Source organism: Acinonyx jubatus, chromosome C1 (assembly GCF_027475565.1).
Source record: "Acinonyx jubatus isolate Ajub_Pintada_27869175 chromosome C1, VMU_Ajub_asm_v1.0, whole genome shotgun sequence".
Classification (NCBI taxonomy): domain Eukaryota; kingdom Metazoa; phylum Chordata; class Mammalia; order Carnivora; family Felidae; genus Acinonyx; species Acinonyx jubatus.
Genome location: NC_069381.1, coordinates 55,093,322 through 55,202,325, shown reverse-complemented (window position 1 = coordinate 55,202,325; position 109,004 = coordinate 55,093,322). Strand labels below are relative to the sequence as shown.

Sequence of the window (109,004 nt, the reverse complement as noted above, 5' to 3'; positions counted from 1 at the left end):
CAGTTAAAAAGATCAACCATACCAAGTGTTAAGGAAAATATAAAGAAACTGAAACTCTCATATATTACTGGGGGGGTGGGAGGATGAAAAAACGGTGCAACCACTTAGGAAAAAGCTTGGCAGTTTCCGTAAAATTAAATGTACACTTTCCATAGAACCAGCAATCCCTTCCCCAGGTATTTACCCAAGAGAAATAAAGACATATATTTACAGGGATGCCTGGGTGGCTCGGTAGGTTGAGCATCTTGATTTTGGCTCAGATCATGATCTCACAGTTGTGAGATCAAGCCCCACAACTGTGGGTGAGTGTGCTGAGTGTGGAGCCTGCTTGGGATTCTCTCTTTCCCTCTTTCTCTGCCTCTCCCCCACTTGCTTTCTCTCTCAAAATAAATACATAAACTTAAAAACAAAAAAACCATACATTTAAACAAAGACCTGTACCTAAATGTGCAAAGCATTCTTAGTAATAATAGCCGAGATCTGGAAACAACCCAAATGTCCCTCAACTGGTGAAAGGATAAACACATTGTAACATATCCATACATGGATTACTCTTCAGCATAAGGCATGAAGTATTAATATATATAACAGCATGGATAACTCTCAAAAGTATTATATTAACTGCAAGAAATCAAACACAAAAGACTGTACATTGTGATTACATTTATATAAAATTCTAGAAAAGGTAAAACTATAGTTATAGAAATCACTGGTTGTTAGGGGCTGAAGGTGCTGGTGGAGACCGACTACAAAGGGGCAAGAAATTTTGGGGACCGAAAGAAATGTGCTAGATTTTAATTATAGTGGTGGTAACATGAAGGTATATATTTATACCAAAATTCATCCAATTATACTGTTAAATTATGTTCATTTTATTGTATGTCAATTATTTTACAGTATGTCTGATTAAGAAAAACCAAGGGCATAATAAAAACAAAATTCAGATAGGGTTAACTTTGGAGGAAATGTAGGGAGACTGAATATGAGAGGTGTCCATAAGAACCTTGAATATTGCTGATCCTTCTAATAGTCTTTCTGTATATTAAGTTAAAATAAAAAATAATAGGTTGGAATGAATAGGGGAGAAGAAATGTGGACACATGCAAAAAACCTTAGAGAATTAAGGCAGCAGCTACAGAAGAATGTGATAGCAAGGCTTTTGTTTGTTTGTTTGTAAATGCAGGAGACCTAGAGCATATTGTTATGCCAATGAGACTGACTCACTAAAGAGGGAGAGAATTTTGATGGAAGAAGGAACAAAGAAGGAGTGAAGTCCATAGGAGGGACTTTGGAGCCAACAGGAGGGATCACTTTTGGTCATGGGAAGTTTTCTTCCTCCATGGTAAGGGGAGAATAAAGGGAAGAGGGGTATAGATTCATTAGGCTTAGGAACTTGGTGCTGGGAAGATGAAGGAATTTCCTTCTCAAAGTTCCAGTTTTCTCAATGAAGTGTGGGTGAAGGCCATCAGCGGAACTGGGGAGGAGTAGGAGATTTGAGGGCAGGGCTTAAAATGACCATCTGGATCGAGTAGTGAGGATCCCATCAGGGAGTGTATGCTTAGTGCCTGGTGTATGCTTAGTGCTGGTCCTTCTACATCATTCACACTTCAGCTACACTGGGTGCCTCCTCTGGTGGAGGGTTATTTACTCCGGTGGCTGAGGTCTGGAGGGAGAAGGGCTCAGTAATGAGTAAGAGTCAGCAGAGGAGGCAGCTGTCTCCCTGGCAGTCTCCTTGTCCTGGATCTGCAGTCGAAAACACTGCTAGAGATCTGTTTACAGCATTTTGCAATCCACGGAGGGCAAGAGAGGCCTCTTCTGAAAGTTTTGCTTGCTGATCTAATGTTTCCAGCTAGGCCACTGCTAAACAGAATGTTTTCTTGCGTAGTTTTGTTTTGGGCATGTGTACAGGGTGTTGTTGTTGTTGTTTTAATGTTTACTTTTGAGAGAGAGAGAGACAGAGACAGAGAGACAGAGTACGAGTGGGGGAGGGTAGAGAGAGATAGGGAGACACAGAATCCGAAGCAGGCTCCAGGCTCTGAGCACAGAGCCTGATCCAGGTCTCAAACTCACGGACCGTGAGATTATGACCTGAGCCGAAGTCCAATGCTTAACTGACCGAGGCAGCCAGGTGCCCCTGTACATGGTGTTTTGATGTGTACTAAATACATCAGTTGATTGCTCCTTTTGCTCCCACTCTCTGTGCTATGCTGTAATATACATTATACTATATATGTATGAATGTGTATACTATAATTTATGGTATATTATAATAGTATTTCCTACTTACAATTTGTGCTTTACGTTTCTGTCTGAGATTGTAGGTATTCATTCCATGTGGAATGGATTAATCAACCAACCCAAATGTATTTATTGAACACTTTGTGCAGGCTTGGGAGACAGGCTTTTGTAAGGAGTGTTGACAGACACTGCCCTGAGATCCCCTACAATCTGGTAGGTAAGACGTATACATATTAAGGACATGGTGTGGTAAAATACCAACCTACAGAATTTAGATTTGAATTTGAAATCTATAGAAGCTAACTATATTTATAACCTTAGGCAAAATACTTCCTTATTTCCAGGTCCTTGTTTTCCTCGTTTATAAAAAAATGGGGGCGTGGATTGTTGTAAGAAATAAATAAGTCACTATAGGGAAACTGACTAGCATGGTAACTGATCATAGTCAGAACTCAATAAAGTTGAGCCTGCCACATGAAGATATCTTGTGAGTTAATCACCACATCAAAGTGCAGACAGCTGTTCTCTCCTCTGTAAAACAGAGACCACAGCAACACCTACTTCTTGGGGTCATCATGGGAATTGTGCGATAATAATGCTAAGTTGATTACCTGTATAATTTCATTTGTTTTTCATAAGAGCCCTGTGAGATGGGAGAATCAATGTCCATTTTACAGATGAGAAAACTAAAATACAGAGAGATTAACTTTCCCAAGGTCACACAGTTAGTACGTGGTAGAATCAAGGGACAGAAACCCAGGAAGCCTTTTAACTAAATGTTAGTAATAGGAGTGGTATTAGTAGTACTGGCCGTATTGCCAATAGAAGTAGTAGAAGTAAGACCTAAAGAGAGATCACTTTGGGGGCGCCTGCGTGCCTCAGTCGATTAAGCTCTGACTCTTGATTTCGACTCACGTCATTATCTCACGGTTCGTGAATTTGAGCCCAGCGTTGGGCTCTGTGCTGACAGTGTGTGCACGCACGCTCTCTGTCTCTCTCTCAAAAACAAATAAATAAACATTTTAAAAAGAGAGAGAGAGAGAGGTCACTTTGATGGCAGTAGACACAAAAGACTTCTGGCCGTGGGGTCTGAGATTGGATTTTAAGTATGGCAAGATCTCTGTAGGCAGGGAGGAATGAAGGCTTCCCAAAGCAGAGGGCAATCGTCAGCCAAAGTTCACAGTCTGGGTTGCTCAGGTTTGCTCGCGGAACTCAGCCTTTTTGACCCCTGCAAAGAGTGTCTTATGGGGAAGCAGTGTACGATGAGGCCAGAAAAGATGTATAGAGCCCGATTGAGAGAGAAATAAATACTGAAATAAGACATTTGCCTACAAGTTTGTTGTGAACAAAGGGAGTCTTTGATTGGATGTGCCAGCCTGGAACTCGGGACAAAAGCTAGCATAGCACTAAATATTTGGGATTTGTGTGCACAAAGGTGGTAAAGATTTCAAGTCTTACACAGAGCTTTAGAGTTTGCCTAGTGCCTTCACATCTAAGGCTTTTGCTGATGTTCACAATAACCTTGTCATTGGGGTGTGCAGGTAACTGCCATTGAGCTAGCGCATGTGAATGCTTGCATTAAAGTGGATAACTTAATTAAAGTCACTTCCTTGTTTATCAACAAGACAATAAGGGTCAAAGATGTTAACTAACTTGCCCAAGTTCACAATGCTAGTAAGTGTTGGAGCTAGGACTTGAACGGTTTCTTTGCTCCTAGCTTGTTCACTTTTCCACACCTTATATTGTCAGCCCAACAGTTAGTTCTGTATAATTAATTCGTCCAACCAACCACTGAGGACCTACCGTATGACTCATACGGCATCAAGCTACAGGGCTGCAGAGACAAATATGTGTAGTAATGCTCACAACCACTAGGGAAAATAGATTTAAAAAAACAAACAGAATCTGGCAAGTGCAGAGACAGTGGTGGGAGCACAAGTGCTACAGAGTGGGGGTACTTGGGGGAGAATGTCTTCACAAAGAAGGAAAAGTTTGAACTGAACTGCGGATCCCAAGTACACTCTCCCAGATGGTCTGTCTCCCACTTAACCCTCCCAGAATGTCAAGTGGAAGTGGACACGCTGGAACTGTGGGTGTGCTGGAGCCTCTCAGAGGAGAAACAGTGTGAACAAGAGATAGGAAGGAGATGGATGTGGCAGCCAGAAGACCGCACCCTTGGATCTTCCTCCAAAGAACCAGATGTGAGGATTACAGGAGCTGACAGCCTTCAGCTGCTGCCCCTCCAGGATCCATGCTGCCTTCTTGCTGAGCTGATGCTCCCCTGGTTGCTCCTGGCCAGTGTCAGAGCACAGCAAAGGTAAAAGGTACTAGAGCCAGCTCATTCTTGCCCAGCGGGGGAGTCCTCAAACAGGTACTCTTTTCTCTGGAGCTCATCAGCCTGACCAAGAAAGTTTCTCAGAGCTGCCAGGCAGCCTGGGGCGATTCCTACCCAATCCTCCTTCATTCCCCTCTCTTCTTACAGGCGTCACATCTGCATCACGGTACCAGGTTCTCCAAAGGTACTCCCTCCCCTTGCACTGACACTCAGGGTTAGACAAGGAGAGACACCAAGGGTGAAATGCTTGGAAATGCCTTTCTTTTTATGAGTGTGGAAGGAGAATGAAAAACGCCATGGAGGTAAGAGGGCACTCCGCAGAAAGTCTTGTGACCACCATGTAAAGAGAGCAAATCTCAGGAGGATGATCCCCAGCTGGATTCTGAAGAGAAAACAGGGGTGGTGAGAACACTCGCAGCTACATTCCAGGCACAATGGTCAGTGCTGGAAAAGCATTCACTGAATGAATGAACAGAAATGGAGAACACCTCAGCTATGTAAAGCCAGCAGCTGCCACAGGAAAAAAACAAAACAAAACAAAAAAATTCTCATTTGGTTTAACCCGGTAAAGGTTTGTTTTTCACTCACAGTGAGACCAGTGCTGGTCAGGAGACCCTTCCCTGTGGCTTGTCCTTATCAAGCAGGAGTTGTCCTTGATGCCAAGAAAGGCGAGGAGGGAGCTGGAGCATGGGGGTTGGGGGGTTTAAGGGTCTGCCTTAGAAGTGGCCTGCATCACTTTTCCCCACACCCCATTGGCTAGAACGTAGGCACATGGCCCCCACCTCACAGGGAGGGAGGGAGGAGAAAAGAGTTGCTCCTGAGTGCCCTGGAAGAGGAAGATGGAACAAGACTGGCTAAACCACACCATTTCCTCTGCCACACGGAGTACGCCCTAGTGCTTAGCAATTAAGAACTCACTACTTGCACAAGATCAATGCATGATTTTTAAAAATCTATGTCTAATTATAAATGTATTCTTTCAGTAAGTGCAAAATAGAAACACTACAAGATTTTTTAAACATCAAGTCCTACTTTAATTAGCAGTATTTTTTCTTTCATAGTAGTTTTGATATTAGGATTTTATAATAAGAAATACATACAGTAAAAAAAAAAAACAACTCACTATAAACCTCCAAAAACATGAGTGTGTACATGAGGGGTGGGGGCATTTAAACCCAGCAAATGTTTCAGTAGTGGAAGCCGACACTCCAGGTGCACGGAGTGGGTGAAACAGCAGAAGGCTGTAAGCAGGTAGAGATAACTCAGTGCTGCCCACTTCTCTTCTCCCTTCTGACCCCAGGGTTGAGAATGGCCCTCTCATTTCCCATACACACTCTGCATTTCCCCCTCCTGCAACTGCATGAAAAGGACCAGTTCCATTCACGGAGCTATGAGCTCTGCAAGGGGGAGGGGGGTGTGGGTACGTGCTTCAGGTCAGCGTCCCCAGCCCCTCGCTCAGTGCCTGGTGCAGAGCCGCTGTCTGTTGGACGAATGAAAAATAGTCTCCACTCTGGAGATTCTGATGGAGGAATCTGGGGTGGAGAAGGGGCATCCTCCTTTTTATTAAATTTATTAATTTATTTATTGTTAATTTTAACCTTTTTTAAAGCTTATTTCTTTATATGGAGAGAGAGCACGCCTGGGGGAGGGGCAGAGAGAGAGGGAGAGAGAGAGAATCCCAAGCAGGCTCTGCACCACCAATGCAGAGCCCAGTGCAGGGCTTGATCCCACAACCGTGAGATTGTGACCAGAGCCAAAATCAAGAGTTGGACGCTTGACTGACTGAGCCACCCAGGCGCCCTTAAATTTATTTTTTAAAAATTGCTGTAAAATATACATAATAAGAAGTTTACCATTTTAACCATTTTTTCCATTGTAACCATTTTTAAGTCTACAGCTCTGTGGCATTGAGTACATTCACACTGTTGTTCATCCATCACAACCAATCACTCCAGAACTTTTTTCCTCTTGCAAAACTAAAACTCAAAACCCATTAAACCATAACTCTCCATTCCCCCTTTTCCCAGCCCCTGGCACCCACTTTTTACTTTCTGTCTCTATGAATTTGACTGCTCAAAGTACCACAGATAAGCAGAATCATATAGTATTTCTCAGTGTACTCAGAAATGGATGAGAATGGGGCACCTGGGTGGCTCAGTTGGTTAAGCGTCCGACTTCAGCTCAAGTCACGATCTCGTGGCTCACGAGTGCGAGCCCCGCATCGGGCTCTGTGCCGACAGCTCAGAGCCTGGATCCTGCTTCAGATTCTGTGTATCCTTCTCTCTCTACCCCTTCCCACTTGTACTCTGTCTCTCTCTCAAAAATAATAAAAACATTAAATTTTTTTTTTAAAGAAATAGATGAGAAATCGTTAGAAGGCCAGCAAGGTGTCTGTAAGCACTCAGTCAGATGGCACCTGGCAGGCTATGTCACATGGTGGGCTTGGGGGCTCCAGGGCAACGTGGAGAAAGTGGATCATGGAAATGATCCAGGATTGGAAATGGGCCAGAGGATGTGGCAGAAGGTCAAGGGAGGGGAGGGAGGCTAAATGCCAAAGAAGTGCTGAGCATTGCATACCTAAACAATTCCATGGCTTCACAGAGGTTTCTTGGTACAAATAAGGAGAGTTACTGTCCTATACATGGACACCCTTATCTTATCCCATCAAAGCAATCACAATGCTCCCTGGAGATCAACTCTATGCCTAGACTGATGGTCTTTCCAGCCAGTGAAAACTTGCCTTATAAATCAAGGTCTTCCAGATTGCACTCAGGAACCAGAATTCTTCCTTGCACCTGCCTCATTGTTCTGTCACTGCAGCAGCCAGCCCAGTCCAGGGCCACGAGGAACAGATTTCTAAGACCTCAGGGAGACCCCTAATGAGTCTAGGTAAGCCTGGAAGTTCCAGAAAGCCTTGCCCTTCCTACTTTACTATGATAGCTGTGGGCTGCAGTGACAATGTCTCCAATGATCTCATTTTGAGCTCATCTTTGTAAAAAGGAAAAAAAAATTAGACGTTTTCTAAGCAATTGTACTGAAAAATTCATTCCCATCCTCCTCCCTTCCTCCTAGATGACCCAATCTATCTTTTTGATCTGGAACTTTCTTTATCTGGAATCTATGGCAAATACGAAGCTTTTTTCATATTTCCCTCTGATGCCCCCGTTTACCCCTAAGTCTTTGCTGGCATTGTTCCATCTCTTTTCATTGCTCTGTGGGTCTCAGCTTCATCCCTATGTAATTGCTCAGACTGCCTCCTGCTTGCTCTGAGAGATCTGTCAGTTGCTGCCTGCTGCTTGCTGTCTGTTATCTTTTACTTGCTCCACTGGGCTTTTGGCTGCCCTCTGGACATTGCTGCTGTTCTAGGACTAGATATAGATCTGTTTGTTTTTCTAAGTAGCCTCTTACACTAGCATTTTGCTGTCCAGATTTTATTGCCTTTCTTTCTTTCTTCTTTCTTTCTTTCTTTCTTTCTTTCTTTCTTTCTTTCTTTTTCTCTCTTCCTTCCTTCCTTCCTCTCTTTCTTCTTTCTTCCTTTCTTTCTTCTCTCTCTTTCTTTCTTTCTTTCTTTCTTTCTTTCTTTCTTTCTTTTTCTTTATTCCTTCCTTCCTTCCTGCCTTCCTTCCTTCCTCTCTTCCTTCCTCTCTTTCTTTCTTTTCTTTCTTTCTTGCTTTTTCCTTCCTTCCTTCCTTCCTTCCTTCCTTCCTTCCTTCCTTCCTCCTTGTCTATTTCCTGTTGAGACCAGGCATGTTAGAGGCACTCCAGAAAGCAGGCAGCCTAGGGAAACCACCATCCTCCTGGAGTCCTTGGAAGTGTCCAAAGTGACAGTGCCCTTCAATTGCAAATGTGCAGGCAGCCTGGCAAGTGGCCTGCTGACTCTGGGACAACCCAGTCCTCAGAGGATATGGAGGGAATTAACTTTGTTTAATAAATAGAATAGCCTGACAAAATTAACTATAAAGATGTGGGGCTGGGAATTGAAAAAGATGCAAAAGGAAGTGTCTTTTTGTTCTTTCTTTGGTGTGCACCAGGGCAACATTTTCGTGTGCCATGTGTCTTCTAACTGATAATGCGAAGTGAGGCTACTCCAGGCTCTTCTTGGAAAGGCCCGGGACCCTCCCAGCTCCTATTCCAGCCTCCTCCCACCTCATTCCAGCTTCTGCAGAGCTGCTGACCTTTATACTTTCTGTTTACCTCTAGAAACTGGTGTTGGCCCCTGGCTTCCTGTGTTTGTACTGCTAGCACTCCCTGGGGATCCAGGCTGTTTCAGTTCTTGGCTGCCCCAGGCAGAACACCCCACACTAGTTTTGGTCCCATTTTGTACCAACTCTAGACACTACAGTCTGGCTTCTTCTCTCCATCCAGGCCTTCAGAGGCTGTCCAGTTTGGGGGATGGAGGGGTGGTGGCACATAGGTCACAATGAGTGTCTGAAGGATTCTTGTCCCTGGGTGGTAGAAATGTGAGAAGAAATGATCTTCAAGAAAGGAACAGAAAGTGGTTCAGAATAAGTTCTTTGCAATCTGAGTAAAAGAAATCTGGGGGTGGGGCACCTGGATGGCTCAGTCAGTTGAGCGTCCGACTTCAGCTTAGGTCATGATCTCACAGTTGGTGAGTTTGGGCCCTGCATCAGGCTCTGTGCTGACAGCTCAGAGCCTGGAGCCTGCTTCCGGTTCTGTGTCCCCTTCTCTCTCTGCCCCTTCCCCACACATGCTCTGTCTCTTTCTGCCTCTCAAAAATAAAGAAAACTAATAAAAAAATTTTTTTTAAATAAATAAATAAGATATCTTGGGGGGAAATGAGAGCATCAGTCAAATGGTTAAGAATATCATGAATCCAAAACTGGTAAAAGTCTTAAGAATTGGGGGGAAAATATTGAGTTAGATATTGGCATTGAACATAAGAATCTGTGTTAAGAATCCGATCTTATAAAATGCGGTTACAATAATCCAGATCACCAATTTGCAGCTGGCTGAAACTATTCAAGGTAAATACCACTCCATGATCAAAAGAGTGAGAATAGCTGGCCTATTTTTTCATTGCTTCACTGACCTATTTTAGAGACATTCTGAATACCACCCAAGTGCCTGCCTGGTGGTAGATGCCATGGAAGATAAAAAGAACTATAACACATAGTGCATGCCCTCCAGATAGTTAAACACATAAAAAGTGAAGTTAGGATAAAGAAACAAAAGGTGCTACAAGAGAAAATGATGAAGTACCAAGTAAATAAGTACTACGTGTCCTCATGAGGAAGCATCCCTGGGGGCTAGAGGGAATCACAGAGCATTCATGGAGAAGGTAGACCTCAAGGGACCTTGATGACTAGGTAAGATTGTAAAGGAAAAGAGGAATCATGCTTAGTGATGGTTCACTGAGTTCTCGTTATATACGACCAACTGTGGAAGAGCTGTCTCAAGATGAAATCAACAAAGGACATCTTTGTTGTTTTCCCAATGAGAGAAAATAAGAAGATTCAATGACAAATGTCTGGTTTCTGGTTGTTGAGTCATTGTGTGTTTCAGATGCTGTATAGTATCTTTATCATGGTACCTATCTGGAAGGTATATTCTGTGACTTAGAGAAAAATATGGGTTTAGGATGCATTCACCTTCCAAAATAAAAGCTTGATAATGGTGGCTTAATCAATGAAGAAGCTTAATTATCTCACAAAACAGGGAGTCCATGGTTACTATAACTAGGCACACATATCCTGCGGGGGGGGGGGGGGGGGGGAAGGGCAAGATATTTCCTTTACCCTGTTTTTTTGCATGCCCTCAGGCTAATTTCCCCATAGTCACAAGATGGCGACTGCAATTTGCACAGCAATGCATTTCAAGCATGAAGAAAGGGTGAGAGCCAAGGACATTCTCCTCTTGAGGCTGTCTTCCCATCTAAGAAGAAACATCTTTGACAAGCTCTCCAGCAGCTTTTCCCTGAAGTCTCATTGGCCAGAACTGAATCATATGCTTACCTCTAGTGAATTACTGGCAAAGATTTAAGCCCTTCATGAGTCATCCCCTCAGTCTGGGGTAGACGGCCAGCTTCCATGAGGTCAAGGGATCTCTACTTACTTTCGGAATAAAACCAGAGTTCTCTTTGGCAGAGGAGAGAATGGGGATGATGGATGAGGAGACAGTGAACAGTGTCTTGCCACATTCACCAGTGCTAAAGGTCCCTGCCCATGTGGCTTCTCCAGTGGCTACAGCCAGCTTCTTCCTTTGCTTCCAGCCTCTGACCTTAGTCTTCATTTACAACTCTGATTTTTTCCCCCAATTCTTGAAAATTATTGTTCTTGCAAAATGAATCTGACTTATGCAAGAGAGATAACTGAAAACTCCAGTCAGTAAACCCTTATTCAGAAAAAATCCCTGTCTATACCCTATAAATTGGTGAATGAATGTACTTTTATAGGTTTTAAGTTTTTTTAATATAAAATTTATTGTCAAATTGGTTTCCATACAACACCCAGTGCTCATCCCAACAGATGCCCTCCTCAATGCCCATCACCCACTTTCCCCCCCCTCCCACCCCCCATCAACCCTCAGTTTATTCTCAGCTTTTAAGAGTCTCTTATGTTTTGCTTCCTTCTCTCTCTGTAACTTTTTTTCCCCCCTTCCCCTCACCCATGGTCTTCTGTTAAGTTTCTCAGGATCCACATAAGAGTGAAAACATATGGTATCTGTCTTTCTCTGTATGACCTATTTCACTTAGCATAACACTCTCCAGTTCCATCCATGTTGCTACAAAAGGCCATATTTCATTTTTTCTCATTGCCACGTAGTATTCCATTGTGTATATAAACCACAATTTCTTTATCCATTCATCAGTTGATGGACATTTAGGCTCTTTCCATAATTTGGCTATTGTTGAGAGTGCTGCTATAAACATTGGGGTACAAGTGCCCCTATGCATCAGCACTCCTGTATCCCTTGGGTCAATTCCTAGCACTGCTATTGCTGGGTCATAGGGTAGATCTATTTTTAATTTTTTGAGGAACCTCCACACTGTTTTCCAGAGCAGCTACACCAGTTTGCATTCCCACTAACAGTGCAAGAGGGTTCCCGTTTCTCCACATCCTCGCCAGCATCTATAGTCTCCTGATTTGTTCATTTTGGCCACTCTGACTGGCGTGAGGTGATATCTGAGTGTGGTTTTGATTTGTATTTCCCTGATGAGGAGCGACGTTGAGCATCTTTTCATGTGCCTGTTGGCCATCCGGATGTCTTCTTTAGAGAAGTGTCTATTCATGTTTTCTGCCCATTTCTTCACTGGATTATTTGTTTTTCGGGTGTGGAGTTTGGTGAGCTCTTTATAGATTTTGGATACTAGCCCTTTGTCTTATATGTCATTTGCAAATATCTTCCCATTCCGTTGGTTGCCTTTTAGTTTTGTTGGTTGTTTCCTTTGCTGTGCAGAAGCTTTTTATCTTCATGAGGTCCCAATAGTTCATTTTTGCTTTTAATTTCCTTGCCGTTGGGGATGTATAGGTTTTAAGTTTAAAAAACATTAAAGTTAGGTACCCTTTTCACCATTCTTTCTAACTAAACTGGCTAAAAATGAATCTCTAGACCCAACTGCTTTAGATAACAAGGCTTCTTACGTTGTAATTATTAGCTTCTTGGCCCAAATTCCCCACTGGATTAAAATCTAGAGGACAGAGTTCAACGTCTTAAGCAAGTCTGCATCCTAAACTATAGAATTATGCATTTCAATGCAGTAGCCACTAGCCACACATATAGTGACTAAGCATTTGAAATGTGACAAATGAGACTGAGCAACTGAATTTCTAATTATATTAAATTTTAATGAATTTAAGTTTAAAATTGAATTCAGTTATTGGGAAACATCTAAGCATGCTTGGAACAATTCAGGTATGTGAGTCTACTTTTCCAACTACAAAGTTTATGAAATCTAAATACAGGTTGACTATTTCCAATGAAAACTTAGTATCTGCAGTGAGACAGGCCATTAAATGTTAAACATACATGGGATTTTGAAGACTTGATATGGAAAAAAGAACGTAAAAAAATCTCATAAACAATTTTTAATATTTTTTTTTGAGAGGAAAAGAGAGAACACAAGCAGGGAAGGTGCAGAGAGAGAGGGAGAGAGAGAATCCCAAGCAGGTGTGCAGAGCCTGACATGGGGCTCGATCTCACAAAGCACGAGATCATGACCTGAGCCGAAATCAAGAGTCCGAAGCTTAACAGACTGAGCCACCCAGGTGCCCCAATAATTTTTTATATTGATTACATGGTGCAGTGGCCATATTTTGAACATATTGGGCTTAATAAAATATATTAAAATTAATGTCACCTGTTTCATTTTACTTTTTAAAAGTCATTTCTAGAAAAAATTAAATCACACGTGTGACTTACTTTATATTTCTCTTTGATGGTAATGCTCTAGCACATAGCACATTCAAATGTTTGTTGAATGAATGAATGAGTTCAGGGACCTGACCCAGGTCACTCAGAAAGGCTCAAAACTGAGTCTCAGGTTCCACTGACCCTCACTGCCTCTTTCTTTCCACCACTCATTGTAGCCTCCTCTGCTCCACACAGTGCTTCCTGGTCACAATCTCATGTCCAAGTGTAGATCAGAAAACTTCCTCATGGAAGTCAGCTCTGTAAACTCTGATGAGCATCTGTGTTGAGGTTCTGTGTGGAAGTGGCTTCTAGAAAACGGAGCCCTCTTTGAGGGACAGAAGTAAATGACTTAGGGTGCCAAATCTCAGAGGACCTTTTTGTTTCATATTTTGCTGTTTCTGGGTATCTTTTCTGAAATCTCCAGTCATCTCATGTATGTTGCCATTCTGAAAATCCTTCCAGTAAAAGCGTGGTTTTACACTCTCCTGGGCAGACTTCTTGCCATCCCCTGGGCTCTGGTGACACAAAAGAGACAGGAGTAACGTAGGCTGTCTGCGCACAACTGGAGGAGGGCCGAGAAACTGTGGCCACCCACGCTGCTCCTCGCCAGAGGAGCTCGGCACTCCCTCTCCAGCGGCTGAGAGAGCAGCTGCTTTGTTAGACCCTACACCAGAAGATTCGCTCCAACTCCGCGGAGACCGCTCCCCCAGACTGCAGTCATTACAGAGTGGTGCTTCTCCACAAATCCTGCACAGAGCCATCTGGGCCTGTGACTTGTACACTGGAGTGAAAGCACTGTAATTTCTCAGTTTCAATTTTAGGTCCCCACGTTCATGCTGAAAGTATCTTTATTTATGAAAGATTTCATTTAACAGACATTCATTCGACAAATTTTTATTGAATACCTGTCACGTGCCAAGTGATGTGACCTGCCAAGATGAAACCATACAGACTGATTTACTGGTCTGAACTGTACAGACATTACTTTCTTAGCTGAACTATAAATAAATTATGCATAAATGTATCTGAACTATCAGGCAAGAGAGGCACAGATAATTTTTAAGAGCATAATCCAAAGATGCATCTGTATATAAAATAGTAGACTTACCATCCTGGCTCAAAACTAGAGTTCTCTCTGGACCAATTTTTTTGTTTTTTTGTTTTTGTTTTTGTTTCTGACAGTGACATCAAAACATTTGGTGTAATTCTAGGAATTATTCTAAGGAAATAATCAGATATATGGTGTAAAGATTTATAATATATGAGTGGTAATTGCAGTGTCACTTAAAAGAGAAAAAATGCAAACCCTCTAAATGTTGAATAAGAGGTTTGATTTTTGTGCCTATGTGGCTGAAAATTATTGCAAATCATTGCAAATCAAGTTTTGTTATTTTTATTTCCTAAAAGTTTATTAATTTATTTTGAGAGAGAGAGTGTGTGTGTGCAAGTGGGGTGGGGAGGGGGAACAGAGAGAGGGAGAGCAAGAACCCCAAGCATGCTGTCAGCGCAGAATCTGGTGCAGAGCCCAATCTCATGATCCCATGAGGTCATGACCTGAGCCAAAATCAGAGCTGGATGCTTAACTGACTGAGCAACCCAGGTGCCCCACAAATCAAGCTTTAAAGAATACTTAGTGATGTGGGAAAAATGTTTCCCTTATACATTAATATTTAAAGGTCAGGACATAAAAGTACACGTGGTTTATGTTTTCAATTTGAGGGAATACCTATATAGTCAGAGAAAAATCCTGGGAGGATGGATATTGAAATTAACAACATCCCTGGGGGTGAAATCATGCAGAGCTTTTATTTTCTTCTCTCACCTTAAATTTTTTTATGTTCTGCATAATTGTTTACTATTTTTGTAATAAAAATAATGAAATTTTTAAATTTTTGTTTTTTAATACAATCTATTGTCAAGTTGGCTAACACACAGTGTATACAGTGTGCTCTTGGTTTGGGGGGTAAATTCCCGTGATTCATCGCTTACATACAACACCCAGTGCTCATCCCAAGTGCCTTCCTCAATGCCCATCACCCATTTTCCCCTCTCCCCCACCCTGTCCCCATTAACCCTCTGTTTGTTTTCTGTATTTAAGAGTCTCTTATGGTTTGCCTCCTACCCTCTCTGTTTGTAACTAAAAAATATTAGCTTTAAAAAAAATCAGTGCATTTTCCTCTATAGAACTAATTTGTAAATATTAAAAAAAAAAGAAACTCATCTCTGCACCCTTTCCCTTCCCCCCTCGCTCCCCCCCCCCCCGCCCCGCCTCCCCCCCCCCCCCCCCCCCACCCCAACATCTCCACTTTTCCTCAGATACACATTCTGGATCTGTCACACTAACTCTGTTAAAACTTTTGAACCCTTTTGTAACATTGTGGTAAATTGTGTTTATAAGACACATTGCATGGGCAATTAAATCTATAAACTTACTTCCTGAGAGTGGGAGGTATAATGCTGTCACTTCCCTGGGCGATTGGGAAGACACCAAGTAGGGAGGAAGCTAGTGCAGCTCCTGGCCTATAAGGAGCCCTCCTTATAGGGAGCTTCTCTTCTCCCTGCCAGTATTTATCCCTTTCCCACTCTCTGCCTTGTAGAGTGTTACATGTTTTTATATTAAATAATTCATTTCTTTTTTCATTGTGCTAACATATACATAACATTAAATTTACCATTTTAACCTTTCCAAAATGTCCAGTTCTGTGGCATTAAGTGCATTCGTGCTGTTTTGCAACCATCAACATCATCCATTTCCAGAACTTTTTTCATCTTCCCAAACTGTAACTTGGTACTCATTAAACAATAACTCCCCATTTCCTCCTCTCCCCAGCCCCCAACCACCATTCTGCTTTCTGTCTGTATGAATTTGACTACTCTAGATATCCCAGGTAAGCAAAATCTTACAGCATTTCTCCCTTTATGACTGGCATAATTCACTTAGCCTAATGTCCTCAAGGTCCATCCAATGCTGTGGAATGTGTCAGAATTTCCTTCTTTTTTAGGGCTGGATAATATGACATTGTATGTATACAGTGCATTTTGTTTATCTGTTCATCTTTTGATGGACGCTTGGGTCGCCTCCACCTGGTTACTGAATAATGTTGCCACTAACATGTGTGTACAGATATCTATTTGAACAATTCTTTTGCTTGAAGTAGTGATCGCTGGATCATATGTTAATTCTATTTTTAATTTTTCAAGGAACCAACAGACTGTTTTCAATAGTTGCTGCACCATTTTACATGTAATAGTGTTATTTTTATTCACTTTTCTTCTCCCTAATTAAGTTGATATCTTCTTGAGATCAAGTGCATTCACTTTGGAATCTCCCCAGAGCAATTAGAGAATTGCCTCAAGCATCATAGATGCTCAATAAATCCTTGATGAATAAAAGTCCTTTTTTCTAACTTCTAGAAGCTCATTTCCACGGTTAGTGTGTCCTTTTTCTCCTCCTCATTCTTTCCTCAGCTCTCATAAACTGTGATTGAGCAGACCTCTGCCAATAATCTCCATATCTTTAATGATGTATGACCTTTGGTCATGCAGCTTCCGGTTTAGTGTCACTCAGCCGTTAAGAGCTTGGGCAATGGAGTCAGAAAGATGTGGCCTCAAGTCCTGGCTCTGCCACTTGTGAGGCATATGACCTTTGGTGAAGTTCTAACCTCTTGTTTTGGATATTTATTGCTGTATAACAACACACTCTGAAACTTAGTGGCTTGAAACAATAACCATTTCATTATTCATTACAATTCTGTGAGTCTGCTGAGTCAATTCTTGTACCCCACATGGTGTCCACTGGGGTCATTCACATGGCTGCATTCATCAGTGAGCTTGGCTAGGGTTCAGATAACCAAGAAGGCCTCACTCACATGTCTGGCTTCTCAGTAGGGAGGGCTAGAATCACTGGGGACTGGCTGAACCTTTCTCTCTTTTTTTAGTCTCTCGTAAAAACTGGACCTCCTTTTCTGTGAGGTCTCTCTCAACAGGTTAGTGAGACTTCTTTACATGGCAACTGGCTTTCGAGAGAACAAAAATGAAAATTGCCAGTCATCTTACAACATAGACCAGAATGGGCCCAGCATCATCTCCAATCTAGTCTGTACAAAGCAGTCATGCCCAGCTGAAACTCAAGGGAAAGGGAAATACTGTAGAGAGGCAACACTTGGTGGGACGAGGGCCATATGCATAGTGGGATGGGGAAATTGGTAGTCATATTTACAGACAATCCCTCTCTAAGCCTCTGCTTCTCCATCTGTAAAATGGGAGATAATAATAATAGTTATTTATAATATTATAGTGAACATTCAGCATGATAAAGCATGCAAGATATATACTAATCATGATGCTAATTATTATTGTTATCTTATTCCAATCAGGGTGGAAGTCATTCAGGCTCTTTCCAAAATTCACTTCTCTTCTCTTTATCTAGTAAGATCAATGCTGCACTAATCATCACCACGAAGAGTACTGGAATCAACACAAAAATCCCTACTCTCCCAGGAACAGGCCAAGACTGGCCTCCTGGGAATCCTCAGGGCTTTCCAGTCCCCACACCTGTTGCTCACTTCCCTCTTGAGGTGTGGCTCTTGAAATGAGAGGTCATCACAATCTTTGGAGGTTACTTTCGAAATGCAAGAGCTTTCTGTCATTTGTTTTTATGAAATCAACATTTTGCTTATTGAAACATTTTAATGCCTTCTCTTTGGGAACTTTGAGATTTCATTGTGTACTTTCATGAAAGAAAATAAAAAGCAGAAGACAGCACAAAATGCATGCATTTCATAACTCAGATACTCAAAGAAAAATGTCATTTCCATGCTGATCTGGTTTTCTCACCAAATCGTATCCATTGGTGGGTAGGAGGAAAGATTTGCTTGGTTCGATCTGATTTAAAGTGTAGTCTAATCTGATCATTCCAACAGCTCCTTTCTAGATGGTGCACTATTTTTCTTGGATAAAATGCTCTGTATCTTAGTCCTGCCCTTCTTATAAGATGGTCTCTGGATATAAGGGGGAATGATATGGCTTTTAGTGCTTCCTGGACAAATGGAAGAGCCAGAGTCCTTGGGGCCATGTCCTAACCCTCCTCTCGTCTCCAGGGTGATGCCTCTTGTCCACCTGTTTACTTCTTGCCCCACAGGCACAGGCAGCTGAAGCCTGAGGCTGGTAACTAGTCATTTACTTTTCTGGGTTTAGGCAGCACTCCTAGTGCCACCAGCCTGATTCAATTTCAGCTGCATCCCTGTGGGTGCTGTGGCCAGTTGGTGACTCAGGCAGTCGGCTTTGCAGCCCTCTCTCAGGAACAACCATGCCTCAATACAACAACCTCTCTGGCATTCTCGGCAGCTCAATTCTCAGCCCCTTCTGGGTCCAGCCTCTCTCTAGTTGACCACACTGCCAGTGCCATCACCTTATCCTTTAAGGGTTTTGCTCTCTCAGGGCACCTGGGTGGCTCAATTGGCTAAGTGTCCGACTTCGGCTCAGGTCATGATCTCACAGTTCATGGGTTTGGGCTCCGCGTCGGGCTCTGTGCTGACAGCTCAGAGCCTGGAGCCTGCTTCAGATTCTCTGTCTTTCAGGCTCTCTGCCCCTCCCCCACTTGTGCTCTGTCTCTCAAAAATGAATACATGTTAAAAACATTTAAAAAAAGAAGTTTCGCTCTCTGAAATAATGCTTTGATAAACATATTGTGTGTGGCTGGTGTCTTCCAGGAATGGATACAAAGGAGTGGAATTGTGGTATTATTATATTTTAAAATGGTCCCATTTACCTCCAAAGTCACTATTGACAATTTATACTTTATTTCCCCACACCCATGTTAATTCAGAAGATTATCAACTCTATAAAGTTGGCCAATGTGATGGTTCTTATAAACGGATTTTAGTATTGCTAAGCATTTTTTTCTTATGTTTAGTGACCATATCTATTCTGTGAATTTCCTGTTCATATCTTGACTTCTTTTCTATCATTTTTTTTTTCTTATGGATTTACATAACCAAATGCCTACATTAGCTTGGGCTGCCATAGCAAAATACCATAGACTGGCTTAAACAACAGAAATTTGGTTTTTCATAGTTCTGGAGGCAGGAAGGTCCAAAACCAAGCTGCCTGCCAGGTGGGCATCTAGTGAAAGCTCTACCCTTGGGTTACAAAGTCTTGTTACTTTGTAGCCACTTGGGCCTGTTTTGGTGCTTGCATATGAAACATGAAAGACTTCCCTCTTCTTCTTCTTATAAGACCACCAATCCTATTAGATTATGATTATTTAACCTTAATTACTTCCTAAAAGCCCTATCTCTAAATATTATCACATTGTGGGTTAGGGCTTCAACATATGAATCTGGGGGTGAGATGGGGGTGGGGAGGAGACATAATCAGTCCATAACACTAGGGTAATATTCATTTGTTTGTTACACAATTTTGCATACACACATATGCCTATGTGTGTATGTATATGCATATACATTCATCTTCAAATATTTTCTCTTAGACCATAACTTGACTTTGAATTTTGTTAATTGTGTCTTCTGTCATAGAGAAGTTTTTAGTTTTGCAGTGTGGAATTCATTCATCTTTTTTTAACAGATTTTTTTAAACTTTTAAGAAAATTTTAATGTTTATTTTTGAGAGAGAGAGAAAGAGGGAGAACAGAGTGTGAGCAGGGGAGGGGCAGAGAGAAAAGGAGACACAGAATCCAAAGTAGGCTCCAGGCTCTGAGCTGTCAGCACAGAGCCTGACGCAGGTCTCAAACTCACAAACTGTGAAATCATGACCTGAGCTAAAGTTGGACACTTAACTGACTGAGCCACCCAGGCACACCTTTTCATGGCTTGCTATTTTTATGATTTGTTTAAGAGGGCCTTCTATATCCCAAAGTTCATAAACATATTATTTGTTCTTCTGTATTTGAGAAGAAGAATTTGCACATATGCCTTTTGAGACTGATGCCTTTTGCTGGGGCGGGAAGGAGGTATAGTTTTAACTAATGGTTTAATTTCTTTAATGGTTATTCATTTAATGTTTTCTACTTCTTGGACAAGTTCTGATTATTTATATTTTCCTAAAAAAGTCATCCATCTCATCTGGGTCTCAAGTTCATGGGCATAAATTTCTTCATAATGATTCCTTTAAAAATCACCCTTTATATGTGTACATCTGTCCTTTTCATGCCTAATATTACCTACTGTTTTCTCTGTTTTATTAATTGTTCTAGCAAAATGAATTTTGGCCTTAAGCAAACCTGTAGTTTTATTGATCAAGTTTGCTGAGTTTTTCTCTATTTCATTAATTTCTTTTCCAATATCAATTAATTCATTTCTTACCACTTATTTTGGCTTCATTCTGTTTTTCTTTTCAATATTTTTTATGTTCTAATAAATAAATGTAAGGCTAGAGTTTTCTTCTGAAAATTGCTTTGGCCATATCCCATTGGCTTTGATGTGTGCTGTTTTCATTGTGGTCCAGTTCCAAGTAGTTTATTTCCTCTTTAAACCAACAGATCTTTAGAAGTGTTTTTATATTTCAGGAGTATAGACTTATTTTGGCTCCCTGTTTGTTAATTTCTAAATTTATTGCATTCTGACCAATGAATGTGGCCTGTATAATAACAGTTTTTAAAAATATGTTGCCATTTCCTTTGGGCATAAAACAGAGCCAAATTCGGTGAGCTCTGTATGTGTGCTTTTAACTGAGACAAAAAAAAAAAAGCTTAATATTGTATTATTTTTTGCCTTCCCGTTTTGTCATAACTTCTGAGACAGGCAATCATTTAGTTGCATTTGATAACAAAGCTATCTTTGACTCGTTTATTCAACAGATAGCTATTGAGTGCCTTCTTGTTCTAGGCACCATAGGCTTTGGGGGACACAAAGGTGAGCAAAACCAGACTATCTGCTCTTCTGTGTTTATAGTCTAGTGAGAGTGGCAGACATGAACCACCTGGTCCCATCAGTGAGACAATGCCCCAAAGCAAAGATATTTGATTCTATGAATGCATGTCACAGAAGGTCCTGTCTTAAGGAAAGCTTTCCTGATGCTCGAGTAGAAAGCCAAAAGGGGAGTAAAGGGCTGAGAAGGGAGGAGAAGAGTGTTGTAGGCAGAACAGCATGTTGCAAGGCCTTTCTGTGCAATGTGAACAAGGTGTCCCAGGTCCTGGAAGCAGGCCAGTGTGCCTGCAGTACCCAAACCACGTGCTCAGCAGCAATGCTGGGAAGAGTACATGTGTGTGCATGGTGGAGGGAGAGGGGGTGAAGATCACACCAGGCCTTAGGAAGAGGTTTGTCTTTATTTAAGAAAAATGGGAAGCCATGAAAAGAATTTAGGCAGGCTTACAGGATCACATTTGTGGGTTTAAAAAATAAACTGGAGGGGCGCCTGGGTGGCTCAGTCAGTTGAGCATCCGTCTTCAGCTCAGGTCATGATCTCACAGTTTGTGAGTTTGAGCCCCGCGTCAGGCTCCAGCAGCCTGGAGCCTGCTTCAGATTTTCTGTCTCCCTCTCTCTCTGCCCTTCCCCTGCTCATACTCTGTCTCTCTCTCTCTCTCTCAAAAATAAATAAACAAAAAATTTTTTAAAAATAAATAAATTGGAGAGAAACTGGTAATGTTTGCTCCAGGGAGGTTTTTTTCTTCCTTGATGTTGCACACACAGAGGTCCTATGTTCCTTCTTGCTCCCTCCTTTTAGTGAAGTTAAATTAAATGTGTTTAAGAAAAATAATTGCCCAGTGCCTAGTTCATTAGGAGCCTACAAATTTGCCCTGTATGTTTGGACCAAGCCTTCCCTGGTGGTAGATTACAATAATGATGACAGCAAGAGTCACATAATAAAGAATGATAGCCGTCATTTTTTGAACATTTGCTACGTGTCCTAGCTCTGTGCCAGATCCTTTACAAGTTTTATCTCACTTAATCTTTACAACAACCTTAGGAGATTTTTAAAAATTTATTATTATTATTTTTTACCACATTCATCAATGACTATGTCTGCCACCCCTTCTAAGGGAAACTGCCTTGACCACCACCTTGGCTGAGGGAGGGCTGCCCCCAGTGGCTTTGATTTTTCTAATGTAATCATTTTCAAACATACATCCATGGGTCAGAGGTATACACACACCTCGACTGGGTCAGAGGTGGTACGTGGACCCAAAAGCAATCAACCCATTGGTCCGCTAGCGGTTTTTAGGGTACCATAACACAAAAAGACTTGTCCAAATACATTCTTGCTTTTTAGAAATTTCAAGTTGAGATATATAAAGGAAGTCAGTTAATTGTGGAGACTGAATTTGGAAGACAAGAAGCCAGAGAAGCCACGATGGGCCTGTGTGAGTTGAGGGCATGAGTAAGGAAAGGTGTAAGTAAGCAGAAGCTGTGAGGTGGAGAAAAGACACCCAGGGGGAGGATGGAGAAACTGGTTCACAGAGGGAAGAGATGCAGACCTGAGAAGACGTCAGTTCTTGGAGAAGAGCTGAGTCAGGTGAATGCTGGGCACCAAAGAAAGGATCTGTATACTCATGCCCTGGGATCCAAGTCTAGTCTCTGAAAGCCCAGCTCTGAGCTTTGCATGAGATGCCTGCCTCCCTCCTCAGGCCTTACAGAAGCTCATTATAGAGTGTGTCTGAAGGAATCTCTGCTCCATGCAGTAAAAAAGACTTAGCATTACCACGTGCAGATGAAGAAACAGAGGCTCAGAGGTTAAGTAACTTGTCCAAGTTGGTAGAGCAGAAAATCAAACTCAAATTAGTGTGAATATAGAACCCGTGCTCTTAAGCATAATACTATTAATAGTATAGCAACAGGAATTATCTGTTCAAAAATGTTTGTTCAATAAGGGAAGGAAGCAAAAATAATATAAAAACAGGAGGGGGACAAAACATAAGAGTCTCTTAAATAGAGAGAACAAACTGAGGGTTGCTGGAGGATTGAGGGTAGGGGGATGGACTAAATGGGCAAGGGGCATTAAGGAGAATATTTGTTGGGATGAGCACTGGGTGTTATACATAGGGGATGAATCACTGGAATCTACTCCTGAAATCATTAAGGCACTATATGCTAACTAACTTGGATGTAAATTTAAAAATAAAAATAAATAAAAAATAAAACAAGCTTTTAGTTCTCTTTTTACCTTGAACACAAACACAAGGAGCATAGAACTTTCAAATCAGCAAACCAAGTAACTTGGCATTATTGGCCTGTTAAGTATTATGGTGTAACACTAGCTGACGTAAGAAGATCCTCGCTTCTGAGGGGACTACACAAAAGCAGTGTTTTTGTGTCTGCTATTTGGACGGGGGGGGGGGGGGGGGGGTGGGAAGTGGGGGCAGAGACACATCAAAAGATAGGCTTATAATTCCTCTTCCAAGAACTGGTTAGAGCCGTGCAGGTCTTGGACCTGATTATCTCTTGGCCCAGGGAATGGCCCTGCGTGAACTAGATCACGCAGAAGAAAACTTCCAGCAATCATTGGGAAGTAGATTGCCGCTAATCTAGTTTTTGGTAGTGGGGGCGCAGAGCTAGGTGCCCAATCAACCCTAATTGTGGCCCTCTATGTAGAATGTCTTCTTCCTTATAAAAGGGTTTGCAAGTGAAGTGGCAAAGAGAATGAATCCAAAACTTTTAATGAGTGCCTAGAAATATGAGACCTTGTGCCCAGGTAAAGAACATAAAGATGAGAGTCGTAGGTCCACAAAGTTTGAAGTAGGTCACCTTCATCACTATGACACAGCGGAAAATCTCTGTGGCTGCAAACTTCTGGTAAACGAACAACCCTTTCTTTCCTGAAAACTTTCTCAGAATGCGTGCACTGACCCAGCTGCCTCTCTGGATTTTTCCAGGTCCTGTACTGTGGGCAGTGGGGATCCTCCTCTTTGATATCCCTACCCAGCAAGCCCCTACATATCCTGAGCCAACTGCAGCTGAAGACATTTCCCCTCTTGACCTTTGCCAAACCACCTTTTACCTAATTCCTGTGTTTACCCTGTTGAGAGGGGTTGTGGTTAGCACCCAGGGACCAGACAGAGCCACCAAGATGAGACAGATTAGGAAAGTCCAGGTGGGATGCATCAAGCCCCAGCTGGATGCTCCATGAGGGTCGGTTCCATGAGAGTCAGAGAGCCCAACGGTGAAGGTCAAAACCAAGCTCTGAGGGTGTCCTCAGGATTCCACAGTTTATTACCTGTGTCTATCTTGATTCTTCTTTCCTTACTCAGATACCCACTGCACTATTACTTACTTAATGTTTTTCTCCTAAAATTTTACTTTTTAAATTAATTAAAGAAAGCTTTATGTAAGTATAGCAAATGAAAAATGAGGATCGCTTGTCAAAACTAAAGAAGGAAACCTTGAAAACAGATTTAACTATTAAGGTAAAAATCACCTGCCCTGTTTCAACTATAATTGCAGCTCACTGCCGTTGGAGAGGGCCTGCCTCCAGCTGGGGTACCTGTGTCTGACCAGAGTCAGTTCCGTATGCAGATCCTGTTTCCTCGAGGGGCAATTGAGAGACTTCAGAGAGGGGACCTAAGCTAGCTGAGCTTGTTTCCTTCCTTTTTAACTGGAGACAACAACAGTACCTGTTTTGTAGAGACCAGATGAAATATTGCAACGAAAGCACTTGGCACAAGACCTGACGCACATTATATGCTCCATCAATGCTGTTTATTTTCCCCAGTTCTCCTTATACGCGCACTTGTGATTTTCAGACCATCCATCACAATGTTTGTTTGGGAATATTGCTAAGACCAAAATTCAACGTGAAATAGAAGACATAGAAGTTAAAACCAGTGAGAGATATAATTATGGAGCTATTATTGATAAAGACAAGAATCAGTAAGCTAGAGCAATGGTTTGTGAGGACTAGTTAGCTAAGATTAAATATATCTTTATGAAGGGGGTCCAGGGTTGCCTCTAATAGAAGGTGTTGGCCAGGTCCTCCTTAACACAACCTCCCATCCAAACAGTCCTTCAGAGAAACCTAACTCTAGATTCCTGGCAGCACAGGCTAGAAGCAAATCAGGTCTGCTTGGGTCCAGAGTCCAGATCCTCAACTCCACTTGGCATGGCTTTAACCACAGGCCTGAGCTTTCCCATCATGCCCAGTTCAGGCCAGAGGGTAGTCAGAATGCCTCTCTGTAGTCAGAATGCCTCTCAGCCCAGGTCAGAGGGGCACATTTGTGGCTAGTCTCCAGCCTCCAGCACAGCAGCTCCAGACAATGCCAAAGAATTTTCCCAAATGAAACATCCCCCTTCCTGTACAGCTTAGCTCTGGCCACCTTGACCTCCCCTCACTTTCAACCACTTCCTTTCTTTCCCAATACCAGCTTCCCTCTACATGCCCTACATTCCCTCTGTGTTTCTTCACAATGTTGCTTCACCCATCTCCCAAGATACTAACCTACCTTTCTCCTTTCCTCTTCTATCACCTCTCCCTTATTCTCTCTTTCTTCCTCTTTCTATTTCATCCTACCTTCTCCTTCCCTTCCTCCATATGTTCTTTCCTTCTTTCACACATGTTTATGTGGAGCATTTACTGATGGGCTAGGCATTATGCTAGGGGTTACAGTGGTAACAGGATCCTTATCTTCATTGGATGTTTACCCTAAAAAGAAAGTCTAACACTAACAAATCATTCCTCAGATAGTTAATTATTCTAGCAATAATGCTATAAATAAGGAATCTGAGTGAGTCAGATTCTACGGAACTCATTTGACATTTTCCATGTCCAATTGGCATATCTGATGTACTAGATTGTGACTACCCTATAGAGTAAGGATTATGTTTGCTCTGCATTATATTTCTCATGTCTGGTGCAGAGCCTGGCAAAGACACAGTATACACTCGATATTACTTGTGGAATAAGTAAATGAAGTGCTTTTAAATATAACTTTTTAGTGCTCATTTATACATGGGAAGCATGAGGGAAAGTCAGACTTGGCAGACATCCCCTTTCTCCATCCATCCCCCACCAATAGCCAAGTGATTAATAGCCAACTAGCTGCCAAAAGTATGAGGTGTCAAGAAATGGACGAAGTCAAAAGTCCTCCTAGATTCCCTGCCTTCTGCTCCCCCACTGAGGAACATCTACCTGAGATCTCCCTTCCAGGAACCCCAACTCTGGGGACAAAAAAGGATAATCATTCTGCCTGGTTTGGTAGCTTCCTGGATATGGAGGTATTTTGACAACTCTCACTATGGCCAAATAAGTGTCTTTCAATTCACATCCATTTTGGGACTTTTTACTCTGCCCATCTCAATTATGTAGTAAGCAGTGGATTACTGGAAATCACATTAATAGGATCAGCTATGAAAAGAAATTAATCCCAAATGGGGGGATGGGTGCAACTTTCAGAAATAACCACAAGGAGAAAATGTCCAGAAGATATTTACCCCTGTACATTCAAAATGGAAAATACTAATAAGGTATTGGAGGATGGGAGAAAACAAGCTGAGAAAGAAAACGAAGCCCTTCCATGACAGCAAAAGCACCATTCAGAAAGAGAGTGGTAAGGAAGCAGAGTACCAGTCCCACCTCAGACCCTCCAGAAGATGTGTGGAGGTCATGGAGCATGAGGAGCAAGATGATAGGGCATTATGGGGGAGTCAGTGGGCCTTGGGCTTGACCTGGATGTGACCTGGCTCTGATAAGAATCTGTCCAACTTGGCAGTAATATGACAGTAAATTCCACAAGGCTAAAGAGCACACTTCATGCCAAAAAAACTTGATTGCTTTTCTTGGACAGAATTATCCTCATTGTTATTGTGTGCTAGACAAAAAAAGTGCAAGAGATGCAGCATCTCTAACTTTCTGGCTCGCGACACAATCAGCCCATTCTCCTGGTACCCAAGGGAAGTAGGCTGCTTAAGGGCTCATGAGGTCACCTTCTACGCATGGGGTGCCCTGGCAAGCATGTCAGAGTGAAAGGGATGGATGCTCAGCCCACTTTGGGACGAGCAATCACTCCTCATGCCCGGTTCATAAACTCAGAATTTTTTAGCTACAAAGGATGTTAGTAATTGCCCCATCCAAAAGCCCTGAACTAGTTCAACTCCGTTGTTTCCAAGGTGAGACCGAGGTCAAGACACGGGAAATGACTTACTCAGAGAACATTGCTAACTTAGTAGCAAAGCCAAGACCTACTCACAAGGTGCCTTCCTCCACTTTCATTTCCTCATAGTAAGTGCTCAATAAATGTTAACCGTGATGATGATCATCATTGCCACCATCACTTACTATTATGTGTACTTCACACACCCAGTGGCAATTAGAGAGGGTCTTCCCACTCTGTGAGTGCAGAAACCAGCTGATTTACTGAGGGCCACTCAGCTAAGAAGTGCAGCAGGCCTGGATCCAGGTGTTCTGATTCTACTCCCTGTGCTGTCTGTCCTGTGATCCATATATCATGAGGCTACAAGCTATGAGCTTTCATACACAAAAAGACCCTGCGATCATTGGCTCTGGAGAATAACTGTGCCAGCTTTGTCTACACAGGAGCTGGGCTAGTAGGATGCTCCCCAGGAGTTGCTTCTAGACTTGGAGGTGAGGCTGAGAGGCCGTGAGATGGTGCACAAGAGGTGTCCAACTCATGAGACATCCAGGTGGGGCTGTCCAGTTGGCAGATGTTGTAAAATATCTAAAGCTCTGGGTAGAGGTCAGGGCTGGAGATGAAGACTTGGGGATCATCAGTGTACAGGTGATTGTTGAAGCCATGGGGAGAGAGGAGCCTGTGGAAGAGCAGGAAAGGTCAGGGAAATACAAAGAAAACCTGGAAAGTGTGGTTCCATAGGAGCCAATGAGGTAGCGTGTGACAAGGCGGTTGATTTGATTGGCTCTGAAATATCACGTGCCACAAGAAATCCCACCAGGTTTCGTGAGGAGGGAGGAGGAGGTCTTGGGAGAAAGAGATCAGGAGGTCTTGAGTGCCATGGGCAAGAGGAAGTTTGCTAGAACTGTGGTGTTGGGGGCCAGAAAACAGAGGGCTGATGTATGAAAAGGAAGAGACTGGAAAGAATAGTACAACCTGTGTAGTTACAAAGATTGCCCTCGAGCAGGACGAGGACAACAAAGACATGAGAATAGATTTAGGTCAGAGATCCGTGAGCTGAGAGAGATCAGACGTAACAGCCTTAATTTCGTGATAAAACAAGATTATGTGCTAGGACCGCAGAGTATGTGAATTAGAACCGACCATCTTCCCTCTCCCACTGTGAGCTTTGCACCTGGGGATTGCAAGAAGAGTTTGGTCTAGCATTTAGTTACCACTACTAGTCCCTTACTAGGTCTCTACTGAGCATGAACAATGTACTAGGCCTCATGCCTGTAACTGAGGACAACACAAGGATGACTGTGACTTAGTGCCCATGCATAAGGAGCTCTCAGGGTTAAAGCCTGAGAATTAGCAATACTCCAGAGGAAACTGGAAACTGGGCTGGGCCAGGTATGCTGATCTCCTGTCCAAGAGTCTATTCATTCAATCAACAAATTCACTGAGGGGCTTTTACGTGCCAGACACTGATCCAAGTGCCAAAAACACAGCAGAGAACAAAACAGACCTAAGGTCCACTCTCATGGACCTTATATTCCAAATGGGGTGTGTTAGCCGGGAGAGTGTATATCACCTGCAAAGTATCAGTGGTTTAACAAAACAGTGTTTCATTTATGTCTCTTTTACACAAAGTCCCCTGTGGTTCTCCAGGGCACCTGTCCTCCATGCAGTGACTCAGGGGACCAGGAGGCTTCACCACCTCAGACTGAGGTTGCTTGGTTGCTACAGCAGAAGAAGGGAAGGAAGCCCAGAGAACTTGCAAAGGGCTTGTCAGCACTGCAGCTTGGAAAGGACCTACCACACTTTCTCTCAGGACTGGTCACATGGCCTCACTTAATGAAAGAGAGACTAGGAAATCTGAAGAAGCAAATAGAATATTTGGTGAGCATCATACTCCGTGTACATGGGAGGAAACAGTCCACAGGTTTAATAAATAAATTATATACTATATAAGAAGGCAGTAAGTGCTCTGGGAGAAAGTGGGGTAAGGAGAGTTCATTTCTGGGTTTTCTATTCTGTTCCATTGATCTATGTGTCTGATTTTGTGCTAGTACCATACTGTCTTGATCACTACAGCTTTGTAAAATATAACCTGAAGTCTGGAATTGTGATGCCTCCAGCTTTGCTTTTCTTTTTCAAGGTTTCTTTGGCTATTCGGGTCTTAAGTGGTTCCATACAAATTCTGTGATTCTTTGCTTAGCTCTGTGAAAAATGCTGGTTGTATTTTGATAAGGATTGGGTTAAATGTATAGATTGCTTTAGGAAGTTTCTCAAAAAGTTAAAAACAGACCCTATGATCCAGCAATTGCACTATTAGGTATTTACCCAAAGGACACAAACATATAATTTGAAGGGATACACGCACCCCGATGTTTATAGCAATATTCTCAACAATAGCCAAATTATGGAAAGAACCCAAATGTCCATCAACTGATGAATTGATAAAGAAGATACAGTATATGTATATGTATGTGTATATATATATATATATATATACATATATATGTAAATATGTGTGTATATATGTGTATATATATACATATATATGTATAGAATATATATTCCATAGAATATTATTCAGCCATAAAAAAGAATGATTTCTGGCCATTTGCAATGACGTGGATGGAGCTAGAGAGTATTATGCTAAGTGAAATAAGTCAGAGAAAGACAGAGAGCATATGATTTCATTCATATATTGAATTTAAGAAACAAAACAAACAATCATGGGGGGAAAAAGGAGAGGAAAACCAAGAAACAAACTCTTGATTATAGACATCAAACTGATAGTTACCAGGAGGGAGGTGGGTGGGGGAAAGGGTTACACAGGTGATGGGGATTAAAGAGGGCACTTGTTGGGATGAGCACCGGGTGTTGTATGTAAGTTATTGAATCACTAAATTCTATACCTGAAACTAATATTACACTCTATATTAACTACCTGGAATTTAAAGAAACATGTATCTTTAAAAAAAAAGTGGGGTAAGGAGGATTGGCGATGTGGGGTGGCGGGGAGAAAGGGTAGCATTTTTAAACAAGATAGTCATGGTAGGCCCCTCTGAGAAGATGGAATTTTAGCAAGGCCCTAAAGGAGATGATGTTGTCATTTAAATATCTGGGAGAAGAGTGATCTCAGCAGAAGGAATAGTCTGTGTCAAGGCCCTGGGGCAGGGAGACGTTGTGAGGAGGAGAGAGTAGTAGGAAGTGAGCATAGAGAGTTAAGGAGGGGAAGAAAGAGAAGAGAAACAGTGTTCAGATAGTATAGGGCCTTAGAGGCCTTTTGTCAAAGGTCTGACTTTGACTTTAAGGGGAAAGAGAAGCCATTGTAGGATTAGAGCAGAAGAGTGTGATCTTTGATGTGACTATTCTGGATGCTTGTGGAGAATAGACTATCGGGGCAGGGAGGCTTCAGGGAGATCAGATAGAAGATCATTGTAGTCATCCAAGTGGGAGATGATGCTGGCTTGGACCAGGATGGTAGCATTGGAATTCTGGAAATTTTTTACAAGTCCATCCCATGGGGTGAAGTTTCTGGAGTTTCTATGCTTCACAGGCCCTGACTGAGTAAGTCCTGGCAGCCCAGAGTCCCTGAGAAGAAAGTATGTCTGAATCTGTGACGGAGAAAGGTTAAAGGGAAGGATTAGGCAGGGTGTTCGGGGCCAAGGCTGAGAAACAGGCAGATTCTAAGCTAAGTCCTGCATGTGAGGCCTGCCAATGGACTTGCCTCCAGAGCATGGGGAACATGCCACAGGAGTGACCATGCACATTTCCCACGAGATCACAACTCTGCCACCTCTCCATCTGTCTTCCATCAAACACATACACGCTGAAGAGCAAGGGAAGAGACTGATGCACGATGAACTAAAAAGCCAGCATCACAGTCAGAAGAGGAATCCCACTGCCCTGCCTCCCAGCTTGGAGCTGCTGCTTCCTTCTCTTCCTCTTCCCTCTTTTCACCCGTTCTTACCAAGATCAGGAGAAATGGGGTGAGGGGGTGAGGGAAGGGGTGTGAGCAAAGCATAGTGAATCTTTACATACTTAAGCCACGCCCCGCTCCCCTGCACTTGGCATAGGTGCCCAGCAGCACTGTGTAGATCCAGCACTATGAGGTAGGTGGACTGTGTCAGGAAGGACAGCAGAACAGCCACAGTCTACACAGTGGGCAGAGATGAAAGGTGCAGATACTGGTATTAGAACTGATTCCACAGGCCAGAAAGGAGGGGCAGGATATACTCAGTGTGCTGAATCAGAAAAATATGCAGCCAAGGATTCTTCATCCAGCAAGGCTGGCATTCAAAATAGGAGACATAAAAAGTTTCCCAGACAAACACAAATTAAGGGAGTTTGCGACCACTAAAACAGCCCTGCAAGAAATTTTAAGGGGGACTTTCTGAGGGGAGAAAAGATGAAAAAAAAATATATATATATATATACCAAAAGCAACAAAAGATTAGAAAGGACCAGAGAACACCACCAAAAACTCCAACTCTACAGGCATCATAATGGCAATAAATTCATATCTTTCAGTACTCACTCTAAATGTCAATGGACTCAATGCTCCAATAAAAAGACACAGGGTAACAGAATGGATAAGAAAACAAGATCCATCTATATGTTGTTTACGAGAGACCCACTTTAGACCTAAAGACACCTTCAGATTGAAAATAAGGGGATGGAGAACCATCTATCATGCTAATGGTCAACAAAAGAAAGGTGGAGTAGCCATACTTATATCAGACAATCCAGACTTTAAAGACTGTATCAAGAGATACAGAAGGAAATTATGTCATCAAGGGGTCTATCCACCAAGAAGACCTAACAACTGTAAACATTTATGCACCAAATGTGCAAGCACCCAAATATATAAATCAATTAATCACAAACATAAAGAAACTCATCGATAGTAATACCATAATAGTAGGAGACGTCAACACCCCACTCACAGCAATGGACAGATCATCTAATCACAAAATCAACAAGGAAACAATGGCTTTAAATGACACACTGGACCTGATGGACTTAACAGATATATTCAGAACATTCCATCCTAAAGCAGCAGAATATACATTCTTCCCCAGTGCACATGGAACATTCTCCAGAATAGACCATATACTGGGACACAAATCAGCCCTAAGTAAGTACAAAAAGATCGAGATCATACCGTGCATATTTTCAGGCCACAACACTATGAAACTCGAAATCAACCACAAGAAAAAAATTAGAAAGGTAACAAATACTTGGGAGACTGAAGAACATCCTACTAAAGAATGAATGGGCTAACCAAGCAGTTAAAGAGGAAATTAAAAAGTATATGGAAGTCAATGAAAATGATAACACCACAACCCAAAACCTCTGGGACACAGCAAAGGCAGTCATAAGAGGAAAGTGTATAGCAATCCAGGCTTTTCTAAAGAAGGAAGAAAGATCTCAGATACACAACCTAACCTCATGCCTTAAGGAGCTGGAAAAAGAACAGCAAATAAAACCCCAAACCAGCAGAAGACAGGAAATAATAAAGATTAGAGCAGAAATTAATGCTATTGAAATAATAATAAAAAAAAAACAGTACAACAGATCAATGAAACCAGAAGCTGGTTCTTTGAAAGAATTAACAAAATGGATACACCACTAGCCAGTTTGATCAAGAAGAAAAAGGAAAGGACCCAACTAAATAAAATCAAGAATGAAAGAGGAGAGATCACAACCAACACAACAGAAATAAAAACAATAATAAGAGAAAATTATGAGCAATTATATGCCAATAAAATGGGTAATCTGGAAGAAATGGACAAATTCCTAGAAACATATACACTACCAAAACTGAAACAGGAAGAAATAGGAAATTTGAACAGGCCCATAACCAGTAAGGAAATCAAATTAGCAATCAAAAATCTCCCAAAAAACAAGACTCCAGTGCCAGATGGCTTTCCAGGGGAATTCTATCAAACATTTAAGGAAGAATTAACACCTATTAACTTGAAACTGTTCCAAAAAATAGAAATGGAATGAAAACTTCCAAAATCATTCTGTGAATCCAGCATTACCTTGATTCCGAAACCAGACAGAGACCACACTAAAAAGGAGAACTATAGACCAATTTCCCTGACGAACATGGATGCAAAAAACCTCAACAAGATATTAGCCAACCGAATCCAACAATACATTAAAAAAATTATTCACCACGACCAAGCGGGATTCATACCTGGGATGCAGGGCTGGTTTAATATCCGCAAAACAATTAACATGATTCATCACATCAATAAAAGAAAGGACAAGAACCATATGATCCTCTCAGTAGATGCAGAGAAAGCATTTGACAAAATACAGCATCCTTTCTTGATAAAACCCTCAAGAAGTAGGGATAGAAGGGTCATACCTCGAGATCATAAAAGCCATATATCAACGACCCAACACTAATATCATCCTCAATGGGGAAAAAATGAGAGCTTTCCTCCTAGGTCAGGAACAAGACAGGTATGTCCACTCTCGCCACTGTTATTCAACATAGTATTAGAAGTCTTAGCCTCTGCAATCAGACAACACAAGGAAATAAAAGGCATCCGAATCGGCCAGGAGGAGGTCAAACTTTCACTCTTCACTGATGACATGATACTCTATATGGAAAACCCAAAAGATTCCACCAAAAAGTGCTAGAATTGATTCATGAATTCAGCAAAATTGCAGGATATAAAATCAATGCACAGAAATTGGTTGCATTCCTATACACCAACAATGAAGCGACAGAAAGAGAAATCAAGGAATCGATCCCATGTACAGTTGCACAAAAAACCATAAAACACCTAGGAATAAATCTAACCAAAGAGGTGAAAAATCTATACACTGAAAACTATAGAAAGCTTATGAAAGAAATTGAAGACACACACACACACACACACACGGAAAAAGATTCCATGCTCCTGGATAGGAAGAACAAATATTTTTAAAATGTCAATACTACCCAAAGCAATCTACATATTCAATGCAATCCCTATCAAAGTAACACCAGCATTCTTCACAGAGCTAGAACAAATAATCCTAAATATTGTATGGAGCCAGAAAAGACCCCGAATAGCCAAAGCAATCTTGAAAAAAAAAACCAAAGCAGGAGGCATCACAATCCCAGATGTCAAGCTATACTACAAAGCTGTAATCATCAAGACAGTATGGTACTGGCACACGAACAGGCACTCAGATCAATGGAACAGAATAGAGAACCCAGAAATGGACCCACAAAAGTATGGCCAACTAATCTTTGACAAAGCAGGAAAGACTATCCAACGGAAAAAAGACAGTCTCTTCAGCAAGTGGTGCTGGGAAAACTAGACAGCAACATGCAGAAGAATGAACCTGGACCACTTTCTTACATCATACACAAAAATAAACTCAAAATGGATGAAAGACCTAAATGTAAGACAGGAAGCCATCAAAATCCTCAACAAGAAAGCAGGCAAAAACCTCTTTGATCTTGGCCACAGCAACTTCTTACTCAACACATCTCCAGAGGCAAGGGAAACAAGCAAAAATGAACTATTGGCACCTCATCAAAATAAAAAGCTTCTGCACAGCGAAGGAAACAATCAGCAAAACTAAAAGGCAACTGACAGTATGGGAGAAGATATTTGCAAATGACATATCAGATAAAGGGTTAGTATCCAAAATCTATAAAGAACATATCAAACTCAACACCCAAAAAACAAATAATCCAGTGAAGAAATGGGCAGAAGACATGAATGGACACTTCTCCAAAGAAGACATCCAGATGGCCAACCGACACATGAAAAAATGCTCCACATCACTCATCATCAGGGAAATACAAATAAAAACCACAATGAGATACCACTTCACACCTGTCAGAATGGCTAACATTGACAACTCAGGCAACAACAGATGTTGGCGAGGATGTGGAGAAAGAGGATCTCTTTTGCATTGTTGGTGGAAATGCAAGCTGGTGCAGCCACTATGAAAAACAGTATGGAGGTTCCTCAAAAAACTAAAAATAAAACTACCCTATGACCCAGCAATTGTACCACTAGGCATTTATCCATGGGATATAGGTGTGCTGTTTCAAAGGGACACATGCACCCCCATGTTTATAACAGCACTATCAACAATAGCCAAAGTATGGGAAGAGCCCAAATGTCCATTGATGGATGAATGGATAAAGAAGATGTGGTATATATATACAATGGAGTATTACTCGGCAATCAAAAAGAATGAAATCTTGCCATTTGCAATTAAGTGGATGGAAGTGGAGGGTATTATGCTCAGTGAAATTAGTCAGTCAGAGAAAGACAAAAATCATATGACTTCACTCATATGAGGACTTTAAGAGACAAAACAGATGAACATAAGGGAAGGGAAACAAAAATGATATAAAAACAGGGAGGGGGACAAAACAGAAGAGACTCATAAGTATGGAGAACAAACTGAGGGTTGCTGGAGGGGTTGTGGGAGGGGGGATGGGCTAAATAGGTAAGGGGCATTAAGGAATCTACTCCTGAAATCCTTGTTTCACTATATGCTAACTAATTTGGATGTAAATTTTAAAAAAGAAAAAAAAGAAAAAAGAAAAAAAAAAGAACTGATTCCAGCCCCAGTTTTGTCACAAATTAGTTATGGTACCCTGGGAGGTTACTTCAGCATTAGTAAGCCTCAGTTTCCTTACCTGAAAAATGGCAGTACTAAACCTCTGACAAGATTGTTCGAACAGACATAATATATGTAAGGTTCCTGTCTCAGAAGAGGAGGATGTGACAGAACCTATAAGTTGGTTCACTCAAACTCTATTCTCAAACATTTTCTTCTTTGCTTTCCTCTTCTAAGGAGGGTAGAAAAGGAAATCATACTCAAAATCCTGGTTCCCCTGTATCTAGGGGTGGCCACAAAACCCAGTTATGGCCAATGAGATGTAGGCAGAAGTCCTTGACTTTTCAAAATAAAAAGGTAGAGCTTCTGAGCAGCAAGTTCTTATCCTTCTCTCCCTCCCTCATACTTTCTTGCCTGGAACTCAACTGTGAAGGATGAGGTAGAGCCATCCTGAAGTCATGAGCTAACAGGCACAAGGATCACAAGTGAAGGATTATGGGGTGGCAAGACAGAAAGAACTGGGTGCTTGATGACACTGTTGAGCCACTATTTTAGTCCATGGCTACCTGCCCAGAAATTATTTTTGTGTGAGACAAATACCTCCTTACTGATATTTACCAGTGTTTGTTGGGGTTTGGGCTATGTGAAGCAAACACAATTAAAGAACAATAGCTATCACCACCAACACCACAGCTGCCGCCATCATCATCGTCAGCATCATCATCACCATCGTCATCACCATCAGCATCATATCTGTTCTCTGACATCTGCAACAACCTCCAACTCACAGCTTTAGATTTTATTATCTAATTGGGGAATAAATTACGATTTATTAAATGAACCTCTAAGGTATCATTTCCCAGAGAGTATTCCAAGAACCATTGGTTCTTCAGATATGAAGTGTTCTGAGAAAAGGCTCTATTGCCAAGTGAACAAACGGTGGTACCTGGTAGAGATCATTATAACAGTGGTTTCAAGTTGGTATCCCATTTGAGGCCTTTCCAAAAGATGTGTGTAAAGGGGTATTTTTAAAGAATCCATTTCAGATGCTCATTTGCCATTAGTACTCTTTCTAAAAATTAAGGTGTCTAAGGAGTTCTCATTATGGCTCGCCTCTCTGTCTTTTCACCACATCCATCCTCCCAGCTTACGAAAGAAAGGCACATCTCCTACTTGACCAGAAATTACCCTGGTGTGTTGCGTTAAAGTGTAGAAACCTCTGTGCCACAGAGGGACAATTCCAAATACTGGTGTTTAACTGGATTCTAATGGCTGGGTAATAAATCCTTGTGCAAGCCATGTGGTTCCCAATTCTCTGTTTTCAATAGAATTAAAGGGCATCCTAATTGAATTGTCAGCTGACAGATCATTAAAAGTTATTTCAATGCTAAATGACTATGTGATCTTTGTTTTGCACCCCTGAAATAGTACAGACTTGAGTGGCAATGCCATTCAATCCATTTTCACCTACTTATTTATGTGAACACCACTTCTCAATGCCTGCGTCTGTAAAATTTATAAGTGGGAACAGAATGGATCCTGCACCCTCTCTCCCTCAGCAATAAATACCTCATCCACAGATACAAGAAACAGTCAAGGAAAGGAGCTACTCAGCTTATTAAGGAATGCAATTCCAATAAACATTTACTTTTTATGTTTCATAATTATGCAGCAAAATAGATAATATTTGTCTGTTGTTTTGACTAATTCTGAGCTAATGATAACTAAATGCAGAAAAAAAACTTACAACACTTTGAGCCTCTAACTTACGTGTGTGTGTGTGTGTGTGTGTGTGTGTGTGTGTGTGTGTACGTAGGCAGGTAGGTAAGGAAGTACAGCAGAATGACCAATAAAATACTTTCAAGCATCAAAATATTATTTAAAAATTCTGTTAGAGAAGTAGAATGGAGTAACCATGGTGTAACCATGGTAAACATGGTGAAAATGTTGATTAAAGAAAAGCTTGTTCAAGTACTTTTAACTAGGTGGTGATGGAATATCTAATCGTGGTGGTAGGTGTCAAATTGCTGTGGTATTTCGAATTCCTTGGGAAACACTTAAGAGAGTAATGTAAGAGATTTATTTTTAAATGGCAATATTTAAAATATGTCAGAAGTCACATCCTTTGCAACTATTTAAATTTATTAGGTGTTTACTTTAAAAATGGATGAGGGGTATATGGTTTTCAAAATTGGGGGGGGGTATGACAGAAATGTAAAGATCATTGCCTTAGCGGATCTGTTTTCATGAATAGATTAAAGATTACAAGTAATTAAGAATGATATTGTGGAAATAGTTTTTCTACAACCATTTGTTCTTTTTACAAAGGCTAATTACGATCACTGCCTTGCCATTATACATGTACCTGGCACACTTTTACACATAGATAATGCAAAGGTAAGCTTTACCTCCTGTCTCTCTCCCATTTAATCACCAAAGACAGGTGTTTGGAATCTATTATAATAGTTCATCTAAACTGTGAACAAGAAGCTAATACTGCCCACAATCAAGTAGCTTAAAAGAAAAATACATTTGGAGAACAAAATATAAAAAAAAGAAGAAAGAGGATAGAACTCATAACAAAGAGCAAATTGAATATGTTGTCAGTGAGGGCTGTGTAGGAAAAATGAGCAGTGCAACGGGATGACAGTTAAATGTTCAGCTGCAGCTGTCTTTTGTAGGATGCATTGTCTACTTTTATAGGATACATATGTTGGGCTCAGTATTTCTAGAAAGAGATGGAAAAGGCAAAGAATAGCAATCAAGAATAATGAATGTACAGAAAGGTCTGGATACACTTTAAAGTAGTACATTTATTAAAAGAGTTATGCTTCTCTCTAAAAGTAACAGGAAGTCAAATGGTAACCCAATGGATATCTTAGAGTCCAGCTTCTCTGGAGGGAATTACTTAGTGTATACTAAGAATGCACTGAAATATTTTTTGAAGAGATTATTTATTTTGGTAGAGAACCTTGGGTGATCAAAACTCCTGCTTCGATTTCTTCCACTATGTAAAAGGCAAAATGAGATAAAAGAAAACAAAGCTTTAAGTTAACATGGCATTGCCACTGTGGTGAGATGATCAAATTGTGGCTTGAATCAATTCTAATAACTAAAGCTAACTTTTGGTTAATAATAATGATAGATGTTGTTAATTAACCCCATCTATTGGTTAATAATACTAATAATTGAATAAATTATCCAGTTTCACACCTAATTTCCGAGCTTCACGTAAGACAGAAATCCCAACATTTCTTCTGGTAGGGTGTCAAAATGATCTAAAGACAGAAGGGAAGTGGGAAACAATCTGATTGATTGACAGCCGGGACTCTTGATATCTGAAAATAAGGAGTCGAGTGAGTATAACAGGAAAGTTTCTTTTCCAGTCTACACAAGAAGGAAGACCTGCTTTCAAGAAAACAAAATAATTCTCCCAATTCCAGCCCATGCCAACATTATATATCAAGGGTTGGTTACTATGGTATGAAGAATAAGACTCTTCCTCCGAATTTGCTCCTCCTTCTATGTTGCCTCACTCACCATGAGTCTACAACCTGCGCACTTGCACGGGGCAGCCCTGATCTACTATCCACTCATTTGCTTAAACTAGAAACCTGAGAATCATCCTTGATTTCCTCTCTTTCCCTCATCCACTTCTCTGCCTGTCAACTCCTAGTCCCCCAAGCTGCTTTCACTTGGGAGCATTTGTCTCCCAGCAGAAAGCTCAGTAAACATGTGTGGAATAAATGACCTGATTTAATATGATATGTGATTGATCTCTTACCTCAAGGAGTGCTCTCCCAAAAATGAGGGGATAAATATAAAAACTCCTTGTCATTTAGGCTCTTCAGGTGCCCCCTCCTCCAAGAAGCCTTCCAGATCTTCTCCCACCAATCACACTGGGGTACGTGACCCTTCTCTGATCTCCGAGAGCACCCTGTGTTTACCTTTGCAAAGAACTTATAATTCCGATGCGCAACAATTGATTTATTGAAAGCCACTAGTTAGGGGCTTTCATAACTGGATCCCCACTGCCTAGAGAGTACCCAGTGCCAAGTAGAACATCAATGAATGTTGAATGAATGAATAAACAATACGAGGAATAAGTCAATAAGAGGTCACACAAAATAGTCCTAGGTGAACCCAGATGAAAGAGCTGCTAATTCTGTTATTGGGATGAGTGGTGAGTTACAGTGAAAAACACCTTGTTTTGAAAGATGACTTAGAGTTTCCCTGGAGATCAAGGCAGGGAAGGGTGTTAGCAAGCAGAAGGAGCAGCATGAACAAAAGCACGTGGATGAAAAAGCACACAAGGTATTTAAGACAATGGGAACCTGGCAAAGCTCAAGAACAGCTTTGAGTGGGAGGAAATGGGGCAGATGTGGCTAGAAAGGTTGTTTTAAACAAGTTGTTAAAGACCTAAGGGGTCACCAAAGGGTTTGAAGGCTATAAAGTCACTGAAGTCTTCAAGCTAAGTAATGCCATGATCAGATCTTTAAAAGAAAAAAAAGTATTTGTGTCTTTTTTAGTAATTAAAAATCAGAGATCTAACCTCCTCCATTTTTATATTTCTTGCTACCTCATGAAGAGAAAAAACAAAGCCCAGCTGAAGCAATTCTTTCTTTGCCTGGTCTGAACTAGGCGTACTTTTTTTCTTTTCCTTGTTTTCTGGCCAATCATTTGGTGAAGTGAGTGCATCATACAGCTGGGAAAACACGAGCTTCTCCAGTTTGTTTGGCTTCAGAGCTATGTGGGTGAGCGCGAGTCTGGGCAGTGTGTCAGCTCCTTCCTGAAAGTCTGGGTCAAGGAAGTCCACAACACAACCTTGTTTACTTGATTTTGCTTTCAGTGTCGAGAACACTGGTTCTGAGGACTGCAAAGGTGTATGTGGTCACTGTTGGCTCACAACCCTGTAATTCCTTTGAAAAGATGATTTGATTGGGACAGCTGTGACCTTATTTTAATAACTCAGTGCCTTTTGAAACACCCAGATGAAAAGTGATGCGTTATTTTCCTAGTGGCTTTTGTTCCTGGCTGACCATATAGTTTGCTGGATCACTGGGAGTAATTCTGCAGGACCGAGTTTGCTGGACTGGCAGACTTGGCGGGATGGATGATGAGTGACCAGTCTGAAGCAATTCCTTTGGCTTGGACATGTGAAGTTACAGTTAATCAACAAGTGTTTACCGAGTGCGTGTTATATGCCAAGCATTGTCTTGGGCACTGGGATGAATAAGAGGAGTAAGACAATTTCTAACAGAGTCTAGTAACTAGACTGAAAACTTGTCAAAGGTAAAAAGCCAACTCTTTTTTCTCTTTACATTTTCCAAAGTGCATGGTGCAGTGTCTAAGTCAAGGCAGTGCCTCAATAATTACTGAATGTCTGAATAAAAAGGTGTATTTCAATTTTGCCCAACAAATATTTACTAAGCACCCACTATGGCTCGACGGTGTCTTACATAGTAGAGAGGCAAAGATGAGAGAGACAGAGCCCATACCTTCTACGTGCCCACAGTCTGGTGGGAAAGACAGACATTGAAACAATTATTTAGTGTGTATGAGTCTGAGCCTCAAGGAACCTGAGAACCCGAGAGCCTCTTGCCACCAGGTCCCTCTTCTGGAACCCCCAGAAGAGGGTGATGGCATAAAAGAGAGATTCCAGGGTGCTGACCCAGCACCATGTCCATTCTGATTGGTTGATGCCTTTGCCTTTTTGATAATACTTCATTCCTGTAGGTAATTAACAGAGGATAATACTATCATTCCTGTAGGTAGTTAACAGAGGCACAAAGCACTCATCTACAGGGATCAGAGGAAGAAATAACTTCATGATATGAGAATGGTGCCTGATGAAATCAGTCTGGAAGGGAGGGAGGCAACCTCCAGCCAAACCCAACAGATCAGGTGATGTTTTATTTCTAGGTATCTACTCAAAACCCCTGTCCCTGTGGGCACAAGGGGGACTCTAGATTCAAGGCACTTACAATCCAGATGCAAGGATGCCCCTAACCGCTATTTCATGTAAGTAAAGGATTCCAGATACAGAAAATCATTCTGAAATGGTATTATAAAACATTTCAATTTTAAAGTTAATTTATATATCGTTTTTATTTCTTCCTATTCTAGAGCAACCATTATCCACAAGTCTAGTTTTATAACTGTCTTGGTTCAAATAAACTTGTTATCTGCTGAATCATTGGACTCACTCATGTTCAGTTGTGATCCAGAGAACCTTCCAAGAACCAGTTAAGAATCTTTAGAGCTAATCCTCCAGGCAGGGGAAAGAGGAGTGCTTTTGTTTCCTTTTCATCCCTTGCAGAGCTGATACTGAGAGTTTAGACATATTATGAAACCTTTAACATTCTGAAGAATTGAAAGAGATAGGAAGGCAGTGAGAGGGAGAAAGGAAGGACAAAAGAAGGAATGAAAGAAGGAGAAAGGGACAGAGGGAAAAGGAGGGAAACAATCAACCACACAAAAAGCATACATTGCTTCCCAAATCTCTCCTCAGATGTTCAGACTACAGATTCATAAAGTCCTCCAGCTGGAAAGGTCAATTTCCCACTTGTAAAAGCATCAAACATCACCTGAGCCAGTTTTTCAATAAGAACCACAATTATTCCATGGACACATGTCAACAGTTCTCTGCTCAATTTTATGAGCAAAAACAATGAAGCAAATTACACTTGCCTGTGTTCTCTAGATAATTGAAGCTGGCTTCTTAAAATTCAGGTGTTGGAATGTTGAGAAGAACATGCTAGCTCTTTTATTAACTCTTTTGTTTTTACATCATTTCACGCAAAGCAGGATTTCATAATGTTGACTACTTTAAAATAAATGACTGGCACAAGACTGGGCTAGTCTCTAGTCACTTCTCTAACCTCGCCTTTCTTCACCTCTTGCTTGGCACACAAACTATCATACTTGGTTCCTGTGAAGACACCACACCATTTCCCCTCCAGGCATTGCCCATGTCCCCTCTCCATAGAATGGCCCCTCCCCAAGTATAGCCTTCCCCAGGATGACCTTCCCCTCCCCTTTTCTGTCCTGGATAAGGAGCCCTTCTCTCCTATCTCACGCTGAGCACATCTCCATCGTTGCCCTTACCACTGTGTGTTGTTAGTACCATATTTGCACATACACCTGTCTCCTCTCCCCAAACACAGTGACCAGGCATCCCTCATTTTTCACATTCTTATGGCCTAGCACAGTACCTGAAAATAGTAGGTACTTGTATTGGCTATCTATTGCTGCATAACAAATGACCTCAAAATTTATCAGCTGAAAACAATATTTACTATCTCACAGTTTCTGTGGTCAGGAAATCAGGTGCAGGTGCCACTTAGTTGGATGACTGTAACTCAGGGTCTCTCACAGGACAGCAGTGAAGCTGTCAGTCAGGCTCAGTCATCTCAAGGGTCAACTGCAGGAGAATCTGCTTCCAAGTTCACTCATGAGGCTGTTGGCAGGCCTCAGAAAGTTGACTTCCAAGCTCAATCACATGGCTGTCGGCAAGCTTTAGGGCCTTGTTGGCCGTTGACTAAGGATATTATTCCCTTGCCACATGAGATTCTCCTTAGAGTTACTCAAAACATGGCAGCTGGATTCTCCCAGAATAAGGGCTCAGAGGGAGAGAGACAGAGACAGAAACAGACAGAGACAGAGAGCGGGAACATTCAAGCAAGATGGAGAAGTCAAAGTCTTCTTGTACCCTAAACTCAGAACTGACATTCCATCACTTTTGGTATATTTTTGTCTTTTAGAAGCAAGCCACTAGGTTCAGTCCATATACAATGGGAGGGGATTGCACGAGGACGTGAATACCAGGAGGTAGAAATCACTGGGACCATCTTACAAGCTTCCTACCACAGTGCTCAATAAGTATACTGAAAAAATAGATGAATTTCTCTAGTCAGGATGAGTCTTTCCTTCCCTGAAGATCCATAGTGTTTGAACTCCTTACTAGGGAACACAGCACAGTATGACTTTCCAGCTGAGCATAGGTTTATGTACCCACCAGTGAATCATAAGCAACTGTATAAAAACAATGCCAAATAATATGCTGAAACTCAAATAATTGTCGATTGGGTAAATAAATGAAAGAAAGGTTGGCAGAGACTGGTACGTGTCCATCAATATTTTTCTTTAATAAAGGAATTTGTAATTCTTAGCTAAATACATAGGTGTGCCACTGGAGACTACATTTCTCAATATCCCTTACAACTAGAGGTGGCCATGTTACCAATTTTTGGCGAGTGGGAGGTGAGTGGAACATGAGGTGATCACTTTGTTTTCTCTCTTCCCCTTGACTGGAATACAGAGGTTTGGGTGGGATTCTAAGAAGGAATAAATACAATGAATGTGGCAGGGCCACCCTATCAGCCATCTACCTCTCTACTAGTACATGAAGCTGTATCTTGCAAAAGTCACTGTGCTCTAGGGTCTTGTTGTAATATAGACTATTTCAGCTTAGAGTATTACCTGTCTGGTAGAGGATTTAAAAAGCAGGGAAGAAATAAGTCTCCCTACCTCAAAGCTAGCCCCAAGCTTTAAACATACTATACAAGTTCCTTAAATATTTGCTAGATTATAAATTGTGCCTGTAGACCTGCTGGGATGTGTTGGTAGATAAGAAAGGAACATTTAGTGCAGCACAAGGGATATAGTTAATAATATTTATGGTGACAGACAATAACTAGACCTATTGAGGTGATCATTTTGTAATAGATAAAAATATCAAATCCCTATGTGGCATATGTGGAACTCATACAATATTATATGTCAATTATAATTCAATTAAAAATAAATATTAAAAAAAGGAGTATTTACCACCTTTCCCCTCGGTTAGGCAAGCACAGGCTTCTTGGTTCAACTCCTGTAAACTTCGGAGCTGTGAGACTCTTCAGAGAAGCAACCCGTTAAGTGGCCTTAATTTTCAAAGCCTGAGGCAGAAAGCCACCACGGAGACACATAAGTCAGAACGGATTCTTCTCAAGGAAAATCTATCCACAGATTGAGGTTTCCTCACAGGAGGTTGGTTTGTTTTTCCCAAAAAGGAGAAGAGAGTTCTCAGCACATCCCCTGCAAAGGGCCAGGCTAGCAGTTTCTCCAAACTCCTGTGGCTGTCAAGGGCAGGTGGCCCACTGGGCAGCAGCAGCCACTGTCGGCCTTGCTCCCCACATCTCTGCTCTTGGAGGCCAGCCAGCACTCGATCCTGGACGAGAAGGGCCTCTGCCTTAATCTGGAACTGGACAGGATCCATGGCCTCAAACTGAACGTTTTTGTTCTGTTTGTGTTCTTTACAGTATACAGACAGAAGGCTCCAACCAACACCATCCTCAAATGCCAAAATAAAATGCTCACCCAGCCAAACCATCTCTGCTGAGGCTAGCTCAAGGAGATGACAAAACCTTGTTAAAATACAGGAAGGGGATAGGAAGGAAGTGGAATAAACTTTCCTTGCCTGGATTGAAAATCTGTTAATAGGACAGATACATGCCAAGTACAGAGTCATTTGAAGGTGTTTCTCTTTCCTGGGAAGGTGAATTTGAGAAACCAGAAAAGAAAGAAGGGATGAGGAACTCCAGTTGAAGTCTAGAAATTCAGGTGTCTTGAAATGTAGGAAGGCTTAAAACACCTGCTACTCCTGGGCCTTCCAGAAGCATTCAAGGTACTTAAGAAGACAGCCATGCCCATTACCAAAGATGATTCCATGTGGAAATGTTCTCATGCTGTTGGTGTTAGAGGGAGGGAGACAGTAAATCTGGCTGAGGGAGGGTGTCATGAAAGTGAACTGGATGAACTCACTCTTGAAGGGTAATTAAGATTTCCAGGTGGTCACTGGCCTCCAGTGGAGGGCATGTCAGACTTCCACCCTCTGGAAGTCTGAGAGGCCAAGGCATGTTTCTGGAATTCCTAGTGACATAGAAATATAGAATTATAGGGTACTCAAGTCAGGTCTTCAATAAGAAAAGTAGGGATGACTTCAGTTAAAAAGTATGTAGAAAATAGTGCTAAGGAGATGGAAGGAGATGAAGAGGCATTGACAGAGCAGAGAGAAAAGAGAGATCCTGCTCTGTGGACTCCAGCTGTAACAGTGGCTTAGGGTTTAGCAAAATGGCTATATAACTTGGTCTCAGGCTCTTGAGTCATCCACTGCATTAGTGTCTGTAACAAACTACCCCAAACTTAGTGGTTTAAATATTAGAAATCTAGGGGTGCCTGGGTGGCTCAGTCGGTTAAGCGGCTGACTTCGGCTCAGGTCATGATCTCTCAGTTCGTGAGTTCGAGCCCCGCGTCGGGCTCTGTGCTGACAGCTCAGAGCCTGGAGCCTGTTTCGGATTCTGTGTCTCCCTCTCTCTGACCCTCCCCCATTCATGCTCTGTCTCTCTCTGTCTCAAAAATAAAATAAAAACGTTAAAAAAAAAAACTTTAAATATCAGAAATCTATTGTCTCACAGTTGTGGAGGCTAGGAGTCCAAGATCAGAGTGTTGGCAAAATTAGTTCCTTCTCAGGCCTATGAGGAAGAATTGGCTGCATCTCTCTGTCTTAGCTCCTGGTGGTTTGCTGGCGATCTTTGGTGTTCCTTGGTTTGTAGATGCATCACCTCGTTCTCTGCCTCCATTTTTAGATGGCAGTTCCTCTGTGTCTGTGCATTTGTCTCTGCCTAACTGTCCCTCTTTTATAAGGACATAGTCATATTGGATCTGGCCCACCCTAATAACCTCACCTAAGATTAGTTACCTCTTTAAAGACCCTCTCCCCAAATAAGGTCACATTCACAGGTACTGGAAGTTAGGACCCCAACATCTTTTCAGGGGGGCGCAATTCAACCTATCACATCCAGCTAGGTTTGAATCCCAACTTGGCCACTTTACTGGCTGTGTGGTTTTACGAAAATTACTAGCTGTGTGGTCTTGCAAGGACTGCTTAATATCCCTTAGCCCCAGTAACCTGTTTTAAATGGGACAAAGAGCACCCTTTGTGCAAGTTTTGGACAAAGTAACGGCTTAATAAGCATCAGTGGTTACCACTGCAGGCACTAGAGGACTATGTATGGAAGTCAGGCCCTGGCATCACTTCTATTTCAGGAATGTAGACAAAGGGACCACTGACAGATCCTTATTTTACTCATTTCTTTCCTCCCCCACCCCTGGTGCCTGGAATCTTGGAGGCTCAATAAATATTTTCTGCAGATTATGACTCTATAACTCAACTTCATTTTAATTTCGAGCTACTGTCCTTGCAGGGCGACAGAAACCAAAACTCTGCCAATTTGGAGTTTCCCTCTCCATTTTCCTGGGATTGTGGCTAAATTGCAGTGAATTGCATCATGCCAGGCCTTGAAGTAGAAGCATGGGAACTGGTTCCTATTTCACTGGTCTACTGTCCCAGTGTCCTGGTTGGTCCTCAGGCAGCAGTCACCACAGGCCTTGTTCCCATTTGAACGCTGCCAGAGGTCTGTGGGGCTCTCCACCACCTGCATGCTGCACCAGGACATGGGTCCCTTCTGTTGCCTCCATACTAGCCTGGAATAGAGTCTGTCTGAGGCTTCATGTCTGCAGCCACTCCCTCATGGGGTCTCCTTGTTTCCTCCAGGGCTCTGACAGTGAAGGAGGTAGAGTACCTCCTTTCAGAGGACCTGCCCAAAGCTTTCCCCTCCCCATGCCAGCCCCTCATTCTGAGACCATCCTACCTCGACTCTTATTAACATGCCCCTCTGCCTCCCCAAACCCAACTAGATTGGAGGGATCTTTTATCTTCAGTATTCCCCAGACATTTTGGGTATACCCCAAGCCTCTCCATTCCCTTAAAGACTCAAGTTTTGGGAAGCAATGCCAGGAAGAGGCCTGTGGGCTCTTTATGCCTTCTTCACAGTGCCTCCCCAAACCCTTCCCCAGACCAGTCTTTTGCCTCCAAGGGGAAATATACCAGAAAAGGGAAAAAAAAGTTAATATTTAAAAAATATTATTCCAGCTTGTTTCGGTAAATAAATAAATGAATACATGGCACTGGCCCAAGGTGCTTGATCCTGAACCAGTTTCATGAAAAACCTCTCTCCTGAATTTCCACGAACACCTTTGTGCCTGTCAGAAGGGCTTAGAGCCCCCACACCTTTCCTACCAGAAGTCTGAGCTCAGGGTCAAAGCTTCTATGGCATCTAGGTGCTGCCTGTCCACCTGCCCCGCGTGGAATCACAGGTTTCTTCCCCTGTGCTCTCAGCATGGCTGGTGGTTCTAATGAATACTTAGCACTTAGCCCTGCTGCCCGACATTATTACAGTTAATATTTTACATGGCTGACCTCCTTACTGCCTGGAACCAGTTCTTACTCAATCTGTGCAGCAAAGGGAAAGCTTTGCCACCTTCTACCCAGTGACCCTGGGTGACTTACCTAAGCCTCTCCAAGCCTCATTTTCCTCATAAGTAAAATGGGGGTAAGAACACCCACCTGTAGGTTGCTCTGTGGATTAAGTAACGTGGCCCAAGTAAAGAACTGAGCCCGTGGCCTGACAGCGGGTGGCTGTTGCTGTGCATGACTGAGGCTGTGGCTGGCTCTACCAGGCTCTCCCGAGCCTCATCGGTACAGAGAGGGGCGGTCATGCTAACAATGTCACCACAGCTGAAGGAACCCTGCCTGTGGATTCACCCAACAGAAGAGCACTCACTAAAACCCACGTTTGTGTAAACTACCCCATATTAAGATCAGGGTTCATCCATTCAGTAGCTAAGCACTTAGACACATCAACTATGAGCCTGGTATTTTCATACACCTGAAAAAAAGGGGCTCCACAGGGAGAAAGACAAGGATAGAATAATACCAAATGGGCTAAAACGACATGGTTTAAAGTACCAAGGGATCATGGAGGGAAATAATCTGTCTGCTTATGGTCATTTATTTACTACCTTCATAACCACCTGTGTTTCCAGAAAGGATCTAAGGAAGCCTGGGAGAAATAAGGAAATTTGCCCAAGAGGCCATCTGTGAGCTCAGGCCCTAAAGACTATCACTAGGCACAGCAGTGAGGACAGACGCTCCCTGGTCCAGGGGTCAACCTGTGCAAGGGCCTGGCCATGTGGACACACCAGTCCCAACACGCCACTTTGCCCAGGAAGGACACAGAGTGCTCGTTCCCAGATATCCACATGCCTTACTCTTTCACCTCTTGCAGGTTTCGCTGTCTCAACAAGACCTTCCCTAACTACCAGCGGTAAGCTGAAGCCAGCTACCGCCAGCTCGCGAGAGTAGACGGTGAAATTTTCAGGAAATCTGCAAGCCAGTTAGTATATACAATCATTAATGTGAGTCAAATTACATAAACTTACAATTGAATTAACTGTATTAGACATCAAGGTTCAAGATACCCAAAGCTATCCCTTCTTAATTATTTTACATTTTACCAGTTTATATACTCAGTTATTTATGTGTATGGTGCCCATAAGGTAGAAATACTATGTAATGTTGTGCTACTATGTGCACTTCCTCCTAATTTCTTATTTAATGACCTCACATTCATAGTTTACAATCTTCCATGGCACCACTGAAATTGGCCACTACTACAGAATTGGGACATTTCTGCCCCCAGAAAGCCAGTTAGGCAACATTTACCAGTACACTACTGCTAGCCACCTTCCCCCTTCCCACCACTGGCCCCACGTACCTGATTGATTTTTACAACAGAACCTATTGCTTTCTATCACGTTGCCCAATTTTTCAGTATCATCCTTTCCTGAGCCATCACAGAATATAAGCTCCATGAGGGCAAGGATTTTTTTTCTGTTAGGTCCTTCATGCATCCCCACACCCACAAGAGTGCCTGGCACCTCGCTGGCTCTCAGTAAATCTGTCTTGAACTAATATTGGTGAATGCTGGATTCTGAGTAAGACCGTGGAGGCAGTGGCCCCTCCCCACCACCTTGCCTTAGCCCAGCTGCATCTTCTGACACACAGGCTGACCTGACTTGAGGCCTCTCTTTTTCTCCCTCCTTTTCTCTGTCTCTGCAGTCTCCCTGCTGTCTGCAGCCTGAGGAAATTCTTGAGTAAATGTGTTCCTCGTGGGGTCCTTGGGTGGCTCATTCGGTTAGGCGTCCAGCTCCTGATTTCAGCTCGGGGCATGGTCTTGCGGTTCGTGAGAACAAGGCCTGCGTTGGTCTCTGCACTGACAGTATGGAGCCTGCTTGGGATTTTCTCTCCTCCTCTCTCTCTGCCCCTCCCCTGTTCCCATGAGCTTGCTCTCTCTCTCAAAATAAATAAACATTTTTTTTTTAAATGTGTGCCTTGAGAACCCAAGTCAGGGGAATTCTCTTTACCTTGCCAGACTTAGTCACAGGCCAAAAGTATTCAGCACATGTCTCTTACGTTCCCGAGACCAGTGCTATGGCACCTCTAAGGCAGTGGGTTTCAAGTGGCCCAGACCAGTAGCACCAGAAGGACTTTGCTAGAAATGCAAATTCTCAGACTCTGCCCCAGTCATACTGAATCAGGAATTCTGGGGATGTGAATTCTGGCTGCTGTAACAAAATACCCATAGTCTGAGTAGCTTATTAACAATAGAAAAGTGTTTCTCACAATTCTGGAGGCTGGAAGTCAGAAATCAGGGTGGCAGCACGGTTGGGGGAGGGGCCTCTTCTGGGTTGCAGATTTCGTGTTTATCCTTACATGGTGAAAAGGGCTTGGGAGCTCTGTGGGGTCTCATTTTTATAAGAGCACAAATTCCATTTATGAAGACTCTGGTCTCATGACCTAATTACTTCCCAAAGTCTCTACCTCTTAATACCAGCACACTGGGGGTTAGATTCCAACACATATGCTTTATGGGGATACATTCAGACCCCAGCAGAGGGCCAGCAATCTGTGTTTCTGAAATGCCAGTGCAGGAGATTCTGAGGTATGCTGAAGTCTAAGAACCACTGATCTAAGGCAGTGGTTCTCAAATGGGGCTATGTTTTCATCTCCCCTCTCCTCCCCCAGTCCCTCCAAGGAGACAGTAGGCAGTGGCTGGAGACAGTTTTGGTTATCACAGCTGAGAGACTGGTACTCCTGGCGTCTTGTGAGCAGAGGCCTGGGATACTGCTAACCTCTTACAACGTATGTGGCGGCCCCCGTACAAAAGAATTATGTGGCTGAAAGGTCAAGGGTACTGAGGTGAGTGACCTTACCACTCTAAGGTAGCCTCACTCCCCCACATCCACCCAGCCCTCCCTTCCTTCTTTTCTGTAAGATTTTCTCAGCACCTCACAGCTGTTAATAACTGACATGCCAACCTTTAACAGTCAACTGTGAGGAAGACAGAGGAGACTGCGGACTTGCTTCAGGATTCCCTGCGCTGAGGAACACAGACACTTCAACTGACCTTTACAGCCCAGTGTGGTAAATGTTAGCATTGGGGAAATATGAAAGAGGTTATTAAACCCAGGCTTGGAACATCAGGGAGGACTTCCTGGAGAAAGTAGCTTTGGTGTTAAGACTTCAGGCAGAGGAAGACTGAATCGGAGAAGGGTGTATGGGGGATAGCTTTTATTATGGAGCACTTTCTGTGTTTGGATCACTATGCTGAGTATTTTACTATCTCATTTAATCCCTGAAATGCTTTCCGAGGTTTATACTATTGCTATTTCCATTTTATAGCTGGGGCCACTGAAGCCTAGGTATATTAATAACTTGCCTAAAGCCACACAGCTAAGAAATGTTGAAGCAGGGCTTTGAACCCAGGTCTGTAGATTCCAAAGCCAGACAGGAAGGGATTGCTACTTACAGAGGACAAAAGGGTAGACTGGGAAGTTTTTTTAAACACACTTAACCCTTGTGTTATGAGCTGATTTATGTCCCCCCAGAATTCATATGTTGAGGTCCCAACCTCCAGTACCTCAGAATGTGTCTGTACTTGGAGAGAAGGTCTTTCAAGAGGTGATTAAGCTAAAATGTGGCCATCAGGGTGGGTCCCAATCCAATATGATGGATGTCCTTACAAGAAAACGAAATTTGGACACAGAAAGAGATATCAGGGATGTGCATACACAGGAAAGACCACGTGAAGACACAGTGAGAAGGCAGCCATGCGCAAATGAAGAAGGCGGGCTTCAGAAAAAGCCAAACCTGCTGAGCACCTTGATCTTGGACTTCTAGCCTGCAGAGCTGTGAGAAAATGAATTTCTGTTCTTTAGGACCCCTCATCTGTGGTATTTTGTTATGGCAACCCTAACAATCAAACTGTCTGGTACGTTGTTTCGATGGTGGGAAAGTTTGAAAGGCATATTAGCTATGTTTTGTTTTCTCTGCTGTAAAATAGAAGAGAATGAGAAATCTAGGTCTCCGGCCTCCCCTCCCCACGACGACATGCAACTCCAGCTTCAGGGGCATCCGCTGAGCCAAAGCCACTGGGAGACAGTTCTCTTTCCTGGCTTTTGCAAGAGCCAAATTCACTGAGATTTACACAGTACATCCTAGAAGGGAAGGAGAGATGGGAGGGCCTTAAGCGGTAGAGGTGGAATCTCTGAGGTGAAGAGGTGATAGAAATATGACGGTGCCACCAAGCGGGACCCAAACCTCATTTCCTTACAGAACCACAGGGAATGATCATTGCCCAGCCAGGCAACATTTGGCCAATGTTACTGACCCGGGATACTGTGCAACAGAGCACTGGCACCTCAAGGCATAGATCATGGACATCTTGGCACCTGCCAGTGTGGATCCAAGACTGCAGGCAGGGACTGCTAAGAAGTTTTTCTGTACTATGGACCCTAGAACTGATACCGCTTCTGTAGGATGTGGGTGCCTTTAGTACCAATAAAAGTTGAGACAAATCTCCCATTAGCCCAGAGAGACGGACCCAACGTAGACTGAGCTGAACTTAAAGGTAAGAAGAAATGTGATATTTTTTGCACATCCACACTTGTGCATTAAGATTCAAACGGACCACGCTTTATTTTCAAAACTGGGATACAGAAAAGCAGGCAGAAGCCAGTTCAAGGCCAACTGAAATCACTTCTGTCAGCAGGGGAGACAGTGAATGCAGGAGGAGTAAGCTACCCTGTGTTTTCTTCTGGCTCTGCCGCTGTCTCTTGGCTCTGTTTTGTCTCCTGACTAGACCTAATTATGCTTGTCATCTGCATCAGAAGGATGGGGCTAAGATTAACAGGTTAATGTGGGTAAAAGCTCTTGGAGCTCAGTAGATGAAAGGAGATCTAATTAGCAAGGCCAGCAATGACCGCAGGCAGGCCAGTCAGGGCGGACTCCGCCCTTTGTACTCACCAAAGAGCTACTTATAGCTCCTGGGAGGGGCCTCTGCAAATTCCACCCAAGCCTTCAGCACTGAGAGAAGAACCTTCCACGTTTTCTCCTTGCCCTAGGATTTTGTGATTCTTCGTGGGTGGAGCAAAACGTGCACTCCTCTGAACAACTGAGGAAAAGGATCAACTCTCATTTCTTTTTTCTCAAGGCAGGGTGATCTACACAAATAGGGGTTAATGATGCACAGGGAGGCAAGCAGAGCATAGAGGTCAAGTGAGTTCAGCCGTGGCAAGAGATGGATGAAGGTTCAAATCCTAACTGCCATTTACTGATATGAGAATCGAGGCAAAACACTCAATACCCTTGAGACTCTGGTTCTTCCTTTGTTCACATGAGGATAATACTTCCTACCTCCAAGTTCTAAGGCTTAGATTGTTCATGCTGGACGCCAAAAGCACATGTTTTAATTAACACTAATCAATAATAGTAGCGCCTGCTACATAATAGCTGCTTGAAAAATTGGTTGGATTGAACTCTTTCATCCGACAAATACTGACTTATCTACTGTAGGCCAGGGAAAATGGGTGTTGCACACCCTGGGTATACAGTGATGAACCACAGACACAGTTCTGTCCTCACAGAGCTAATGTGTCTATCAGATGACAGCCTCTCTCAGCTCTCAAATTTTCCCTCCATGTTGTCCTTCTACTCCTAAAAGGCGTCACTTGAGAACTTTTTTTAAATAAAAAAAAAACCCTAAAACCTGTTCACAGGTTTCTTTTCCTAAAAGAAAAAGGCTGTTGATTCCACTCTAAGAGTTAAAGGAGATTATTAGTTTGGGGTACCCAGATGAGCCAAGAATTTTAAATGCCAGACTCAGTCTTTTAACCTTTTCCCTTTAGCTCTGTGGCGTATTCCCCAGAGTTGAGTTGCTATTTTACCTGTTATATAAATGGCAGCCTGGCAGGAGTAGAACTGGGGGGAAGAGACTGTAAGAAAGACTGGTTCTCATTGGCCCTTCTCCTTCCGGGCACTCACTTATCACACCTCCCCTGACACTGGTTGGTGTAAATATTTAGTTAATGGCTGTGCCCCACACTGCACAGTGACCTACAGGAGGACAGGGACCCCGATGCTGTGTCCTGGTTGAACCTCCAGGCTGGCGCTGCCCTCTCTGCGTGTGCTGTGGCAGGCAGCCTTCCCTGGAATTACCCTGCAGCCACCCTGAGAAGTGGCGCTCTGATCGCGCACCTTTTGTGCATATGGAATAGGAGGCACAGCAGGGTTCATGACTTGCTGCAATTCTACAGCTAGTGAGCTGCAGAGCCACGCCTCAGACCATACAGTCAGGCTCCAGAGTCCTCACGCTCACCCCTTCCACCATGCTGACAGATACTTGACAGATATTTGGAGGGTAGGGATAGGGAGGGGACAGGCTGGCTGGACAGATGGGTGCTTGGGTGCAGCAGGGGCCACATTCCAGGTCTGTGGGCTTCAGCTGCTGAGCTCCAGAACTGCCCCAAGAAGAGAATATGGTGCAGGCTGGTCTCTCTACGGATGAGCTGGATCACCTTGGGCAAGTTACTTCCTATTTTAAGCCTCAGCTTGCTCTTCTGCAAAATGGTGATTTAAAAGAAACAAACCAGTAAATCAAAACCACGGTAAGATAGCACTTCACGCCAATTAGGATGGCTACTCCTTTTAAAAAAGAAAAGAGAAACAAAATAACAAGTGTTGGCAAGGATGTGAAGAAGTTGGAACCCTTGTGCAGTGTCAGTGGGAATGTAAAGTGGCACAGCCAACTGTGGAAAAGAATTTGGTGATTGTGCCAAAAAACTAAAATAGAAATACCATACGAACCAGCAATTCCACATCCGGGTATATACCCAAAAAAGCTGAAAGTAGAGTTTCAAAAAAGGTATCAGTACACCTATATGTTCGTAGCAGCATTGTTTATAAGACCACAGGTGGAAGTAACCCAAGTGTCCATCAAAGATGAACAGATCAGCAGCATATGATATATACATACACCAGAATATTATACAGCCTTGAAAAGGAAGGACACATGCTGCAACATGGATGAAACTTGAGGATAGTATGCAAAGTGAAATAAGGCAGTCACAAAAGGACAAAGACGACATGATCCCACTCATATGATGTGCCTAGAGTAGTCAAATTTGCAGCGACAGAAAGTAGGAGGGTATTTGCCAGGGGCTGGGGTGGGGGAAGACCAAACGAGTTATTGCTAGGCGGATACAGAGTTTCAATTCTGCAACAGGAAGTGGGTTCGGGACATTCACAACAATGTGGATGTACTTGAGGCTACTGAACTGTGTACTTAAAAATGGTCAAGTGGGTAGATTTAATGTTACGTATTTTACCACAATTTTTAAAATTAGTAAATTAAAAAGAATTTCTTAACAGGAGTGTTGTGAGGGTCAAATGGGATACAGTCTGGCACATGAACTGTAGGGAGTTAAGGGGTTAATGGCCCAACTATCTTAGGATCTCCTTCAGACTTTGCACTTTATTTATTTTTTTAAAATATGAAATTTATTGTCAAATTGGTTTCCATACAACACCCAGTGCTCATCCCAACAGGTGCCCTCCTCAATGCCCATCACCCACCCTCCTCTCCCTCCCACCCCCCCATCAACCCTCAGTCTGTTCTCAGTTTTTAAGAGTCTCTTATGCTTTGGCTCCCTCCCTCTCTAACCTCTTTTTTTTTTTTCTTCCCCTCCCCCACGGTCTTCTGTTAAGTTTCTCAGGATCCACCTAAGAGTGAAAACATATAGTATCTGTCTTTCTCTGCATGACTCATTTCACTTAGCATAATACTCTCCAGTTCCGTCCACATTGCTACAAATGGCCAGATTTCATTCTTTCTCATTGCCCTGTAGTACTCCATTGTGTATATAAACCACAATTTCTTTATCCATTCATCAGTTGATGGACATTTAGGCTCTTTCCATAATTTGGCTATTGTTGAGAGTGCTGCTATAAACATTGGGGTACAAGTGCCCCTATGCATCAGCACTCCTGTAGCCCTTGGGTCAATTCCTAGCACTGCTATTGCTGGGTCATAGGGTAGGTCTATTTTTAATTTTCTGAGGAACCTCCACACTGTTTTTCCAGAGTGGCTGCACCAGTTTGCATTCCCACCAACAGTGCAAGAGGGTTCCCGTTTCTCCACATCCTCTCCAGCATCTATAGTCCCCTGATTTGTTCATTTTAGCTACTCTGACCGGCGTGAGGCGGTATCTGAGTGTGGTTTTGATTTGTATTTCCCTGATGAGGAACAACGTTGAGCATCTTTTCATGTTGGCCATCTGGTGTCTTCTTTGGAGAAGTGTCTATTCCAGACTTTGCACTTTAAAAGGTTTCTATACCTTTAGCCCTAAAGAAGTGATGAGTACTACAAGACTTTTATCCTGTGTGGCAGGCCACACAGAGAGGTTTATTGTTGGTGGTAGTTTTTTTTTTTTTAAAAGCAGGGAAGACTTTGGGTGCAATTGCCAACTTCAAAGCAGATACCTCTTACCACCGACAGCCCACAGGCCCAGGGAGTGTTTGGAACTAGCCTCCAGGCAGGGTAGGGTTAGAACAGAGCCTTACGGGGTGAGGTCCCATTTTTATGTCTCTGCCAGACACTGGTGCCAGTTTGCTACCAGCTGCCGGCATCTTTGATGCTGCCAATAAAAGGTTCAGGAATGCTCACCAAGCCAGAAATGCCAGGCCTCCACCCCGGTCAGCGCCCAACACAGCCATCTGCACTAACTCTCTGAACTGTCTGCAGAGCAGGAACAACAGATTCCAGGAGCGGAGCCCTGGTGTTTTGCATATTTAATCTCCACAACAATCTAATAGGGTGAGTGTGGTGATATCCACGTTTTCGGTTGGAAAACTGAAGTTCAGAGAGGTAAAGTGACTTGCCCAAACTGGTGAGTGGAAGGAACTAGATTCGGACGTAGGTCTGTCCGGGGCTGCTCTCCATTTCATCACGCTACGTTGGAACTGAACGGATGACAGGCTGACAGACTGACTGACTGACAACTGTGGGGATTGTGATTTCCAAATGCCTTTCACCGGAGGATTTCAAAGCGGTTTTCAAGAATTCAACAGTAATTTGTTGAATCTCTCCCCTGCAGACATCACAGGGTACTGGATTTGTACAGTCAGACATAGTCATCTTTGTCCTTAGGGAGCTGACAGCCCGTTGGGGAGCAAAATGTGTGATAAGAGCAATAGCTCACATAAGCTGACCTCCTGGGCTAGCTTTCACAGGAGCTGTTTTATTTAAGCATACCAAACTAATAGCCTGTGAAAGAGATACTATCACAAGAAGTCCATTTTTCAGATGAGAGGATAGGCTTAGGTGGGTGGAAAAACTTACCTATGGTACTAGACCTCATCACTGCTCACTGTGTTGTCCTCGGACCTTCCTGCTTGTCAGCGGTCTGCTAACAAAAGAAGCACAGAAATAGCGTACCCGTGTTTTGCAGTAACTCGACAGAACAATGTTATGTTTGTTGAATATTCTCGTATATCGTTATGCTCATTTCTTTTACTTCATCTCATTTTTAACAAATTCTATTTTATTTTACAAGAGTATTGGTCTGCAGCAGATCAGGGGTGGGGGCTAGGGGTGGATCCCTGGTCCTTGGCCACAGATAGATAGCTGGGGAAGCATTGACCCAGCTTGGGATTTGACCTGGGAGTCTAACTTCAGAGCCCGTGCTTGTCCTCAGGGTGGAAAAACAGCTGCTGCCCCTCCAGGCACCCCACGTGCATTCCAAGGAGGAAGACGGGAAGACAAAGGGCAACAGGGACATGCCAGCTAAGCCACATGCTTCCTTGGGGTTTGGCAGTCATGCCAAGTTTGTTCCCTAACGCACAGCCTTTGTTCTCGGTATTTTCTCTTCTGCCGATAACCAAATGGCTTGCCCCTTCATTCCATGCAGCTCTGCATCAGAATGTCACCTCCTAAGGGAAGAGGCAGTTTCTTCCCCTTGTCTAAAATAGCGCCATTGTCCTTTTCCTACTAAGCTCTGTGCCATTCAGTGTAGCAGCCACTAACCGCTCGTGCCCGTCGGGCACTTGAAATGTGGTCGGTCCAAATTGAGGCGTGATGGCCGTGTCACATACACAGTGGATTCAAAGACTTAGTTTGAGAGAAAAGAATGTAAAATATCTCATTAACAAATTTTATATTTACTACCTGCTAAAATGACAATGTGATGGGTATGTTGCATTACTTCAAATAAAATATACCATTGAAATGAATTTCACCCATTTTTCTTTACTCTTTTAAATGGGGCTACTAGGAAATTTGATGTGACTTTCATTACATTTCTGTTGGACAGAGCTATTCTAGCCCCTGGCATTGCTTTATTCTCCCTCATGAGAACGATCACCACCAGACATTGGAGGATATATTTATGTTTTATTTATCATTAGCCTCTACCGTTGGAATGTTAACTCCACAATGTCAGGGACTTTATTTCCTGTTCCCCACTGCCTAGAACCGTGCCTGGCATAAAACAGGCATTCCAAAACCTTTAGGAATGGATGAATAAGTGAACAAAATCAACCAGAGAGTCTCTCGGTATCATTCCGTATGTCTGACAATTCACTTAAAAATATGTTTTTGTAAAAACTGGGATGCATGTTTGCATATTAACTTTAATCTCTACTACCCTCAAGGTAGTTAGACAATATTCATAGTGCCCTACTTCACAATCCATACTCTAGAGATTGCTTAAGCTTTTCAAATATAGAAACCTATACCAGGTGCTCGTTAATTAGCATTAGAAATGTCAAAAATAATTATTTGTTGCCAAGTAAAGAGCAGTGCTCCAGGTAGCATAGCTAGAGAGACCATAAAGCTCAACTTGCTTGCAGAGAGCTAGATAGAAAAATCGGCAAATTTGGTAGCATTGTACCTCAGAGCAGTTCTCGAGGACCCGTGCCTCCCTCTTGGTGTAGGACTTTTATGCTTGGTCCCTCTACCTGGTGGGTTGGAGAGGACCTTTCTACAGGATGCATATGGGATTTTCCCCCTCCTCTCTCTTACACTTAGGAACTGACCATGGATTTTGTGCCTAAATTGCTAATACAAGTCTGGCAGAATTTGGTCCAAAATGTGCTTTCATATGTAATAGCACATCCCCAGGTGGCAAGATGAGTGGAATGGGATGTGTGCCCTCATTCCCATCCCATCTTCTGTGATAGCTGGAGGCTGCTGATATTTAGGAAAAGAAACTGGCAGTTGTTAAACCAAGAGACTGGCTTAGGCCTATTAGTGAGAGACAGACTTTTCATCCAGATGCTGCTCCTTAGTTATGATTCATCTTCAAGCTCTCCCTCCCTCCGAGTAACAGAGCCCTGACGCTGGCTCAGACAGTCTGCACTTTGGCTCAGTGTTTCTGGTCTCTTCCACACCTGTTACAACAAGCTACGGCCAGGGTGGCAGACAGCACCTCCACAGCGTCAGAGGTCAGGGCGAGTTGCTCAATCTAAGATAAAATTTCAGAGACAACTGACATTCTCACAGCCAGGCCTCTGGAATTAGCTCTGGGCCTTTATTCCCCCTTTCGGGGACAGAGAACTTCAGCTTGTAGAAACTCTGGTAGGCCCTACTTCAGATCCCCAGCCCAGGGGCTACTGCCCTTGGCCAGCCCCGGGCATTGCAGACAGGCGGTTTGTCCACACACATACCAAGCATCTTCTGTGGGCTGAAGAAACATGTTTCTCACATGCATACACAACATTTTCTATGCTGATAGACAAATAAAATTCATTTTGCTTGTGTTGCCACCTTCACAGAAACTTGGTGTCCATATCTGAATCCATAGATCCTAAAGACGCAAATGCTCTCCCTCAGGGTCACCATACTTAGAGGCTGGATATAATAAGCAGAGCTTATTATAAATTTCTGAGCTGGAAGAAAGTCCAGAGAGCACCAGGATCAGTGACTTTCAAATTCTGGGAGGCCAACATCTTCTTTTTCTAACTAAAATGCAATTTTAAAAAGAGAGACAGTGATAAAACCCCAGAGGTCTCCTTACACAAGCATGCACACAGCGGCTGGCTCACCCCAAGCCTACCCTGGCAGGTCTGAGCTGATCCGCTTCTCAGTCACTTGTGTTCCACACACGGCTCCAAGCCCTGGACCTCTTCAGCCTGGGCCTCACCACCCCTCCTTCTGGAGGGGTCGTCTATTCATTCTGTTATCCAACAAACATTTACGCTCACCTACTGTGTGCCAGGCCCTGAGAAGAGATTGGTACGTGAGCCTGCAAGGTTGGTCACACAAGTGCACGGTGGTAGTGTGGCGGGGAAGGCCACACAACTAGAAGTGGAGCCTGTGCCCCTCAAGGGGGCTGGGGAAAGCTTTCTGCAGGAAATGATGTCTTGGGTGACCCCAGAAGGTAAGCGGGTAGAGAAAAGGGTGGGACCAGGGTCAGAAAGATGGTGAATTCCTGGCTAGGGAATCTCGCACAGAGGGAAAAATTACAACTAGCCCACGTGACAAAGATCTAAGTGCTTCTGCAGGTATACGGTTGTCTAAGGTAGGTGCTGTCATTTGCCCTATCGTGCAGGTGAGAAAACTAAGGCACGGAGCAGTTAAATAACTTGCTCAAGGCCACAGATCTAGAAAGTGGTATAGCCAGGATTTGGGTCCAGATTGTCTACAACCAGAGTCTTTGTGCGTAACCACTGTGCTGTGCTGCCTGAGATATCAGAAAAGCAGAAAAACCCAACTTGACCAGATTCCTTTTGATGTGGCTGGCTCAGAGGTATGGCTGAGGAGGTAGGAGATCTCCTTACACATGCCAACTTTGTTCATGGCGCTGAGGAGTCTGGGCTTGTTGAAGGGTTTTACACAGAGATGTAAAATGAACAGATTTCACTAAATTTTCTGCTACCAAGCCAGATTCTTATGAGATCACCCACACTACTCTCATAATTTCCCACCTCCTTGTTCACCTCAGTCACCTCCAGAAGGTCAAGGCCCACTCTTAAGTCACCCACTGTCACCCCAACCCTTAGCTCCATGGTGCTCTGCACATCTATTAACCTGACCAAGCGTCACCCTGCCCACATTTTCAGCAGCCTCCCAGCCAATATCTTTACCCCTTCTTAGAATGTTCCCCTGAACTCTTGCCCTGACTAGTGCCTGAATTTGTCCTAGAAGTTTTGCTTCCATTGTTGCTACTTGAAAGTAGGTTGGCGTTTTCCCCTTCACACCCTGCCCATGCCACACAACCAGGAGACGGGATGGGTGTGTACCTTGCTTCCTATGGCCACTTCCAAACGATTTTACTTCCTTTCCCTTCCACTCTCTTCCTTGGAAGTTCATTTCATCAGACCTCCCCCTCGCTTCTGGGTCGCTGCCCTCTCCTGTCCACTCTGTCTCACCCCTTCCACTGATGACCTATAGCATATTCTCATTCCCTTGCATCACCATCATGCTTGGTCACTTCATAACACAGAGGGCCATCCATCTGATACCCAGGCTGCTCAACCGTCACCCCTCTCACGCTAAAGGCACCTTCCTCCATCCTACCTAGCTCTCCTCCTCCTTGGTCATATCAAGTTGTAAACTGCACTAAATGCACCGCCTCTGAAACTTCAACTTCAAATGTCCTAGCCTCTATGTTCCCAGCTCACTTTCTCTGGTCCAGTAAATTTTCAACCTGTGGAGACCTCCAGTGATTCTTAATCCTACCACTTTGTCGTCAGGCCTCACAATCCCCACTCACCTTGGATTCACATGGACTCACAGTTCTTTCCTATAGTCTAGACTCCCTCCACCAAGCTCACCTGCCAAGCTCCAACTTTCCATCACTCGCCTGCACTTGAGCCTCTACCTGTTCTCACTGAAGCCGCTGATGATGAGGATGGGATTCCTTTTATATCTATGGTGCAAATCTCCAGTGGGCAATCTCCACCAACTGGCAAACACTTCTCTAGTATCTTCACTTCCCACCCTCTCCGGAACTATTGTTCACATCTCCTTTCTCCTCAAAATTCCTACACCACTCCTTCCCTCGCTCAGTGGATGGCCTTGACTTGTAGTTCACTGAGACAAAAGAGAAACGATCACATAGAGACTGCCACACCTTCTCTCTGACAAAACTTCCAACTTAACCCAGCCTGTGCCCGCATTCCTCCTCTTTCTGTAGAGGGCATGTCCTGCTCAGGTCAGCCCCAGCCCCAGCCCCTCTTCATGCCCAGATGGAATCCCCTCTTGCCTTGTTTTGGACAGTGCTTCTCTAGGTATCTGTCTTTCCTGCATCAATTTCTTCCTTTCCACTGGATCGTTCCATTTGTCCTCCTTCCCTTTCCATAGAGGGTCAAAAATCAAGGCTCTCAAAAATGAAACCAAAACAAACTTCTTAGCCCCACGTTCCCCTAAGGCTATTGGTCTACAGGTCTACTCTCCACCACTACAAAACATCTTAGAAGTGGTTATCTACTGCAGCTGTCTGCCCTTCCCTCTTCTCTTCCCCACCCACACCTTCTGAGCTTCTGCCTCCCCATTTTGTTAAGACGGCTCTTGGCAAAGTGGCTACTGACCTTCAGATGACGAACCCAATGGTCTCTTTGCTGTGCTTACTAGAACTGTGCAATAGCATTGCACTCAGCTAACCAGACTCTCCTTTCCAAAAGACTTTTTTTTTCTTTCTTTCTTTTGGTTTCTGTGACACCAAACTCCCCTGGTTTTACCACTACCTCACTGGCAGCTCCTTCGTCATTTCCTTTGCTGGAGTCCTCCTCTTTGACTTCAAATATTAGAGGTCTTTTCTATATTCTTTCTCCCCCTTGGTGATCTAATTCAATCCCACAGCTCATGTACCAATTTAAGGCTATGTTTCTTGAATCTAAATCTCCAGCTGTGCACTTCTCGGCAGATTTCGAGACTTAACATCTCCAACCACTTCCTGACACCTTCATGAGGGGAACAAATAGACCTTTCGAATGTAATGTGGTCATAGCCCTGCTTTTCCTTTCCCTGTCACCCTGAACTTCATCGGGCTTCCCAAACCTGGTCAATGACACCGCCACCCACTTAGTTGTTCAAACAAAAAAAAAACCCCTAGGATTATCTTGATTTCCTCCTCTCCTTTGTCCCCATCAGCTATTGCTCTTTGCTTTCTCTTCCAAAATACTCCCGGTATTCATCCGCTTCTCGCCTCCTCTGCTATTGCCACCCCCAAGTCCCAGCATCTTTCAGCTTGACTCCTGCCAAAAAGCTCCTACTCAGACTCTCTGATTCCTCTCCTGCCCCTTCCCCGATGATCCATTCTTCACACCCCTGTCAGAATGACCTTTTTGAAAAGTAAAGCATAATATGTCACTTAAATCGTCCAAAATGATCTCAGCTGACTTGGAATAAAATCCACACTTCTTGTCCCAGCTCACAGAGTCCTTCAGGACCTGTTCTCTGCCTACTCTCCCTCTTGTTAGCTCTGCACCACTCAGCGACCTTTTTGGTGCTTCGGATTCAAAAGGTTGTTCCAGCCTTGGGACCCTAGCTTTGTCTCCACTCTGCCTAGAATGCTCTTTCTCTAGATGTTTGCATGCATGGATCCTTCTCAAGCATCAGCTGAAGCACAGCATCCTCAGAGAGGCCTTTCCTCATCATCCAACCTAAAGAATCACTCCACTACCATCACCACCACATACACATGTGATCACACTCTCTTGTTATATTTTCTTCAAAACTGGTGAAGAAAAAATACCACCTGGCATTTTCATATTTATTTGTTTGCTTATTTAGTGTCTGTCTGCCTCCTTCCCCTATACCTTTGCAACCCGTACACATACACTCTAGACTGTAATCTATGCTTTTTCCTGTTCGCCAGCCTAGAAGAGTAACTGATACTCAAAAACATACTGGATGAATTAGAAACTATGGATTCTACATTCCAAAGTCTAGAATCTGTCCCTATAGCTAGATGTATTGTGAGAGCAAGCATGAGCAATCAAGAGAAAGATTTTCAGATGAAATATAAAAAGGCCTTTCAAATAATTAGAACTATAAATGGATTGAGCTCTTCTAAATTTTTAATGTTTATTTATTTTTGAGAGAGAGAGACAGCGTGAGCAGAGGAGGGGCAGAGAAAGAGGGAGCCACAGAATAAAAAAAAATTTTTTTTTAATGTTTGGATTGAGCTCTTCTAGAAAGAGGGAAAGGCTCAAGGAACTATTATGCAGTACCTTTATTATTTAGTACCTATTTAGTCTCATTCTCACAACAACCCTGCAAGGAAGGTATGTATCATTATGTACCCCATTTACTTATGGAGAAACAGGTTCAAAGGTGTTAAGTAACTGGCCCAGGGTCACACAGTAGGAAGCAGGATCTGAATTAGGGATGTTTATTCCAGATCCCATGCTTTTAACCGCCACACTAACCTGGCCCCCCTACTTTGCTCCTCAAGCCTCAGGGTCCTCAACTGTAAAATGATGGCAAGGACATGCTTCAGAGGCTGTCACGAGAATTGCAGGAGATAATGCACTTAGAAGAGCTTAGCCAGTGTCTTGCACACAAAGTGTACCTATTACCTGTCCATTACTAGTAGTATCAGTATTGCCCAGTATCACAGTTAGTGAATGGGAGAGCTAAGACATGAAAACAGGCCTGGCCAACTCCAGAGCCTATGATTTTCCCATGGAGTTGGGTGGGAACTAGGCAGATGTGCTATAGAAGGAAAGGTACTCAAGGACAGATGATCCTCACAGTCCCTCCTGACTGAGAGGGTATAGTCCCTGCCTTTATCTTTATGGGCCAACAGTAATCAGAGTTAGGCTGGATAGGGAAGGTGGTCCTTCATCCCGCTCTATTTCTGAGTGGCCACGGCATGATGGAAGCCCAGGCAAGGTCACTTAGCGTGATGCTCATTAGTCAAACCAAGATGAGTGTGCATACCTCCCCATACTGCCTAGGGTGAACAGGCAAGTCCCTTCATCTCCTGAGGCTGTGGTTCCTTCATCTACAAAATGGGGATAATAACGGGACTTACTCTCAAACATGGTACGGATTAAAGGTGTTAATACATATATACTACCTATTACTGTGTCTACAGAGCCTTGCAAAGGCTAAGAGGGCCTTCTCTAAGTAGCGGTTATGGTAATTATTCTTACCTGGGAATCCAGGGTGAGCAGTGCATTGTTTAAGGACCCAGGGAAGCCATGTTTGTGTAGAATTCACTTCCTATTGTTGGACCTGTTGGATTTGTAATCAGCAGATTAGAATGTGCTCACGTTGTATGAGGGCCAGGATGTGAGAGGGGACTGATCCCTGTGCAGAACACATAATGAGGCAAACAAGTTATACTGTTCCTGTTTTTGAGCTGCAGGGAAAGACCAAGGGCTATTTTTAGTCATGGAAGGTTTGGGTTCTGGGGAGGGCACCAGGCCGTGTTTGTTACATTACGTTTTAACATAACACAGAGTAAGCTGGCTGAAGGGAACTGTTTCAGGTTGTTTTTATTAATCAAAGAGTGTTGTTTTTATTCCAAGTTGAGATGTTCAGACTTAACAGGCAGCAAGCAAACACTACCCGATACACACAGATTTATCCTAATAAAAATAAATCCTTTGTTCTGTCAAGTTTCCATGAGCTATCCTAAAAACAGGAAAGAAATGTCATAAATATAGCATTGCCTTCACTTGAGTAAGTTGCTCTTTCAGAGCAAAAATATTTTGTGATTATATTATTGTATATCTCACACAAGTGAACTGTGGAAGAACGTTTTCTGATTCAAAAACAAAATGCAAGCAAAACCTACACAGAGCATTTTTTTTTTTTTAGCTCTTTCAGGTGCAGACAAGACACTTAAATTTCTCCTGAGATGGCAGCAAGCACAAAATGTCAACGATGGGGAATGACAGTAGGTACAGATCATCTGGGTTTAGGAAATTAGAAGCAAAATGCATATTGCTGGGATGTAATAAATACTGTCCTCCAAAATCAGACCCAACGAAATCACTTAAGACATAATAGCTGAGTGCCTAGGATGGCCCTGACACTGGAGATGCAAAAGGGAACAAGATAGACTCCCTTGCCCCAAGGGGGCTTGCAGATCAGAAGGGAAAACAGATAAGAAAACAGTGTGACAGGTGCTCTGACAGAGCAAATACCCTACTAGACCAACTCAACAAGACCCAAGTTGCTTAATATACCTGAACTTCAATTGCTTCATCTCAGAAATGAGGCTAAGAATTTCTATTAAAGATGGCACGTGAAACATGAGCACATACAGTCATAACCCAAATCTCCCATGGTCTCTTTCTCACACTCCAAGCTATAAGAATAATCTAAAAAAGAGAAAGGCATGGTGCCCACAAATAGAGTTCCAACCTCAGAGAGAGGCACAAGGCAGGCCCAGGCCGATGGCGAAGGGATCTTGGGACAACAGTGCTAGCCCAGGCATGGAGGCCGCCTGTCCAGATCAGAGCCAGGCAGAAGGCCCCCAGGGAGATTGCTTCAAAAAGATGAAATTGATAGAACATCAAGTGTTTTTGAAAACATTTAGAAAAGCTTTATGCAACTGTGGACAGTTTTGAGGCTGAATTGGAGGTAAGTACACAGAAAATGAAGCAAGCTTAAAATACAAGAAAATGATTACCAGGGAAATAAAAAAATGTGGAGGAAAAGTGAAAAATCAAGTGTGCTAGATGACACAGCTATGAAAATGCTGACCTGGCTAAAAGGAAGCGGAATCTATACTGGGAAGGCGGGAGAACAGGGAGAAAGTATGTGTATATGTTGTACGTGGGACAGGGGTAGATGTCAGAGCCAAATCCTCATCTTCTAGTGGTAGGGAATCAAGAGATCGTGCCTAAACCCGAGAAATCAGAGTAGCAATATAGGTATGTTGGTGAGAGAGGTGGAGTAAAGAGAGTAAATAAAGTGCTGAAATGGTTGCTGCTGGACCATGGGAAGCTGCACTATGGACATTTGGGGAAACAATGGGAAACAGGAAGATAGTTACCGTCTTTCATATCAAAGCATCTTCTGATTGTTTAACTACATGCACATATAACTTTGATAAACATAGACCTAACTTGAAATAATAGCTACACAAGAACAGAAAGTGCTGGAATTTCTCTCTGTGTTTGTTAACAAATATAAAAGTCATGGGCACAACACATGAAACCTTTTCTGAGAAGGAGCTGCCATCACATGCTGTGCCAGGCTGGCTGGCTCTTCATATTATTTCTCAGATTTTCAAAGTTGGCTTGTTGATAAAACATCCTTTGCTTAAAAATGAGAGGGAGGATAATAACAGCATTTACCCCCATAACGCGGTTGAGACAGTCAAATGAGAAAAGGCATTTATTTAGCATGGTGCTCTGTAAACACTGGCAAGTTGTGTTGTCTGTTCTCTTCCTCTGTTGTAATCATGCAATTACCCCCAGGTGACGCCCTTAGGATGCCAGAGAGAAGGGGCCTGCTCTCTTCTTCTAGCACTGTCTTAGCTGTGGCTGCTGTAAGAGAATACCATGGACTGCATGGCTTAAGCAACAAATCTCTATTTCTCACAATTCTGGAGGCTAGAAGTAAGAGATCAAGGTGCCAGCATGCCTGGGCTCTCAGTGAAGGCTGTCTTTTGGGTTTACAGACTGCTGGCCATTGTATCCTTACATGCTGTGGTGAGAGAGGGAAGGAGGGAGGCAGGGAGGGGTGGTGCTCCTGTGTTTCTTCTATGAGGGCACTAATCCCATCATGAGGGGTCTTACTCTCATGATCTAATTACCTCCCCCAAGCCCCATCTCCAGATACCATCACACTGGGGATTAGGATTTCAACATATGAATTGTGGGGGGCACAAACATTCAGCCCATGGCAACCACCATACTGGCTGGATAGCTGGGATATCACATTAGGGGCTGAGCCATCTGGAGCCATGCCAGCAAGGGCCGTCCTTCAGGTTAGTGAAACAATAAGATCGAAGGACACATGACCTGCCGCCTCACCCCCCAGTCTTGTCTCTTAGAGGAGAAAGGAATATACTTTGATCTTGTCTGCGCCGCAGGCAGTGTCTTATATTCTAACCAATACTCCTCTTAGTTTCATTAATACTACTACTCCTAGTGGTAGTTGTAGTTGCAGCAGCAATTAGTAACAGCAGTCATTTATGGTGTGTTGAAGAACAGCACCTATCTCAGACCTGGGCACCTGAAGTCCTGACACACACACAGGATTGAAGGAGCGATTAGGCATTCAGCCAAGGTAAAGGGCAAGAATGTTCTGGGCAGAGAAAACAGCACAGACACCAGCACTGGAAGGGGATACACACGCGGAGTTTGGGGAACAGAAAGAGTTGGGGATAGAGGAGGGAAGGAAGTTGCAAGAAGTGAGGCTGGTGACGTAAGCAATGTCAAGGCCTTAGAGGTCATGTTAAGGGGTTTTGACTTTCATTCAGGGGCAATGGAGAACCAGTGAAGGGAAGATGCTGTGACTTGATTTTTAACTAAGAGTGTTTGTGGGATGGTGAATGGACTGGAGATGGGAGAATAGAACCAAAGAGGCCGATAAGGAAGCTGTTTCAGTAATCAAAGCAAGATATCAAAGGGGCCTGCACTGTGGTAGGGGTTGTGGGGATGGACACAAGAAGACAGATTTGGACAGATTCAAATAACCGGGGGTAGAATCAATTGATTCAACATGAAGGCAGAGGGAGAAGTGGGCGTTGTGGAGTAGGCCCAGATTTCTGGCTATTACCCTGGAAGGATGACTGAACCATTCTTGGAGGCAGAGAACAGAGGAGGAAGAGTGGGTTTGAGGAGGAACATGGAAGATGCTGATCTCAGTTCAGACACACTCAGTTGGTGGAACCTGCAAAAAACATCCAAATGTTCAAGTTCAGGGGTCAACTAGATATTATTCATGTGAGCATCTGGGAATACGTATGGATTTGTACTCAACCCAGAATGAGTCTTTTCAAAGCATTTCGAAAAAGTGAATTAGGCACACTTCTGAATAGCCACATTAGGTTAGTGATAAGGGAATACACACTTATAGCAGAGGAAATGGAGCCCAGAAAGATCCAAAACCTACAGTCAGGGAAGTTAGAGGGTTAGTCCCTTAGGTGTGCTAAAAATTAAATTCAATTAATAGCTAGACCATACAGCTAAGCACAACATAAAACCCTAGATCTTTGCAAAACCGCTAACCTATACAGTTAATCCTCTAAGTCAATCATTTTCTCACCAAACCATAACCGAGAACCGAGAGGTGCTTTGTGTAGTCCCGGGAGTTGCAAACATATGAGGCTAACAAGGCAAATTCTCACCTGAATGATTTCTTATATTGAAGAGGTTATTTTAATTGGGCAAGACAGAAAGTCAACAAATAACAACAACCTAGAAAATGTCAGGTAGTGAAGGATAAATACTATGGCCAGGTGGGAAGGACTGAGAGTGACAGGGGAGATACTTTAAATTGGATAATCAAGAAAGACCTCTCTGAGGATGTGTTGTGAATATCAAGAAGATCCAGCCACGCAAAAAGGAAAGAAAAAAAAATCTGGGAGATCATTCCAGGAGGGACTTGTCAGAGCAGACATCCTAAGGCAAGACTGAGTTTCATGTGGAAATGCAGTGGGAGGCCTGTGTGGTCAGGTGGGGTGAGCCAGGGGGAAGAGCCACAGAAGATGGGGTCTGAGAGGTTGGTGAGGGCCCAGAGCAGGCGGTCTTACAGGTCAGAGCTGGGATTTTATTCCAAGTGTGATGGGGACCCATTGAAGGCTTTTAGTAGGAGAGTAGCCTTCGTGCATATTCACACACCCAATCCCTCTGGCTGTGGCCTGGAGGGTGGACTGGGCCCCGGGGAGCAGGGATGAGGACCCACATCCCCCTCCTGCTCAGGCTCACTTCTGTGCTCCCATCACCTCATCACAGCCTCTTCCTCAAAAGAGCCAGGAGAGGTGGGGGTTATCACGCCCAGTTTTCACGGAGGATCCTATTATCATCTTCTACAAAGACAAGCGCAGTTGGGGGCATGTCGCTGTCCCTTTAATAATGTTTGATGTTTGATTAATAAGTTAAACAACCCATTGATTCCATGTATTCAAAGACTCAGACAAACCAATTAAAAGGCCTAAAAACAAAGCCCAGACATAGCAGCTGTTTGCCAGCCCTGGTCAGTTGCTTGACCGAGAAAGCTTGTCAAGCTCAATCAACAGGGTGAAGCTAAGACTTCACAATGACACAAGAGTTCCCCAAGTCTGCCATTGTTCTCTCTTACTAATGTTAATCTGCATCTCTGCACCTCCAGGAATCTGGAGGAAAACAAAACATTTTTTGTCAAACCTGGTGTTTTCAAGTCTTTAGTCATTCATCATCATCCAGCCTCACTAGGAGCACCCCCAGGCTTGGGTGTGGATCAGCAGGGCGCACAGGGCAGAGGCTGCTCCTTCTTTATCTGCTTCCTCCCAGCTTTGAGACTTAACGCAGGACCTTTGGGCTTTCCTCACAAACAGGGACTGAATCACTACAGAAGCCCGGGAAAGGCCTCGTCATACTTCCTCTCCCAGCTATCCAGTTCCTGGGCCTGGCTGAGGCATCGAAGCCAAACACTGGATCACTGTCATCTTCAGACAAAAGTCACGGGGTACACACCCAGACCCTCCTGGGGGAATCCCCACCCAGCCCTTGTGGAGAGAGTGTAAGATTCCATGACCCATGGTTCAGCAGTGAACCCTGACCCAAAAGGGTTTTCTACAGAGTGACCTTTACCTTGCAGCATGGCATGAAAAGATAAGTGATCAAATTACTCTCCCAGGATTTGGAACCCAAAAGCAGAGGCATGGTAGTCAGTCATAAGTGGGCCCTGGGCTGGGAGGTGAAACAGTAAAGGTAGATCCAATGACTGGGGCTGACCACGTGGGGGGAGGGGTGGGATTCAGAGGAAGCTGGGTGGGGTGCACATGTGTGCATGAGAGAGAGAGAAGCAAAGTTTAGAACTATGCTGTCAAGTTTGGTAGCTGCATGGGGCTATTTAATTCTATTCAAATAATAATTTTATTTGATTGGTTTAGTTTTTTAAAGTTAAATTAATTTATTTAAATAACATTAGAAATTTAAAATTTAGTTCCTCAGTTGCACTGCATAGATCTAGAACATTTCCATCATTACAGATAGTTCTATTTGATGGCACTGGTCTAAGAGACGCACTAGGATAGAGAATACGAAGTCTTAGTTCTCAGTTTGCATTCCTAATTCCAATTCGCATATTGGAATCCTCTTGCCCATGCTCCATAAGATTACTTGTATCCTTATAATTCTCACCTGCCACTCTACCTCTCCCACACTATCTTTTTCTTGACATAGATTTCAGTCCTCGTTTTACTTTTTATATTCAAAAGAATCTTAACTAATTACATTGACTGATATTAATAATAAAAAAGAACCATTACAATGTATTGAGGGCTTATGTGCATGAACACTATGCCTTAGCATTTTGTATTCATGCTTTTATTTAATCTTCATAGGAACCTTACAATATAGATCTTTTATCTCCATTTGACAGCTGAAGGAACCAAGGCATAAAGAGGTTAAGTGAATTGTCCAAGGTCACAGAGCTGGGAGGTTGATAAAGTAGGAATGGAATTAATCTTCCATCTCCAGTGATTGATGCACAGGAAGCTGGCCTGACTTCTAACCATGGAAGCAGACTGTGAAAAGTGGCAGATATTCTACCCTGGGACATGGTGAGTAGGAACTACAAGTATGAAACTTCTTTAGATATCTCTGGATTCTTGGACACCTTCTTAGGGCCACTGGTCTGGTTCCAATCATTTCTCTGCCTAGATTTTTTTTTTTTTTTCCCATTAAAGAACAGGAAGTTTGAGAAGTGACAGGGAATGGGCACAGGCTGACTGTGCTGGGAAGAAATAGCCCATCAGGAGCAAATCGTATGTCCTGTGAACCCAGGGGTCTGCCAGCAAAATTCCCTGATGCTAGAACTCTGGTTAGAGAACGTAAGTCGTGTGCTGATTGTTGTCGGAAGCCAAGTTTGGTGAGGGGGAGGGGAGTCAGCACATACTTCTCTGCTGAACTCCATTTCCCATTTGGTTTGGCAGCTTGTTTTTCATGAAATGAGACCAATCCAAGAATTCCGTGTCAACATCGCTCCTTTTACTGGAACCGCAAATGCAGCCCCTTGGGACCTGGCTGTATCTCTGGGCAGACTTCAAAAACAACTCCTTTTTACTTTGAAATCATAACAGTCTTCTAAGAGCTACCCACTTCCTTACCTTTTTTTTTTCCTTTCCGAGGAAGAAAGTAAGGGCCAGGGTTTGTGGGCTGCAGCACCCCAGGATTTACTGTTGGCATAGAAGGCCTCTGGGCGGGCCAGACCAAGGGGGTTCTCCTGGACTCTGCTGTCGTTTTTCCTTTCTTGTGCTTCCAAGGCCTCGTGGTTCCTTCCTGCCTGTTTGTCTTTCTTCCAGGACCAGCTTGATGAGTAGGCATGGCCTTCCCCAACCCCCTCTTCATCCTCATCATGAGCTGCCCTCATCCTGTGACTTCAGGGGGCTTGCAAAAGATGCTGTCACATCTGAAATCCTCTTGCCATCAGTGACTAAAGCCCTTCCCCAAAGGAAAGGAGTCCCTTTTTAGCTGCTCCAACACTTGACAGCCCAGCTGGGGGTAGGGATGGGCAGGAGGGTAGGAGGAAAGCAGTCATGTTTAGTGAAGGGGAGTAATAGTGGTTAGTGATTAGTGAACAATAAAAAATGGACTTACTGGTGAGTGTTACATACTGATAGGTCAACAATGAGGCTTGCTGCACGCAAGGTTTTTTCCAGAAAAGAAGAGGAAGAGACTTTTTTACAGCCTGTCCCCTGGGGCATAGGATGACCTAACCCCAGGTCGCCTTTCTCTAGCAAGGCTTCAGCAACTCCTGACCCATTCAAGCATGGATATGTGTCCTCTTCCGTGTCTTCATAACATCCTGTTCTTCTCTCCTTCATGGCTTTAAGTACCCAGTTATTGCCTCTTCGATTTCCTGCCTTCCTGACAAAATTGTCTTCCTGTTTTTCCTGTGCACCCAGTACTCTTATGTGTACACAGTGAGGCTAACAAACACCTCCCTTTGTTGAGTGAATGAATGAATACTTGCTGTTCCTTGAAGTGCTTGGGGAGGAGCACATGAGGGAGCGGTACAGTTGTTACTGTGTGCACTAACCAAAATTGAGGCTCTATTCAATTTTTGTGGTTACTGGTTATGTAGTGTGCTTGGGGTGTGAATCTGGGCTCCATCACTTACTAGGCATGTGCTTGGTCAAGCTATTTAATGTTGGTGCCATTTCTTCATTTATAAAATAGGGGTGATGATCTATCTATGTATCTATCTAATGTTCTTTTGTGAGAAATAAATAAGTTAATACATCTAAAGTCTTTAAAACGAAGTCTGATATATAATAAGCTCTTAATAAATGTCAGCTTAAGACATTTTTCAAAGCCCTAGAAGAGAGTCGCTCTTTAAGCTGCCATCATTTGTTGCTGACTGCCTGTAATCCCTCCTCACGGACCTCCTCCTATTGCTCTAAGGCACTGGTCGATTCTTGCCTCAGAGCTTTTGCATCTCTCTTCTTCTTACCTGGCATGCTCTTCCCCAGATAGTCATGTGACTTCCTCCCTTACTTCATGTAGGTCTTTGCTAAAGTATTATTTCTTCAGAAGCCTTCCCTTTAGACCCTATCTAAAAGAACACTTTGGGTTTTATCTCATGTGTATAGTATATAGTATTATAGTGCCAGACACAGTATTTGTATATTACTTTGAGTTTTGTTTGTATCCACACTAAAATGTCAGCTCCAAGAAGGTAGGGACTTTGCCTTACTCACTCTATCATTCCTAGTACCCTATAGAATGCTTGCCAATAGCAAGTGTTTAGAAATAGTTGTTGAATGGATGGGCAGATGGATAGATGGGTGCATGGATGAATGGGTGATTGGGTAGGTGGGTGGGTGGATGGATGAGTAGGTAGGTGGGTGGGTGGATGGTAGATGGATAGGTGAGGGGATGGATGGGTGGATGGTGGATGGATGAATGGGTAGGTAGGTGGGTGGGTGGATGGTGGATAGGTAGGTGGATGGTAGATGGTCAGATGGATGGTGGATGGATGGATGGGTGGATGAGTGAATGGTAGATGGATGGTTGGATGGTGAATGGGTAGGTGCATGGTTAGATGAGTGGATGGTGGATGGATGAGTAAGTGGGTAGGTGGATGGATGGGTAGATCCATGAACATTTTGGGAAGCTTCTGTGTCCATTTCTACCAGGCTTCCCCTCCCTTTCCCTTGACTCCTGCTGCAGACTTGTTCTCTTGCTCCTTTCCCCTCAGTTGGCCTAGTTTGCCAAAGCCATGAACTGTCTCAGAGGTGGGGTTCCTACACAAGCAATTTGGTATTGTTGACTAATTCAGAAAAATCAGATGCCCAGTGTCAGCTGTTAAGGGGACACAGTGAAGGAGACAGACAGTACAGTGGGAGAGACAGATGAAGGGAGTTGACTATATCTGCATTGGATCTGGGTCAGAGAGAAGCCCAGGAGTGGGGCCACAGAGGAGGGGCCCATAACCCATACCTTGGGCAGGAGTTCCCCTTAGATCTAAAGCTAGGCTCCATCATAGAGCCTCATCTTAAATAAAGTGCATATAGATGACACATAGCTAGACTGTCAGATTTATCTTGAGCTGAAAAAATACCTGAAGAACCAAACTCTTGTGAAATCAAAACATTTTATCAGTCACAGGAGCTCAGATTTGATATCATCAGAGAAATATTTTCAAGACCATGGGGAATGGCTGGCAGTATAATTTGCAGGAACTAGAGCACCTCCAGCTTTCAAGGGAGAAGAGAGCTTGGGCTCCAGATGCTATGGGGCCAGAATCAGGGGGTGGGGGGTGACCCTCAAATTCCTGGCTGGGAAGGGAATATTTCACCAGCCTTGGTCTTGTGCAAATCACATACTCAAAGACCATTGTGGTTTGTTTTTTTTTAATTTTTATACTCCCAGAAGACTCCTAATCAGAGTTCTTTGACATGATTTTAAAAATAATTTTCAAAAGAAGAATGTTATGGATTGAATTGTGTCTCCCCATCCCCAAATTCATAGTGGGCATATGTTAAAGTCCTAACTCTCAGTACCTCAAAATGTGACCTTACTTAGAGATAGGAACTTTGCAAATGTAATCAAGTAAAATGAGATCATTAAGATGGGCCCTAATCCAATAGGTCTAGTGTCCTTTTAAGCAAAGGAAATTTGGACAAGACATAGAGGGAAGACAATGTGAAGAAACATAGAGAGAAGACAGCCGTCTACAAGCCAGGGAGAGAGGCCTGGAACACATCCTTCCTTAACGGAAGCAATCCCATGACACCTTTATTTTGAAATTCTAGCTTCCAGGACTGAAGCAACAAATTTCTGTTGTTTAAGCCCCCCGTCTATGGTACTTTGTTACAGTAGGTACAGGAAACTAATACAGAAAATTAATAACAACTCTTCTTTAGATCAAGAAAAAAGGACTCCATCCATTTTCTAATCATTGGTAAATTCAAGTATTTCACAGGGCAGTTTATTTCCTCTATGATAGTGTACATGTTGTACACAGATTATACGTATGATGTGGTACAAGACAGAGCATAACCATGCCTTTAAAGTTCTTGAGGGGACTGGTGGTGTGTTAAGCATGGGTTCAGCTTAATTTCACAAATATCTATTGATCCTACCATGTGCCAGGTGCTGGCCTAGGAACTAAGAAAATAGAGTTCCTGCTTTCAAGGAACTCACAATCTGATGGAAAAAGCACAAGGGTATAGACAATTATATCTGAGAGCGATAGTGCAGTGATCAAAATGTGTACAGACTGAAAGTTAACAGGGAAAAAGTGACTAACTCAAGGGAAGGGGGCTGGTCAGAGATCGCTTGTCTGGGAGAGGTGGGGTTGGGGAAGCGATTGGAGCCAAGTTAAACCTGCAATCTTCTCCTTGAGTTTACAAATCACAGACACCTACAAACCTATAAATCAGTGAAATAGGTTGATACATGCCATCAGTCTGAATATGTTTTCAGAAGCTGAAAAATCATTTGTGGATCACTGCAATTTTGTTTAGAATAGCTAAAAAAAAGAAGGAAGCATCTCAAATCTTTTTTTAAATTTTTTTTAACATTTATTTTATTTTGAGAGAGAGAGAGAGAGAGAGAGACAGAGTGCAAGTGAAGAAGGGGCAGAGAGCGAGGGAGACACAGAATCTTGGAGCTCTAGGCTCCAAGCTGTCATCACAGAGCTCAATGCGGGGCTCAAACTCATGAACTGCAAGATCATGACCTGAGCCGAAGTTGGACGTTTAACTAACTGAGCCACCCAGGGCCCCCCCTCCTTTTTTTAATGTTTATTTATTTTTGAGAGAGAGAGCGCACAAGAGGATGGGGGTGTGGGCAGAGAGAGATGGAGACAGAGGATCTGAGGTAAGCTCTGTGCTGATAGCGGGGCTCAAACTCAAGAACTGTGAGATCATGATCTGAGCCGAAAGCGAGTGCTTAACAGACTGAGACACCCAGCTGCCCTGGAAGCATCCCAAATCTTTAATAGACGGTGTTAAGTGAATTATAATATATTCATATAATGGTCACACCATGGAAAATTATGAAACTGTTAAAAATGAGGTAGATTCATATATACCATCATGGAAGGATCTCCAAGAGGTATTTTTAAGTGAACAAATTAAATGTTAGAACGATGCACATAGTATGATACCATTTATGTTATAAATATGAGGATATATGCATAGTTACTTATGTTTGTGAATGCATAGAAAGAACTCTGGCAGGATGTATAAAAATTGGTAACATTAGTAGCCTGGCAAGATGGGGGAGGAGAGACAGGGAGATTAGATACAGATGCATATATTCATTTAATCTTTTACAACAAAAGAGTTAAGGCAAAACAAATTTTTAAAACATCCCTTGTATGAATGGCTAGTCCACCCACAGGCTTGAGGCCCTGGGGCCCTGGGAATCTGCTCTGTGTGTCTGAGCTGACTAGCAGGGAACTCACCTCCCACCCTTGGTCCTCATGCTCTGTCCACCTGGCCGACATGTCCATTTACACAGTGGCTTGCCCCAGTTCCCCACAGTCATGTGCATGCTGTTTACTTTGCTACCCTTGTACCTAAGAGATTTGGGTTCAATGCAAGCAGACCTGGCTTCAGGTCCCAAATTTTTCACTCACTATCTGTGTGGCCTCGAAAAAACTACCCTTACCCTCTGAGCCTCGGTTCTCCCACCACAGGATGATCGTGAGAAGTAAATAAGGCAATTCCCAGTAAGGGCTGAATAAATCACAGCTTTGAAAAGATAAATAACAGAAATCAACTGTTGACTGTGTTCAACTCATCCCCACTAAAATCAAACAAGCCCCAGGTTACCCTTACCTGGGGACTGTCTACCTCAATATAACTGACTGTACTTCACCACTTTTAGTGAAAAAATTAAATCAAACCAAAAGGAAATGAACAGTGGAATTTAAATATTTGATCAAGAGTGCTCATTTTCAGTACATCAGAGTCCACCTTCTTCCTGTGCATTCTTTGTCGTCATCTCCCACAACACACACACGCCTTAAAACCAAGAGGTTGTGCAGACCTGTTCCCATAGGAAGAAAACCGAATATGACACTATCCAAATGTGCAAATTTGCTGTATATTTTATCAGAGCATTCATCAAGAAGTTTCTTTAAAATGTATGTCCTATAGCATCAAGCATATAGTTATAGAATAAATGCAAATACTAAATATTTATTCAGTCATCACATTATTTAAAATAATAGCATCATTTTCAGCTACCCAGCATCTGAGTAGGCTTCCTATTTCAGGGAATGCTCTCATTCTGTGAGTTTGGGGAAGAAGCAGGAAACTTCCTCCCCCTACAGAAAGCGGAAAAAAGGCAGGCATTTTCCATCCCATTCCCTGGCAGCCAGGGCTCTGATCTGTATGTTGGGCTCAGCCATTCAGATGCCTCCATCTGGAACTTTAAATCGGGAGCAAGTGGCACAAAGACAGGGGGATGGCCGAGATGGTCACAGTCACACAGTCTGGGTGTCTGGCAGCAGCAATACCAGCCACAGGTCACAACCAGACAGTTCCAGAGGCAAGGCTGGACTATGTTCTCAACTGCCCAGTCTACCTTGGTTCCTGTCCATTTTCCACGCCTGGTTCTCTAGCCTTCCTGTTGATTCTGTAAGCCACCCAATATCCCTTCAGTAACTTCCTATTTTCCTTAAGTTAACCAGAGTCGGTGACTATTTAGTTGTAACCAAGAACCTTGGCCGGAACTAATCACTGCAAATTAGTGAGCAGCTATGAGCTAGGAATTATTCTAAGATCTTCATGTGGAGTATCTTACTTAAACTTCATAAGAACCCAATGAGAATGGACCCTGTTATTCCCATTTGACAAATGGGAACACTGAGGCTTGCTAAGGGTAAGTACCTTATTCAAGGTCAACACGTAGAAAAGAGGCAGAGAGTCAGGATTCAGATCCATCCGAGAAACTCTTCCTTCTACTCAGCTCCCAAGGATTTGTGGATCAGTTTACTAGTTACTCAAAGTGTCTTATAGATTGTTTCATGTAATCCTCACAAGTCTCTGGGGTTGGAATTTTTAATTCCTATTTTACAAATGAGGAAACTGAGATGCAGAAGGATTAAAAGTGACTGGCCCAAATATTTATCATAAGCCTTAACACTGTGCATACCCTTTGATCCAACAATTCCAGGTCTGAGCATTTATCCCAAGGAAAGAATCACATGTATGATCAAAGATTGCTCACTGGGCTTTAATTTATTACTAGAAAAAATTAAACACCATCCTTAAGGTCTAACAGTCAGGAAACAGCCAAACAAATTAGGGCATCCCATATGATGGAGCACTGAATGGTCATTGAAAATCAGGCTGTAGAAACAGATGAGGGGTTGCCTAAACCCAGGAGTAACATGAGGGCTGACTTCAAAATGGTGTTCAGGAACTTTGGGGAATGATAGAAATGTTTTAAATCTTGACTGTGGTAATGGTTACACAGTTGTCAAAATTCAAACCATATTCTTAAAATGGGGGCACTTATTGTACATAAATTGTACCTCAATAATTTTTTTAAAAAATCTTCCATAGAAAAGATTTTTATCAAAGGCAATATTCACAAAATATTAAGTGAAGACATTTACAAAACAATATTTAGAGAGTATTTATTTCCGTGTTTGCTATACGCATAGAGAAAAGAAGGAAATATACCAAAAGAACAATAGTGGTTATCGCTGAATGGTAGAAATTATGGATAATTTAGACCTTCTTTACACTCTTCTGTATTCTTTAGTCAGAAGAAACAAACACTAAAAAAAATTAATGACTTGGCATACGTCACATAAGTATTAAATAGCGGAAAAGAGGCTAGAAATGAGGACTTTGCAGCCAAGTTAATTGTACCTTCTACTGTGCCTCAGAGTTTCTGCTCTGTACCAGGAATTGCTATAATGCTCACTTTGGGAAATTGCCTATAAAACATGTTCTAGCCTGTGAGGAACTTGAACTCTGCACAGAAGGGTAAGGAGGGAGTGATTGCATCTGGTTAGGGAATCAAGAGAGGCTTCACGGAGGTGGATTCTATGAGAGCCAAAAAGGATGAGTGGGGCTGTAACAGGCAGAGACGAGAGAGGGAGCGCGAGACAGCGACATGCTTGTGGGAACACAGAGGCTTCAGTCTAGACTGAGAAAGTCGTATGGAGGGTGGTGCTGGGTGATGAGGATAGAGCGAAAACTGGAGGTACACTGGGAGGGGCCCTGGAATAAGGCCTGAAATTCGGTCCAACAAACTGCTTTACAGATGACAGGTCAGAGGTACCCACAGGTCAGCAGTGCTTAATCTCTGTTCCCAACAGAGAACCTCTGAGTTATAATGTGAATCCATGAGAAAATAAAACAGTTAAGTACTGAGAAATCCAATGTAGGGCTACTTTGGGGGACACATATGATGAATGTGCCTGTCCCAAAGCTGGTACAGACATTCAGGACACCTAGAATCGCTTGTGGTTACTCGGCTACCTCTCCCTCACTGCACCATGGGGACGCCAAGGGCGAAATCAGGAGCTTATTGGGCTTTGTAGCTCTGGGGCCCATCACAATGTGTACCTGTGACTGGTACAGAGTAGGTCAGCAGATGGCTATGTAATAAATGAGCAGACATTTACATCTCTTTTTTAAAATTTTTATTTATTTTGAGAGAGAGAATGTGAGCGGTAGGGCAAGAGCAGATAGAGAAAGAGAGAATGAGAATCCCAAGCAGGCTCCATGCTCAATGTGGAGCCCAACACAGGGCTCAGTCTCATGACTAGGAGATCATGACCTGAGCTAAAATCAAGAGTCAGAAGCTCAACCGACTGAGCCACACAGGTGACCCATAATACATTTACATCTTAAAAAGATATCTAGGAGAGGAGGTACGGTGTAATGATTAGAGCATAGACTCTGGAAGCAGATAGCTTGGCTTTGAATCCAGGCTTTGCTACTTACTGACTATATAGCCTTGGGAACGTTATTTAACCCCTCTATGCTTTGGTTTCCTATTTCTATAAAACGAGATCACAAGAGTAGCTGCCTCCTAGGGTTGTTGTGGGGATTAAATGATTTAGTAGATAGAAAGCACTTGGAAGCATACCTAGCACAGAGTAAACTCTATATAAAGTGTTAGATATTATAAGAGATCTTGCTAGTCCAACCTCCTTTAGAGGTAAGGAAACTGAAATCCAAAGAAAGGGTAGTGACTTGTCCAAGGTCATAAAAGGAGTTGAAAGTGGAACTGAGTGTTCTCTGCCTCTGTGAATCAATAACTGTCTGGGATAAAGGGACTTATTGGTTGGCTTCTTCTCATGTGCCTGGCACTGTCCTAGATCCTGTCTGGGGAACATGCTTCCAGCCTTTGGGTTGGGGTGAAAAGATGCATACACAAGAAACAACTTTAGACCAGTGCAATGCAATAGGGTGCATTCCTAACCAGGCAGCTGGAGAAAACTGGGGCCTCCTGCAAGAAGTGGGATTTCAACCTGGGATTTGTAAGGTGAAGAAATAATTAGAACAGTGGCTTTCTGGTTTTTTTGGCTGAAGGTTGATTAGGAAACATTAGATACTCCTTCTCCACAGACTCTCCCTCCACATTACAGTGAAAAGAACAAGCCCTTTGGAATAAGACAATCTAGATTGAAAGCCTGGCCCCCTTGCTTCTCAGCTAAGTGATTTTGGAACAGTCACTTGCTATCTCTGAGCTTTAGCGTCTTAATCAATAAAATGGAGGTAAAAATGACCTGTTCACAGGGTTATTGTGGGGCCAAAGGAGCTAGTATATGAGAGACACAAGATGATCAAATAAAATCAATTGCTCCCCCCACCTATGTTTTTTGGCCCTCTTCCCTGGCCTACCAGATTGAGGAGTATTTTACTACCTCTGGAATGAGGGACAGGCTGGAAGCTGCCGTCAGAGAACAAATCAAATTAAATCATTGGAAGAGTTTAAATTATCTTCCCCTAAGTCCTGAGACAAGGGCTTTTTTCTTTTTTGGGGGGGGGGAGGACAATGGGAAAAAAATGTGTTGAGGATGAGGGTGAAGGGAACATAAGGTGCTAGAAAAGGCTGTGGTGAGGACTACAGAGGAAAAGCCCAGAAAGGGGGAGGTAGGTGCTGAAGACATTAGGTATGGCCAGCCGCAAGCAGGATGTCAGCTTTCCTTTGGTGGAAAGGGAGGATACCAACATGTGCTGAGCATGACTAAGTGCCAGTTATTGGGCTGGATGCCGGGGAGACAGCCTTGAACTACGCATGAGTCCTGCCCTAAGAAGCTCCAGGCTCTTGGTAAACATTAGTATGAAAATAAAGTATTATAATCCAAATAATTTAAATGAGAACAAGAGAGATAACACAGAAGACAGCATGATTGATGTTATGAGGTCATATGGAAGGTGGGTCTTGAAGGATGAATAGATCAATTCAGGGAGGCAATCTATGGAAGGGAGAATGATGCAAGGTTCACCACTGCTGGAGTTAAAAGGGTTTGAGAGATGAGGCCAGGAGGGAGGGAGCGTCTAGATGATGATGGCTCACGTTAGCCTTCTTCCTGGAGTGATGGGGGCCAAGGAAGGGTTTTAAATGAATGGAGAACTCTGTCCAATTTTTCAGTTAGAAAGACCCTTCTGGCAGCAGAATGTGAGGTGCATTGGAATGGGTGAAAACCTGGAGGCAGGATGCCAGTGAAGACACAGTTTCTATGGTCCAGGAGATAGAGCAAGGGTCTGAACCAGGAAACCGAGTGACCGTCTTCTCCCAAGCTCCTCGCAACCATATGCAATCTTGTCCTCTTCGAAACCACAGCATGCATATCCCTCACTCATGACCCTGTGACCCTGCCTGTGTTGGGACTATCTGTCTATTTGTCATCCTGCCACTTCCAGGTTGGGAGCACTTTTCCCTCTCAGCAACACTGGGCCCAAGAGCTCATTCACAGTTGGCACTGATGAGTTCTGAGGGTCATGGGGTTTGAAAAGAAGGGCATGAGGTGAATGCAGCATGTGGTCCAGTTCATGAGCCAAACAAGACCTCCAGGCCGTCTGCTCACTTCCCCTTCTCTATTTGTCCCTAATCAAACTGTGCAAAGAAATGTTTTAACTGACTTCTGTATTGTTTTGTGAATCAACAAAAGAGTCTTGCAATGTTTACCAACCAGAGCTTTAAGGAAATAACGTATAATCAGGGGAGGAAAGACCAGCTGGTGGTAGTTGGAGTTTGCCTGCATGGTTGTTTGTTTCTCCTCCAACAGAAAAGTCAATCGTGGTTTGTAGCCTAGGGCATTTGCCAGAGGTGAATTTGCTCATACACAAACACACTTGTAGGCAGTATTTTCTCCCTCCCTCTTCCATGACTTTCCCTTTGCTGCCTCTGTTACATCTGCGTGGGCACAGATAAGGTGGTTGCAGGTTAACTAGGGCCGAAAAGTTGTTATCACCTGACATTTGTGCCAACAGCTTATGTAAAACAAGCTGATTCCAGCAAGCACATGTCCCAGGCAGGAGCTGGCCCACTGCTGGCATCTTCCAGGCGCCATTGAGCTGCGTGCTTCCAAGGGCCAAGAATGAGGCAGTGCTGAGGGCTGGGGCCGTGTGGGGCATTGGAAGGAGCTGCCTCTGACAAGGGCTGGAATATGTGGGCAGAGGAGTCCGGCAAGAAAGGCTTGTGAGTCCCGAGCAGCACCTGTTCCCAGGGAGTAAATAATACTTGGCCCTTGTGTCATAACGCCTGCCTGTCGCCCAGCAGGCATCCCGTTCATGCTTCATTGTGGGCCGCCAGTCTCACACCATGCTGCTGGTTTAAAATGTGCTTTGGAAAAGACAGCAAAAGTCCTGATGGCTTCTGCTCAGCTGAGGGTCCCTCCCCAACTCTCATTTCACAGCTGCTGTCCAACTGCAGGGCTCACAGGGTGGGCCAGCCAAATATTTGGATCTGGTGCCCCCAGCTCTGGAGAGAGGCTAGGGGACGGGGGCAGAGAGCCTGAGACAGCACTCGGCTGTGGTCCCGGGAGGACAGGTGCTGGTGGCTAAGTCCCATCCTATTCCCCCCACCCTTCCTCTCCTCCTCCCTCTTGCCTCTCTGTTTACAGTCTATTCACGGGACGATATTTGAAGTATTCAAAATATGGACATCACAGCCCAGGACTGAATGCCAGGCCCCTTGTGCGGAAGGAGAGTTAGTCTGTTTAGAGACAAGAAAGACTCATCAGTCTGTTTGGGAATGAATCAGAACCCAGCGATGACTCTGTTTTGAAAGGACATCGTTTATGGGTTGAAGTAATAGAGCAGTGGTTAAGAACTTGGGTGCTGAGGGCAAATAGGCCTGGATTAAAATTCCAGCTCAGCCAAATTGAGCATCAAAACTATGTCTGGGTAAATTTCTATGTCCCTGTTTGTTGGGTGGCCAACTCATTCAGGTTTGCCCAGGATTTTCCAAGTGCTGGGAGCCCCCTCTGCTTGGATACATGCAGAAGATAACGATCATGCTTAGCTTCTCCACTGTGAAGATGACCCTGCTGGGGTTATCACAGTGCCTGGCACACAGTGAGTGCTCCGCTAAGTAAGCTAGTATGATGCCCTTCTGAGGACCCAAAAGTGTTGGGGTATTCGAGTCACCCCATCCCAAGTCACCTGGGACCCTGCTGGAGTGCAAAAGACACAGCCGCAAACATACCTGTCTCTAAGCAAGCATGGCAGCATTTATGCATGGAGCTAACCCTGTTAAGTAGCTAGTGTTATCTCTCTCTACATCTCTGAGGGGTGGGACCTGCCAAATGTGAATTGCTAGAAAGGGAAGGACAATAATCTTGAACCCAGCTCCCCTCCATCAAGCCCTGAGTTCTGTCCTAGACCATTCCGCTTCCCTTGAGATAGTTCCTTCTACATCTTGAGTACTGCAATAAGCCTTTGCTCAAACTGTCCCCTCTTCCAGAATGCCCTTTCCTCACTGCCATGGCCTTTCAGCCCTCCATCTCTTCACCTGGCAAGTTCCTACTCTCCTTGGGTACCTAACTCAGGCATCACCTCCAGAAATCTGTACTGACCCTTCTTATATGCTTCTATTCTCTTAACACCCCTTATGTATTTCTGCTGCTACATCTCCCTCATACTATTATAATAATTTACTAATGGACTCTCTCTGTGAGCTCCTTGAAAGGACTGTTTCTCTCTTTCCACCTCCCCCAGAGCCAAACAGTCCCGACGCATACCAGGTGCTCCAAGAATGTTGTGGAACTGAAAGTATAACATGATTATTTTGACTTGATAATAGATATGATTACTTGAGTACTTATGATGTGTCAGGCACTATGCTGAGCATATCTATTATCTCATTTAATCCTCACAACAAACTCATGAAGTCTAAGGACAGATAGGAAAACAAGGCTCAGAGAGGCTAAATATCCTGTCCAAGGTCACACAGCCAGTAAGCAGTAGATCCAAATTTTGAGTCCAGATCTGCCTATCATGCTATTAACCACTGGGCTCCTCTATGACCACCAGTGCCTAACTCAGTTCTCTGCTCATATTAAGCACTTGGTATCAGATGACAAGTTGAATGGATGGTATGGGGTAGGGACCAGCAAGTTTTCCACAGGAAGTACAGCAGTGGACAGAGGTCCATTGCCTTTGGGTCCTCACAGGCCAGCTGTGGTGTGTTTTCAGGAGCTGCCAGCTCTCTGGGCTGGCACTCAAAGCTCTTCCTAATTCCAGGGCTTATTTTCACCCTCATACCTTCCCGGCCTTTCTCATCCTCCCAGGGCAAGGTGAGGTCTGAGAAAGCTGAGGAATGCAGCTGAATTGTCTTCAACAAATTCTTTTGTCGATAAGACATGGGGGAGTTTCCAGACACTTTCCTATGACTGTTCCAGCTAAGAACATTGAGCTAAGCTACAATGACTCAGCCCATGGAAAACCAGGGCCGCTAAAGTTTCCCAGGAAGTCAGGTTGCTGTATGCGTCTTTGTCCAGCCAGGGCAGGAAATCACAGGCAGCCCAGCGTCCTTGGAGCCTCCCTGTGGAGGAGATGGGCAGGAGGGTCTGAAGAATGAGCACTGTCACTCAGGGAAGAGAGGCTAGGTCTGGAAGTGTGTGTCTCTCCTTCCCTCCATGACTTCTCATCTAGAAGAAACCTCAGGGACGGGCTTAGATGACGGGTCCTGGGTTAGAGGGTTAGAGTCCTGGCAGTGAGACAACAGCCAGTGACGCAGCCTGTCTGGGCTTCGGAGTCCTCTCTGCAGAATGGGGAAGAGAAAGGTACCTACTTTATAGGGCTCCTGTGAGATTAAAAGAATTAAGCTCTACATGGTGCTGAGCAATTAGCACACCTAGTAGACGCTTGAGAATAGTGGCTGGTGTTGTGTGAGTGAAGGAAAGGAAAACCGTTGAGGGGAGACCCCAACACCAGGGTGGCCAGGATTCTGGCCGATCCCTCATTGCTCAAGGACCGAGCAAGTCTACTTGCTGTGCCATTGTGACTACTCCCGGGCCGAGCAGCACGTACGGCGTTCCTCTGACCAGCAGCTTCCAAAGTGTGTTTTCTGCAGGCTGGTATCTGCAGGAAGGACTGGTTCAGCCTGAGCCCATTGTGTTTACAGCACATGTGTTTTGCCTTGGCAGGCTGGAAGTGCATGACCCCACAACATTATCTCCAGGGGCCCTTTTCTCCAGAGGTCAGGCAGAGTCTGCTTTCTTACCCAAAGAGGGCCTTGGCTTGGAGAAATTTCTTCTGGACACATTGCATGAGGACTCATGAACTCCATAGTCTTGGCTGTGTCCCCTTCCCCTCTTACCTCCTCTCCCCCCCTTCTTTGGCAGAATCTGACGTAAATGAAAATTTATGCTCCAGGGGAAAAAAGATGTGTAATGTCTTAGATAATATCTTTTCTTCTCTGACTTTGAAGTGTGTCAAAGAAAAGCCAAATGGCCTAAAATTGATAATAAGTAGTCTTTTAGTGTGGTTTTATCTTCTTGTCAAGTCAACAAGTATCTATTAAGTTGTAAGTGTTGGAAGACTGGGGCTGTGAAGCCTGGTCAGAAAGTCCTATGGAACTGATTTAACAGTCAAGAAATGAAAGTCTTAGAGAAGAAGAGACATTCTGAAGATTATTAGCCAGCTTCGGCAGGGGCTGGGGTAGGAGTAGGATTTAAATCCAAGACTCTGATCTTTGGCTTAACTCTCTCTCTTCCTTCTCCTCCTCCTAATGGCCACCCCGTGGTGTCACCGGTATGGTTCTGGGCAAGTAAGAGCACCAAGAATTAAGGGTAACACCTTCTGCCTTTGAGGGGCTTTCAGTCTAGTAGAGAAATGAGCAGATTAAACGATGAGCAGATGATCCTTAATAACATGCTTGAGAGAAAGAACAAAGGCTTTCATGCAAAACTGACCACATCCTGGCTTTGTATCCTACTAAAGCCCCACCCTTCATCCTCTGTGGGGCCTGGGACATGTCACCTAACCTCCTAAAGCCCCAGTTTCCTCATCTATAAGACCACCTCTTAGGGTCACTATGAAAGCATTTAGAATAGAGCCTAGCACATACTAGGTGCTTAATAAGTGGAAGCAAAAAATAAATCCAACCTTACGAAACGCTACCCCTTCCTCTTAGACTTCTCTGTGGCTACCCTGTCATTTGCAACATGGACTTACATCTGTTTTCCCCTTCAAGACTCATAAGAGCTTTCAAAAATAACTAGGGAAGACTCTGAATAAATATTCATTGAATAAATGGCTACATGGGTGGGTCAACAATAAAACTAACAAACACAGAACACTTACGATGTGCCCAGGATTGTTCTAAGTACTTTACCTGTTCTATTTAGCTTATATGTTATGTGCATTATATTTGCACAACAACTCTATGAACTGGGTATTATTAACATCCCCATGATGTTTCCTAAGGATACAGACTCCAGAAGATATTAAATATCTTGCCTAATGTCATAGGTAATATGTAACTTAGCAGAGATGAAGCCAGTTAAGTTGGCTCCAGAGTTTGGACTCCTACCCGGAACGCTGCACTCACTGACTGACTTTGACTGACTGAACGAATAATGAATGAATGACTATAGAGACCAGGTACCCCTCTTTTCCACAGGTACTGAAGCTGAGGCTGAGTATAAATGACTGGCTCGAGGTCACACAGTCAACTTAACAGCTAAGATGATCATGACATGGCAGGATTCCACTTCCCTTCCCCCTTTGAAGTTGATGTAGCCATGTGACTCACTTTATCCAATCAAATGTGGGTAGAAATTGCATATAGCACTTCTGGATGGAAGCTTTAAGAACTTGCCACATTTCTTAGAAGCACACGTTGAAATGAAACCTCTATCTGCCTAAGTCACTGAGTGACTAAAATGAGCATAGTCCACCTGCCTACCAATGATAGTATTAAGGGAGAAATAAGTTTTTATTATGTTAAGCCACTGAGATTTGGGAAGGTTTTGTTATCACAGCAGAGCCTGGGTTCTCCTGACTGAGACAGGTAGAACTAAGAATGGGAGCCCAAGTAATCGAATGCCTCATACAACTTCTGTTGCATTACCTTGTCCCAGTCAACAATAGACACTCACGAGTCTTACCTACCAATGACTTCTCCCCCTCACCCACTGGACTATTCTTGGATTGAATGAAGTGGATTATTTATGGCATGGAGGGAAGACAGCTGCAGAATTCCAGCCCCTGACAGGTTTTAGACAGACATTGACAGCTTGGCTCTGCTTATTTGATATACCAGATACCTACCCCCTTCCTAAAAGTGTGCCTTGTATTAATTTGTCTTAGTGAATAGAATATTTTAGAGAGAGTGAGCTTTTCATAAAGCTTTTCATAAAGTATTGAGATTAGCAGCCATATCTCCCAAAGATGCAGAGTCAGGTGTAATTGGCCAGATATGTATTTGACTGGTTTTTTAAAGGTTGTAATGAGTTTTAAGGATAATTAGTTACATAACCTAACAGGCTTATTACTTTCTATTTGGCAAATGCATTAATAGTAAAACAATTTATATTGGCATCAAAAATGCTCAACTGATTTTTCAAAAACATTTTTGATTGGTTAAATGAATCTAACTAGAGTTTTAAAAAAGTAGTTTCTATATGTAGAGAGTATCATTTATATTTATGTTATTTAACCAATGAAAGAAGATTATACAAAAGAAGAGGATCTAGATTTTAAATACGGCTTTTTTGATTTTAGGATAAATCAATACATGTAAATTTTTGTTGACACATACCACGAAGTTAATAGTGTGTAGGTCTAGGTCAACTTTATATTCATCCTTACATTTTTTTGCATCCTCTAAATTTTATATATAGACTCTATATGTTTAATATCACCTGGATTTTCCCATAGACTATACTTACAATCAAAGAGTCTGATCAAGTGTGTTCTAAGTAATGGTAAAGTTAGGTTTCCTTCTCTGAGATTGGCTGGCTATCTTTGGGGTCACTGTAGGCCAGCTTGAAAGTTAATCTGAGCCCCGCTGTGTTGTCTGATAAGGGCAGACCCAGAACGTGACCACACGGGCCTGGATGAGACCCTGGACCACACTGGGTATAGCCTCTCCATTTCAGTGAGAAGGGAACTGAGGCCCACAGAAGGGATGTGCCCACAGCCACAGAGCTAGTGAGTGAACAAGAACTAGAACCCAGGTCTGTCTGATGCCAAAGTTCATATACTTTCCAGCACCCTCCAATTTTGAGGGGGTTGTAAGCCCCTGGTTTGCATTATTGTACTAGATGCTCTTTTGAAATGTAGGTAGACATCATGAGATTCTCCATATTCTGGTACCATTTGCCAATTGCAGTGCACTTTACCATGAAAGCATTTAAAAATGCATTATCTTGGGGTGCCTGGGTGGCTCAGTCAGTTAAGTATCTGACTCTTGGTTTCCGCTCAGGTCATGATCTCACAGTTTGTGAGTCTGAGCCCTGCGTCAGGCTCTGCTTTGGCAGCGTGAAGAGCCCACTTGGGATTCTGTCTCTCTCTCCCTGTCTCTGCCCCTCCCCTGCTCACAGTCTTTCTCTCTCTCTCAAAACAAATAAATAAACTCAAAAAAATAATTAAAAAAAATAAAATAAAAATGTGCTATCTCACTTAAACCTATGATAAATAACTCTGTGGGCCACAAAGGACAGTTAGCACCAAAACTCTGTCCTCTTGTTTTCTTGGCCTGTCTTTCCACATCAGCATGCTTCCTCACCTTCATATGTTCAGCGTGAAAAACCATGTGGTACCACCATATCTTGGTGCCTCTGTTCCTCTACTATGTGCTTTAGGGCAAGTGCTTGAACGCCCTGAACTTGAGTTCCCTCCTGTGTAAAATGAGCATAATAATCTAAGTTTTCCAGATGATCAAAGGAAATCACACAGGTAGGATGCAGGGCCGGGTTCATTTCTATGCTGTAGTTCACCAGGTCGTCCCACCCACCGATGCATTCAACTGATGGTTTCATGGCATGCCCCTTCTATTCCCTTCTATAGCATCTTCTCTATGTCATAGGCTGGTGCCCTCTGCCTCACCAAACCCTGCCCCTCCAACACAGTGTCACCTCCTCTGAGAAGGATGCCCTGACTCCTTTAACCGAACCAAGCGCTCCCACTTTTGAATCCCTATTGAAATTATGGTTCTTGCCACACTTTCTTATACTTTTGGCTTTATCACTAACTGGGTGACTGCCTTCTGTATATACTGTGCCATGTTGGTCAAGGATCTTTTATAACAGACAAAGCTGGATCTTTAACTCAGGCTCTCAAACATTTTTGGTATCTATATATCTACCTATCTATCAATCCTTACACACACATATATATGGGTATATATGTATACCATATACACACATGTGTGCGTGTGTGTGTGTGTGTATGCATACATATATATTTTTGATAACTCAGCTCTTGTTTTTGCTCCATTAGAAGAATAGATCAAGGCCTGGAAGATTCTGTTTTTCTTCCCGAGCTTTGAAAAGCAAAGATAAATGTGAACACTAAACAGGGACAGAGGGAAGTATGCTTGGGAATGGAGAAGGGGACAAGAATGGCTAAATACATTATCTCATTTAACCCTCAGAACAACCCTGTTGTGAGGTCCACTTTACAGATGAGGAAAGTGAGGCCTGGAACGGTTAAGTGCTACATCCAAGGTTGCAGATGCAGATTAGATAGACCCCTAACTATGCCTCGTTCTGAAGTTGATGGGTTGTTTTGGGTTTTTTGTTTGTTTGTTTTTTGTTGGTTTTTTTGTTTTTTGGGTTTTTTTTTTTTTCAAAACCAGGCTGTGTCCCTCTTGCCAGCTGTGGGGTAGTGGTTGGGTGCTGAGCCGGACTCCTCTTGTTTAATTCTGGTCCTGCCACTTTCTTGCTACATGACCTTGGGTGAGTTACCTAATTCTAGGCCTTGGTTCTGTCATCAATAAAATGGGAGTGATACAAAAAGAATGATTACTTCAGGAAAAGGTTGTGAAGCACTTGGAAGTGCTTTAGGTTTAGGTTTATAGCACTTTCAGCAAGGGAAGCACTTGGAAAAGTTCTTGGAGCAGAGATAGGGCTCTGTCGGCATGAGCAATGGTCATGGGGTGTCCCCATGAAGGGAGCAATGGCCCCGGCAGCACCCAGCAGGTCCAGGAGGACCCCACTTCCTCTGCACCTAACGTCTCCTTTGTGCCCCTTCCCCAAGCCCAGGACCCAGGCATGGCCCCAGCTGCTCACGTCATCACAGCATCCATTCCCATTCTTTCTGCAGGTGGTTTCAGCTAAGGCACAGGTGGAGTTTTAATGACTGGAAATACACCTTGTGGAAAACCAGTGAGAGCAAAACTCTTCAATATGCTCCATTTTATCAATTTCTTCTCTTGGGTTCGCAGTTCACACAGCAGCAGCTTCAGTTTCTTCTTCATTTTCATATCTCCCTTAGTCCTCAACATGGTTAGGAAAATGCCCAGGGTCACACAGCTACTAAATGAAGGAGCTGGGATCTGAACCCAAGCCACCTGACTCCAGACCATGCCTGCTTAACTACTACCCCACAGGACCTCCCCCTGTTGTTATGGAATATGCCTTGAGGACAGGCATCACCTCCCACCAGACTTCCCGCCGTGGCTGGCACCTAGCAGCTTGCTCATAATAAATCATCAGTACCCACTGACAGACTTGCCTGACAACATTATATGTTGTAATCTCTTCTCTTCAGAGCTGCTTATGCCAGGGTTGAACTGGAGAAAAGTTAAAATATTCATTCATTCATTCATTCACTCACTTATTCATCAAATGTGTACTGAATGACTAATCAGGGCCAGACTCCAAGCTCGGCGGCATTAGAGGAATAAAAACATGTAAGACAAGATCCCTGCACTCTAGCTCCATGGGCAGTGGGGGTGGGGGCAGTGCAGGGATTCTCAACCCTGCAGAGACATTTTCATCTGCTGAGGAGATTTAAAAAAAAAATACTAATGCCTGGGCCTCACCGCCTGTATTTCTGATTTAGTTGATCTGAGGTGGGATCCCAGGCTTTGTGTGTTGTTGTTTTTTAATAATAAACTTTTTATTTTAGGACAGGTTTAGGTTTATAGAATTATTATGAGGGTTGTAGAGAGAGTTCCTGTCTACACCATTCCTAATTTCCCCTACAATTAACATCTTACATCAGTACAGTACATTTGCCAAAATTAATGTACCAGTATTGATGTATTGTTATCAACTGAAGCTAATGCTTTATTTAAATTTCCACACTTTTTCTCTAATGTCCTTCTCCTGTCCCAAGATCCTATCCAGTGTACCACATTACATTTAGTTATCTTGTCTCCTTGGGCTTCCCTTGTCTCTGACAGTTTCTTGGCTTTGGTTTTTTGGTCTCTTTAAAAGTTCTTCAGATTCAAATACACAGGGTTTAGGACCTCTGATCTGGGGTCAAAAGCATGGAAATTTTAGAGATTAGGCTGTTTGGGCTCAAACTCTGGCTGGGCTACTTAATAGCTATGTGAACTTGGTACAGTAAGTAAGCCTGTGGGGCCTCCATTTTCTCACATATAAAATGGGGATATCAGTGGTATCTATCCCATTAATTTGTGAAGGTCTAATGAGGCTAATATTTCTCACTTTTTTACATCATAGCACCCAGAGAAATGGAAGAAACTACTCACAGCCAAGAATTAGAGAACCAAAGATTTGAGCCACCTGTAGCTCTGGTAATGCCACTTTAGGAAGTTCTGGGTTAACATCTGTTGAGGCACATGAGAATGTGCATGGTCTCTGTGGCAGACTCTGGGTGACCAGCGACGGACAAACCCCAAGGCACCTCGTAATACCGTGAGTTACAAGAGCAGCCAGGCTGCTGACACATGAAGAATGCAGAGCGCCTGGCAAATTAAGCGCGGGCATTTGGAAACCGAAGGCTCAAGATCTCTTGTCAGGAGCCTCCAAGGCGAATCCCTCCAGCAACTACTGCCTCTCTGGCGCCACCATCTGGTGTCCGCTGGGTGGTTTGCTGCCACCAGAACTTGTCAAAACTGGAAAAAAAATTTTTTTTTCAATAGATTTTTACTTTATTGGGAAATTGAAGACTTGGATACATTAAATGAAATCCACTTCTAGGGGAGAAAAATTTAAAAATCACAACAGAAAAAATGCTAACACCCTCCAGGCCATAGCAGAACCCAGAGAATACATTCATCCAATCGAAAAATTCTAGGCACTTCATAATTGACCTTTTGATACAAAATGATCTATTAAATTTGCAATTCGTGGTTCTGGGTGTTGAGGTTTATAGGACAAGCTTCAAACCTTGGGCTGATTCCATGAGGAGTTGTCTTTTGAATCAGGTTTTCCTTGTTTAAGAGGGCACAGCAGCACCAGCACCCACCTTCTGGCCGCTTCTTTCTTGGCCTGGTGAGCCTGCACCGCGGCGCCATCCACCCTGGAGCTGGCAACCACCGCAGGTGCAGCAGCTTGCAGTTGCCAATCTCCAGCAACATTCCCTGAATCTTTCCAGCCAGCTTTGAATACGATGTTTGGGTAAGTGGGAACAAACTTTCTCCCAGCATCTGCTTCTGGTTTCTGCAGCCAGCATGGAGGTGTTGGGGGGGGGGGGGGGTCCTGCCCCCACGCGTGCACCAAGGTCTGCGGTGCCCGCAGACTCCGGAAGATGATGGAGGAGGCCACTGCAGGCACGTTTGCATGGTGCAAAGACACTGACCATTTGATTCCAGCCAAACTTTGTTTCCTCAAAGCTGATCTGGGAATCAAGTTCCAGATTCCAGCGTTCAGTACATCTTCAGTAACAGGAAGTCTTCTGTCCCCCCTACTTGCTAGGTATGCATTTCTTGAGGTGGAAGAAATTAGAGATGTCAACAATTGTTAACTCACGATGGTTTTCTTTACAATTTGCTCACAGATGTGTCAGCACCATCCCTACCGGCCAGTCCTTGCACCTTTGAGACCAAGAGAGATTCATGGATGATTTAGAAATAATAATAAATGCTGATGTGCAGAAAAGTCTTCTCACTGTTATAAAGCATTTGTGTTCCTCATCTTATAGTGAAATGTATAAATGGCAAGAGTTTTATGGGTGACAGATCAGCGTTCAAATTTTAGCCTTACTATGTAACCATGGGTAAATTACTTAATTTCCCTGGGCTTCCATCCCCTCATCTATAAAGTCAGAATAAAAATGCCATCCTCAAAGGCTGCTGGAGGGGTTGTGGGAGAGGAGATGGGCTAAATGGGTAAGGGGCATTAAGGAATCTACTCCTGAAATCATTGTTTCACTATAGCTAACTAATTTGGATGTAAATTTTAAAAAATAAAAAATAAAATTAAAAATAAATAAATAAACATTAAAAAAAATATGCCATCCTCAAAGTGCTGCATTGCGAGGATTAAGAAGAACAGTAAGTGCTAAGCTTAACACCTGGCACATGGCAAAAACTCAGTCAAGAAGAGCTAGGACTATGATGATTCCCACCACAACTTTGTAAGGCAGGGGAGGCTTCCCTAATAGATCAAGAAATTAGAGCCCCAGAGACAGGAATGACTGATCCACGTGAGTGGCAGAGCCTCTTGGGGCTCAAACTCTGATTCTCTAGGCACTCGGTCTGGGGCCCTTTCCTCACACCATATATATGGTGCCTGTTCTCCCGGCCAAGTCTGCAGACACTCAGCTGAGGTGGAGAGCTCAGGGCTGGAGAAACAGCCACATCAGAGTGAGCCAAATAGGGAGTGGGGGGCCCACCAGATAAGCATGAGTGGGTGCACAGAGCTTAGGAGCCTCAGAGCTTGAGTCTGTGGCAGGGAGGGCCAGAGGGGTGTGGGAGGCTGAGGTCCTTGGCATGAAAGGACAGATGGCCTAACAAGCAGCCAATGAAGCCTGACTCAGGGTGTGCCACCGTGACATGAGAAGCCAGAGGCTGGAGACTAGGAGACATGAAGAACGCAGAAATAGAGGGAGGGAAACCTCATCAAGAGGCCCCAAGGTAGTATTAACTGAAGACGGCAACCGCCTTTTGGACATGGCAAGTGAAAACAGTCTATGGTAAAGTCAGTTAAGGTAGTCCTTTAGGATTCCTTCTAATGACCAAAAAAAAAAAAAAAAAGTATTTTTCCTTAGCAAACCAAGCAACATTCCCTTCATCTCCAAATTCAAGTCAAATTCTTCCAAGTCTAACAGTTAAGTGAAATTATCTGGGAGAAATAGACTTAATCAGATTGATCTGGGCTGCTCTGATGCCCATGTGATTTGTCTGTGTGATGTCCATGTAATCAGAATCTCTTTAAGCTTGTCTTTAGAGAACGAGGAGTCAAGGAATCTTAGAATGAAAGGTCATGCAACTCAAATTTCCCTCCAGGGCATGAAAGTAGATGCTTGAACTGAGGACGAGGAGCTTGCTCCCCACCAGGGCAGCCCCTTACGTATATGGACAGCTCTGAATTTTAGAAAATGTTTCCTTGTTTGCCTGTCAGGATTCCTTCAACTACCAGCGACAGAAAAGCCCAGCTGAAACTCATCACCAAAAAATAAAAAATTAAGGAATACATCGTGTGGTGGACTCTTGATGTGCCAACCAGTAGGACATTTAGCACCAGCTGCTGGAGAGCTGGCTGCCAATAGCCTTTAACCCTCAATTCCTTCAGGGATTGCTTTGCTGCCTCAGCCTTTCTTGGGGTGACTTACTTATTGAGTAATCAATGCTGGAGCATAGATGTCTGGGTAGTCTCCACCCAACTCCTATAATTCTGGAAGGATATCCTAGTTCAGAGCTCCTCCTGGGCATGGCTGAAGCTGTTGTAAGGCCTGTGTTTGGCTTGAGTTCTTCCTCTGCAACTTCTGCTCCCTTCCCTTCTCAAGTGTTCATCCCCAGGACACTTCTCAATAAAATCCTGCACCCCAGACTCCATTTCAGAGTCCACTTCCCAGGGAACAAAATTGTGGCATATGGGCTCACCTAACTGAGAGATCCATAGGATATCAGGCACAGCTGGTTCCAGTTCCAGGGGCTCAGAATGAAAGAGTTGGGGCACAGTGTTATCCCCTCTCTTAGCTGTGTGCTCCTTTGTGTTGATTTCACCTTCAGATATATGCACTTGTCAATCCAGAGCGGGAGAAGGTTTTTACAAGCATCTTCATAGACATTCAAAATATACTTCTCATTGAACTGATCTAAGTCACAAGCTGATTCTTAGACAATCATTGTGATTAGAAAGGATAGGGTATGCTGATTATCTTAGACCAGAGCCATAAGATCACCTAGATGAAGGGAAAGACTCACCCCACCAAAATGACCGTGCTGGCCAAGAGTAAAACGAGGATGTTCCCTGAACAAGATGTGGGTTATGTGACAAGAAAAGCAGACGCCATGCAGGCAAACCCCACAAAGTTCTACCCCAGTGTTTCTACATGGGACTCAGTCCCCATGCTGTTCCCATCCATGGGGCCACATGAGGCCAAAGTCTAAGTTCTCTCCACCAGATTGCCCTTCACGTATCTGAAGAGCTCCATTCCACCCCCACCTCCAGTCTGCTCCCCCCTCCCCCGGTTTCTGACCTTCCATCTTCTCCTATGGCTTGGTCCTGAGCCCTCTTCCCCTCTCAGGGCATTTTCTTCTAAAAACAATCTATCATTTGTCTTTAGTTTCCAAGTGTGCTACCCAGGATGAAATACAAGGCCCTTAGGAAAGTACAAAATAATCACTTCTCTCCTTCATACTCTACTTCTCTTGGTGGGGTCCAGAAATAAAAATAATAGGCTTTTCTTGGTGGACAAAACATGGACTTGTGACAAGGTCAGCTCTCTACTTGCAAAAACACCCTATTTGCTGCATGCACTTATTTCTAAGTGGCTTTCCCAAGTGCCAGGGCTGTCTGTCGCCTATTGCCTCACTCCACAGCCGTGCAGTTAGGGTTTAGAACAATGTTCTGTATAACAAATTGCAATCCTATATGTAGTGATGGGATGTCAGAGCTCATGCTACCTTGATTGTGTGTGTAAGTGTATAAAAATCACATGAGTGAGAAAAAGGACTAGATCCAAATCTTGGTTTTGAAGCCTGAGCTCCAACTTCTCGAGAGGTAGGACCTTTGCAGTCACTTAATTGCTCAATCTCCATTTCATCACATCTAAAATGAGTTAAAAATAGTTCCTTATGTGAGGTGCACATATCAAAGTCACATATATATGCTTTGAAAAGTATGTGAATGGGTATATACACACAGTATAAAACACTTTATAAACTGTTTTTCTTACCATATACAAATGTTACAGTATAAAATGTTTTTCTTACTGCAGGTCACAGTTTAAAAATCTGAAAAAAGAAAAAATACCACTACTCCACACCATGTGCTCCAAAGTGCCCAGGCCTATGTCTTATTCACTTTTGTGCACACAGATACACAAACATACACATGTGCGCGCACACACACACACACACACACACACACACTGAAACAAAACTGACTCATTACATATGAACAGGTAAAAAGTAAAGTAGCAAATGTGATTTTATTACTATTCAAATACGATATAGAAAAAAATCCCCCAAATAAAGATCACAAAATCTAAGTGTACTGGTCATGACCCATTACACTGATTTCACAGTCCATCAGTGATTGCAGCTCAGTCTCAAAAACATGGGTCTGGTACAAGAGGCAGATGAGCAGATAACGATTCCAACAGAGTATAAACGCCGCCCTGAGGAAACTACCCCTACCATGTGGAAGCCCAAAGGGGGATGCCAGAGGAGATCCAGGAGGTTGGAGGGCTCCCTAGAGAAAGTTGCATTTAAGCTGAAGTTGAAGGATGAATAGGAGTTGCAGAGGTTGGGGGTGAGAGAGGCCTGGACAAGCTTGGAGAGCTACTAGCAGAAGGAAATGTCTGTGCAGAGAGAAAACAAACCCCTGGCCTCTTGCCACACAATACAAGGGAAGGCAAAACCAGTATTTCGTACCTAAAATATCACGGTGAGAAGAGGTCGTTGAATTGAATGGTTACAGATAAAAACATAAAAGCATCTTTACAAAAATGTATGTATTCTTTACAAAAATATTAAGTATGCAAAAAATATTAAGTCTATAAAAATATAGGTGTATACCTAAGAAAACAAAAAAATACTTCAAAACTCTTAAGATACAAAGAAGGTAATTATGACCAAGATATTTGATAGGTGGGATGAAGTTCAAGGTTATTCTCTCACACTTCCTTAGGGAGTACTAAATCAGACATAATTTACCTAATTGCTCACGCTCACTTTTAATCTCGGTGGAAATGAGACTGCTTAAATTGCAAAGGTGATAAAGCTTTGAAAAACGTAGACAGGTGTGGTTCCTGGCTCCAGAGAGTTCCCCTTTTCCTTGTGCCTGCCATTCTCAGCATTACTCACACCTGCAGACAGAGGCAGGGCCTCCGGCTGCAGCTCCCAAGTGGAGCCAGGGCAGGGCTGGCTCCTTATAAAGAGCAGCTCAACCACAGACCAATCACCTTCCAGCTCACTCTGCCCCCACACTCAGCTTTCCGGCACTCCAATAATCGGGCCTCTGATTGACCTGTTTCCTGGTTCTGGTCCATCTCCCTCATGCCAGGACCTGGCTCCTGCACCTCACCCCCCTTTGGCGTGGCATTTAAGCAAAGGTTTTTCTTTCTCCACTTGGCTCCAGCCTCTGCCTCCACCATTTCCTCTCTGTATAATCCTTCTGCACACCTGCAACCAAGTTATTGCCCCAAAGGTGCTAAGAAACCAGATAGATGATCTGAGAAGGGGCACATTGTCATTCATTTTTTGGATTCATTAAAGAAGTCCAAGGGGATCCAAAGGGTGCAGAATAGATTAATTCTGGGGGGCGCAAAGGAAAGGGAGTTATGGTCAGGAAAGCAGCAGGTCTGCACAGAGAGAGAGAGAGAGAGAGAGAGAGAGAAAGAGGGACAAAGAATGAGAAGGCTCAGGCATCTGCCAGGCAACATGAAGACAGAGGATTCCGAGTGAGCCGCTGAGGTGAAGAATGGAAGAAGCCCGTGAAACGAAGCTCTTTCCTACATTGAAGTTTTGCTGCATTAGGCTGCAGCTATCTTGGCCTTTTGGTTGCTCCAACACAACTCCTTCCTATGATGTGTAGTCCCCTTGGCCTCAGCAGGCTGTCCCCCTACCTGGCTCCTCCCAACTCATCCTACAAAATCACCTTATGGGTCCCCTGTTTGGGGAGGCCTCCCCAGGCCAAGTCCCCTATTATAAACTCTCACCCCACCTTCTTTTCCTTGGTAACTCCCATCTGACCATGATTAACATATTGGATATGCCATTATTTAAGATCTCTCTTCTCATTATACTGTAAGGTCAGAGATCATATTTAGCTTAACTTTCTGCTATGCTTGATAGCCCCTAGATCTTTCACTTTGAGACAATATGTCACAGCTTCATTCTCTGGAAAGTGGACTCCAACATGGAGTTTGGGGGGAAGGATATTTATTAAAGAGCATCCTAGAGATGAACACTTGAATAAAGGATGGGAAAGGAGCAGAAAATGCAGAAGGACTCAAGCCAAATGGAGGCCTGATGATGACAGCTTCAGACTGTCAGACTCTGGCACTAGAATAGCCTTCAGAGTTATTGGAGCTGGGCAGAGTTGACAGGTATATACTCAGGCATTGATGACTCATTAACTGTGGGTCACCTTAGGAAGGGGTAGGACCTTGGGCAAGGTGACTGAACAGCAAAGCCATCCCTGAAGGAATTGACAGTTAAAGGTCGTCTGCTGACTGTGGTGGAATTGAATTAGAAATTAAGACTTTCAGAGGGGATTCAAGATGGCTGTGTAGGAAGACCCTAAACTCACCTCCTCCCATGGACATAGCCAACTTATAGCTACATATGGAACAATTTTCTCCTGAAAAGAACCTGAGAACTAGATGAATAGCATCTCCACAACAAAAGATTAGAGAGGTGTGTTGAGAAGAGTAGGAAAGGCAGAGACATGGCCTTGCCCAGAACCTTACCACAGATTCAGTGACCCCACAATCAGGAGGGATCCCCAAAATATGGAACTCTCCCTTGAGGAGTGGGGGGATTGTGCCCCACATAAGACACCAATCCTGGGGGCCAGCACCAGGAAGACCAGCCCCCAAAACATCTAGCTTTGAAAACCAATGAGGATTAAGACCAGAAGAATTGTAGAACTATAGGGAATGGAGATCCAGCTCTTAAAGAGCTTGCATACAAACCCACTTACCCTGAGACCCCAGCACAAAAGCAACAAATTGGAAAGCACTAAAATATAAACAAGGGGGATCCACTTACTAATTTTAAAGCTGCTACTGTAAAGGCAGGCAACCACAGAGACTTTATCCAGGGATGGGAGTGCTAGAAGATACCATTTTTACAATCTCATCCTGACTTGCTGGTGGGAGCAAACAGGTGCCATTTTTTGTGCCCTCCCTCTAAACTGCTAGCTCCAGAGGCCATACTCTGTCCACCCTGTGCCATATCCTGAATGGACAAGTGCCCCAAGCCACACCCTACTGGAGCAGATGGGCCAGATGGGCCAAACAAATGCTCAGAGCCCTGTCCACCCCACACAGCAACCTAGCTGAAACCAGTCCAGATGAGTTCAATGAGCCCCACCTTCTCTGCACAGCAAGCACAGCCCAATCACACTTGCAGACACACATAGCCCACATGAGGGATGCCCAGAGAGTGTTTTGCTCTGTTGGCCAGGGGAGATTGCACTTCTGGGCCACATAGAACAGCTCCTGCACAAGACCACTCTTTTAAGACCAAGAGAGGTAGCCATTTTGCCAAATACATATAGACAAACTCAGAGAGATAGGCAAAATGAAGAGGCATAGGAATATGTTCCAAACCAAAGAACAAGCAAATCCCTAGAAAAAGATTTTAATGGATATAAGTAACCTACCTGGTAAAAAAAATTCAAAGTAATAGCAATAAAGATGCTTACCCATTTCAGGAGAAGAATGGATGAACACAGCAAGAACTTTAACAAAGAGAAAATATTAAAAAGTTCCAAATGGAAGTTATAACTGAAGTGAAAAAAATACACTAGAGGGGTTCAAGAGCAGAATGGATAAAATAAAAGCACAAATCAGCAAGATGGATGATAATGTAGTGGAAAACCAAGATAGAGCAGCAAAATGAAAAAAAAAATTGAAGAAGTGAGGATACCTTAAGGAACCTCTAGGAATCAAATGGAATAACATTTGCATTATAGGGGTCCCATAAAGAGAAGAGATCAAAGAAAGAAATAGAAAAGTTATTGGACGAAGTAAGAGCCAAAAATGTCCCTAATCTGGGGAAGGAAATGGACACCTAGATCCAGGGAACCTAGAGAGTTCCAAATAAGACGAACCCAAAGAGATACACACCGAGACACATTATAATTAAAATGGTAAAAGTTAAGCAAAAAAAGAGAATCTTAAAAGCAGCAAGAGAAAAGCAACGTATTATGTACAAAGGGAAACCCCATAAGGATATCAGATTTTTCTTAGAAACTTCTTCTTAGAAACTTTGAAAGCCAAAAGGGAGTGGCTGGACATATTCAAAGTACTGAAGGAGAAAAACTGCCAATCAAGAATTCTCTACCCAACAAACTTATCATTCAGAATTGGAGGAGAGATTAAGAGTTTCCCAGCCAAGTAAAAGCTAAAGAAATTAATCATCACTAAACCGGCCTTACAAGAACTGTTAATGGACTTCTCTAAGCTAAAAATAAAAGGCACTAATTAATAATAAGAAAGCATGTAAAAGTAAAATCTTACTGGAAAAGGTAAAAAATAATAAAAGTAGTGGATCAACCACTTATAAAGCAAGTATGAAGAGTAAAAGACAAAGTAGTAGAATTCATTAAAACTTTGTAATTAGTTAAGGGATACATAAAATAAGGGATACATCAAAAATATAAAATGTGTGTGTAAGGATACAAATATAAAGTTTTGGCACGTGTTCAAAGTTAAGTTACTGGTTAACTTAAAAAACACTATTATATATAAAAGATGTTGTATGTGAATCTCACAGTAATCACAAAGAAAAAACGTATAATAAATACACAAAAGAAAGGAATCTAAGTGTAACACTAAAGACAACAAACTACAAGAGTGAAAAAAAAAGGAACTGAGAGGAACTACAAACACAGCCAGAAAATAGTTAAGAAAATAGAAATAAGTACAAACTTATTGATAATTATTTTTAAATGTAAATGGACTACATGCTCCAATCAAAAGACATAGGGTAGCTGAATGGATTAAAACACTAAGACCCATCTATGTGCTGCTGATAGGAGTCACTTCAAGGAGACACCTTTAGGTGTCTGCAGAATGAAAGTAAGAGTATGGAAAAAATGTATGCCATACAAAGGAAATAAATATAAAGATGGAAGAGCAGTGCTATATCAGACAAAATTGACTTTAAAACAGATGGCAACAAAAGACAAAGAAAAGCATCATATAACAGTAAAGGACTCAATCCAACAAGCAGACATAACATTTTCAAACATTTATTCACCCAACATAGAAGCACCTATATATAAAGCAAATATTAACAGGAATAAAGGGAGAAATAAACAGCAATACAACAATAGGGGACTTTATTGCCCCCTTACATCAATGAATAGATTATCCAGACATAAAATCAATAAGAAAACATTGGCTTTAAACAACACATTAGCCCAAATGCACTTAATAGATATATACAGAACACTTCATCCCCAAACAGCAGAATATACCTTATTTTCAAGTGTGCATAAACATTATCCAGGATAGATTGCATGTTAGGACACAAAACTAATCTCAATGAGTTTAAAAAGATTGAAATCATATCAAGCATCTTTTCTGACCATGACAGTATAAAACTAGAAATCAATTATAAGATGAAAACTGAGAAAAAACACAAATACATAGAGACTAAACAACATGCTATTAAACAACCAATAGGTCAATAAAGAAATCAAAGAGAAAAACAAAACTAGCTTGAGAAAGATGAAAATGGAAACAAAATCTTTGAGAAACAGTAAAAGCAGTTCTAAAGGGAAGTTAATAGAAATACAGGTCTATCTCCAGAAACAAGAAAAATCTCAAATAATATAACTTTACCTTTAAAGAAATTTGAAAAAGGAGAACAAAGATTTTGTTAGTAGATGGAAGAAAATAGAGATCAGAGCATAAATGAAATAGAGACCAAATAAATAAGCTCAATGGAACAAAGATCTGGTTCTTGGAAAAGATAAACAAAAATTGACAAATCTTTAGTTAGACCCATCCAGAACAAAAGAAAGAGCCCAAATAAAGTCAAAGAGGAGAAATTAGGATGGATACCACAGAAATACAAAGGATCATAAGAGAATACTATAAATAATTATACACCAACAAATTAGGTGACTTAGAAGAAATGGATAAATTCCCAGAAACATGTAGTCTTTCAAGACTAAGTCATGAAAAATAAAAAATGTGAAGAGACCCATTACTAATAACGAAAGTGAATAAGTAATCAAAAACTCCCAACAAACAAAAGTCTAGGTTCAGATGAGTTTACAGAGAAATTCTACCAAACATTTAAAGAGTTAATACCTGTACTTCTCAAATTATTCAAATAAATTGAAGAGGAAGTAACAATTCCAACTTCATTTTACACAGTCAGCATCATCCTGATACCAAAACCAAAGACACTATAAGAAACCAGACACTATAAGAAAAGAAAATTGCAGGCCAATAGCCCTGATGAATGTAGGTGGAAAAATCCTCAGTGAAAGATTGGCAAGCCAAATTCAATGATACATTGAAAGGATCATACACTATAACCAAATGGGATTCATTCCAGAGATGCAAGAATAGTTTAACATCTGTAAGTCAATCAACATTATAGACCACATTAATGAAATAAAGGATAAATATCATATGACAATCTCAATAAATACGGAAAAAGCATTTGACAAAACTTAACATCCATTTATAATCAAAAGTCTCAATAAGGTGGTGGTATAGAAGAAACACGTCTCAACCTATTAAAGGCCGTATGTGACAAACCACAATTGAGTATGATGTTAGCTGTGTGGAAGAACTGAAAGCTTTTCCTCTAAGACCAAGAACAAGACAAGAATACTCACTCTTCACTTTTATTCAACATAGTACTAAATGTTCTAACCACAGCAATCAGACAAGGAAAAAGAAATAAAAGTCATCCAAATTGGTAAGGAAAAAGTGAAACTGCCACTATTTGCTGATGACATGATACTATATATAGAAAACCTTAAAGACTCCACCAAAAAAACTATTAGAATAAATAAATTCAGTAAAGTTGCAGGATACAACATTAACATACAGAAATTTGTTGCATTTCTATACATTAATGAACTATTAGAGAAATTAAAAATGTAGCTAGAGGGGCGCCTGGGTGGCTCAGTCAGTTAAGCGTCCAACTTCATTCAACTCAGTTCATGATCTTACAGTTTGAGCTCTGGGTCAGGCTCTGTGCTGACAGCTCAGAGCCTGGAGCCTGTTCAGATTCTGTGTCTACCTCTCTCTCTGCCCCTCCCCTTCTCTCTCTCTCTCTCTCTCTTTCAAAAATAAATGAACATTAAAAAAATTTTTATTTTATTTTATTTTTTTTTAAATTTTTTTTTTCAACGTTTATTTATTTTGGGGACAGAGAGAGACAGAGCATGAACGGGGGAGGGGCAGAGAGAGAGGGAGACACAGAATCGGAAACAGGCTCCAGGCTCTGAGCCATCAGCCCAGAGCCCGACGCGGGGCTCGAACTCACGGACCGCGAGATCGTGACCTGGCTGAAGTCGGACGCTTAACCGACTGCGCCACCCAGGCGCCCCTAAAAAAATTTTTAAAAAGGATGTAGCTAGAATGTATTATGCTAAGTGAAATAAATCAATCAGAGAAAGACAAATACCATATGATTTCACTCATATGTGGACGTTAAGAAACAAAACAGAGGAACATATGGGAAGAGGGGGAAAGAGAAGACAGGGAAACAAACCACAAGAGAATCTTAATGACAGAGAACAAACTGAGGGTTGATGGAGGGAGGTGTAGGAGATAGGCTAGATGGGTGATGGGTATTAAGGAGGACACTTGTGATGAGCACTGAGTGTTGTATGTAAGTGACTAATCACTGAATTCTACTCCTGAAACCAATATTGCACTGTATGTTAAATAAAATTTAAATTAAAAAAAGAAAAGAGAAATTAACGATCCCATTTACAATTCCATCAAAAAGAATAAAATACCAGGGCACCTGGTTGGTTCAGTCGGTTAAGCATCTGATTCTTGATTTGGGCTCGGGTCATGATCTCATTGTTCATGGGTTTGAGCCCCCTGTCAGGGGGCATACTGCTGACAGTATGACACCTGCTTGGGATTCTTTCTCCCACTCTCTCTGCTCCTCCTTGACTAGTGAGCATGCTCTCTCTCCCTCATTCTCTTGCTCTCAAAATAAATAAATAAACTTGAAAGAAAAGAATAAAATACTTAAGAATTTAACCAAGGAGGTGAAAATCCTATACTTTGAAAATTTGAGACCTAGTGAAAGAAACTGAAAATGACACAGATAACTGGAAAAATATTGTGTGATCATGGACTGGAAGAATTAATATTGTTAAAATGTCCATAATATCCAAAGCAAAACAAATTCAATGCAATCTCTATCAAAATACCAATAATATTTTTCATAGAACTAGAACAAATAATCCTAAAATTTTTATGGAACCACAAAAGACCCCAAATAGCCAAAGCAGTCTTGAGAAAGAAGAACAAAAGTGGGCATATCACACTCCTAGATTTCAAACTATACTACAAAGCTGTAGTAATCACAAAAATAGTATGGTACTGGCACAAAAATAGGCATAGAGATCAATGGAACATAATAGAGAACGCAAAAATAAACCTTTGCTTATATGGTCAATTAATCTATGACAAAGGAGGCAAGAATATACAATGGGGAAAAGACAAAAGACAGCTCTTCGATACACAGTGTTGGGAAAACTGGATAGCTACATGCAAAAGAATGAACTGGACCACCTCCTTACATCATATACAAAAATAAAGTGATTGAAGACCTAAATGTTACACCTAAAACAAAAAACATAAAAATCCTAAAACAACAACAACAACAACAACAACAACAACAACAAAACCCATAGGTAGTAAACTCTTGGACATTGGTCTTAGCAATATTTTTATGGATCTGTCTCCTCAGTGAAGGGCAACAAAAGCAAAAAATAAATAATTGGGACTATATCAAACTAAAAAGCCTTGGACAGTGAAGGAAACCATCAACAAAATTAAAAGGCAACTTACTAAATGGGATAAAATATTTTCAAAGAATATATTTGATAAGAAGGTAATATGAAAAATATATTTAAAAACTTATACAACTGAACACCAAATAAAGCAATCTAATTAACAAATGGGCAGGTAACCTGGATATTTTTCCAAAGCAGACACACAGATGGCCAACAGGCACATGAAAAAATGCTCAATGTCACTAATCCTCAGGGAGGTATATATCAAAACCAAAATGAGAGATCAACTGACACCTGTCAGAATGGCTAAAATCAAAAAGACAAAAAATTAAGTGTTAGCAAGGATATGGAGAAGAGGGAACACTTGTGCACTGTTGGTGGGAATGCAACTTGGTGCAGCCACTGGAGAAAACAGTACAAAGTTTCCTCAAAAATTAAAAATAAAAATATCATACAATTCAGCGATTCCACTTCTGGATATTTATCTGAGGGAAAAAAACACTAAGTTGAAAATATGTATTGCACCCTTATATTCATTGAAACATTATTTACTATAGCTAAGATATGGAAACCACCTAAGTGTCTGTCAATGGATGGATGGATAAAGATAACCATAAAAAAATAATGGAATCTGGGTATTTGCAACAAGGATAGACCTAGAGAGCAATATGCTAAGTGAAATAAGTCCTACATGAAAAAACAAATACCTTGTGATTTCACATACATGTAGAATTTTGGGAAAGAAAACAAGTGAACAAAACAAACCAGGAACAGACTCATAAATACAGAGAACAGACCAGTGGTTGCAGGAGGGCAGGGGAGTGGGCAAAATGATTCAAGGGGATTAAGAGGTACAAACTTGCCATTAATAGATAAACAAGTCCCAGAGATGTAAAGTACAACATAGGGAATATAGTCGTTAATATTGTAGTACTATGTATAGTGACAGATGGTAACTAGACTTACCATGGTGATCGTTTTGTGATGTATACAAATATTGAATTACTATGTTGTATACCTGAAACTAATATTGTATGTCAGCTATAACTCAATAAAAAATAATGAGTAGCAACCATAGAGAGGTACTTCCCATACATTGTTTTATCTGCCCAATGAGTGATGGATATAAAACTGTCTCACTTACTACTGAAACTCATCATTGAGTTTCAGAAAATTGATGAAACTTGCTTAGAATCATGGAGCTCCAGCAGTGCCAGATGCAAATCCAGCTCTGCCTGAATGTGGGCTTATTGCTCAACCTTTTGCCTGAAGACCTTGGCTCAGCCCTTGCTGAGAAGTTATAAACCTGGACACTGCAACTGCAAAGGGGCCTTGTGGTGGCCAGGGAGATGCTGCCAGAGCCAGCCAGGTATTTGACAAAGTGAGTCTGAGCACCCATAGTTCTCTGCGGCTGTACCCTTGTGGGTGAACCCCAACCTCCTAACCTTACCTGGCCTGACTCCGGATTGTTCTCTTTGCAGAATGAGTCAACTCAACCCTCCTGACCTTGGGCTGTACTCTGACTGTAATTAACCTGGCCACAGCCATAGTGGCTCAGCCAAGAGAACCTATAACCCTTTCTCTGGCTCCCTGCCTGCTCTTAGATGAATGATTTCACTGAATATAACAGGTGTAGGTGTTCTTGCTTCTATGAAAATCCCCAAACCTTTCATTGTGTCCTCCCATGGAAAATATAAACTTGAACTATCCCCTGCTAATTGGTAAACTCCTTCTGGGCAGGATCAAAGTCTAATTCAATTTTGATTCTGGGTACCCAGTGCATTATCTGGATACAGCAACTACTTAGTGTTCATTCAACGAAAGGTAAAACCAACCCACACACAAACAATGATTAAAGCTAGTTATTCAAAACTAGAAGGACACTAACAAAAATTACTAATGTGTTCCACTATATCGGAAAGATCTAGACTTAGAACATTTTTTATTCATTTAGTAAATACTTAATTGAACACTTGCTAAATATCAAGCATTGTGGTAGGTGTTAGAAAGACATTTACTTGGGAAAAAAGAACATACAATTCCGAACTTCATGAAGCTTACATACTAAAAAATTGACATTAAACAAATCATTGTTCAGATAACAGCCATTATGATCAGAAGCACAGAGAGGTGTTGTGCAAAGCATAATCAGGAGTTAATCTGGTCCCAGGGGCTATAGAAGATATTTAAATTGGAACCTAAAAGATGAATGGGAATTAGCCAAAGAGGAAAGAATAGAAGGATCTCTGTCCATCCATGACATCTAAGGACTTAGAGTAGGCTTGTGTGGCAAGAGCACCAAGAGGATAGAAAAAGGGAGATAGGGATAGTGAGTGACATTGATAAGGAGGGTGTAGCCAGGTCATGCATGGCACTGTGAGCTGTGGCAAAGGATTTGAATTTTTCAATAAAATAAATGGGAAACCACTGACAGTATTTAAATAGGGGAGTAATACAATTCGATTTTTTATTTTTTAGTTAAAATTTTTTTTAAGTTTTTAGAATTTGTTTTGAGAGAGAGACAGTAAGAGTGGACGAGGGGCAGGAGAGGGAGAAGAAGACTCCTAAGCAGGCTCCATGCTGCCAGCTCAGAGCTGGACACGGGGCTCAAACTCAGAAACCAGGGGATCATGACCTGAGCTGAAATCAAGAATCCAATGCTTAACCGACTGAGCCACCTAGGCATCCCGGTTAGGTTGTTGTTGTTGTTCTTGTTTTTTCTAAGTCTCCCAGGCTCCTATGTGGGAGCTAGATTAGACAACGCAAGGATGGATGTGGGGGAACTGGTTAGAAGTCTTTTGTAGTAGTCCAGGTAAGACACTCTGGTACCTGGGAGCAGGGAGCTGGCAGG

General features: G+C 42.8%; 3 long non-coding RNA genes across 4 annotated transcripts; 2 read left to right on the top strand and 1 right to left on the bottom strand.

Annotated features, from left to right (window-relative positions):
• Positions 1-11,186: 11,186 nt before the first annotated feature.
• On the bottom strand, positions 11,187-65,366 carry LOC128313887 (uncharacterized). Its single transcript, XR_008294938.1, has 3 exons — positions 64,945-65,366; positions 57,185-57,251; positions 11,187-13,458 (listed from the first exon to the last, which is right to left on the bottom strand). It is a non-coding gene; the product is annotated as an uncharacterized LOC128313887 (long non-coding RNA).
• On the top strand, positions 48,737-69,381 carry LOC113599089 (uncharacterized). The gene is made up of 5 exons (XR_003419822.2): positions 48,737-48,863; positions 50,533-50,706; positions 50,835-51,778; positions 52,123-65,697; positions 69,299-69,381. It is a non-coding gene; the product is annotated as an uncharacterized LOC113599089 (long non-coding RNA).
• A 912-nt stretch (positions 69,382-70,293) lies between these two features.
• Positions 70,294-94,237, top strand: LOC128313886 (uncharacterized). 2 transcript variants are annotated; one of them, XR_008294937.1, is made up of 4 exons: positions 70,294-71,519; positions 71,646-71,789; positions 92,528-93,724; positions 93,807-94,237. It is a non-coding gene; the product is annotated as an uncharacterized LOC128313886 (long non-coding RNA). The 2 variants fall into 2 exon arrangements; XR_008294936.1 differs by having other exon boundaries at positions 92,528-94,237.
• Positions 94,238-109,004: the final 14,767 nt, after the last annotated feature.